Source organism: Gadus macrocephalus, chromosome 16 (genome assembly GCF_031168955.1).
Source record: "Gadus macrocephalus chromosome 16, ASM3116895v1".
Lineage (NCBI taxonomy): Eukaryota > Metazoa > Chordata > Actinopteri > Gadiformes > Gadidae > Gadus > Gadus macrocephalus.
The window spans coordinates 9,009,443-9,153,621 of NC_082397.1; the positions used below are offsets into that span (position 1 = coordinate 9,009,443).

General features: G+C 46.2%; 5 protein-coding genes and 2 long non-coding RNA genes across 15 annotated transcripts in view; 3 read left to right on the top strand and 4 right to left on the bottom strand.

Moving 5' to 3' along the window:
• tada2a (transcriptional adaptor 2A) overlaps positions 1-2,999 on the top strand; it is a 10,937-nt gene extending 7,938 nt beyond the window's left edge. The window contains exons 11-15 of the mRNA XM_060074945.1: positions 4-75; positions 641-773; positions 1,025-1,068; positions 1,740-1,819; positions 2,493-2,999. Of these exons, the coding sequence (XP_059930928.1) occupies positions 4-75; positions 641-773; positions 1,025-1,068; positions 1,740-1,819; positions 2,493-2,678 (515 nt within the window). The 3' untranslated portion in view covers positions 2,679-2,999. The remainder of the gene's footprint in view (positions 1-3; positions 76-640; positions 774-1,024; positions 1,069-1,739; positions 1,820-2,492) is intronic.
• A 9,260-nt stretch (positions 3,000-12,259) lies between these two features.
• Positions 12,260-19,486, top strand: dusp14 (dual specificity phosphatase 14). Its single transcript, XM_060074973.1, has 2 exons — positions 12,260-12,691; positions 17,345-19,486. Exon 2 carries the CDS (start codon positions 17,470-17,472, stop codon positions 18,082-18,084), a length of 615 nt encoding a protein of 204 aa, XP_059930956.1. The 5' UTR covers positions 12,260-12,691; positions 17,345-17,469; the 3' UTR covers positions 18,085-19,486.
• A 2,654-nt stretch (positions 19,487-22,140) lies between these two features.
• synrg (synergin, gamma) lies at positions 22,141-60,438 on the bottom strand. Of its 9 annotated transcripts, none has more exons than XM_060074965.1 (24): positions 60,235-60,438; positions 54,588-54,628; positions 52,278-52,567; positions 51,287-51,414; positions 50,363-50,468; positions 49,919-50,033; positions 48,955-49,269; positions 47,681-47,965; positions 45,353-45,433; positions 44,656-44,852; positions 43,494-43,739; positions 43,145-43,287; positions 40,468-40,586; positions 40,121-40,183; positions 37,531-38,592; positions 32,608-33,135; positions 31,342-31,505; positions 30,882-30,935; positions 30,246-30,342; positions 29,116-29,264; positions 27,760-27,870; positions 27,442-27,480; positions 23,327-23,707; positions 22,141-23,104 (listed from the first exon to the last, which is right to left on the bottom strand). In XM_060074965.1, the coding sequence occupies exons 2-23, from the start codon at positions 54,622-54,624 to the stop codon at positions 23,576-23,578; spliced, it is 4,461 nt and encodes a 1,486-aa protein (XP_059930948.1). In that variant the 5' UTR covers positions 54,625-54,628; positions 60,235-60,438; the 3' UTR covers positions 22,141-23,104; positions 23,327-23,575. The 9 variants fall into 9 exon arrangements, with proteins under 9 accessions (XP_059930948.1, XP_059930947.1, XP_059930944.1 ...); XM_060074964.1 differs by having other exon boundaries at positions 60,225-60,438; XM_060074961.1 differs by lacking the exon at positions 60,235-60,438 and adding an exon at positions 58,544-58,645 and having other exon boundaries at positions 43,145-43,284.
• A 5,216-nt stretch (positions 60,439-65,654) lies between these two features.
• hnf1ba (HNF1 homeobox Ba) lies at positions 65,655-83,048 on the bottom strand. The gene is made up of 10 exons (XM_060074749.1): positions 82,413-83,048; positions 80,306-80,505; positions 79,561-79,828; positions 79,013-79,236; positions 74,129-74,280; positions 72,065-72,188; positions 71,439-71,624; positions 70,857-70,975; positions 70,185-70,229; positions 65,655-68,196 (listed from the first exon to the last, which is right to left on the bottom strand). Exons 1-10 carry the CDS (start codon positions 82,793-82,795, stop codon positions 68,176-68,178), a joined length of 1,722 nt encoding a protein of 573 aa, XP_059930732.1. The 5' UTR covers positions 82,796-83,048; the 3' UTR covers positions 65,655-68,175.
• A 44,596-nt stretch (positions 83,049-127,644) lies between these two features.
• Positions 127,645-128,837, bottom strand: LOC132474589 (uncharacterized). Its single transcript, XR_009529683.1, has 2 exons — positions 128,580-128,837; positions 127,645-128,283 (listed from the first exon to the last, which is right to left on the bottom strand). It is a non-coding gene; the product is annotated as an uncharacterized LOC132474589 (long non-coding RNA).
• Positions 128,838-129,582: 745 nt separating this feature from the next.
• LOC132475046 (cyclin-dependent kinase-like 3) lies at positions 129,583-131,294 on the top strand. The gene has a single exon (XM_060076012.1). The coding sequence runs from the start codon at positions 129,583-129,585 to the stop codon at positions 130,639-130,641; it is 1,059 nt and encodes a 352-aa protein (XP_059931995.1). The 3' UTR covers positions 130,642-131,294.
• A 9,254-nt stretch (positions 131,295-140,548) lies between these two features.
• Positions 140,549-142,990, bottom strand: LOC132474811 (uncharacterized). Its single transcript, XR_009529735.1, has 3 exons — positions 142,852-142,990; positions 142,545-142,741; positions 140,549-141,735 (listed from the first exon to the last, which is right to left on the bottom strand). It is a non-coding gene; the product is annotated as an uncharacterized LOC132474811 (long non-coding RNA).
• Positions 142,991-144,179: the final 1,189 nt, after the last annotated feature.

Below are 144,179 nucleotides of genomic sequence, written 5' to 3' on the forward strand. Positions count from 1 at the left end.
CAGTGGAGTTTGAGCTGAGGAGGGAGATACGCAGACTGCAGGAGTACAGGAAGGCAGGGATCCAGTCCTTCTGCAGTGAGTGTCACCCGTGGCCCAAGACCCTCCGTCGGCGTGACAACCGAACAGGGGGCTGGGGCACGGGCACGGTTCTGGGAGAGATGGGAACAAATGCTGTAGCCATGAACGTGATTGGCTTGCTTGGCATGCTGAACATTTTCTTGGGTTTACACGGTTTTCAGGATATATCTAAGATCTTTATCTCTAAAATTATGTTTTTTCAAGAGCGTCTGCCTATTTGAAGATAAAATTGGCATCTGGCATTTGGCGCATAGTGGCAGTTTGACGGTCAACATACAGTTTCTTTTTTCACATACGTTAATGATACAAATGCATGCAGGTTCAATTTTCTTTTTAACACAGTTATGGTACGTCAGTTAAAAAAACATTCCTTCAAGGACTTTCCTTCAAGGATTTCTGATTTGAGGAATGTAATTTGAGGAAACATTATTGGAATGTAATGTAATTCGAGAAACTTCAATTTGAGAACCTTGGATCGAGCCCTCCCTCTCCCTTCTGACCCTGTGTGTGTGTGTGTGCGTGTGCGTGTGCGTGTGCGTGTGCGTGTGTGTGTTTCCGGAAGGTGCCAAGGTGTACGAGCGGGTGAAGCGCGTGCGTGAGGACGAGCGCAGGAAGCGGACCATGCTGTGTGATGTCCTGCAGTACATCCAAGATGGCCGCGCCTGCCAGCAGTGGCTCAGTAAACAGGCCGCCATGTGAGACCCCTCATTCTTTGTTACTAACTAAAACCACACATTTTTTTAGACAAAAGCTGCAGAGATACTGAATCATAATTGAGGCTGTGTGTATAAATAGTATTCATAGTGTTACTTTTAGTACTGTACATTTGGCTATTCTCCTGGATAATATTCCAAAGATCCTGCCTTTAAACTGGACTAGAAGTCCCAAACAGTGTGTATTTGTGTGTGTCGGGATGTGTACTGACTCACTTGTCCCTTGATCACAGAGACTCTGGCATCACTCCTGTTGTCACCACCATCACCATGTCAAGTAAGAAGCCTCTCTTGATTCCTCCTCCTAGTCTCCCTTCATCCTCCGTCTATTCCTCCCGTGTTGTGCTGTCTTCCTGGCTCCGCTCCCAGCACCTCCATAAATACACTCAGAGACAGCGTATATCTTTATCTCCTCCTCCCACCTCCCTTGCTTACTTCCTTGTAGCCTTTTGCCCAAAAAAGATAAATGGAGCGCATGTTTTTATTGCTAGAATTTACACAGACATATATTTTCTTATTTATTTCTCTCTCTCCTTCTATCCTACCTCCCTTTCCTCCCTCCCTCATCCCTCTCCTTCATTTCTCCCTCCCTTCAATCCCTCTCTGCCCTCTCCCCCCTCCCTCAATCCCTCTCCTCCCTCCCTCCCTCAATCCCTCTCCTCCCTCCCTCAATCCCTCCCCCCCTCCCTCCCCTTTGCTTGCTCGCTCCCTCCCTCCCCTTTGCTCCCTCCCTCGATTCCTCATTCCATCCCTCTCTACTTCTCCTCTCCTCCCCCTCCCTCTCTCCCTCCCTCCCTCCCAACCATGGCCTCACTGGTTCTTGAGGTTGTGCTCAGGCTGGTTATCATGTTATCTGAGACCCACCCAACCGGGCGGGCGGCTCGCCGGGTCTCGGGTGGGTTTGTTTGACCGCCTTGTTGTGTGCCTGCTTCCCGCCTGTTTCCACAGCGACGGGCAGGAGGAGCGCCCCCCCGCTGAACCTCACGGGCCTCCCCGGGACCGAGAAGCTGAACGAGAGGGAGAAGGAGGTACGGGGGTCCGGGTTCACCAGACTTATTTAGAGGGCGAGACAGGTGCTGCTGTTATTCATTAGCTGTTATTAATTAACAACTCTTTAGAGTAAAGCAGTCCGGCTGTCTGGCCTTCATAGTCTAGACTTCCACCCCTGGTGAGAAGATTTAATTACCGACTCACTAGCTTATCAAATCCTCATTATTAATAATTAAACTAAAATGAGGCCATCTAATGAAACCACAATACACTCAAAATTGATCAGCATGCAGGTATGTCCTCATCCTCCACCATGAATGGGGCCCAGCAGTGGCGCGTAGGGCTGCTCGATTATGGAAATGATAATCACGATTATTTTGGTCAATATTGAAATTCAAATAATTCAAACTCTAAACTCAAACACTTTGTAACTGAGGACTTTGATATTTCCCCCTTAAAAAAAATCATAAAATGTTGTACAAAAATATGTGCAGCTGTTTCTATCCATTTCTATGAAACATTTAATGAATAAAACAAAACTAGTAGTAAATAAATAAAACGTTTTAACTCCATTGTACTAGGTTGGTGTAGTATGAACCAAAAATCGAAATTGCGATCAAAATGAGATTAATCGTAGCAGCCCTAGTGGCGCGTTGCCCCGGCCTAGAGTGCTTCGCTCACACGCCTCCCTCTCCCCCCCCCCCCCCCCAGCTGTGCCAGGTGGTGCGTTTGGTGCCGGGGGCCTACCTGGAGTACAAGCAGGCCCTGCTCAGCGAGTGCCGGCGCCAGGGGGGCCTGCGGCTGGCCCAGGCCCGCTCGCTCATCAAGATCGACGTCAACAAGACGCGCAAGATCTACGACTTCCTCATCCGCGAGGGCTGCATCAACAAGGCCTAGCGGGACGACGGAGGCGGCGGCCAAGCAGAACGGCGCGCAACGTGGGTGGGTGGGCGGGCGGGGTCGAAGCGGCGTGCGGGGTCGAAGCGGCGTGCTGATCCGTGTGCTGATGTGTCTCGTTGTGGCGTTCGCCGTCGGAATCGGTTTATCAGTGATGGAGTCTTTATGTTTTTGAATGGACTAATGTGTATTTTGTGATGGTGGACACTACTATTTTGTACAGTGCTCTTTGTACAGTCCTGTTCTGTACTGTGTGTGTGGTATGCATTTGAGGTTGTCTTTGTTGCTCCTCTAATAAAACTGCCTTTTGTTTTTCTGTAATGAACTGGGAATTTCTTGTTGATCGGCATGAACGGATCTGGACTGTGTGCTTTTACTCAAGTTTATGATGTTAATATTTGACAGGCCGATCTGTTTTGGATGCATATGTAAACCAGATATGATTGCATAGAAGAACTTTAGTGGCTATAACCGCCATGTTAGGCACATCCTTTTGAAATGTGTCATTCCAGTGAAAAGGATGACAACTTAAAATGTAAGCACTGATGTAATAGAGGCACATTTTAAAACCCATTTGGCTGATGTCTCAATTGACAAAAGATTGGGCTTATATAAATTTACAGGAACCTGTAGAGGAAAATTATTCAAAACATGAAGCAAATGTCTGCCCAGCTATTATTCCAAATGACACTATGAAATGCTGTTATTCAGAGATGGATTAGGACAATACTTGGAATTTAAAGTTGCTGTCAGTAAGATTTAAATGTTCAGAGTTTTGTTGCTTCCTCGCACATGTGGTAGAATTATAACAGTAGTTTATGCAAATGTGATTAACAGGCAACATGGATTCCTAGGAGCGGCCTTAAATTTGAATTGGCTCACACAAAGCATTATAATCACTAATAGCTGTCGGGCGGACAGTGCATCTTCAACAAATGATACAGAAATTATAACTGTTTCAACTTCGCTTTAATAGGCCCATCACTATCTGTGCTGCGCCATGATGCATCAAAAGCCCCCAAAAACCAGATGAACACCACTAATGCCACCACAAAATACAGCAAGAAACACAACCCATAGGCTACTATTCAAGAGGCAATGGGCAAAAACTAGACCATTATTCCCATGGCGGACATGAAAAACAATTTAAAAAGAAGACCTAGACTGCTATTCGTGGATATACTTTCAGTGGGCATGGAAAATAAGCACACGTCTTACCTTCATGCTGTAAGGCGTTCGCGTAGGAGCCCACTTCGCATTGCTAGGTCATTGATCACCTGGGACCGGTCTGCAGTTTAATATCTTGATAGAGGCGATGCGTCTGGCACCCATGAACAGCTGGGGATGTGTTCTCTCAAAATAATTTATTATTTTGTATCAGACCACAAAAATAACACATTTTGAGTGGATGCATCTTCCAGCAATAATGCACCCTCTCGTTATGCCACGTCCCCCACTTCCTGCTCTGATGTGTGTGTCCCAGCTGCAGAGGGCATCACCATTTCCATGGCAACGGCCTGACCTGTGAATAAAGAAGTAAAATGCTTGGCGGCTCAAGAAACATCTTGTAATCCTCCCATTGCTTTCTTAATTTCTAGCCATCCATTCAAATGGGACATGCACTGTCATCAATCCAAAAGGTCCTAGAGTAGGCTTTCTAAGACCCCTTTGACTGCGGTTCTGCCTTTTCAGGCCAGTTCCCCATTTTGGAGTTCTTGTTCTTGGTCAAATCTGTGAGGCATGCAACCTGAATGGAAAAGTTGGGGAAAAGCTTTCTATAATAATTAGCTCGGCCCAGAAAAAAATATTTTTGTGATCAGTGAAAGACAGTGCCATGCATGGCCTGAACTTTGGCCTGGTGTATTCCAGGTTCTCTGTTTTACTGTACCGCAGCATAACAGTTCTTAGGGTAAGACCCGCTTCCTGCAGAGAATCAAGCAACTTCGGCAGCAACATCAAGTGATATTCCCAGCTGTAGATCACCATATCCCTAAGATAGCGATAGCATAAATCAGGGAGATGAGTGGAGGATATAGCCCATCAGGCGTCACAAAGGCTGACGTTGACGATTATCTCTTAACCGTGACATTTCATTTGAATCTTTCTGACAAAACCTGTGAGCACCATCTGGTTTTGGCTGCATCAGGCACTAGTGCTCTCGGAACCCTGTAGGGACACTGGTTTCCAGTTCTGCCATGTAAGGTGTCCATCTCCTGGGATAGGGTAGAACATCTCCCCCCCTCTGTTGTGGCGTCAGGTCGGGGATCACTTTCACCTCCTCCCTTGGTGGGTCACTTGATTGGCTGCGTCGAAGAAATCTCAACAAAGTCTTCTATATGGTCAATTTGAACTGGCGCTCCTCTGACCACCTCATCGCCTCCACTTGTTCAATGAGGGTCCCGTGGGGACAAGGCTGTTCCTCCCACGAGCAGAGCAATGGGTGTGTGTGCATAACGCAGTTTGAAGGTAAGAAGCCAGTCGAGGCCTGGGCTAGCTCTTTATGAAAACATGGAGAGGCTGGTTCCAATTTCATCGTTGTCAATGAACTTGCGTAGCATGTGCTTGAGTGTTTTTTGTTGCACTCTACAAGGCAATCAATTTGCCGGTGATACACTGATGTTCTTAACGGTTGTATGAACGGTTGCTCAAGGCCCACTCTGGTAATGGATAGTATCCCTTGATCTGCTTTGGGATCCCGACACTGAGGAGGAATAGTGCATCGGCCATTTGTTTGGCTGTAAGGAGCACTGCCTCTGGGTATCCAGTAGTATAGTTTACCAATGCTAAAAGTATTTGTCTCCTTGGAACAGAGCCCACAAAATCAAATCGACTTATTTTAGAAGAAGTTTCGATGATTGATAGGATGGCTTCAGTGCCACCTTCTGGCAATGAGGGCCACTGCAGCAATTATTTCCAATCTCTTCATGGATACCGGCAACCTGGTATTTTTTTACACCTAAGCGAGCTCCAAGTTGATGGGCATATGCTAAATGCAGTTCAGTTGACCTATAGGGCTGTGGCACTAGCGTGTGGGGACATGCGGAAGGACATTCCCTTTTGTCCACTCCCCCCACCACTCTAACGTTTTCAATGGGATCATGAAGTTGGGCCATACCATACTGGCTGGACAGTGGAGGCCACATGCTGGTTTCTTAGCCACTGTTTTAGGATTACACATATTCCCTCTCCGAGGTGGCATCCATCTCCTGTGTCTCTGCACAAGATACACATGGCAAATCAATGGACACATAGTTCATCAAATCAACATTATATACAGAAGTTATCAACCATTAGCTATATATGTATCGCCCATGCATGTCACTGGTTTTGTACTAATTAAGTGTTGGATGCTGTCAGTGCAGTAATCCCTACCCTTGTCCGTCGCTTTGGGCTCAAACATGTTGGATGAAAGCCACTCTGCAGGAGTAGGGGGAAGCAGGCGCTTGAGTCAGTTTCTACGGTCCACACAGATGCAGTTTCTCTCCCACGCACCAGATCTCCAGACACGGCTCTCATCTCCAGCTGTCACTGACTGAAGGAAGACCTGTCAGTCGGTGTTCAATACAAAGTACGGCATAAAGGGGGAAAGTGCAACTGCTGCCTCTTCCACAGTATTTGAATGCTCTATAAATGTCCCCTATTTTTTTAAATGAGGATGCATCTCTGTGTTCTATCTTGGGAATAGAAACATGGATGCATTTGCATGCATTTAAGCAGAGGAATGGAAACAATTCCGGAGTGTCACGACGATGAACTGGGGGAGCACTTTCACATCCTCGGAAATGTCTCAGACCGTTCGTACATTGTTTGGCAATTGTTTTAATGAGAAGACCCCCGATCTACCTAGGAAGTATGATTCATTATTAAAACAGTGCGCTGTAGTCATTAGAGATGCAAGCACCGGCAGCTATAACCCAAAAATGATCTTGAATAAAATTCCAAAAAATTGGCAGCAGATGGGCCCCTCCAGTGTTGTACCGATTGTAAACATCACCGCTGCTACTGACAAATGTCTATTTAGAAAAGTGCCCACTTTGTGGAGCACACAGCCAGTGCTTCCTTGGCATTCGGTTTGAACTCGTCGAATTAGTCTTCTGGTGTTTGTTGCCTAGTTCCTTTTTCAGAAGGAAAAAGGAACTAGGCAACACACACACACACACACACACACACACACACACACACACACACACACACACACACACACACACACACACACACACACACACACACTCAGTCACTATCGCAGCCATCAACAGAGAGGTGAGCCATCCTGGCTTTGTCAACACAGGAGGTTCCCTTGGCAACCAGGTCTCTGGCATTCTGGAGGCTGAAAGGATCGGCTGTAGAAAACAAAGGCAGGTAGGAGAGACACACACACACACACACACACACACACACACACACACACACACACACACACCTTCACCTCTCCACACTGTTGCTCTTCTCCTGGGCACAGGAGTCGTGACTAACTAGAGCAGTACACAGAATTGATTGCACACGCACGCACACACACACACACACACACACACACACACACACACACACACACACACACACACACACACACACACACACACACACACACACACACACACACACACACACACACACACACACACACACACCCGGCAATACACACAAACACTACACCACACCACACACACACACAATCTCACTCCACCCACGCACAAAGGTGCACACACACAGCTCCCCATCCGTGTACGTGTGTGTCCTCTGAGGGAAGAATCCCTGGAGCAGAGTCAAGCTGTTCAGCGGTCACATATTTATAAAGAATAAGAGCAACAAAACATCAACCGCCCTGCCTCTCTCTTCTGAAGGGACCCACTTCCCTTTGAAAGACATAACATGGATGTCATCAGAACGAGACCTGTACCCCCCCCCCCCCCCCCCCCCCTGGCGTGCAGCGTGATGATGCTGTAGATCAGGCCTATTCAACTAGCGGCCCGCGGGCCGAATATGGCCCTTCCTATTTATTTTATGGCCCGCAAGAGGTTGCCTGCAGACCTAAAAAAAATAATAATTTGCGTGTGTAATATATATGACCAGCCAATAAACGCAAAGTATGCTACGGCAACAGGATTACACCCGCTCTGTCTACATCTGCCATTGCCTCAATCAAGCTCACTTTGCATTTTATGCTTGCGGACCACGGAGAAACTCACTTTAGCAAGGCTAACAAAAGCTCCAAGATGTCTCTTTCCAAGCCAAAAAACGTAAGGTTGATGTTGAAAAACGCCAATTCAAAACGATTTGGACTGAAAAATATTTATTTACTTTGCCATCCGCCACAAGTAGTAAACCGGTGTGTTTAGTGTGCAACAAAGCCATTTCCATGATGAAGGAATACAAGGTGAAGAGGCACTACAACTCAAATCACGGCTTGTTTGCTGCCAGTTTTCTCATATGAAAAAACAAGGATACGTTGCTCCATGACCAGTGAGAAGCTGCATGAGTGTCTCAGGATTGGCCTTACAACGTATGAACTAGGGATGGGCGTGAGGTATCGATTACTTGATCGATTAATTGACATTATAAGTTTTGTATGTGTGGCCCATGAACCACCAGCGGTTTTCCTTTTTGGCCCACTTGTTAAGGAGGTTGAATAGCCCTGCTGTAGATCAACGCATGGATCAGACGCCGGCGCCACCAAGATCATAGAGACAGTTGTCTTGAGGGGGTTTTGGGGGGGGCTGGGGGCGGGAGAGACGACCCCATGCTGGGCACAGCCGTCCGCGTGTTACCACAACAAACACTTAGCTCACGTGTCAGTTTAGAAACTGACACGTTTCTAAACTGACACGTTTCTAAACCCCCACCCCCGGGGTCAGGATCAGCTTTATTTAGACATCTTTATCCCAAGCCCCTCTCCCCCGCCCCAAGCCCCACCCCCACACCAATGGCCATCACACACATATCCAATCACACACATAAAACCCACCCACCTACCCATCACACAGACACACACATATAACCCCTATTCCAACATGCACACACACATAACACCCACCCGCCCATAAAACACACATGTAACCCCCTCCCTGTCCAATCATGCACACACATAACACCCCCCCCCCCCCCCCCCTTTCTCCCTCTCTCCACGTGTTACCCACCGCCCCGCTAATTCGCTAGCGTGCTTGAGCACATTCTCCCGCGGCGCGCTAGCATGACACCAGTGACACGAGGAGGGAATGCTAAGCAGGGGCACTTTGTTTGGGCTCAGCGGCTTCATGTCGCAAGGTATAGCCGTTCATTATCTGATTAGCTCAAGACAATAGCGCTACCATTAGCCATTTCTCTTTCAGTGAGAAGGTCAGACCGCACAAATAAGTCTTTAGACTCGTGTCTGGCGTCAGTGTTCCTTTTCTCGGTTGTTTCTTTCCTTTGGCATGGAGAGGAAAATGCCAGGATGTATGTTTTCACTACACAGAGGAGAATGCCAGGGTGGAGGTTTTTAATATGGATAGGAAAGTGCTAGGGTTGGAGGTTTTCACCATGGAGAGCCAGAACACAGCTGGACAGCCCTGTAAATGTCAGCCTTTGTAAACCTAATTTTTCTTTACTATAGTCTAGGACCTCCTGTCTTTATTTCTGCCCGGACCCTCACACTGGGATGGAACAAAAGATTGAGCCTTAATTATTCTCGACGAAGGAAACCTATTTTTTGCACGTGTGTGAGAGAGTCTGCATGCGTGTTAGCAATAGAAAGTTTACAAAAGTAAAATCATAGTAAAGTCATTGCAAATTTAAAACACGGACATTCAAGTGTTTGGTTCACCTCTCAGTGGCGTGGAAACATCCAAACTCGTGTGCAGCATGAAACTACCTTACCAGGGCAGTTTGTATGCACTACCCCTAACCAGCCAATGGATGTCAATGGCTTGCAAACTGCCAAATTTCAGAACAGGTGTAGACCGCGATAGGGGCTGAATGGGCAGAAATCATGGCTGGTGTAGATCATGACAAAGACAATGTCAACAATTAACCTGGGGTCTTGGCAAACCGCCCAAACCTTTTATAATATTTACCAGCGCAGGCCATCAGATTCCTACATACTTGACTATTATTTTGGGGGTGAAAAAACTGGTTCATATCACTCCAGCGAAGCGCAGGGTGGCCTGTACTGTGGGAGCCATCTGTGCCCCGGCGTGAGCAGCGGTCAGGGTGAATCAGTGTCACTGGCCGACTATTTAGAGCGCCGCGGGCGGCAGGAGTGGCCGCAGGTGCATGTTGTCGGGGTGATGGTGTCATTGTGGATGTGCAGCAGGACCGTATTAAACAGCAGCAACACAACTGACTCATCTGCCATTTCTCCTCTCTCACAACAGTCCCTGTGTCTGCAGCCTCTCTCTCTCTCTCTCTCTCTCTCTCTCTCTCTCTCTCTCTCTCTCTCTCTCTCTCTCTCTCTCTCTCTCTCTCTCTCTCTCTCTCTCTCTCTCTCTCTCTCTCTCTCTCTCTCTCTCTCTCTCTCTCTCTCTCTCTCTCTCTCTCTCTCTCTCTCTCTCTCTCTCTCACGTCTCTCCACCCACCTCTATCTCTCTCTACCTCACTCTCTCCTTATACCAGAACACAAAGCATCTCTACGCCCCCTTGCTTGTATACTGGAATACAAACACACACTCTCTCTCTCGCACACTTCCACAAACACACACGTGACGTACACAACCACACAAAGAAAACACACACACACACACACACACACACACACACACACACACACACACACACACACACACACACACACACACACACACACACACACACACACACACACACACACACACACACACACAGAGAGAGAAGAAAACACAGTATATGTCTTGCTGGGTTAACCCTCTGTATTCCCAGTCGTGCTTGGTCCTCCGGTCACATAGAAGAACGACAGTTTGCCACACAGATTACACGTCCATCCTTATGCATCCATCATTTGACTGGTAATAAGCATTAGCAACAACACATAGCGTGAACGATCATCAGCCTCCTGGTGCCTACTGCTCATGAAGCTCCCCATGTAAAGCATAGAAACGTCTACAATGAATAATCACTGTGTTTAGGCTCCTGTCCCTCCAGCCAGTAGCGTACGGACAGACAGTAATGCAGCGATGCATCATCTCGCACTTGGCAACAACAGGACTTCATTTCGGTTCACTGAGTGCAGAATGTAATTAGGAGGGGATCTTATTCTAAGGGCCAACAGGTTTATGGGTAGGAGGATGATTTCACTGTGGGCATAGACTCTGAAAAGGCTTTGATATTTAAATCCATCTCGTGGATGAGTCTCAGTGTCATGTTTTCAAAAAGATAATTTGGTCAATTATGACTTGCAGACTGAAATATGAAAATTCTTTTCAGGCCAAAGAAGATTCTTGTCAAAGTAGTCCTAACTGTGTGTTTGTGTTAGTGATGTCTCTCAGCAATGCTAGGGCTGACTTTTGACTTTGTATGAAAATATATGGTTTGTGGTTTTAAGTGTATTTGCAGTGAGCTCCAATACCACGACTCTGCATCTTATTGGCTGTAGTTCCTTCCTTTGACGTGGACTTCTTGACATGCATTGCAGTGGAATGAGTCTGCCTTGGTATCACCTTGAACAAGGCATTAAATACTCAGAATAACGTTATGAGTCCTTGACGGCTCAACCACATTAACATTCATCAGCAGATCTTTGACTGAACAAGTAAGGGTGCTTAAGTTAAGGGTCCTCACGATTAAATGAAAGGGTCTTGCACAGGCTAGTAACAAAACACTTGGAACCGATCCTGGACGTCCACCAGACTGCCTTTGGTTGTTGAGCCCACTTTAAATAAACAACAGTTCTGTATGGGCAGCAAATCACTCAGTTGGGCAAAGTTGGAAAGTGGGTGGTTGATGTGTATCTTATTAACTGTGGTTCCATCACAAGTTCAAAAAGATGAGCAGAGATGTGGAGTTTTTTTTTTTTCAGCTCCTGCTAGGAGCTGTTAAGTACTGAAGGGGTCTAGCGAAGCGAAAACGTGACCGTGGTTCTGACATCTTGTACAACGTAGCAGCACACGTTTCCATGGCAATTTAAGATGTGAAAAAAGTTTCTCATTGACCCGTTTGGCCTCTGACATGATGTTCTGTACTCTAGGACTAGGCTACTCTATTTATTATGTATGAGTCTTTTGTATAATTTTACGGATTTAAATAAGAAATGGGAGCACTGAGATGTTACATGGAATATTTTGTATGAATACATCAGCATTACCAGTACAAATGTTATCACCTATGGATCCAAAGGCCTACCAGGGACACTGAAAGGTACCATAAAGGTACAATAGTTAACATTAGTTAATGCAGTAATAAGCATTATAACAATAGCATTGGGTTAGGTTTAACCCTATTAAATATTGTTTCAATTAATACGTCAACATGAACATAATTGAAGCATCCTCATTGTTAAGTGTCAACAGTCTATCTTATTTCTGAAACGTTGAAAACTAACCAAAAAGTCTAAATACACACCATGAGTGTACAATGCTGAAATGTGCCGCGTGTTAAACATAGTGTTAAACACAGAACATAGATTGCTGACTGGCGGAAGACAAGATGCCACAGTGTTCAATCCGAGCGTTTCAGCCTCACTTCAAATCTCGTAGGGACGTAACAGGAGCATCATACGCCTTGGCTCGTGTGTAGCCCACCTCACTGCGTGTAATAGTGGGAAGGAGGCGCCTGCCACCACCAGTACCAACCCACTGGCCCAGTGCACCTCCGTCCTGTAGCGCAACACGCTGGTCCTACTCGGTCCCGGAGAACGGACCGAACGAACAACCAGAGAGGACTTTGATTTATCTTCCGATTGCTTCGGATTGTTTCGTCTTTCATCTTATTGACAGCCCTCCCAGTGTTAGTTGTCCCAGCTGTGAGCCTGTACAGTAGTTTTCTTGTGTCCAGATCGTGAGGGGCAGACCCGCGCCCACAACACCCTGCTGTCTGAATAACGATCTCATCCGCACCGGAGAGCTTTGGTAAGTGGAGTTACTTTCTCTCCTATCCGATGAAATATCCTCACGATGATGTCTGTTTTAGACTTAAACATGATCAGCGTGATGCAGAGGCTTCAAATAAGCATATAGATAAAAAATATGCAGTATCAGTGGGCTACGGGAAGAAATGGACGCACCAGACACTTGTAGCGTGTGAGACCGACGTGCTGCTTATTTAGCTATTATTTTAATAATTCTGTTGGAACATCCGGACGATTTCACATCCACTGTGGATGTGAAATCGTTTTTTATGTGTGGATGATCCACACATAAAAAAAATCAAAATCAAAGAAGAGGCATTATTTCTACTTAGTTTTACCCGGGGTGGATTATGGTGGAGAACTTGGAGCTAACGTGCACGCGCACATGCACGACAGAGGCGTGCGCAGAGGAAATGTGTTGGAAGTTTGGGGTTGTCTTGGTATTTAGGTGTCAGAGAAGGTCATGCCTGGATAAGGACCGACGCGTATTACTATTAGAGACATTCGCATGGCAAACGGTCTTACCATGCCATTTCTGTATCACATGGGCCTATTACAATGGGGGTAAAAGACATATGAAAAAGTCTCCCCCAGTCTCATATTACCCTATATTCAGACAGATTTTAAATGTGTCGTTTAATTATGATTGCCACTTAACTCCAGCAAGCAATATTCACTGGTAATAGTAGACTCATGGTTTGGCATAGTAGGGCTATGGTACAGTGAGAAATTGGACTTGGTCTTTAAGTATTCCCCCAATAAATTGGGTCATCATGCCAGTGAGAACCGGCAGCACACTGCAGGGAAATGCTACTCAACTGTAATGAAAGGCAGGGAAATAAGAGCGCTAATGTTGAATTAGTCATGTTGGGTGATGTAAAAACATTACACCCCCCACTAGAACTCCAATACTTCCTAGACTAACGACATGCCTTTCTGGGGACACATGTGATACGTTTCTGGGCAGTAGTACAAGTTAAACATACCCTTCTGTCATGTTTTAGCAGACGCTTTAGTCCAAAGCGACTTATTCCTGGCTTATTCACTCATTTCCTGGGTAGAGTTATGCATCTTGCTCAAGGATGTAGACATTGGCGATCAAACCCAAATCCCCCCAGTACTCACTGTTATTACCTGGACTGCAACCAACCCTGGTTGAATATGTAACTGAATGGGCCTTTAGTGCCATTATGCACAGCACAATGGGTTGAAGAAGTGAGGTAATGCCATTGTTAGCTAGGACCACAGGTGGGAATCAAACCCAGGTCACTACCACTGGTTAGCGCACTAACAGGTTTAGCCATCAAGCCGTCCATCCAGGAACCAATTTGACTTAATGTATTCAACAGATAACATTAGAGTGGAGTCAAACCTACTGTATATCTATATCTGTCCTGCTGGCATCCCCTAACGCAGTGTTGAGTGTCTGGAGAATTCTGGTGTTTTCATACACAGGCCTATCCACACAGGGTATGGGTGTCAATAAGGAATGAGTTTCAGCGGCCTGATTCTCAGCCGGGCGGATCAGGTGTCCGGCCTGCGTCCGCAGTAGTGGAGTAGGTGTTGGTGGTGAGGGTGGGGGTCAGCTTGGGTGTCATGTCACCCCAGGTGGATAACATTTCCCATTAGTCCTGGCCAGAAATGGATCCTGAGTCCGGGAGTCAGTGCATGAGTGGAATCTGTTCATGGAAAGAGGGAAAGGGAGGGCCGGGTTGGTCTTATATGCACAGAGATATGCATTCAAGATTTGTGACCGTGAGCCCACCTGTTGACAGACGTAAATCCATGGTGAGGGATGAGGATTTGTTCTCCGTAGGGCAGGGAATGGTTTGCTGATAAACCCCTGGGTCAACCATGCCTCAGCAACCTCGTCCTGGTGTAGCCTACGTCTCCATCCAAGACGCTGAACTGCAGAGTGGAGAAAGTGCCCGAGTCACAGCCTAAGCCGATTGATTCCTTGGCTTGTTTTGCAGAGTAGATCTTCAGAATCCCCATGTCGATTGACAATGAGTGACACTCGTTCGATGTCGACACGCAGCGGTCGATTGCTCGTTAACCACAGCGACCGCGTTTCTTTTTGTACGTCTTCCCGTTCGCGGTGGGTGAGGCTCAACGTGCGGCGGACAGAAACTGGCGAGGCCATCTCTACGGGGCCGTGGGAGCCACACCTTGGAGGCCCTTCAAAAGCGCCATTGATTATTGTGTTTCCTTATCATTCCCTCTAATTGAATAGCGCTGGCAGCAGCACAGGCAGCTACTGGGCGGTGGGAAGGCTTTGCCTTGTGGCTAAGAAAGCAGTTTGTGGTCGCTATAAAACGCACACATTCGTTCCTTTTTCTCCTTAGAAAAGCTTCACCTCATGGCTTGGTGTGAAATCATTCCCCTAGTTTTCACATTTGGAAAGATTGCCGAATACGGTTGAAATCCCAGGGTCGTATAGGTTATCACTTCTTCTGTTCTACCAAATATATATATATATATATATATATATATATATATAAACATTATATATAATGATTGCACTTAGAGAAAAAAGGTACAGCAATTTGCATGCCTTTCAAAATCATCGTTTTATTTTGACAATACAAATGGGGGGCCTGGTGCTATAATTAACAGCAATTACTTTGGGATTAATCAAACCTCTTTGTTTTGGTCGGAGCTCATGTTGCACAGTCAAACACAAAACAAACACAAAACACAAGCTGTATATGTTAAAACAGCCAATACACAGTCTCCCTCAGTAAAATAGCGTGCGCTTATTAGAATAGTTCAATTGTGAAAGCACTAAAAGGAGAACATATAAGAAATATTCTATAAAAGTGTGTGTTGGTGAAGCGATTTAAAAAGGATTGCTCCACTTTGAGCCCTAAAGTTCTGCTGCCTTCAGATTGAGCAGGGCGTCTGAGGAACCGGCGTCCTTCCCTCAAACACGACAGCAACAGAGAGCCGCTCTACTCCGGCAGCAGTGACACCGGGATCGTTGTTATCACCAACGGCAACGGTGTAGTGAGCCGCACCTCGCTGTGACCCATGGCAACCATTTCGCAGCAAAAGGTGGAGAGTAATTGACGGACGGGTTTAAGTGATGGGCCATACGGCACGGAAAGCTCAGAGGAACACCTCATTATACCAGCTCGCCCGTCTCCGTGTGGGAGAGAGCGGGGAGATGGCCAGTGTGCGCTACACAGATTAAAACGTTGGGAGGGGGAATGTGTGAGTTGCGGCAAAAAAGGGGGATTGCTATTTGATCAATGAAGGGACCTTAAAGCCTTGGGGAAATAACTCTATAAAAGGGGGCTAATTCCGTTACTCACTGCGAGGCTCATGCTTTCAATACGGGCGGCTATATCTGGGCAGCTTAGGGGAATATTGGAATAGGTTTAGACAGGAAGATTAGATAAATATTCAGAACGACTTTTTTATCTGTTGCATTTTCCATTTCCAGCGTTTATCAGTGAATCTGCTAAAGTAAAGAACATATCTGTAATGTTGGAAAGCCGATTCATATTTATTCATATATATGTATAGACAGTTTTTATACCTGCATTTATTTCGTGATGAATTCAGCTTCAGCCCTGGTGGCGGTTACATTCTGTTGTCACGCTTGGCAGCACATGTCAGCAGGTATCTTCTTCAGGGTCAGATAGCGAGCTCATTTCATATTAAACGTGGTCAATGGTGCGATGCCTGTCACTCAGACTCTGTCTGGGCTGGTTCAAGAGGACACTACAGAACAGGGTACTGTAGTGAACAAGATGTCCCTACAGACTAGGGTACTGTAGTGAAGGAGATGATGCAGACTCAACAGGTGTAAAGCCTAGCTTAGGGCTATGTTCTGCTGATAAATAAAGGCGGGGAGAATCGTGCGGACCATATCAATTGTATTACGTTTCTTAAAGACTTCTACTGGCAACTTTAATCAATCCCAATCCCTTATGTTTGATTGAATAATGCTGGTAGAACGCTGGTAGATCAAATAACAAATAATATTAATAACAGTAGACATACAGCAACCCATATCAATATGAATAGAATATTTACAGTAGTGTATGCCCAAAGGGAGACGAGATCTGTATGCGAGAGTCATGCCTGGGTGGGTGTGAGATGAGAAATGTCTATTTGGCTCCAGGGCTCGGAGCCTGTATAGATGAAAGAAGCCCATGTCAATATGAGAGAGGTCCGGCGGGCATGTTAAGCAATCTCTCCCTCAACCCCTGTCGCTCTCTCCATCTCTCACCCACAGGCAGGCACTCTAAATATACGGCAAAAGGGAGGCTCTTACGTGACGTCGTGAAACGATGTAGGTCAAAGTGTTGCGTTGGCGAATTGTAGTATTAGTCATTGTTTCCGGAACATCTTGTTCAAGGCTGTTATTCCCAGTTTTGCAGTCTCAGTCGAAGGTTCGGCTCCAAAGGGTATTCATCTCTGTCTGTGCTCGGGTTTACAGTTAGACATTAATTCATCTAATTTGTTTTCAATTGATCCAGCATGACATTTAAATAAAACTGCCCAAAAGCTCAATGCGGTTCCCCATGGATTCAAACACAAACTGCTAATTGAATGCAAGTGTTGACTAACAGTGTGGGTATGTAGGTCATCAAAGTGTGACCTACATTACATTAATATCTCACCACGTGTTCCTCTTTTGTTCCAGGACCATCCGTCACTCCCAACTCCCTCTCCACGGCTATGACCCACAGCGAGTGACGTCTCTCCACTTCACACACACACACACACACACCCTTACTTTCCAATCGACCCAACGCCTCCGGTTCCACCATGGGTTCCCGCAGCCAGGGTTTCTTCCACCACCGCTCCATGGTGCCCGCGGCCGTGCCCCGACTGCTGGCCGAGACCACCAGCCTGCTGGGGGGCATCGCGCAGATCACCCCCAACCTGTTCCTCAGCCGGGGCAACGTGGCGTCCAACCGCAGCCTGCTGCTGTCCAAGGGCATCACGTGCGTGGTCAACGCCACCATCGAGCTGCCCAACTTCAACTGGCCCCACGTGGAGTACGTCAAGGTGCCCCTGGCCGACATGCCCCACTCGCCGCTCTCGCTGTACTTCGACAGCATCGCCGACAAGATCCACAGCGTGGGGCGCAAGCGCGGGGCCGTGCTGGTGCACTGCGCGGCCGGGGTGAGCCGCTCGGCGTCGCTGTGCCTGGCCTACCTCATGAAGTACCACCGCGTGTCCCTGGCCGAGGCCCACGCCTGGGTGAAGGCCCGGCGGCCCGTCATCAGGCCCAACGGGGGCTTCTGGCGCCAGCTCATCGAGTACGAGAGGAAGCTGTTCGGCAGGAACTCGGTGAAGATGGTGCAGACGCCCTACGGGGTCATACCCGACGTCTACGAGAGGGACCGCAGGACCCTGGCGCCGTACTGGGGCCTGTGACGGGGGGGGGGACTGGACTAGCGAGGGAAGGGAAGGGAAGGGAAGGAAGAGGGAGGAGGCAGGTTTGATGGGGTGGGGTTGGGGGGGAAGGATGAGCGTCGTTTGAGGGTCTTTGCAGTTTCATGCTCAGCCTGCAGCCCCCCCAGCGTTTCTGCGGGTTCCTCTATGTAAAATAAAGTGTTATGGAGGAGGGAATGGTCGATTCCAACCGAGCATTGGTGAAGGGGGCTGCCTTCTGTCCAGCCGTACTCCAGAACAGACATTCAAAATCCTCCCGACGAGTTGAGGGGAGTGGAAGATGTGACTTCTACTCCCCTATCGTCACGGGGAAAATATACCAGAATATGAACTCAATAGAGAATACAAAAAGTTGATCCGGTAAACATCAACAATGATTCATGTCATTTTCTGCAAAACATCAAATTAAGTCAGTTGAACTTTCCACAGGAGCAAGGGCATAAAGAGAGACCCCAACGATACCGATAAAAAGTATGTAAAGAAAATATGAAACAAAAAAGGTAAAAAAAAGAGAAATGGGGTTGTAGCTGCTCTCTTTTTCTCCAGGTTGACCTTTCCACTGGACTCCATAGAATAACCGTGTATGCAATGAGAGAGTGTTGGGCTGAGAGTACAGACCCAGCGAGTCTCTGTTGACAACGTAGTGATTGAGGCCCAGGCCTCGGCGTAGTGTCATGTCGTGGTATTGTGCCAGTTCTTCGGTGGTTATCTTCAATGTGTGGGGCTGTATGCTGTAAGCTCGATTTATGGTAGCACTTTAAAAAAAACGTCAAAATCAGTGTACAGAGTAGAAAAAAATTGATATAAAAGGCGTAGAAAGATTATGTTAGAAAAAGTGTATTGTTGGAAAGGATATTTTGGAGCAGTTTTAGCGCTGAAAAAATGGGAAGCATATGGTCGTATATATATTTTAAATGAAATAGTTGAACGATGTTACTATATCAATTAATTTTTTTTAAGCTAAATGAAAGTGCTAGAAAAGAATGGTAACAGATGAGCCTGTCGTTGGCTAACTGTCCGCGACACCAAGAGAAAGTGAAAACTCTGTGGTGACGGCTTGGAGAGAACCGGTTTGTGGCGGCTGATTTGTACCATGCATTAAAATTCAACAAGTAGCAAGGTACAAAACGAGACAGCGGTTTACCATTGTGGATTACAGCCCTAAACAAATCAATCAACAGTTTTCACTGGTGAACAATCACAGGTATGGCTTTGAAGACGGACCATAGCAGGAAAGAGGCACATTTAGACCTGTGCGTCACAGGCAGAACCTGAATTTACAAGTTGTTTAACGACCCAAATGATATATATATATATATATAGTAACAAAAAGAAGCTCATGCCACTGTTTGTGTTTAAATTTGATTAAAATTAATAACTCATACATGCCTTGCGTCTTTTCTACATTCGTTGACTCCTTCAGAGGTTCAGATGCCGACACTCATTCGATATGCATGACCTAATTCAACATTCAAGCCCTGTTGCGGCTCCATTCTGTCCAATTTTCAACATGTCATTGGAGATCACATCTTTTCCTCCATGGCTTTTCACATGAAAGGGCACTGCACCTTTCAGCAAGGCACCGTTCACTTCCCTTGCCACCTCTTCCCCTCGGCGTCTGTATGTGGCCGTCTTCCATCACTCCTCTTCATCACCGTCTCTACAGAGAGCACCCAGCCGGCAGACATCGACCAGAGCTCTTTGCTCCGTGGCCACTCTTCTCTGAGGATGTCACATGTGTCATAACTCGCACACCCCAGACCTGCCCGGTGGGACACCACAGAGGTGACTGAGGAACGAGTGATGGGCCTCTGTATGTCTTGATCACGTCTCCTCTCTTTTTTTCTATATCACTCTCACTCCATTGCTCTCTCTCCTCCTTTGTATCTCTATCACTCTCTCTTTGTATCTATCACTCTCACTACCTCTCTCTGTGTCGTACTGGATCACTCAAGCCCTCTCTCTCTCTCTCTCTCTCTCACTCTCATACCCTCTCTCTGTACCTCTGTCTCTTTCACATCCTCTCTCCATCACTCTGTATATCTCTCCATCCCTCCCTCTCTCTATGTATCTCTATCAATCTCTTTGTATCTTTGCTCTCTCTCTCTCTCTCTGCAACATGGGAACATTCCAGTGCCCAGTTAGAGGCTAAAAATCAAACATTTCTCAGCATTTCTTGTGTAGCATTTCTCTGCGCATCACTTAAGTAAGTAGAGCGTTTTACATGCATTTTAACAAGCGAGGCAACCCAGCCGCCAGCCGTGCAGAACGAGCTACTAGACTAGAGGAAGAATATTTGACTCCCAACGACAAGCCCCCCTGCTCATAGTCGCGTCTTTAAGATTAAGTTAAGGTTGATTCAAATTAATCAGGCAATTAATAAAACAGCCAGAATCTCAATGATCACTGTATAGCCTACTTGTTCAACTGTCTAACTGCAGCTGTGTCCAAAGTACAAATCTGCACAATTCGGTCGTTGTGGGTAAAAGGTATTCTACGCACACTCACGCTATTACTCTTTAAGAGTAGAAACTATTCTGACAGTCAGTTTTTAAAGAGCACTATTTTAACAGCCACACTTTAGCAGTCAGGAGGACCCTCAACCAAAATGCATGACAAAACTCAAGGTGGAACAGACATGTAGATCTGAAAGACCTGCGTCTGGGGGAAGAGAGAAAGGGGAAAAGATACTGTATTAATATTATTCATTCCCCCCAGTCAAATGGTGAAGTTCAACTGTGCTAGAAGCCAATTTGTGTCTAGCTGAGAATAATGATAGAGAGGGGTGACCAGGATTCATCTGAAGCCCGAGATGTCGAAAATGATGGAACAGATGCCAGGACGAGATAGTGGAAGAAATGGTTCTATTTTTATAATGATCACTTCAACAGATTGCGTTTGAACAGATTGAACCAGTCTTATCTCGGGATTATTCACAGCCTTGGAGAGATGTCTTCAATCCTGTGGGTTTGTTCGAGAGTTAAACACACCAAGTTTAGATATTCTCCCTGTCCTTGAAGTGCACATTACGCTCTAGTCATGCATTTTTAATTTTAAAACCTTCCCACAACGAGCGTAAGAACCTTTTTCGCACCAAAGCACGGGTGTTAATCTTTGAACAACCAGACCAGTCCACTATTTTGTCCAGTGACGCTACATAAAAGCAGTGCATGATTATATGGAAAGCGTTTTGAAGACATCAATGGATCACTTAGTGATACATCATCTTTAGCCTGGAGGTAAAATAAGCAATGAAAGTCGATCTCAAGCGAAAGGCAGCCATCACGAGAAACATTGCCAGGGCAACCTTTTCCACCGAACATCGTTTTAGTCATGGCACCGCAGAAAATCTGTGTGAAAGTCAGAAGTCAAGTGAAGGCAGGGCAGGATAAAAGATTGTCTTTAAACGACAGCCTTTTTTTAGTAATTGATTTCGGCATGTGTAATTTTCGGTAATCCTGAATGATTTTGGATTTGCGAGAGGAAAGTGGAATTCATTTTCTGTAGCCTGTTGAATCGAGAACGCCGAGGGATAAACCATGATGTTGGAGAGAACATGTCTGAACACAAGAGGACAGTAATAACATTGGTTTCATGATGCCCTAGACCTAGAGCCTCTATTTGATTGGCTGTTTCCAAACGTGAAGCAGTGATGTCCCGGCCCGAAGGCTCGTTGCTAGAGAATTTATTCAATTTTGTCCCGAGTAATGGGGAAACAAGGGCTCTCTGGAAAGGGGGAAAACACATTACTGTGGAAAATCAGCGGGAAACGTAGGTACTTCATAGGTTTGGATGAGGACGCTCGGGTCTGAGCCAACAACACTCCCAGTTGATGATTCTGAACAGACGGGATAGGAGCAAAATGCTTCCAGTAATCACTGTTGTGATAATATAATGATGTAGAGAATTTCCGAATTTAATTCTAAACAAATTAATTCAAAATATTGTCATCTTTATGGATGTTCATTAATTGAGTGGATGTGTGTATATATTAACCCGTGCATACACAACGAAACAAGCACAATCGATCCAAAGATGTAAATTAGTTGTAAGCATTTATTTACATTTTCGATTCACTTCACAACACAGTTCATTACTGTAGATACACTGCGGCAGTAGGCTAGCTTTTACGCAAAGTGTCGCCGCGATTTAAGTTTACACTTAATTTCTTCATATCTGAATATACAAAACATGATCAGCGGTGCACACAGCCAACAACAAAAAAATAAACACAACAGCAATAAGTTAAATGACTGTCTTTTTACCTCTGTTTAAATATGCAATACACTTTTCAATAAACTCCCCAACAGTGCAAAAGGTATCGCAGGCAGTTCAACACAACACATACAGTAGTAGTTAATGGTTTGTTCGGCACAGCGATGTTAAGACTGTGTCTCAAAGACAAACTGAGGAATCAAAATGACCTACCCTTGAAAATCCTTTAAAAGAGACCATCCATTAGTTTCTGCGGGCAAAAAATAAAAGGTTAAAAGATTGAAGAGACACAAAGGCCCAAGACCAGGCCGGCCATCCTAAAGTGCCTTGCACAGACAAAGCAGAACGGGGAGTTGGGAGTAAGGAACGACGCGTTAATAATTCATTCAGCCATCTCCCCTCTGCGGGTTTCTAATAACGAGGCATAACTCCACATGTTTGCCCCGTCAAGATAACTGTGAGAATAATGGAAGTCCTAATGACGTTTGCCCCTCCCTGTCTCAAAGCACCATCAGTGTCTCATTGGAAAACCTTCACATGGACGACAAAATAAAACGGGGAATATCTTCATTACTGCCAGGGTAGACTTTTTAATACGTTTGAGGGAATTTAAACACCCTGTTGGAACACGCAGACCCCGATAGTGCTGTGGTTCCGACTGCATAATGGTCCTCAACAAATCGGTGAGGGAGTGTGAGGGTAGCGAATAAATACAGATTCCAGTGACTTCAGAGCTCCTTCAGTTCTCTCCCCACCTCTCTCTCTCTCTCCCTCCCTCCCTCCTCTCCTTCCCCACCTCTCTCCTCTCCCTCTCCCTCTCTCTCCCCACCTCTCTCCTCTCCCTCTCTCTCTCCCCACCTCTCTCCTCTCCTCTCCCCACCTCTCTCCTCTCCCTCTCTCTCTCTCCCCACCTCTCTCCTCTCCCTCTCTCTCTCTCCCCACCTCTCTCCTCTCCTCTCCCTCTCTCTCTCTCTCCCCACCTCTCTCCTCTCCCTCTCTCTCTCCCCACCTCTCTCTCCCCACCTCTCTCCTCTCCCTCTCTCTCTCCCCACCTCTCTCCTCTCCCTCTCTCTCTCCCCACCTCTCTCCTCTCCCTCTCTCTCTCCCCACCTCCCTCAAGGTTGACAAGCGCAGCGTCAGTGACGAACCGCGCCGAGACCACCCCTCACTGTCATCCCCACCCATCTCTCACCCCTACGGCCCCGTTGCCATGGCAGCAGCGGCTGCGGCGGCGGCCCCCCAGAGTCCGGGGGGGGGCTCAGAGCAAGTCGGGGAGGACGAGGCCCGGGGGTTTGGGCTCCACGCAGTTGATCCAGAAGTTGGCGCAGCTGGCGTGGTACTGGTGGCCGCCGTAGAGCAGCTTGAAGTTGTCCGTCTCCGAGTTGAAGGCCTGGTGATGGAAGGGGAGAGAAAGAGGGAGAGAAAGAGGGAGAGAAAGAGGGAGAGAAAGAGGGAGGTGTTAAGGTGCTTTTGACGGTTAAAGGGAGACAAACAAAGCGTTGAAGCACTTGGGAGGAGGAGGTAAGTGTGCGGTGTGTTTGTGAGATGATGGAGCGGGGTGCCTGAGGGGAGATCTAGGGTCCTCGCGCTGTCGTCGACGGTGGAATTCATACCAGCTTGATGGCATGGAGTCTGCCACCTTGTTTGCAACCGTTCTGAATTGATTGGGGTTCACCGCAGTATTTGAATGCGTCCCTGCGTGTCGTTTATACCTACGTGGTACACGGTTATTCCAAGGTAATGAAATGTATGAGATCAATCCTAACAAGACTTCCTGGTACAAAGCAACAACTCGTGTTGAACTGTATCTGAAGAATCTTACAGCCAGAACACTGTCTTCTGGGTTTATTGTGGTGGAATAAATTGGATCCCTCTCATTTAAAAATATACACCGAAAATGCAATACAAGCGTCAGAGATCTGACCCGGCTGGCATTTCCCACGGGCCTATTACTGGGGGTTCTGATTCCCCATCAAACGGAGATGAAGCCCAGTGTGTGTGTGTGACTCTTACTTTCCTTTGGTGAAACACCAGAGATAAGCTATAGCAAGAAAACTGAGTCATGTGTAGGATGAATCACCAGCTCTCCCCCGCGAGAACACACACACACACACACACACACACTAGAGAGGGAGCGGGTAGCGGCAATCAAAGTGTGTACAGAGATGGACAACGTGTCTGAAAATCATCTATCATACATCAAAACAAAATGGCGGCCTTCAACCGCGATTCGACCCGGGTTAATGGCTCTCCCAGGAAGAGACGGAGTAGTAACAAAATCACCTCTCTCCCAGCTGCTGGGGGTTCACTCATTTTTAACAAACACAGCGGGCTCCTCTCCTAACTCTTAAGTGAGTAAGGGGGTAAGATGCCGAATAAGATGCTTAAATCCTAACGCTCTTCAATGACATCTATCTCAATTCACTGCCATGCCGCCTCATGGTTCAATGCGTCTGCTAAATGGCTAAATGGCTATCCCCGGCTATCACGGTCCTAGCTGCACTCGCTCTCCTGCTCGTGGCCCGCGGCCTCTGTGAGTTCCATGGCATTCCCTGTGAGGAACGCTAGATCATCAGCATGTAGCAGACAGCCGAGCCCGGGGGCCAATCAGCACGCAGCCTGGCGGGCGGCTGTACTCTACGTGGTCTTTTCAACGGGAGCGTCGGGGAACGTGAATGAGAATGTCTTCCACCCACTGCAGAGGGCAGGCTGGATTTAGCAAAGGTCAGCATGACTTATTCACGCGACCTTTGCACTGGGAACCGAAGCCAAGGGCCCACCGCTTGGAAACCCAAATCATTCCCGCTGTGGCACTATTAAAATGTACAAAAAAACTGTGCAGGCGGAACGAAAAATCATTCTTTGAGTTTCTTTTTGCAGTATTATTCTATAGGAGAAAGAAAAAATTGCATAGTTACCCTCAACTTGCTTTCTTTGGCCTTTGCCTGTAAGCAACACAAGTCGTGTCATCATTAGCTTTTCAACCCACACGATGTTTGTGTGAGCTTGTCAAAAACACAGTTCAGGCACCACCCAGGAGCCCCCCCTCTTCAAGGCCCAAACACCAGGGAGAAGCTGCCTCGCTGCCCCATCTCCTGGCTCTCTTTAGTCGCTCATCTCAGATGTCCTGGCGTCTGCCACGTCTGGACATCTGGACTGGGGTGGGCTCGGAGAGGTCAGTGAGGTTCCAACATCTAGACATCAATACAGCCAACCCCCCCAAAACAGAACCCCAAGGTATTCATGCGTCCTGGGACGACACGATAAATACCAGAGGAGAAGATGGTGCTTTGGTTGAACTTGACTGATTGAGTAGTGTCCGCAAGACCAGAAAAGCAAGCGTGTGAAAGCAGCAGGAGACGCAGAGATGGGCAACCTCATGGCAAGACCCTTCCACGTACATCACACCGCTATTCAGGGTATGAGGTCAGAGAGGGTGATCTTACCTGTTGCCCATCTCTGTGTCCTCTAAAACTAAAGGACGGTTCCCGGTGAGATGCTTAAAAGCCCAGAACACTTCAGCACAGCCAGTAGATCAGGGCTCAAAGTGGATGAGATGCTGTCAGAGATCCCAGTCAAGAATGTTCCATTCAAAATAACCAATGGAAGATGGCTGCTTTGAGAAATCTGTCTGTTTTGGTTACATGCTATATTCACCACACCCTGCCTGTGAGCCAATCAAAAGAGTTGAAGACAATATGTGAACGAGGCCATCGAAGGATCAGTCACGCCTCCTGTTCGTGTCATCTATGCATATTTCCTCTCCAGCGTGTGTTTCGTCCATCATAGCTTAAGTCCCCACAGTGTTGCTGCATCACAGGACAATGTTTTTCGTTTTTTTACGCTGAAGGACAAGGATGCCATCTGCCGCAGCCAGACCCTTCCTCTCATCCCCTCGTCTTCACCGCAGACTGCTGCTCCCCATTGGCTGCTGAGCCTCGTTAGAGACGGGTCGCCGCCCACAAAACAGTAATTAAAAGACGGGTTATTAATCTCCCGCCAGAGGAGCAGGGGAAAATTAATCGTTTTTAATATCTCTGGTTCTATCTGTGGACAAGCCGGTGGGGGTTGTGGATAGGGGAGAGGGAGGGAGAGAGGTAAAGAGGGAGAACGAGAGAGCGAGAGAGAGAGAACGAGAACGAGAGAGGGAGAGAGAACGAGAACGAGAGCAAGCGAGAGAGAGAGAGAGAGAGAAAAATAAGGATTGCTGATCTATCCTCTCCTGTTCTACATTGTGGTGTCTGACTGTGAAACGTCTGCTGTGAGACTGGTACGTACTATCGGGCCATATTCCTCTCCCTCTCTCACCCTCCATCTTGCCAGAGACTGGGAGGCAAGAGAGGGAGAGAGAGAGAGAGAGAGAGAGAGAGAGAGCGAGAGAGAGACCAGTAAGGACAGTTAAAGTGGTCTTCTTCTGGTACTGGGGACCATGATGGACTTGGGGGATTCAGTCACAGGATAACACCACCACCACCACCACCACCACCACCCCCCCCCCCCCCCCCCCCCAAAAAAAGAGCCCCCAGCCACCGGAGGAAGGAGACCGAGAGAGAGAGAGAGAGAGAGAGACCTACCCAGAGGTCACTCTGGTGTCCCGGCCGGGTTAGTGACAGTGAGAAGGGACACAGGAAGATGCTGATTTTTTTGAAAGTAGGAAGTGAGGAAGGGAACGATTCCCCCGTCACCAAAAGTACCCTACCCAGAATGCAACAGCTGCCTGCCGCCCCCCCCCCCCCCTCCCGAGGTGCGAAATCGACAAGTCTTCTCTCCTCTCTCTGCACACACACACACTCACCTTTAATTAGCTTTAATATTTTTTTTGTTTTTTTACATGTTCCTAACGAGCCCGTTAGAGCGGTTGCCATGCCGACGGCGGCGGTTTCGTCAGCCCTCCCGAGGGGAGCGGCTGGCGGGGGTCTCCTCTGTGTGTGTCTAGACCCCCACCCAGCGCAGTATCAGAGCTGAGAGAAGGGAAGGCTGTCGCTGCGGACCCCGCGGTGGGCCCGTCCTCAGCCTGAGAGAAGACCCCCCCACCCCCCGACCCTCTCCCAATGCACGGGGCAGACGATGGAGATAGAAACATGGATGGATTTGGGGGAAGGTTATGTTTCTCGGGGGTCCTACTCGTTTGAACAGGCGTCCGATTGTGCCTTCTTCTTTTTTCTGAAAAACGGTCCAGACGTCACATGGTTAAACGCGTTCATGACAAATGGTGTGTGCGTGTGTGGGTGTCTGTGTGTTTGAGTGCCAGACAGCATGTCCGTGTGTGTGTTGTGTGAGTAACCGAGACAGCATTTGTGTGTGTGTGTGTGTGTGCGTGAGTGTAGGGTGTATGTTGTGCCTGTGAGTGAGTGAGAGACGGACAGCGTGTGTGTGTGTGTGTGTGTGGATTATGTGTGTGTGTGTGTGTGTGTGTGTGTGTGTGTGTGTGTGTGTACCAACCTTGCTCCGAGAGTCCACGTTCAGCAGGCACACCCCGCACGCTATCTCTTTGGCGTTCTTGATGCCGTGCCTGAGGATGCAGCAGGAGAAGTCTAGAGAGCTCTCCTCAGGCTACACACACACACACACACACACACACACACACACACACACACACACACACACACACACACACACACACACACACACACACACACACACACACACACACACACACACACACACACACACACACACACACACACTAATATCAAATAAGAGCCCCCTACAGCCTCTGATTAACACCTCTGTATCATTGGTTTCTTCGTTCTCTTTTTGTCGAGCCTGTAATGTTTTCATCCAAGATGTCCATGTAATTATCTCCCCCCCACTACTCTCTCTCCCGCTCTGTCTCTACTCCCTCCCTCCCAGTTCCTTTCTCCCCCAAGAGGACCTAGTGTGACTGATGTTGAATTCTCCAGTAGGCGGCTTCAAGGGACAGACAGTGCATATGTTTCGGCCGGGGGAATACATTGAGCTGTCTCATCTGGGCCGTCACATTTGAATCCATGCTTGGCTCAGAATACAGATTCAGAGTCAAAGGAGCTGTGGCTTTGACTTCACTGTATCGACCGTTCTTCAACATAATCCCATTCATCTTGATGCCATTAACAGAATACAAATACTGTATTTGTGGTGATGCTGTGCTTTTATTCTAATCATTAGTAATACACTGTACTGTGTGTTGACCTAACTAGACCTCCTTCACAGCTGTCGTTTTATAGGTCAATCCGTGGTTTTAATAAAGAGTATAGTAAAAACGTGTGTGTCAATGTGCGAGTGTGTCAACGTGCCTGTGTGTCAACGTGTGTGTGTCAACGTGTGTGTGTCAACGAGTGTGTCAACGAGAGTGTGTCAACGAGCGTGCGTCAACGGGCGTGTGTGTCAACATGGGTGTGTGTCAATGTTCGTGTGTGCGTCAACGTGTGTGTCAACCTGTGCTTGTGTGTCAACATGTTTGTGTCAAAGTGTGCGTGTGTGTCAACGTATGTGTGTGTGTGTAACTGTGTGTGTCTGTCAACCTGCGTGTGTGTGTGTCAACCTCCGTGTGTGTGTTTCTAACATGTGTGTGTGTCAACGTGTGTGTGTGTGTGTGTGTCAACGTGTGTGTGTCAACGTGTGTGTGTCAACGTGTGTGTGTGTGTCAACGTGTGTGTGTGTGTGTGTGTGTGTGTGTCAACGTGTGTGTGTCAACGTGTGTGTGTGTGTGTCAACGTGTGTGTGTGTGTGTGTGTGTGTGTGTCAACGTGTGTGTGTGTGTCAACGTGTGTGTGTGTGTGTGTGTGTGTCAACGTGCATGCGTAAAGAGGCTCTTACCACCAGGTTGGCCAGCGACATGAAGCCCACCAGGTTGTTCCACACGCGGCTGACGTCCTTCAGCAGCTGCTGCAGCTTCTCGCAGCACACCGCCGTGGCCTTGATGCCAAGCTCCACCCGCCTCGTCACGCGGTACACCTCCACCACGCCTGGGAGGAGGAAACAAACGCACCCCCGACCCGTGGGTCACTATATACACACGGGAAGATGTTTTCATGGACGCACACATAATCACTCGCGAACGCACACACACACCGACAGACACACACACCTACAGACAGACACGCACGCACGCACGCACGGGCACAGACACACAAACACACGGGCACACACACGCACAGGCCCACACAAACACACATCAGACACAAAAATAGAATCACATTGTGTGTTCCTGCTCTTTCCTCGTGACTTCTTGACTCAGGTTGCTCATTAAAACCCAACAGGACTGACGGGGGCAGGGAGCTGTCAGGCCGAGCCCAGATGAGTCACCACACACAGCAGTCAACCCCAGCCATCAACACCCCGGCTCCTCATAACCGTCCACGCTGCGGCCTGTCATCCGCAGGCTGTACCCCTAACCCCTGGGCTGCCCAGGGGCTTTCGCTGCTCGGTGTCTACGGCTTTATTGAAGTAAAGCAATACGTTTCCTGAGCTCAGTGTACGAGTGTATTCTGCCGCAAAGTGAAATAACTGGGGTGTTCTTTTTGTCCAGTTGTTCAAATGTTTGATCAGGTATTGGGTGACTGCGACCCATTGCAGTTGTGCTCAATAATCTAAGTTTAGACGGTTGACCGGTCGAATTGGCTCCTCATCTCAAGAGAAGAGAACTGTTGCGAATGGGCATGTTTATGTAACAGTGTATGACGATGTGTGCGTAAATATGTGTGTGTGTGCGTGTTTGTAAGTGTGTGTGTAGGTGTGTGTGTGTGTGTGCGCGCGGAAATGTGTGTGTCTGTGTGTGAGCATGAGGGTGTGTGTGTGTGTGTGTAAATGTATGTGTGAGTGTGTGTGTGTGCGTAAATGTGTGTGTGTGTGCGTAAATGCTTGTGTGTGTTTGCATGAAATGTGTGCGTGTGCGTATGTGCGCGTGTGTGTGTGTGTGCGTGCGCGTGTGCTGGCCCGTGACTCACCCATGAGGTAGTCCATGCCCTGGGCGGACTGGATGACCTCGGTGCACACGGAGGAGCTGCTGATGCCGTTCAGCGTGTTGTTGGCTTTGGTGATGACCTTTGGAGGAGCACACAGGGCGTTAGGCTACTGTGGTCACCTGGTCAATGGAACTCATGGAATCCAGAAGCACGGATTCAAACACCATTAGAAATGCTGTGCTAATGTTGTAGCCGATTCATGCTACTTTCAAAGAATTGACAAACTGCTTTACAAGACACCATTCATTATGAATGCCATGCTAATGTGTTGTAGCCTGGTTAATGTTAGTCATGGAATTCTGAGATACCGATTCAAAACAACATTATCAATTCTATGCTAATGTTGTAGCATGGGTAACGCTACAGTCATGGAATCCAGGAAGACAGATTCAAGACACCATTACAAATGCCAGGCTAATGCAGATCTGGGACTCCATGACTGTAGGCTTAACCAGTGTATGGCTGATGGATTCGAACAACAGGGCGAAAAAGGAACGTCCTGAGAAAATGACGTTTCCTACTTTGATTCTTAATGAGGAGCGACTGCACTCCGGCTGCACTTAAGAATCACTTCAACCAAACAAGAAGGAAAAAAACAACAGGAGTAGAGACACATACCTCCAGGGCGCTCTCCAGACACCGCTGCCACTCGTACGCATACCGCTCGCTCTCCTGCAAGCACAAAGCGGCCATAGGTAAAGAATTAAGCATCATTATATAGCATTAGCATAGGGGTTAATGGATCAGGTAAGAGTTAACCTAACCCCTACCCTAACCCTATTAAAGAATGTATACATGTACATGTCATGTATACATACTGCTTAGTTAACGTACACCATTCATTAAGATGAAAACCATGAGTAAATGACAACTATACCATTAGTTAACTGTAAGTTAACGTTAGTAAATGCTTATTACTGCATTAACGAAAGTTAATTCACAGTTAATCAAGGTACCCTTATGGTTAAGTATAACAAATTAAGAAGTATCTATAAAGTGTTGTAGCATGGCTATGAAATGCCGAGATGTAAAATGCCGTGTGCCCCTCTGGTACTCTGCGGGGGGGGGGGGGTCTCACCTCCACCTCGCCGGTCAGGTCCTTGTACTTGTCTCTGATGACGGGCAGGGCGGGCTTCTCGCTCAGGGTGCTGGAGCGGTCCCTGAAGGGCTGCTCCGGGGCGGGGGAAGGGGGGCAGCGGCCAATCTCCTTCTCCCCCAGACTGTGGCTGCGCTTGTGGGACCCTGGCCAGGAAGGGGGGACGGGGGACGCATGGATAAAGAATAATAGGGTTTAGAAACGCACACATACACACACACGCCTACAGACACACACACACACACACACACACACACACACACACACACACACACACACACACTTTCCACGGTGTAGAAGATGCTATCTGGTGACTAGTCTGAGAGCGATCATGTGTCCGCCGTATCTCGCCCGCCCCCCCCATCGCCGCTCCCAGACATTGCGAGGTGGCTAATTCCTCCCGGACAGCCGTTGCATAAACAAAGACCTCATTTGCGGCAAATAATAATTAGGTACAAAACAGTGGCACGGCATGAATAATTCATGACGACACACACACACACACACACACACACACACACACACACACACACACACACACACACACACACACACACACACACACACACACACACACACACACACACACACACACACACATCCTGGCAGCACACCTCACACCCACACACAGAGAGACGTGCACGCAGAGACTTAAGATAGACTATTCCAGTGGGGCCAGCCGTGTGGGCCAATGCGTGCGTGTGTGGGGCGAGGACAGGTAATCCTAATCTGCATTGCGCACAAGGCTCCCCCGAACCATAACATCTCTAATTCACCGTCCCTCTCATAGCCGCTCTAATGAGATTAGCGTCCCGATGGGCCACGGGAATCAGCATCAGACTCTCATTTGCACAAATTACATCTAGCCCAGGGAGAGGCCAGAGAGAGAGAGAGAGAGAGAGAGAGAGTGAGAGTGTGAGAGCAGGGGTTTTTATTACATTTAGAGAAAATCCTGATAAATTACAAGTGAAAAACAACCCTGGCAACGGCAGTTAGGAAATGAACAGCCATTAAATGGATACGGTTAATTCTGCTTTTGTGGAACTGCACCCTTGCTGATACCTCTCAGCAGCGGAGGGGACCGCAGGCCCAACAGTGACATCTGTTGACTGACAGAGGTACTGCATGGCTGAAGGAACGGTTACCTATTTGGCTAAGTAAGTAGCATCACTAGTCGTTTTAAAAGGGGCACATAACAGATAAACCAAAACTATGTTAGACAGCGTATAATGGAGGAGAGGGACTCACCTTGGACACACAGGTCAAAGGTCGCCAACTCGTTCTTGATCATCTCCTCACTGGACTTGACCTTGGTCTGAGAGCTGGCCTTGAGAAAGTCGGACTTGCCAAACTTGGGCTTATCTCCTTGGAAGGCCCCAAACTCATCGGAGGCCTCGCCTTGGGGCTCCTCGGGGCCAACGTCCACTCCCGCCGTGGACTTATCGGACACCGTACTGGCAAAGTCTCCAAAGTCATCGTCGTGGTCACCGCTCGGCTCGGGAAAGGCCTCAAACTTCCCCTCAGAAGAGGAGGCGTCGTCCTTGGGGGGGAAGGTGGAGGAGGCGGCGGTGGTGGTGGTGGTCAGGTTGGGGGCGAGGTTCTCCGTGCTCCCGAACGTCAGCCCACTCCCGTAGTGGGGCGGGGCCAGAGCGGACCCGTCGGAGCCCGGGGCCTTCCTGGCCTCGACGGACACGCCCTCCTCTCTGTCTGACCAATCATAGCTGGCTACACTGCCGGTGGAAGTGCCGAAAGGGTCAAATTTCATGTCGTCGCCTTCTGCAATGACAACACAAACACACCAGTGGTACCGTGGAACGGAAGGGCAAGAATGCTGTCTGATTAGCCAATAAGAAGGCAGTAAATGAATAAATTACTGTTTGGATCTTATTACGGCTGTTTTCATTGGCATAGGCTTCCAATGGTGAAGAAGATGGAGATGTTGTATAAATATGCATTTTTAAAAGAGCCTTAATACCATTTGTGCTGCGTCAATACATTTCAATATAAAGCTTGTGTTCTACTGTCTAATTCGTATTTCATTCATATTGTAAATCAATTCATTCTCCATTTTCAGACATTTTGCAAAACAACTGAATAGGTTTGAAACTCCTAAAAGGAAGGCAATTCTACATGATGGGTGTCGTGTCTGAATAGGTCTGGGGATAGAACTGTATTATCAGCTGCATAGTTCAAATAACAGTGTCAACAACGCCTTTGTTTTTCTTCAACTGCGTTGTTGTGGTGTGGGATACAACCAGATTGGGTGCATCAATAATTATTTGCCACTGTTGGCGCTCGGTTGCCATCCTGTTGTCCCCACAATGACTCATAAGACAACAGGTGTGTGCAAACACACATACACACAAACAAAGAGCGAGAGAGAGATAGCGAGAGAGCGAGCCAGAGCGAGAGAGAGACAGCGAGAGACAGCGAGAGAGGATGAGAATGCTAGTGTCACATTCACAATGATATTAACATGCTGGAACCGATACGCCCCACCTGGCCTAGCCCTTGACAAACTCCTCCGACACAAAAAAGCAATTTGTGAAATTGACAAGGATCTAAGTCTGAAAAGCCATGTGTGTGAGATTATCATCCTGCCTCGGAATAAAGAAAGAAACAGAAAAATAGAATAGAAAGAAATAGACGGTACGCATTCCAGCAATACCAATGGTAATATTTATTACGACAACATGAGTCAAGAGAGAAAGATCACAAAATACTGTGAAAGAGGTCTATTGTTCACAAGAGGTTTGTAAAACTAACACTTGCAAAATTAGATTTCAGTCTTTTTTTTTTCATCCCGAATACAAGGGCATGCAAAGTTAGGAATCAAGGAAGAAAAACAAACAGAGAAGAAAACATAAAAGGAGAAACCAAGAGAATCCCAAGAAGATAGCATGAGCAGAAACCAGAATGAGAAGGCACATTCACAGACTTAAAATAAAATCAGTTAGGCCTGGGGGATGTAGCACACACTAGTACGCATCACTACCAGGGCGTAAAGCAACAGGTTGGAGATTTACATACAGAACACTTGAAAAGCCAGGATAAAAAGGTATTCAAAGAACAGGCTTGGAGGCAGGATGCATTATTACTATTCATAACCCTTTGAGGTCCTGAGCAGCCTTCTGCTTTTTGCCGGGCTGACCTGGGGCGCGTTCCATTAATAAAATGGTGGCCACCGGGCACAAGGCCATTAGCCAACTCACTGTGTAAGCTCGGCAGAAAAGTACTTGCTTTGCCAGGGGTGGGGGGGTGGTAGAGGGGGGGGGGGGGGGGGCAGGCAGCACAGAAATAAAGTGCCAGGCTTAAGATACGATGCTTACGTAAAACCTTCGTATCGTATAGTGGGTGTGATTCTGTCATTTTAGGTAATACATTCGTTGGGCGATATATTTGGTGGGGGGTTGGAGGGGTAAACACGGTGAGGTGCCTTGCTCAAGCACACAAAGGGTCATGTAAACTCTAGACTCTCCTGACCTCTCTGGAGACAGCGTGATAATAAACGCTCTCGCTACTGCACTGGTTTTTTATCATATTAGCCCAGCACAGACACTGTTGCCATCTCCAAAAGAAAACATTATTATGATTATAATTATTAATAGCACACAAATACAACCATGTCCCAAACTCGCTGGCGCCACCCCCTGACCAGCGTTGTGCCTCTTGATAGATAGGCTCCATTTCATTCACACGGTTCAAATCAAAAAACAGGGTCAGGGAATCTGTCTACATCTGAAAATAAGAGTTCATATTCCTGTAATAAAAATACACTATTAAATCTATGTATACATTTTTTTTCCCTTTCTGATAAAAACAACTTGCAAATACTGTTGCTCATAAAACGGTATCCCTATAATACGTTTCCTGTCAATTTCACAAATTGAAAAGTCAGGCACACAGCAGCAGAAAGCAAGGCAGGACAGGGTAACAATACAGACGGATCGTTTTCTCAAAACGCCCCCCCCGGACCCATGATTCGTCATGCTGGAACATCACAGATGAAAACACAAATCAAGATTCCTTCTTTTTGTGCTATGGATTCTGGAAAAGGACCTCAAGGGAGAGGAAAAAAGGAAAAAGAAGGTACTGTCTCTTTAAGGGCGGCCTACTGGGCCAGGAACGTAGTAGTGCAAGCAGGGGGAGGCGTTTGAACGGTGGGGCTCTTTGGGGCCCCGGGGAGGGCTGGGTCCTAGAGCCCTCTAAGCCTAAGTGATGGAAGGGGACTTGTGGTTATGAGGTGGATCAATGTAGAGTGATGACAGTACTGTAGCTTTAAGACCGTTGCTGCTATCGGGGGACCTTGGTCTTTGTTTAAATACTCTTGTTGTCACAATACTCTTTATGGATCAAACACATTCAGGGTTAACAATTTGAAACACTCTGGGCATACCCAAGCCAATTTTCTTATAAACCTTTAAATAATTTATCTTAATTTAAATAATGCCTGTTTTGTTTACAATTCCATTGCACCCAAGGTGATATAAAACCACAGGGATTAAGGGATATTTATATTATAGCCTGTATATGTGTGCGTGTGTATTGTGTATATGTATCAACCTGTCTATACCATCACACACACACACACACACAAACACCCCCCCCCCCCCCCCCCCCCCCCCCACACACACACACACAACCTTATTTATCCAACAAGAAACCAACAAATCCCTTATTAGATTGAAATGAGGGATGTTTTCTGTGGAGGAGCCACTGTGAAGGCGGCGTATTCAAGTAGTCAGAGCTCAGCAACCTATGGTGCTTATGGAACAAAAAGCATGCGTGCAAAACATGCTCCTTCAGCTGAACGGATGGCCTGAGATGAAGAAGAGAGAGTCATGACATGAGGGCCGAGATGATGGATGAATGCAAAATGAACGCCAAGGAGTACGGGAGAGTGAGCACGGTGGATGTACAAAAACACCTAGTAATAATTATGGAGGTAAATAAATAAATAAATAAATAAATACATTGTTAAATCGAAGCGTATTGCTTGGAAAATAATGAGTTTGGCATGGGCCGAGGGCTTCACCCCCTCACTGCTACGGCAACAGGCAGGTTGTGCACACAGACGACTAAACGACTAAACCGCTGACGGGAAATTAAAACTAAACTCTAAACACAAATCTACCGGCCAGAGAGCACTCCACGGCTCTATTGAAAGCAAAACCCGAACGGCTGTTGTCAAAAGCTTTCAAAACACTCCTCTGAAACACTGACTATTTCCCTAAATATGTCCCCCGGCGCCACACCATAAGCTTCATACATCTCATTAAAACGCCTTGATTGCGTCTGCTGCAATAAGTGCAGCAGACCCGATAACAACCTCTCAGCCTTCTGAATCAGCTCTTCCGACACAACCATAACAACAACAACAACAACAACCTCAACGCTGTTTACATAAATTAGCATAACAGCCCTGCTTAACACTACCTCATGGCGGAACGCCGCTGCACCTACTCATTCGTATTTACCTTCGTCTGAACCGATTAAAATACCGAGTGGGATTAATATAATACTGCAATGTCCCACCAAGACACGTCTGAATGGCAGCGTCCGGCCCTGGAGGGAGAACGGTAAGGCGGGGAGGGGGGGTTCGACACGCTGACCTGGCCGAGAACGGACGAGACGACTGCCCTAGGATGTCATGGCAACACACAAAACCAGTTAGGTTGAGCTACACGACGGTGTGACGGGAGGGAGCACAAAGACAAACAGAGGAGGAAGTGATGTCACAGAGAGGGTGACGGATATGAGGGCGCAAGCACGGCAAAGGAAGCCACGCAGGAACACATCGATGAATCAATGAACGCATGTGTGTTGATGATGGCCGTGGAAATATGGGGATGGGGTTAATGCGGGTGTGGCGACGTGACGATGAACCCTATACACCGTGCTATGGCGGCGGTGAGCGTCTTTAGCGTGTATGACAACACCTCACCCCCCTCGCCGGACCCTCGCCCCCCGGCCCCCCGGGACCTCTGATCGAGCCGGAACGACAGAGAGAGGTGGCCGGCGAGCGGTAGTGACGGCTTTATGTGTGCGTGCGTGCGTGTAACCGTGGTAACAAGGGAGTGTGGGTGGTGCTAGTGGTGGTGTCGGCGGTGGTGGTGGTGGTGGGGGGGGGGGGGGGGGGCCTTCACCAGAGCAAGCGCACCAGTTCCTCACCTGCGGCGGGGGGCTGGTGGGCGGCCAGGCCGGGCAGGTCCAGCGAGCTGTCCGACATCACGTGCTTGAGGTCGCCGCCCATGTCCGACAGCTTCATGTCCAGCTGCACCGACAGCGCGTCCTCCGAGTCCTCCCGGCCCCCGCTGCTGCCGCCCAGCGACGGCAGGTCCAGCGACTTGACCGACGCGCAGTCCTCCTTGGTCTGCTTGAAGGCCGCCATCTTGTCGCCGCCCAGGCTACGCTCCGCCGCGCCCAGCGCCGTGCAGAACTTGGAGGACTGGAAGTCGGCGAAGTCGTCGGCGGAGGTGTCGCCGCCGCCGCCGCCGCGCAGCCCGCAGAAGGCGTCCCGGGCGTCGTCGTAGGCGTGGCCGCCCTCCAGAGACAGCTGCTTGAACACGTCGTAGCGGTCCAGGCCCTGCGGGGGGCACTGCTGCGCGATCGCCGCCGCCGCCGCCTCCGCGCTTCGCTGCTCCACGGCGCCGTCCCCGCCCTTAGGCCCCGCCCCCGAGCTGCCGAACGCCATGAAGTCGGCAAAGTCATCCTGGGAGGCGGACGGCCCCCGGCCCAGGAGGGCGGCGGGGCCCGGGGCCGCGTCGGACGAGGAGGAGCCGGCGGTGGGCATGGAGGAGGAGGCGGAGGAGGAGGAGGTGGCGAACAGGGCGAAGTCGCCAAAGTCATCGGCCCCTCCGCCGGAGGGGGGCTTGGCCCCGCCCCCGAGGAGCCCCAGGGAGGGGGGCAGGGACACGGCGGGGAAGGGGCAGGGCTTGGCCTCGGGGGCCGGGGCCGAGGGGCCGAGGGGGGAGAAGAGGTCCAGGTCGGCCATGTGGAGGGCCTTGTTGGGCTGAGAGAGAGGGGCCCCCGGGGCCTGGGGCTGAGGGGGCGGAGCTGGCTGTTGTGGGGGGAGTTGCTGCAGAGAGTGGGAGGTGGGGAAAGAGGGGGGGAAGGGGGGCTGGAAGATCTTGGCCTGGTCTGGAGGGTCTAGGGGTGAAACGCTGTCGGACGTTTTGAAGTCTGTGAAGCCGTCGTCAGCGCTGACAGACTTGAAATCGGCGAAGCCGTCCCCTGCGGGCGGAACACATCGATGGGGAAGACAAACGTTAGAACAGGGACTTTTAACGAGGCGGTGAGGTCATCGCGTGGACACAAAGTGACCCCGGTTGCCTTAGCAGCAGATTGTTTACTTTCACAATCCTACATGATAAGACAACAGCGGATTAGCAAGTCAACGCTGGAAGGACTGTGCTGTCCCCCCCCCTCCCTCCCAAGGAAATACAAACAAACACTCCACAAAACACTGCAAGTCGTCCCTGTACACAGAGTCCCATCATGCAGTGGACTCCACACAGGGACAGGAAGTAATGAGGCCGTGTGTCAGCAGATCACTGCAAATCCACTCCACAGGGAACGGCCTGTTGTGAATGCATCAGTGGCAGCACCATGCTAATCACCCTCATTTCATGGACATACTTACATTTGATAAAAAAAAACAATAGTGTGGGATTGCTGAGCAACCACACTTGATAAATACCAAATTCTGGACGACTTGAATTGAAATGCAAAAATCAGAAATTCCAATATCCCCTTTTTTTTTTACATGAAGAATTACCCAATTAGACTAATCTGTTTGCCTAAGATTGTCCGTTCACATCTTTTATATTCCTGGGAAGCACTTAACATTACATTAACATCACATTAGCATAACATTACAAACGTGATGGATCTATGGCCAACGATGGCGACGGAGAAAAGCCTGAATTGTGTGGCGCTTCAGTGGGCGACGAGCTGGTGTGGGGCTCGTATCGATATCTATGTCAACTGCTGTGGCTTTGTGGGGGGGGTGGCAGAAGAGGAAAACAAATGGGCTCATTACGGAGATGGAGCCTGGCAACAGAGGAGAGAAGGTCAGAGGAGCACCCAGTTACCAGGCCGCAGGACTTACGGGTGCTGCAGGAGCCGTGCCCCAGCGACACCCATCTAGTGAGGACAGAGGGTGCAGGACACACACCTGGATCAATACCCTGTGTGTTCCCCGCGGCGCGCACAACACACCACAACGTCGCCACAGGCACTCACAGGCCAGCCCTACGTCTCCCCCTCTTCCTTCTTTCAGGGTGTTTTTTTGGTTTTATTGGTGCTAGTAATCATCCATATAAATCCTGAGAATAGTCGAGGAGAATTCAACAGACACGAATGTGTCTGGCTTTGTTATTTACGTGGTTGGGTTTTGTATGTGTTGTTGTTATTCTTCTGCCCTTCACCCATTGGTTGTACACAGGGACCATCTCAGAGCCCACTATTTCTTGGTTCAGCCAAGACGCAACGGGGATTTAGCCAAGCAACCAAAAAGAGAATTGTGGATTGTATATTGTTGTGTCGTTCATGTTTGTGTTTGTGTGTGTTTGGTAAGAAAGGGTGCGCGTTTGTGTTTTTTAAGAAAGGGTTTGTGTGTGTGTGTGTTTTTCTTTGTTAAGAAAGTGTGTGTGTGTGTGTGTGTGTGTGTGTGTGTGTGTGTGTGTGTGTGTGTGTGTGTGTGTGTGTGTGTGTGTGTGTGTGTGTGTGTGTGTGTGTGTGTGTGTGTGTGTGTCCTTACCAGCTGTTTTCTTGTCAGCTGGCTGCTCCAGCTGTCTGAAGACACTGTACTTGTCACCTGAATCTGGGAAAAAGATGAAAAAATTATAATAACATCAACCAGAACATTCGTTATGGTTGCCTCACGCTTTGTCTTCTTTGACGTAACACAACATAAATGCCATCAGTTGAAAATAAAAAGGATTCAAAAGTGTTGTGGGCATTATGACCACAAAGGGGCCATCTTGCTGTACCGCAGCAGACAAGTTTAACATCTAACAGCTTTAACTTAATATTAAACTGAGCCATTTGTATGGCCTGAGTTTAGGGGGGGGGGGGGGGGGGGGAGGGGGGTTGATCAGGTGGTACCTGAGGGAGGGGGCGGGGCCTCCACGGGCTGCTCCACAGAGAGCTGTTTGAAGACCGCGTACTTGTCCGAGGACGATGAGGAGGAGGTTCCTGATACTGGGGTCAGCATGGGAGGTGAACTGAGGAGAAGACAACACACAGGTGAGGAGGAGAAAGAGCAGGTTCCTCTGACTGGAGTCAGCATGGGAGGTGCACTGAGGAGACACTGGAAAGGAGGCGAAAGAGGACTCATTTCGGTATAATCCCGTTTAAGCCTGTCTGAGTGTACAGACAGTGCGTGTGTGTTTGGCTGGAAGAAGGTATTTGTAATTGCGAATTCAGCCCAGACCAAGAGCGACTGAAGTAGGGTTCAAAGTGGTCTTAAAATGGACTCATCATTGGAAGTGTGTAGAAAACCTGGGAGCCCACTCCCACCAAGGGGTTGTACTTAATTTAGATCAAATAAACTTCATTGGTCACAAACATTAAGTGCTGTTGTGAGACCCGACATTGTCATGTTTTTAATCCTATTTGAATTTATATTTGAAATTGAAATGTTGTAAGTTTGGGCCCCTTAATAACAACAGAAAACTCAATAACTCACTAACCGGCTGTGCAGAGTCAACTGGTGTAGCCCGGCTGGCGGGGTGAGAGAGTGGGAGGGGCTTAGGGTGAGTGGGAGGGGTTTAGAATGAGTGGGAGGGGTTAAGGGTAAGTGGGAGGCGTTTAGGAGTGAAAATAGTATGTTTCTTGTGAGCAAAGAGAGAGGTACGGGCCGGCCAGCGTTTTACAGGTGAATAACAAATCAGTTATAGGACGGGCTTTTATTGATAACATTAGTGTAACAACCGTCAAATTAAACCAAACAGAAGGCTGTTGATGAAACCTCATTATCAGGCATCATCTTCCTGAGCATGGGGCAGGAGGGAATACCGTTGGTCTCCAATGTACATAAAAAGGATATTGCTTCTGCTCCTTGAAAAACACAGCCTCATAAGAAATGCAGCGGCAGCAGCCAACAGCCTGGCCGTGCACCTGTTAGGTGGACATTTACTGTTCTTATTTAATTAATCTCCCTGCTAATAGAAAGGCGCCCTGTCTGAGGATCACACTGCATAGGAGGCTGCAGGGGAGAAGATATTACAAACAGCAGCCCCCACCCGGGAAGATCACCCAGCTTCAAGCACCACAGAGTTCAGAGAACAACATTTTAGTAAACATGAAATTGAAATTCCTCTCCAGCTATTTACTGTAACAGGATTTTGTTTCATTCTGATTGTCTATTGAGCTTTCGTTTTAATATATATTATAAACTGTCGTATTTAATGCCAGGATGGTGGAAAGAAAAAACTCATCTAGGGACAGGAATTGTAAATGAGCTTGCGCTAAAAGCACAATGATACACTCCTTGTATAATGTGTGTACAGTATGTGTCTGTATTCATCCCTATATACAACTAAACCATACTTACTAACTAATTCACTATCTAACCAACACGGGAATCAAAGCTCACGGCCCCCCTTCCAGACGAGGCGCTGCGTCTGATGAACCCGTCTGCTAACCCTCCCACCCCACAGCGTGGACTTCTCCGTCTCTCCTTTTTAATTAGCCGCTGATCCCTGGACTTGGGAAACGCAGTCGCGAGTTCACGACATGCCGCTAAATAGAGTGGGCGTGGTGTTAAATCAGGAGGGAGCTGGTGAATGTCAGCGGGCCGTGTGATGTGCGACACTGGGCTGCAGCCGTGCAACCTTTAGTCTCTCCCAGAGATAACTGGCGATCCGTTTTCCCCCTGTCGCTGAGGACAGGATGGATTCTAGAACATGACGTACAAAGATGAACAAATCTGCTGCCCGCAAGGTTTGAATCCCTAAGTAGGTGACCAATGGTACGCAGGGAGGGGAGGAAGGGGAGGGGACAATTATGCCGCAACACGGCCAATCACAACACTGGAGGATTGAAACGCTTTCAGGCCGGGCAGACGATAGAGACACTGATCGCATGCAGATGGAACCGGGAATAAACCAAGGTTTAGCACCACCTGAGAAGTGCTATTAGGAGTAAAAGAGAGTGGTTGGAAAACTAGGAGGACACTTTCAAAGGCTTTTAAAAGGTTGTCTAACTTCATGGCTCCTTATCAAGCTCTCTGAGGAGCTGTAGCCGAGTCAGTAGACCAGGTGGCCTGGCAGGAGTGGTTGTCGGTTGGATCGAGCTGGCCAATGAAAACGTGTTGAAGTACCCTTGAGCACCTTTGAGCAACCTTAAAGGGGACTTATTATACCACCAGGTGTGAGTGTGATTAGCCTTACAAGCCGTTTCGAAAATCGGCCTAATATGACATCACTAGTGGGTGTGTCCACCTAGATCTGTGCTGGATAGATGAGCAATGTTTACTTCAGTCCACTGGGTAGGCTGGTAGACTGATCTATCCAGCACAGATCTAGGTGGACACACCCACTAGTGATGTCATATTAGGCAGATTTTCGAAACGGCTTGTAAGGCTAATCACACTCACACCTGGTGGTATAATAAGTCCCCTTTAAGCACTGTAACTGTTGGGACGAGACGGTAGTTACCATCGGTGTGTAAAGATGTTTTATTCAGTATTATGACATAGGAGTCAGATTGGGTGGATTTCTAGTTTGTGGGGCATGGAGCGCAGTGCTTTGGGGCCAGGAAACAGGCAGCATCCGGTTACCTGTTCTGGGGCTGAGTTGCACCTGCGGCTGGGAAACTGGAGCCTGACTCCCCCTTGAAGTCAGCAAAGGAAGTGTCTCCACCTCCTGGCTTGGGCGCCTCCTGGAAGTCCTGGAAGTCATCGTCGTCTGTCTTGGCCGCCTGCTGGAAAAAATTGAGATCGATGCCCTCAATTATTTTTATTTTTTAATTTATTTCTGGATCAAGAAGCTAAAACAGTAATCCAAAGGAGGACATGCAAAAGTAAAATACATATTTCCAGCATGCCATGGTCCTTAACACACTGACCAATGAGGGGCGAGAGGAGAGATGGGGGTTGCCGTGGCGATGGTGATGGACTGATGTGTTACCTGTACAGGTGGGAAGCTGGCCAGGAAACCGGGGTTGGGCAGGGCCTGAGCCGGGGCCGATGATGTCATGCCCATGACCTGTGGAGGAGGGGTGGGCATCGCCATGGATACCGGGGGAGGAGCCATCATTGGCTGCTGATGCTGGGGAATGCCGGGCGCCATGGCAATGGCCAGGGCGGGGAGGTTGGGTACCGGAGGAGAGGCGAACTGACTCAGGATGTCCACGTTCATCGCTGGGAGGCCACTCTGGAACCCAGACGAGTTGTTTGGTCACATTTACGCTCGGCTATGGTTTAAATACGGTCATGTGCGAGGGAGAGCCATAGTGTGTAGCAGATGCATCCCCCTGCTGGAGAGAGGTACCAGACAACATCCGTCCCACCCCGAGCAGGGCCCACATCAAGTCACTGCCTGCAGGCTACTACCTCCAACCCCCCCCTCTCCCCTTACCTTCATCCCCAACCTCATCATCATCACACAGTCATCATTAATACAAACATTATAACCTGTACTCCTCCCTACATCGCCACTTCCTGCGTCTAAATCATCATCCTCCAAGAACAGAACACAATTGGCTGTTCTGAAACTATTCACGTTCCTCTGTACATCTTTAAATATTCCCTGTTCTTTAAGTCATGTTGTCATATTCCACATTGCGTGGGGCTGCCCGGTTGGCCCAGGTCAGCGACACCAACGAGATATTAAATCTCAACCCTTCTACCGGGGGAAAGAAAGGCAAAAGAAAACAAGACTAAAGAAACTGGGAGGTGTGTGTGTGTGTACTGTATGTATGTATGTATGTATGTATGTATGTATGTATGTATGTATGTATGTATGTATGTATGCATGCATGCATGCATGCATGCATGCATGCATGTATGTACTGCATGTATGTATGCATGCATGCATGCATGCATGTATGTATGCATGCATGCATGCATGCATGCATGCATGTATGTATGCATGCATGCATGCATGTATGCATGCATGCATGTATGTATGTATGCATGTATGTATGTATGTATGTATGTATGTATGTATGTATGTATGTATGTATGTATGTATGTATGTATGTATGTATGCATGTATGTATGTATGTATGTATGCATGTATGTACTGTATGTGTGTGTTTTTGTGTGTGCGTGCGTGCGCGCGCGTGTACCTGCGCGACGCCAATGAGCGCCAGCACCGAGTACAGCTCCTCCTTGGTCAGCATGCCCGGCGTGGTGCGGTTGGCGGCGGCCCAGATCTGGCCCAGCGCCTCCCGGGGCAGGCCCGAGGACATCAGGATGGGGTACAGCTTGTTGGTGTCCACCCCCGCCGGGGTCATGGTGAACTCCAGCACCTTCTTGAACAGCTCTGTGGGGGAGCACACGCAGCACAGCACACCCATTGGTCGGGGGTATGGTGTTGATTGGTTTGTCGGTGAGTGTTGATCAGAGGGGGGGGGGTTGGGAAGTGTTGATTGGCTAGTGAGACAGGAAATGTGTTGAGGTTTGACGCATGGTGCATTTCAGGGCGCATTTCAGTTGCCTACCATCATGGACAGTAGGCAACTCTACAAGGAAAAACTAAGATTGTAACGCAAGAAATCATTTTTGAAGGTATAATTATAAATTATAAATCTAGTTATAAAGATACATTTGTCAATTTTAAAAGGCCAAAGATTAAATATGTCATAGTAAATGCTGTTCAATCAAGTGTGCATCCATTGTAGAATCAACCTCTACTGAATGTAGGAGAGAAGAGAAAGTGTGCGTTATTAGAACTAAACCCAAGTGTGCTTTATTTGAAGTGTGTGTGGCATGCATGTTTGTGTGTCATGCATGGGGAGGAACAGTGTGGTGGCGTGTGTGTACCTGGGATCAGGCTGTCGTTGTACAGCCAACCTGGCACCACCGGCTGGATGTGTTCTTGTTGTGGATACCCACCCACACCAGCTGTCATGGCACACACACAAACAGACAAACACACACACACACACACACACACACACACACACGCACGCACAGTGAGCTTTTATAGTACAATACATCTTCCCTGGCAGTCGAATCCTGGTTTTAAGTAGTCTCGACTAGAATAGCTTCCTACAACCGGCTGTCTGGAATGGGAATGGCCTCCCAGTACTGACTCAAGCTCCGTCATCCTACTGGCTTAGACAGCTCAGGGCCAAAGCATGCACTACTGCCTAACATAGGAGAAAGGAGAAGACATTGGAGAAATATGGGCAGTACAGATGAGGATGGCTGGTTGCACTACTTTTTGCAACGCGTAGGACTTCAGCCTTTATGAATAAACCATACTGACGGGGATGCATCTAACACACTACCTGCGGGCCACAGGTGTTAGCTACCTTTTAAACACACATTATTCCCTGGAGTCGGAAAGTCTCTGGGTTAATGGGATATCATTGCAAATCCTGACAGCCTTTGAGACAATTACATGCATGTCCCTAGACAACAAATAATAAACCAACACCAGAGGACACAAGCAAACCGACACATAAACTACGCAGCTCCTCAGGGAACAGCGACACAGCATGCAGAACCGGGCTTCCAGTTGGCCTTGGGGTCCTGATAGCGCTTAGCTAAATCGCCCCCCAGCCTGCAGGTTAAACCCCCACCACCAGACGAGCCAGATAACAGCCTCAGGGAGGGGACAACCCAAAGGGAGGGGACGCCACATGACGATGGAGAGAGTGAGACGGCAGCTTTATTTGAGACAGTGAGGTACCCAGGCTGTCACCATGAGAGAGAGAGAGAACGAGAGAGATAGAGCGAGAGAGAGATAGAGCGAGAGAGAGATAGAGCGAGAGAGAGCGTGAGAGAGATAGAGCGAGAGAGAGATAGAGCGAGTGAGAGAGAGAGAGAGAGAGCGAGAGAGAGAGAGAGAGAGAGATAGAGCGAGAGAGAGAGAGCAAGAGAGAGAGCGAGAGCAAGTGAACGAGAGAGAACGAGAGAGTGAACGAGAGAACGAGAAAGAGAGAGAGCGCGAGAGAGAGAACGAGAGAGAGAGAGAGAGAGCTAGAGAACGAGCTGGATAACGAGAACAAGAGTGAGAGCGAGAGAGAACCCAGTATTATGATTAGCAGCAAAAAAAGACAAAAGCACCAAAGCAGGACAAATCAGGAAGAAGAAAAGACAATCCGAGACCAAGCAAATCAGCCCGCAGAGAGAGCGAGGTAGGCGGGAACGGAGAGCACCTCATGATCAGCCATGTTGCTCCACACATCGGCAAGCTAGAGCGACCGTCGGCCTTTAGCGTTGGTCAACATGGCACCCGGTAACCATAGCGATGATGGAGTACCGCTCGTAAACAAAGTGAAGGACTGGGAGGACGGGTCAGTGATCAATCTGACAAGAGGCAGTTATTTACCGGAGCGAGGAGAGACGCAGGGAGAAGTAATGCATGTTCATCGTTGGAGTTGTTGTTGTTAGTGCGGGGCAATGGACTGGAAAAAGCACCAGGGTTGGAAGGAAAGCAGATTTGTTTGCCCTGTGGAGCCCTAAAGTTTAAATGATGTCGGTACCATGAATATATGATGAACCAAAACACTGAGTAGCTCCCATACCTTATGCGGTGAGATTTTCTTTTTACAGACTAAATTGTCATTAACAGTCCTAGAGTAAGTTAATTCAATTATTATACTTAAACATATTTTTCATACACATTCATAATTTAGAGGCTTTCTTTCAATATTTGGTTTCACGCTTTCTTATTGCTTATTATGATAATGAGATTTGAACCACGCCATGAATTATTCATGTGCGCTGCGCGGATCCAATGTTTACAGTCGTCCAATCAGCCGTCCAATCAGAGGCAGAGGCTCAGCCGGTGGGTTATAAAGTGCCAGCCCTGTTTAGATTCTGCAGCCTGCGTCAGCTGAATAAATACGAGGAAATAATATGCAATTTGATACAGTACTTCATGTCGTAGTAGTATAATAAAAAGTGTTCAGTGTGTCTACAACTGCAATGTTTGAACAAAATAACGTGCCTAATATTACAATATATAATACAAATACAATACAATATTGAGAGTCTCCCACACATCAGTTCATCATATATTCCTGTAGCGACCCACGGCGTCTTTAGACCTCCATATCTTCCCAGCCTCGATCACGTACTGATAGAGCGGCGGAGCCAGAGAGCGCGGCGACCGAGGCCCGTAAGACTCTTCTCTCTCACCACTGTCCCCGCCCCCACGAGGGAAGGGGCTGGCCTGCGGCGAGGGGGCGGCGGCCACGGATGGCGCCGGCGGCACCGGGGCCTCCGGCGGGCTGCTCGGTACGGTGAAGACGGAGCTCAAGTCCTCGGAAGCGGCGGCCCAGTCGCAGGCCGTGGCGCTGGGACGGAAGCGGGCCGAGACCTTGGCCCGCGGGGCCTGCGCCGCCGGGGCCCTGAAGCTAACCTGCGCCCGCTTGTCGGCGCTCATGTCACAGGAGGAGAAGAGCTTCTCTTCCAGGGACGGGCCTGGGGGGGGGGGGGGGGGGGAGCGGACCAGCAACAGATGGTTATAGCCGTTCCCGGTCAGCCACAGATGGTTATAGCCGTGCGATACTGCGCTCCTTGGTACTTTACTGATGTGTGTTGGGTTCAGTATAACTGTCAGTTTGTTATGACTTCTATCGAGCTGAGTCTGGTTTACTTTCTCGGCGGTGTATATTGAATAATGTATGATGTTTTCTTTCCAAGTATATTTCGGTATGTAAAGTCTGATCCAGGCGCACATTCTGCAGGTCCAGCAGTGTTGAGCAGCCGACTCAGAGCTGGAGGATATCTGAACATGTGATCAATTCAACATCTAGGTCACTGAACCCCATGAAGGACGGGGGAGTTGATGTTTATGTAAACAGTGATCCGTCCTTCGGTCAGGCCTACATTAAAGACCAGGGGTCCATCACAACACCAGAACCTATGGACTACGTACACGTTTATGAGCACAAACATGCACACACAGAGAAAACAGAGAAAGACTACTGAGAGTTTAGTAGGCAAACTGGACTTAATCACTCCAGGGCTCTAGAAGACTACTGGGCTGTACTGGGTTACGCATCATCACGGGCCAGTTACTTCAATATTCCCAACCTGAACGTTTTCTTTCGTCGCTGCGTCACGCTTGTTTCAATTGATTTAACTACAAAGTAATATGAGACCCCCGGGACTCAATGAACACAGGGAAAATGTCCCTCTAAATGAGGGAAGGAGTCTCATTGTGCAGGTTTATAGCCACTGGTAAGAAGATTTGAACGGCTGCACGCTTTAAAAAGCCTCCTAACACACAGACCACTACCAACGCATTAACAACACACAGCAGCCACTCAAAGGCCAGCTCCTCTGGCTCCTCACTAGAGCTCTCTGTCTACAACCACCACTCCTCCTCCTGCTGGAGCAGGGGGAGGCTCAAGGCACTGGTGTTGGGAGTGGGGAGGAAGTCAGGGATAAAGCATTAGAGACGTTACCTTGAAACGTAGTTTGAGAGCCGAGTTGGACAGCAGAGGTTTGAGCGGGGGGCAGGGGGGAGGGGGCCGGGGAGGACGAGGTGGGGGGGAAGGGTGCGGCCTGGGTCTGGGAGGGAAGGTGGTGCTGGAAGGATGTTGTAGTAGAGGAAGATGAGGTGGAGGAGGAAGAGGAGAAGGAGTCTATGGGCCCCTGAATAAAGTCACTAAACTCATCGTCGTCATCGGGTGGGGCGGGGGGGAGGGCGGGGGGGAGGGAGTGGGGGAGGGAGGGGGGGAGGGAGTGGGGGAGGGCGGTGGAGTGAGATGGCGATGAGTCTGCAAAAATGGAGAAATAAGGATGATGATGACACACACACACACACACACACACACTGCAAATACAGGATGGGTTCAGTGGTTCACATAAGAGTGAGGAAGCGGAAATCTTCAGTGTGCATGGCCACAAAATATACAGTAGAGCGGATAATTGGATCCGAGTCCAAGATCTGACTCTCAATAGCGGTATTAAAACCATAGAGGTTCGGGTGTCAATCAGTTGGTATTTTCGGCCATGCACAAGTGACTAAGCTACAAAAAATAAAATGAAGACAACCGTTACATATCTATCAAGATCTATTAAATAATATTAGCACAAGTACAGAAAGAGTAGAAGAAAAACCACAATGACGATGATGAAGTACGAAGTAAGAACCATGCGATATAGTGCACACAAAAAGAGGCGGGTTACTTTGGTGTTCCTCGGGCATGGCGGCCTGGCCTGCAGTCTGTTCACATGAGGTGTAGAACCCTTGGCTTAGGTGGTCAGACCTACAGACCCCTACAGCTGCAGCCAGCCCGGAAACTCGCCTACAGGGGGTCCGGTACCTGGCCTACAGGGGGTCAGGTACCTGGCCTACAGGGGGTCCGGTACCTGGCTGGCCTACAGGGGGTCCGGTACCTGGCTGGCCTACAGGGGGTCAGGTACCTGGCTTCTTGGTCTGCGCAGAGGGCGTTGGGTGCATCTTGGCGTCCCTGCTGAAGCCGTCCAGGTTCCCCTTGATGGCCTCCAGGGCGTCGTCCCGGCTCTTCTCCCCGCCCACCTGCGCACAACGGACGCCGGAGGTCAAACGTAACCGTGACGACCTCCACCTCCTGCTCCAGTAATCAGACAGGGGAATGGGAGGTCCTGCTCTAGGGAGGGGTTGGGAGGGGGGGCATGGGAGTAGGTCTAGTGGGGGTTGGCGGGCAGAGTCTGAATGTATGGGGGCGGGGTCTGCTGGGGTTAGGGCCGGGGTCTGGTTGTGTAGGGGGCGGAGTAAAGGGCTGGTTTTGGCTGGGTCTGGTTGAGTAGGGGGCGTGGTCTTGGCCAGGCTAAGGGGTGTGGCTCTGGCTAGGTGGGGGTGGGGTTCTAGCTGGGTGGGGGTCTCACCTTGGGCTTGACGCTGCTGAGCAGCCGGAGCTTCTGCTTCTGCTCCTCAAACTGCCGCCTCTTCCGGTCCTCCTCCAGCATGCGCTGCTGCTGCCCCAGACGCTTCCTGCAGGGAGAGAGGGACGCATGACTGGGGGCACCACACACACACACACACACACACACACGCAGACACACACACACAGCCAGAGCCAAGCACACACAACCCAGAGAGAGACACACACACACACACACACACACACACACACACACACACACACACAAACCCAGAGCCAGAGACACACGCACATACACACACACCCCCATTGAGACACAAACACACACACACATCCAAAGACACACACAAAGACCCCTGGTTTTGATTCTTACTTCTTGGCATTGATGGCCCAAGTGGGAATCAAACCTCTAGCCCTGGCAGTACTAATGCCATGCGCTGACAGTACTTTCAGCGAGCTGTTGAATTGTTATTTTGAATCATTCCTTCATTAAAATAACAATGTGAAGAGCCTTTCTGGTGTGTCCTCTGAGCCTCACAAAGGAAAGTCAGCCTCTTCCAAAATGTTTTCATTTCTAAAATTGTAGTCATTATCAAATTCCACAAAGCCATTTTATGGGCTTTTTTTCTTGTCGACACAAGCCTTAAAGTGGGAAAAAATACTTTAATTGCTTCTTTTCCCTTTTTACCATCGTATGAAATAAGTGTTAGAGAAAAACACCACCATAAATACAAATTTAATTTCCCTTCTCCTCCATGTTTGTTCTCATCTCAGGAAATGATTCACAAATACCCTTCAGAACCGGAGAAACAGCAAATACCAACAGAAACACAGCATAGACAAACACCCCACTCCTAGCCACCAACACACACACGCACACGCACGCGCACGCGCACACGCAGAGAGGAGAGCGAGGCGCGAGGCTTACTGATGCTCTTCGGCCATCTGTTTCTGCATGTCGGCTGTGTACTGGTGCCCCGGGGCCCGCATGCCCATGAACTGAGCCTGGCCCATGAACTGCATGCCTGGGGCCTGCATCCCCATCGGCATGCCTCCCTGGTGGTCAAAACACACACACACACAGGCACACGCATGCACAGGCGGGCACACACGCACACGCACACACAGGTGCGCACAAACACACACACACACACACACACAGGCGCGCACACTCACACACACACGCACGCACACACACACACAGAGGCGCGCACACACAGACACAGACACACACACACACACAGAGACACACACACACAAGATCAGGAAAGGAATCATATGTGTGCATGCTCCGCGTTCTCAATTAAATGCTCACACGAGCGGTAAAACACGATGCAGTTCCAAGAGAAGTCAGCGTGCAGAAGTCTTATTAACAGTTAGCATGCAGGCGGCGCCATGCTGCTTATGCCTCGCTGGTGCTCAGTGGTGATTGGTAAACACCTCCATTCAGCAAGGCAAACAGGGGGAGATGGACGCTTAAAAGGATCACTGAACACTGTTTCAGTTATACGCACGCAGTTAGGAATGACAAACATCGTCAGTGCCATGACAATGTGTGACAGAAGCTATCATGACTGCTTGTCACCATTTCATGGAGAAAACACTCTTATAACGGAGCCTTTCTATACAATACATGTGCATCTCTTTTCACGGGTGGCAAGCAGTCACTGCTGATTTATACATTTATGTTCTGTATCTGGGAACGCACAAAGACAACCTCTGTACTGTGAGCACAATAATCACAATACTCCTCACATGCATGGCTTTACTCATGATTAAAACATTAGTTATTCTTCTCACAACAACACATCCGGTGTCTCATCAGATTATCTGCATTCACTTTGAATATAACCTCATAATAACCAGCACAGTTCTTAGTGGGGGAAAGCCTTGCTGCCTACAGGTGGGAGGATTCATACCTGCATGGGCATCGCGCCTGGGGGCATCTGTCCCCCGTAGTTCATCCCCACCATGCCCTGCATGTTGGGCTGCATGACCTGCACCATGGGGAAGCCCTGCTGATGCTGCTGATGATGCTGCTGCTGCTGCTGTTGCTGCTGTTGTTGTTGATGTTGTTGGTGTTGTTGGTGTTGTTGTTGGTGTTGTTGGTGTTGTTGATGCTGTTGGTGTTGTTGCTGCAGCTGCTGCTGCTGGTGATGTTGTTGTTGTTGTTGTTGTTGTTGTTGCTGTTGCTGCATGGGCATCATGCCTGCACACACACATACACACACACAAACACACACATATGCACACAGACACACACACTCTGTCACTTGTGGTACACATCACAGAAACGGCAAAGAAAGCCCTATAAGGGCATCCTGAATAACAGTCAGAAGTGCTTTGTTGACCAGTATCTGGTGACACACACAGATGACATTAACGGGGACATAGCACGACAGAGGCAGATCATCAGCAGACTCAGCAACATAACCTAGGGCTGCTTGATTATGGGAAAGATCATAATCATGATTTTGGTCAATATTGAAATGACTATTATTCAAACGATTATTTGTGTTTGAAAACATGATGTATTTATGCAGCATGTTTCTCCCAAAACACACTTTGGAACTGAGAACTTTCGACTTTGATCACAAAATGATCAAAAATAAAAAATTATTTACAGATATGTATCCAGCTGTTCTGCACTTTATAAAACATTTAATAATGATCAAAAAAATCTAAAAACAAAATAAAAACTTGGTTATATTCATTTTGTGATCGTTTGACGCTGAAATCGAGATCGAAATTCGATTAATCGCCCAGCCCTATCATAACCCTGACTCCATTCCTAACAGTACGGACTTGGGTCGACTGCTGGTGCTGGTTGTGGTAGAGGTGGAGGGCCTGGCGCATGCTGTATCTGCTCAGCAGAGTCTAGGAGTTGGCCTCCAGATGACTCACCAGACTGGTGCTCAGGCAGTGAGGATGAATAGCCCGGTAAGGACGTGCCGCAAAAAATAATTAATCTCACCAGAAAATAAAGAAATAATCCCAAGTGGCAAGGGGAGGATTTATTGTCAAATTAACAAACCACCGACAGCGAAGCTCTAAACTGAACTAGCAGCCTTATTTGTTTAATCACCACCTTTGTTGAATTTTCTCCACAGCGGTGAACAACTTCACATAAATAACGCGTGCAAAAATGAAAAGAAATAGGCATGGATTAGCATAAATACAAGGCTAGCTGGGCGGTTCTGGCAGTGAGCGCCACAGGCTAACAGGGGGACAGCTTCGCACTGGCAACAATGCACTTTGTTAGAGCTAGAGTTTATTCAGCGGTAAGCTGTGGTGAGGAGAGAGAGGTGAGGAGTGGAGAGAGAAGGGAGGTGAGGAGGGGGGAGAGAGAGGTGAGGAGTTAAGAGAGAGGGGAGGTGAGGAGGGGGGAGAGAGTCGAGGTGAGGAGGGGGGAGAGAGAGGTGAGGAGTGGAGAGAGAGGGGAGGTGAGGAGGGGGGAGAGAGTCGAGGTGAGGAGGGGGGAGAGAGTCGAGGTGAGGAGGGGGGAGAGAGTCGAGGTGAGGAGGGGGGAGAGACGAGGTGAGGAGGGGAGAGAGTCGAGGTGAGGAGGGGGGAGAGAGAGGTGAGGAGTGGAGAGAGAGGGGAGGTGAGGAGGGGGGAGAGACGAAGTGAGGAGGGGGGAGAGAGACTAGGTGAGGAGGGGGGAGAGAGACTAGGTGAGGAGGGGGGAGCGGCGAGGTGAGGAGGGGGGAGCGGCGAGGTGAGGAGGGGGGAGAGACGAGGTGAGGAGGGGGGAGAGAGGAGGTGAGGAGGGGAGAGAGAAGAGGTGAGGAGGGGAGAGACGAGGTGAGTAGGGGGGAGAGAGACTAGGTGAGGAGGGGGAGAGAGATTAGGTGAGGAGGGGGGAGAGAGACTAGGTGAGGAGGGGAGAGAGACTAGGTGAGGAGGGGGGAGAGTAACTAGGTGAGGAGGGGAGAGAGAGACAAGGTGAGGAGGGGGGAGAGAGACTAGGTGAGGAGGGGGGAGAGTAACTAGGTGAGGAGGGGAGAGAGAGACAAGGTGAGGAGGGGGGAGAGAGACAAGGTGAGGAGGGGAGAGAGAGACAAGGTGAGGAGGGGGGAGAGAGACTAGGTGAGGAGGGGGGAGAGAGACAAGGTGAGGAGGGGAGAGAGAGACTAGGTGAGGAGGGGAGAGAGACAAGGTGAGGAGGGGGGAGAGAGGCGGGATGAGGAGAGGCCCCAGGCAGCGGTGTTGACCGAGCGGTGACTCACCCTGAGTGGGTCTCATTCCCCCTCCGACCGGATACATGAAGCTGCAAGGAGGAGAGGAGGGAAAAGCACAGATAATGAGATTCAAACACACGCTTAAAAGTCAACATGGCCCTCACGAACAGGCTGTAGGAGCCCTAGAAGGGAGGGAATAGGGAGCTAGGGAGCGACACTTGTGGTGAACTGAACAGTAAAAACAGTGTTGTGTAATGATTACGACTAAATCATGGGGCATGTGATGGATGCGTGATCCATGTACGCAAAACACTTTAATAATAAGTGTCCTAGGACTTACTTAAATGTATTTTTCGGATGCCCCCTAGGCTAGGAGGCATCTGAAAAATACATTTTCAATAGTGAGATCAATTGAAAAGTAAGTTACTATTTCAGTCACATTAAACAAAAGAGGAACAGGCTTGTTGATATAGGATGATTAAATACACAGGGTTTCCCCCAGCACTATCTTGTTAAGGCGGCCGCCTTAACAAGACTAGGGCCCCGCCTTGACTACCAATGTATTAAAAAAGGCCTGAACAGCCCATAATATCACATTGACCACGGGCACTAAACCTGCCCCAAGAAATAAAGCAAACATAGATCCCAGTATACCTGATGCTTGGGAGGACATCGATCAGAGGAACAAGGGCATTCACGAGCAACAACTACAGAGTGTGCTTCTCCCGTGCCGGGGCCGTTTAAAAGGCGGCTGCACCCATCCCTGCAATTTGAATGTGCTTTTGTAATGGCCTCTTTGGTATGTGCAACGCCCATGCTAGGTGCAACCTTAAGACTCCTACCGATTTAAATGCTAAGCGAGTAAGAGATCACAATAATAGCTGCATTAACATCAGCTGCAGAACAGGTGTTTAACTGCTATAGGGTTGATTCAAATCGTTTTTAAACAGCTACCTCAGGCCTGTACGACTAAAAGGGATTCCGTGCAAAGAGACAGCACTTTGGCTGATGCTCAGGGAACTGCACAGCGCTAGAGTAATGTTTATTAAGATGTAAGGCTACAGCCTAAACCAATGAGTTAACAGATCCTGGAAGAGCGAAAGAGAGCGCCTCAAACCAGACGAGACGGGCCTTGAAGCAGACAGCGCAGCCGGAGTCAGCGGAGGCCGGGTCTCTGTGCTGCCTGGCTCAAACACAGACGGGATTGGCAGCAACTCAACAAAACGCAGGAGATAAAGGAGGATGACACCAGACATGGGAGGGTAAGCCGTTCACAGCTGCTCCGAGGGAGAGACCTGCAGCTCACCAGGCTTTCATGGGGGAGAACTGATGACGACATCCTGGGTGGGTGGGTGCCACAACACGCACACTCACCGTAGAATAAGCGAATATCGGGTCACGGATCAGCAGATTAAAGAGATCAGCAGCAGTGATTGCAGATGTGGAGGCTGGGTGTGGCCTTGCTTTGTAAGATACGGGATAGAGGAAGATGATGTGGGCTTAATGCCGTGTGATCGGTACTTTAAAGGGGTTGTTATTATGCTGCCAGTCATGGGGGGTGCTGGACAGATCAGTCTACCGACGTAGCCAGTAAACTGTAGCAAATGTTGCTCATCAATCCATCATCCATTTGCGATGTCACTAAAACACAGAAAACGGCAGATTTTCACACGGCTTGTCATGGCTAATCACACTCACACCTGGTGGCATAATATCACTTCTTTAAAATGTGAATCTTGCGATGATGTGTTCAGTAAGGTAACGTTAAGAAGGGGATGTGTGGGGGAGGCTGCCGGCCAGGCCATTAGCTTAGTGTTGGTCTAGTCATCATAACCATCATCAAATAACCTAATTGTTCTTATGGAAACTATCTCACACTCATTTGTAATTCATAGGTTTTTTTTCCAAACCTCACAGAACATAACTTCACTACACAATACAATATCAACGCATTGCATAATTAATGAAAATAAGTCTTAGGATAGATATCACTCCTCTGAAAAGGGGAACTCAAAGGCTTAGGTGGAAATGTTAACCACAGTAAATAAAGAAGTGAAGAGGAGAATGACTGTGGGCAGGTTGATTTACGCAACGCTACGTCTTATTTGCCTTGTCACCCTGTCAGCAACTTTAAGATAAAGAATAAATAGTCACAATAACTGATAAGGTTATTTTCCACCCGCTGAAATGCTGCTTAAACATTTGGCATGCACCCAAACATCACAAGATGGCCTCAGTGTACATTCCCTGCCCGGTGGGCAGTAGAAATACTCTAGCACTGTATCCTTCATAGGCAGCTACATCATTCCTCCACTACTAAGACATAAGTAGCAGCTAGGCCAAATAGGCAAAAATATGTAAATACTAATAAAAGTCATGATAAAAAATGTATTTGGGTCATCAACGGATTTAAGAGTTTAGGAAGAGATTGTCTGACTTTGGAGCTAAATAACCTAGCCGATGTCAACTCCATGTAAAGGGATAGGGAGGTTAGAGAAGTTTTTTATCAACTCAGGGTGGTTGTCTGTTTAGAGACCCGGTAGTACTGCTCCATCTACTGGCATCGCACCGCTCTACCATTCAAAAATAACATTTACATCAATTCAATTATATATTGGTCAGTGTCCTTCACTAGTTAATTTAATTTTCCTTGCATCTTTCCTACTTTCAACATGCTGTTCCACATTTGGGAGGAAAAAAAAACCTTGGGGTTTGTTAGGCAGGTCAACGTTCTGATGTTTTCCAGTAGACATCTTACTCATAGCGATAAAATGGGCCCGCCACCTAAACTAGTTTAATCTTGATGACTAAACCCAACCGCAACCTGCCCAGATGCAAAAATAAACACATACTCGAGTTGTATGGAGGATTTATAATCAACGAATCACCATGAAGGCGGATGAGCCATGCCTAATTATTCAAAGACGCTAGACTAGGATTATCTCCATCTTTGGGTGTAGTATTTCAGGTAGTGTCAGTATCACGAGGATAGTTGAGAACTTTGAGAAACAAGGGAGCACAGATATATTATTTAAACCACTGGGCAACGCCAGAGCTTGTCTTATGAATGAGTCATGAAGATGTCCTGTCCTGCTCTCTTTAGATAATGCTGCATTTCACCACATTTAATCAATCCACACGACCTACATGGACATTTACCAGTCCATCGTCATTATGGTGAATTAAAAGTAAACCCACGACCCTGTCTGCTTAACAGAGCATTGCTTTGTGTGTTTCTCATGTTAAAATAACCCAGATACAAAAAATAACTCAACTCTATGAACTCCTGGAGACCCCTCTGAAGCACATCAGCTCAGAGCTGATTCCTACGTCATCAGCACCCCGAAACAGGCTGGATGGACGTAGAGTGCACACAGCAGGGGGTTGTCAGAGCAACCAGAGCAACAAAACTAGGCCTTACAGGTCTGAAGGATTAAACGCCATCCTCCCCCTCTATGTTGTAGGACCATTGATCTTCTGATCTCCATGTAGCTTACCAGTACTCATAACACACACACACACACACACACACACACACACACACACACACACACACACACACACACACGCACACACGCACACACGCACACACGCACACACGCACACACGCACGCTGGAGTCGGCGACAATGGCAGGAGGGTGACTGTCATTCGGGTCCGAGTTGACAGCTAGGCTACTTGTTGAAGCACACGTTGATCTAGAGACGCAAACATTGAAACATACAAACACAGCAGAGGAGGGAAGGTCGTAGCTAACCTGGCCTACATACACGGCTCTGCCTCTTCCAGACCAAACCAGACGGACCAGCTAGCAAGCAGCATATCTAGACACCTGTCTGCCAGATCCTCTTCTCTGGTCCTCGACAACAGACAAAGCAGCTCTGCTGATCGGGGCTAAGTCCGACCTTGACGCTAAATACCCGAGCCGCTTGATTACAGGGCTTCGCATCGACAAACTATCCCACATTTAGACACGTAGGGTTATAAAAAAAAAGAGCATAATACCTGCCGCCTCCCCCAGATCCTGGCCGTAGCGCCATCTTGATAACAGTTGTTTCCTAATCTGAGGGATATCGTCAGCAGTGACGATAGCGGGCACTTCCGGGTTGCTGTAATGCGTGTTTAGCACCGCAAGGTGTCATCGTTGTCACAGCTATACTAATACTATGCTATGCTACTATAACTAAAACTTCAGTCAAGTGTCATTTATTGTGACGAGGATTACAATAAATAACAGTTTTCCTTTCAGTATTTTAATGTTAAAATCAATATTCGTTTTTATTCCCTAATCTATATTAAACGAGTATGAATGTTTTAGTGTTTAAATGCAGTTGAAAATCTTTATTGCATTATAAATTAGAGTATGTCAACTCTAATTTGTGGTTAAAACTAAGTGGCCTCACTACTTTTATTTTCACATTGGCTATATATGTGCTGCACATTACTCAGATAGAAATACTAATACAATAAAGAGTCAATAAGAGTAAACAAGAATAAACAAAGGATGATGATTATGCTGCATTTATAATAATAATTACCAATGTCATTAGGTGGTTTTTCAGCGGTTGCAGGTTATCTGCATGTGCATATGTTTATGCATTAAGTTTGAACCTTGATCTGTTTCAAAGTACAAAAGTAGGCCAACTGCCAGTAACACCTGAAGTACATTAAATAACCCTTTTTGTTTCTCTTCTGGTTGATTGACACTATAATGTGGTTTCTGACATGGCACACACCTATGATATCAAACCACAAACATACCGCTTAAAACACCGCCGTTATACAGTGTTCAACAATAAAAAAATTATTCTTTCACATTCACACACAACCTATAATAAAAAACGATTCAAAGCAAAACAACGAATCACATAAACCTTATTGATTTGTATTGTACGACACAGACACTTGACCCCTGAAGGTTTGGCTTACATGTTTACGGGCTGTGGGAGGTCACTCAGGACCCAGCGCAGCCTGATGCACGCCGTGATCAGGCCGGCATCCTCATTGTTCCCCCGGTGACAAGGCCGAGGAACAAGATGGGTCCTTCGGCCATTGTCCTCCTGAGAGATTTACAGCTTCAGTAGGGAATGCAAAGCAGAGGACGACAAGGCCCTCCGCTGTCCATCACCCACCCAACCCTTTTTAGATTTGAGCAGGACGATTCAAGCAATGTTTTCTTCCTTTTACCCCCCCCCCACATCTAAGATAGGGTTAGCAGTAGCTCAGGAGGTCGAGCGGATTGGCTGTTAACCGAAAGGTTGCTAGTTCGATACCCAGCTCCTCCTAGCTGAGTGTCGAGGTGACCCTGAGCTAGACACTTAACCCAAACTGTGTGAATGTGCGCATGAATGGGTGAATGTCAGGCAATATTGTAAAGCGCTATATAAATGCAGTCCATCTACCATTTTACAGCAAGTGCACTTATAGAATAAAAATAAAGTTATTCATACTCTCTGATTCCACGAGGCCTATCATTGGCCAATCTCGGAAAAAATACGTTCAACGCTGTCCAACGGCAAAACCCATAGCTTGGATGAGTCATCACGGTCAACCTCATGTCCGACAGACGGCGCTCCATACAATCCAGACAACTAATGGTCCTCGGCCGCCGTTGCCATAAACAACCAGGTTTGTTGTGTGTGAGTGAGTCAGGCCGGAGGGCTTTAAGATGGTCTCCTCCCGCTACCGTTCATCACCTCTGTCGACACCGCCGGCCCGGCGATAAGCTCTCGTCAGTCTCTCCGCTGTGGCGTCGCTCCCTCTCCCTCCCCCCCGAAGGGAGCCTTTTCAGGGCCTTTGAGAGCCAGCTCCACCGTGCGGGGTCTCCCACCCCCTGCTGGGGGGCCCGAGTTTAGCTGGAGGCCAGCCAAGCCACTCACTCAGTCCCCCGTCCCTCCACTCTCCTACCCCCACCACGACTGACTCTCTGCTCTGGGCAGCGAGAGGGTAGACCCCCCGAGGAGGGCCCGAGAGAGACATGAGTAGAACATTAACCTGGCTCCCATGCCGGGCATCCCATAATATCCACCATAAATCGTTAACCCCTTGGAGCAGCGGGGCCGTGACAGCACCAGCATGACAGCATCAGTCTTGTCAGGGGAGATTCTATAGGCAATGGGATGATCTGCATTTATGCTCTTCCATCACTCTGCCTGGGTCCACTATAGAGCTATTAGGGTGAAATGGTTCCCCAAAGGACCCCCAACACCCAGGCAAGTGAAAGCAGGTCTGGTTGTTTCTTTTTGCCACACACCTCCATAGTTTATCATAATTGTTCTGAGCCCTCCAAAATTTTATGATTGCTTCTTTGGTGCAAACAGTGGTCAAACTAGAATGGGACAATTATCACAAAATGCATTTAAACCACTCAGTCACATTGTGAAGAATTTTTTTTTACTCTGTGGATTTATTATTGACACCTTCGATGCTTTTCGGTGTTTAACACCAAACCAAATCACACATCTTTGAATGAGGTTTTGAATTGAAATCCAGAGTCTGGGTAACAAGTCTTTGACTGTCCAAAAGCTACAGCAATTAACGCAGCTCATATGAATGAAAACACTTTTTAAAACATTCATTAGTTATTGCTAAAGGTAATACTAATATATAATTTGGCTTAAGCCTCCTTCTTTACATTGGAAAACATGGTCTACCATTTTCATTTGATCCATCATCCATTGATTGTATATTTGTTCATCAATCTTCTACAGAGCGTGATATAACTGACTGGAAATCAATGTAGAGTAGAGAATGTCTGACCCCTGAACCAATTATCAGTCATTTCAACGCCATTGTGTGGTTTTAAATTATACAGAATATAAGAATATAACATCAGACCTCTGAACCAATTATCAGTTATTTCAACGCCATTGTGTGGTTTTAAATTATAAAGAATATAAGAATATAACATCAGACCTCTGAACCAATTATCAGTCCTTTCAACGCCATTGTGTGGTTTTAAATGATACAGAATATAAGAATATAACATCAGAACTCTGATCCAAGTATCAGTCATCACAACGCCATTGTGTTGTTTTAACTTATACAGTAGCAGCTGTTAGTACATTTTCAGCCAAAGCATGGTGTGTGTGAGTGTGTGCTAACACATTAACACAGTAACACACTTCATCACAGAATAAAAAGCATAACCAACGCCGGTGAGAAACATATTGCATGCTCCCAAGATACATTATGCTAATGCTAACGCTAAAAGGGAACATCAAAGGGCCCTACCTTTTCATTGGCCCGCGCGGGGGTCACTCTGCGCCTGCTGATTGCTCCGTCCCCGGCCCATCTCCATGACTGGGGCTTCTCCAGCAGGCTGTGATGGAAGAGCCCTCTATCAAAGCAGCTCCATACATGTGTATGTATCGCTCTTTAGTCTCTTGGCGTAAGCTCTGTTCGCAGTGACCAATTAGCCCTGGCAGAGAGCGGCCCCGTGACCCTTGACCCCTGCTGGGAAGCCTTACCCATTAACCCCTCGGGCCCCAGCTGGAGTCGGTGTAGTCCCCTTTCTTGCGGGGCGGCTAAACACGCGGCCGCATTCAGCCCAGAGCTTCCACTTTCTGTCCCTTTGTCCGCCGCCCCGGTCCCCGGCTCGTTCCTCAGGCCGACCTCCGGGTACCTCTGGGGTACCCTGCATCGGTGTGACCCACACACACACACACACACACACACACACACACACACACACACACACACACACGCACATATACACACACATATACACACACACATGCATACATATACATACACACACACACACACACACACACACACACCCACACACACATGCATGCATACAGAGATACACACACATACAGTCATACACACACACACACACACACACGCATATACACACACACATGCATACATCCAGTCATACACACTAACACACACATCCAGTCATACACACACACACACACACACACACACACAAACAGGCAGAGGCACACACATAAACACACATAGACATGTATACACATGCTCACACTTATGCACGCACACACACAGAGAAAACACACATACACACACACACACACACATACTGACATATAAACTCGCACACTAATGCACGCACACACAGAGGCACACAAAAACACTCACACACACACACACACACACACACACACACACACACAGATACACACACACGCAAGCCTGAAATGGGGGCAATTACAGTAAATTAGGAATATTAGGTTTGGGGACATTACAGTGATGTATTGATTTATTGTTGTCTAATTGAGGCCATTTGACAAGTGTTGCCAAGTGTCTTAATAAAGTCATCAATATGTCATGATGCCTCCTTTTGTGTAAACTCTCGCTGGAGTTAATAAAAGCGGATTCAGAGGGAGGATGTCGGATCAATGATTCTCCAGGCTTGTCAGATGATGTGCTGTGTAGTTTGTGTTCAGCATAGACAGCAGTGCAGCGCTGAGGTGGAACACGACCCCACACTAGCATTGGTCTGGTGGGGACTTTAGCTGTCTTTTAGTGAGAGACAGAGAGAGAGAGAAAGAGATACAGAGAGAGAAAGAGCGATAGAGAGAGAGAGAGAGAGAGAGAGAGAGAGAGAGAGAGAGAGAGAGAGAGAGAGAGAGAGAGAAGATGAGAAGGCATGAAGATGAAAAGTCATGATGGGTTAAAATCTAAACTTGTTTCCTCAAACCCAAAAGAACTTGATGCATGGCGATAGTATCTCCTAGCATCTCTACTGGCTTCCTGAATAACGTAAGTAATTTGCCTATTCAACTTGTTCATCAAGTTATGCAAAGATGAAGAAAACAGGTGTAACAAAAATAATACCATAGTAAATGCTTTTTCGATTCTATTCATGTGATGTCTTTCATGTGATGTGACTTATTAATTATTATGCTGCTAGTTAGCTGAGCATGTCAGGCACAACTTCTTGCAATTATATGTTATATTTAGTCGCTGATACTGAAACTGTGATAACAGTAAAGATAATTGGCTGAAAGGTTCGCCAGCACTGTTTATAAACTCCTGTAACTCTTGTTCATAAATAAACTCCATTCAGATAGCTATATTCACATTTGAAATTGATATATATTGTTTCTTTCTTTACATGTGTTTAGATCATGATGACCTTCCCTTTACAAATCAGAATTGTTATGGTTTCTCCTTAACTCTCATTAACCCTGAACACAATGCCTACTTTCAAAACTTTAATATGAAATACCATGGACGTGTTCTCCAATAACTCTTTCATAAAACTAATAAATAAGAAAGTCACTCATTCTTCTATAAGCTAAACAGAAGGCGTATTAAACTCCCAAATTGAAACCATACATAGGGGTTTGGAATTGTATTCCAAACTGTATGTCCCAAACAGATGCAAATGAGTTTGCTAATCTTGCTGCTTCTTCTTGGAGAACAGCAGTAAAAGGAGCAGTGGGGAGATCTTTAAAGGCGACCCGGGTCTGAAATCAAAGGCCTCATTGATAACCAAATGGAGCAACATCATTGGATTACAAGGGCTTGCCCAGCAGGACTTCCCCTTGCATGGACGCCTTCGACCTCGCAAGAACACAAGCGAGCTAGAACAACACTAACACAGGGAAACACAAAGGAAGAGAAGCCCTGGGACTTATGCAAGCACATCCTTTCACAGGACTTCATTCCTATACAACTGCTCTATAAAGTCATTCCGTACAGGACTTTCTTTGGTATATTAAACTGTGGCGATACATGCGGACATGCATGTCACCTCTCGTTGGCAGAACTTGCTATTGTTCCATCTGTCCCTCCCATTTTTCTTCTTCTCTGCTTTGCCCGGCCTACAAATTGAATTATATTGCTTTATTGTTCCTTTACCTCACGCTTGATTGTTTGGGCTGTTGATCACTGTTCCTATTCCTATCTATCTTCCCTATCTTAGGTCGTAAGTAGTGGTTGGCTGTGATTTCATGATGACGAAATAAAGGTTTCACAATTTGGCCGTGTAATTGGCCTATAGTTGGAACAATGATAGAAACGGATCAGAGGATTCATTCCACATGTAGCTGAGCTACATGCAAGTCCTTCAGTGTGTGATCGCATGGGATCTGTAGAGGCCTCTTTGTCCTAAATGCAGAACACACCGAATGATGGCGTTGATGGCACCAGTCGTTATTCTCCAGTCAATTAACTGCAGCATGTTGTAAACACAGGTGCTTGTTGTGGTGCTGCCACACTGATGTAACACCAGCGTGTTAGGTGATCACAGGGTGCAAGCTGTGGGATTCAACACCACTTTGAGGGCAGTTATCACCCCTAATTGAGTTCAAACTCTTTGGATTACACTTATTAGGATGTGGATTAAAAAATGTTCAGGTCGTCGGTTTAGTTTACACTTTAAATAGTTAAATCTTACGTGGAAAGGTCTGTCCTTGCCTTTCCTTGACCCAAAACATATACTCAAAGGATGAGACACGTGTTCATCATTGTGCTGTATTGTACTACATATACAAACATAAACAAAACATATTCTGGTTGCACTTCTTGTCCGATATGCACCTTTATGAATGTTGATCCTGATCCTTATTTGTACTATGTTGAGGAGAAACTACCAAAACCAAGAGCACAACATCAATACACTAGTCCTCATTATCATCATGGGGATGATTATAATAAGGTGCGACCAGGCTGGTACAGATGACTGATGATCTGGGTGCCGGGTTCATTTAGAATCACCTCAGACCTAATGCACTGACATGACACCCAGAACTTAGTGCAGGTGTCTGTGGCTGAAAATAAGCATGCACTTTAGATCCACAAAGTTCAAAGCAGCTCCCTTCTTATCATGCACTAATACCACAAATCTTTGTGAGGGTGCCATAAACTGAGTAACCACCTCAAAGGTTATAGGCATTGTGTTGCACATTGTCTCCTGGGACAAGAAACTCTCTTCCCCTCCCTCTCTCTGTCTTACTATCTCTCTCTCTCTCTCTCTCTCTCTCTCTCTCTCTCTCTCTCTCTCTCTCTCTCTATATGTCGCTCTATATCTCTCTCCCTTTATCAATCAATCGTGTGTACTTTATTTCTGCCCTTATCTCTTTCCATTATTTCCCATATAAGGAAAGAATTTAATCATAGTTGTGGCACAATTATCTCTTAGGGTGGCACCATGTTATAACTTATATTCAGCCAATTCTATGAGAAACATTGAACAGGCATACTTTTAAAGCAAAGTGTGACGTATTTCACGATACCAAAAATAAACAAATAAACAATTAAAGCAAGCTTTGTTACATGGTTCTAAAAAATCACACTAAAAGGAAATAATTCTTGAAGCAGTTCTTTCCTTTTGGAGAAAAAATACATTTTACTTGAAATATCAGCATTTTCTCAGAAAGTATAAATAATGATTTTAAGATTGATTGCGATTTTATACAAAAATAATACATTAAGAGTGAAAGAAAAAAAATCAACACCGTCTTCTCAAAACACAAAAGGGTGAGTGCCTTGTGATTGCATGGCAGTAAAAGTCTCTATAACAGTCCCAAACCAACCGACATTCTCCAAAGAAATGTCATGACCTAATATTGAACAGTGGACGGGATCCATACGATATGCTTTGGGTTTGCCTACTCCTCCAGGGCCATTGGACTCGTAGCGCTTCGAATCTACAAACTTCCTCTGACAGTGAAGTGTGATGAGTTAGCATGACATCTTGTTTTGTGTTGTTTATGAGTGTGTGTGTGTCCAAACTCCTAATCGAATTATACGTGTCTAATACTGCTTGTTTGAATGTTGGGTTTCACAGAATCACTTAAAGACGACTGAGCAGCTTTAAGCTGTGCTTCACTAACTACTGGAGGGAAAAGAAATGAAAGTAATCACTGCTGCGTTTCTGAATCCTTGTCAGTGTTGCGCTCCACCCTGGGTGGTCGTACGCTGATTCATTAGCATGACAAGTATGAACTACAGTTGCGCTGTTCGGTATGTCTTCGCTTTGGGCTGGATGAAGTGGGAGCGGGAAGGGAGGGTGAGTCCCATTCCTGAAATTCACCTCAACCCAAATGCAAACAGTGGAGAGAGAGAGAGAGAGAGAGAGAGAGAGAGAGAGAGAGAGAGAGAGAGAGAGAGAGAGAGAGAGAGAGAGAGAGAGAGAGAGAGAGAGAGAGTGAGAGAGAGAGCACGAGAGAGAGAGAGAGAGAGAGAGAGAGAGAGAGAGAGACAGAGAGAGAGAGACAGAGACAGAGAGAGAGAGGGCCACGCCAAGATATGAGACTGTGAGTAGTGTCAAAAGGGAGCACATAAAAATGTGACTCTGATTCATAAAAGATAAGAATCATCTTATCTTGTGAAAATGTCAGGCCATGATTTTTTGGTGTTTTCAGTGGAGCTAAGTGATCAAATGGTTGGGAATTTTCTTTAAAAAAATAAAGTCTCAATAATGTCATCTATGGACCGCTAGCAGAGGGTGGGTAGTCAGAGTTCTGTTTTTGAGGGCAGCTTCATCATCACCAACTGAAATAGCTGCTGGTCATTTTACCGATAGTGCATATCAAGTCTCAAGTTTGTGGGGGACCGTTTGCCATCCAGTTGAACAAGAAACGTCTCAAACTTTACATAAACATTGCATAGTCCTTCAAAGTTTTCAAGATTGTCTGAATCTTTCAATCACAGTATTATACACACACACACACACACACACACACACACACACACACACACACACACACACACACACACACACACACACACACACACACACACACACACACACACACACACACACTCACAGCCATCAACTCACAACAATGAAATCCTTTAGACTATAAAATGCTCGTATTACCTGCACTGAAATTAGCATGGCAAATCGAAAAGTGAAAATATAAACATGGAAGACTCTGCATGAATAATAATATGAAATAGCATTAAAAAAAGAATCACTACAGGTGTCCCGGCTGTCGGTCATTATGATTGTCGCACTGTTCTGCAGGTGTTTGAAGCCGGTGACGCATATACAGGGCCAGAGAAGCACACTGACTGGCACAGTTCCCAGGACTTCAGCAGGATAGCAAGTCTCCTTGAAGGAGACCGCCTTGTGTCTTCAAAAGCCCTGGGGAGGGAACCGGACTTTACTCCTGACGGATGATGTCTTAACTGCATGATTACACATCAAATCACAGTGTAACATGGCTGTGTGGAGCCTCCGTTTCAGCCCTGCACCACATAGTTCACAGGTTTCATTCAGCAGGCTTTCCCTGATTGTCTTTTGTTCCTTCGTGACGGGACTGACTCCCCTTATCTCTGAAGAGGGGAGGGGGTGGACATAGGACAGGAATACTGTCTTTTGCAAAGATTGTAGTTTAAAAAATAATCTTGTGCATTGTTGTTGATCGTTCTTTTCGGTTCTTTTTGCTTGACGAAGGAGGGAAGCCAGCCTTCTCACTGAGAGACATGCATGTCCATGACCATCTGGAGTGAGTCTGTTGTTGTGGGAGACTTCTTCTTCTTCTTCTTCTTTCGCTTCATCCCCTGACCTCTAACCGCTACTCCTCCTGTTGTTGACCGAGTCACCAGTCCAGAATACGGTTGGCCCGTTATTAAGGGTTGTCACGGTAACCGCAGGGAGAGGACGGAAAAATTTGCTCCGGTTGCCCGGCGCCAATGAAGTCAGGTGCACACCGTCACCAGGCCTGGAGCGGACACTGCAGGAGGGAGAGGGGAGAAGAGGGAGAACAACCAATACATAAACAGGTGCTGAAAGACAAAGCTGCATGGAACAGCAAAACAGAAATGAGTACAAAGACATGAAAACAAAAACTAATACTAAAGGTTTTAGTTCTCTATGAACATCATTACTGTACCGATGGCAATATATTGTTTTTCTTTTTCTGACCAATTATTGTATTGACGTACTTATTGTAAGCCGCTTTGGATAAAAGCATCAACTAAAGGGCCTGAATGGAAATGTAAGTTATGGCTGTATGTAACACAAAACCAAAAATGACGACCAAGACCAGGAAAAACAACAAAACACACTGAAAGTTACAGCTGCATGTAACCAAAACCAAAAATAATATCGCAACCAAACTGAAAGTTAAGGCTGCTTGTAACACAAAAACAAAAATCCCGACCAAGAACATGGAACGGAAAGAAACAGGTATCCGATAACAGTCAGTCTCACTTCCGGGTTTGGCTGAGGGGGAATTGGCGGGTGTAGAAAGGAGAGTAAATACATCAAGCCTGCACCTTCATGTGCCACACCTGACTAAACACATTCCCCATCCCTCTTCTCCTCCTATTCTGTATTTAAACGCCTTTTTACCCCCAAGAGAGTGTTTGTGGAATTCAGCTCTTTCTTTTCCTTTCTGTAGAAGGGTTGTAGGCGGGTGACCCCGGGCTGACCTCCCGTCCTGCAAACAGCCTCACCTGATAAAGGTGACTGCAGCCCTGAGTCATTAGAAACGGCTCTGTACGTAGACATGGCTCTCTTTCTTTTTGTAACAGACTGGCTGCTATTGAGGAAGGTGGGTGGCGGAGGGACGAGGGGACGGGGGACGGGGGGGGGGGGGGGGGGGTTGGTAAACAGCAGTGTTATAAACCCTGGGCACGTTGAACCAGCCATGAGAAAGGCTGTGGGACCTCTCCCTTTACCCCCGTCTAAACACAGCCCTGATAAGGAGCGAGCTGGGAGTGGTGGCCAGGTAATGGCCGTCTGAGCGCTGTGGTCTGTGGCCCGGGTAATAACCCCCGATGACGGCTGAAGCCCTAGCGCAGCAGAGCCCGGTTCATCACTGTGCAGCCGTGTCATCGTGAATCTGTCATCGATCCGCGATCGACCGCTTTGCGCCATGTCGGAGGAAAAGATCCACTCCGCAGAGAGAGACTCGGTGTATTTTTTTGGAACATTCTCTCGCTCCATCAACCCATCAACCCATCAGCCTATCAGTAGCAGTGCTACGCTTCGTCTGCTCTCTCCCTTCCTCTCTTCCGCTCACTCCGTCTCTCTCTCTCTCTCGCTCCTTCGTCTCTCTCTCCCAGCGTGGGAAATTGAGCGTGTGAAAACACCACGTACGGCATTTCAGGCTAGAGCGATCACTTAGAGCGAGGGAGAAGTGGGACAGTGAGGACGAGGGACTGAAGGTAATTACTAAGGAAAGCTCCAGCCCCCAAAATCCCCCCTGTTCCGGCGAGCGGCTGGGCGTGTCATTGGGCTGGTCGGGCCGCGGCAGCCCGGCCTCCAGAAGCCTTGATTAACGGCCGGGCTCATTTCCTGATCGGAGGCAGAAGCAACAAGCTCTCTCTCTCTCTCTCTCTGAGCGGGAAGCCCAAAGGAGGCAGAAGTAATCAAGCGCCGTTCGGGCTGAGGGCCCATGTGATTGATTGGCCGGGTCTATCTCGAGGAAGTAGGAATTCAGAGGAGTGTATTATCCATGTATCCTACGGCCCTGTTCGTTTGGAACAACGCAACAGCGGTATTCGGACTGAGGTCAAACACGACAACTATGCGCTGAAAAAAACTCAAACGGATGAAAAGTGCGGAGTGTGTTTGTGTGTGTGTGTGTGTGGGTGAGCGCACACTTGTTTGTTGGCGTGTGTGACGTGATTAGATTACAACACGTCGGGTGCACGGTGGGTTTGTCCCAGCGGGACTAAGGCACTAAGTCAACTGAACTGAGGAAATGGTATTTACCCAGGACAGCCCTCCGATCTGCACCATCTTGTTTCCTGAAGCATCCTAATGTGGCAGGGATTAAACAAAACACACAGTCAGTACACACACGCTACACGCTACTCGTTACACACACTCCACCCTGATCCAGTAGGGGCCCCTCAGTGATCTCACACCACGTGTTGCTCAGCCTGCATTTAAGGGTTCTCCAGGAATTTCATAATAATAATAATAATACCAATAGTACGATTTGGACGAAAAGAACAATTGATACTTCATACTGAAGCACCGTATTAAACGTTCCTCGTTGTTTTTTTGTTGAGCTAAAGATTGCTTTAGTTTCTGTTTTGCTTTGTTTCATTTACACAAACAGAAGAACCTATCTGCTTTTATTGACATAAAGTAAATACATTTGATGGTTCGGTATGAACTTAATGCAAAACAACACCAATAAAAAAACGGTAAACTTATATACCTAATGTTTAATGCAAATGTTTACTTTTTAAAACAATTAAATTTGACCCATGCAGAGTGGTCCATACAAAGAACAGTGTGTGTGTATTAGTCTGTAACACACTGTGCCCTGAGCGTGCAGGAAGAGGGTCGAGTGGCCAAGGAGGGGGGAGGGAGGAGGGGAGTGTCAGCGGGACATCACGTGACGAAGGGGTCAATGGGCCAATCAGGATCGCTCACCTGTTTGCCGGACGCCATAGAGCTGAGTGTGCTGAGGCTGTTGCCGTCTGTGACCACCATGGCTGAGGGGAAACGTGAGGGGTGGGAGTACTGGGGGGGCTCCTGCTTATGGGGGTACACTGCGGAGGGGAAGACGGAGACAGAGGTCAGACGTGTGACGGAAAGGGCGGGATGTATGCAGATTATAATCAGACTCAAATTCCAACTGTTGACAGGGTATGCATCTATGTATGTAGTGTATTAATGTTCTAAACCAAAGCTTTGATGAACAATCTCACAACATTTAGTCGCCATTGGAAACGTCCCTGTTGCTGAATCTACTCCGAACTCAATTCATTTTCAAAGTGTGGGCAGGACAGCGCAGAGGCTAGGATCTTCAACTCCCGGCCGAAGAAGGTACTGAGTTTGGTACCTGTACCGAGGTACAATCCGGGTGCCCTGCCACATTACCTGCACCTTCTGAGCAACTTACACTGAATCAGATACATTCGTCATTAAAGAGCTGAGCTAAATGTCCAGATGAAATCTGAACAACAACAGCAGCAGCGTCAGCAGCGTCCTGAGGACGGGCGCGGCACTCACTGTGTGAGTGTGTGACGGTGGCCATGAAGGGCTGTTGGCCCATGTGGCTGGGAGAGTGCTGCATCAGACTCTGCTGGTGACTGCTGTGGAGGTGCTGGGAGAACTGGGAGCCGGGCTGCAGCGCTGCCAGGCTGCCCGCCACGCTGTTGATCACCGGTACCGATTGGGACTGGGACGTGTTTAGACCTGAAGAGGGGGTGGGGGGGGGGGGGGAGGAGAAGAGACAGGAGGGTCAGACAAGGCAAAATGGGTCGGAGGTTCTCATGGTGGGAGAGGGATGGACTCTACAGTTTTGAGGTTCCTGGGTTTAATCGCTGCATTACACAGATGCATAGTTGAGTTTATTCCTACCTGGACCTTATTTTCTTGAAATATACTTAATAAAGTTAGGCTTCCACTACTAAACTGAACTAAAATAGTACCATTGGGCTTTTTATTAAAGTTTATTAACTACTTCCTGAATAACGTTGAATCAAGTTATCAAGTTGTATCACAGTGGGGTTAGAGGTTAGGGTTTGATGGAGTTGAGGAGACTAGAGTTAGGATGGAATTTAGGTCTAGATGGAGGTGAGGAGACTAGGGTTAGGATTGGCATTAGGGTTAGGGTTCGGTGGAGGTCAACTCACTCTGTGCGATGGCCATGACACTACCAGACAGAGGCATGATGAGGTTGTGTTGGTGTGTGTGATGTGAGTTGTGGATGTTGGTTAGCGTGCTCACGGGTGGAAGTCCTCCGCCTGATCCTGAGATCTGGAGGACAAAAGCAAAGACAGAGAAACTTGAATATTTACTACAAGGCATCTCCCAAGCGTTCAGTTTGTGAGAACTCAAGTGCCCATTATGTAAATAACTCTTTTTGAACGTGAGACAACTATCCAAGAAATGACTAAGGGTAGATCAATGTTTACTCCGTTGCGTATGCGTTTTCAATGTGCTTGTGTACATTTTGTCATACACAGCACACAAGCAAACAATGATAAGGAACAAAAGGCGAAGAAAGAGAAAGACATAAAATATGTCACCGCTTGTGTTTTTGTGTGCGTCTGTGTGGGACTGCTTGTCCACTCTCCGACCTGTTGTACGGTCATGGACTTTGTACGAGTTCCTAGGAATACTTTCGTCGAAAATAAGGCAGAAGTATCGCATCATCTAGCACAACATTGCTATTCATGGGTGTGATTCCCATCGACCACTGGCTCCGCCCCCGGTGGGAGGGGTTAGGTCTATTTGAATAGTCTGCTAGCTGCATGGAGGGAGGGCGGCGGGGGAACGGTGTGGGTGGGGGGGTGGGCAGACACTCATCTGTAGATAAGGAAACTGTCAGCTTTGACCTGCTACACTGTACACTGCCTGGCCTCGCTAATCACACTTTACCCGGCCGTAAACGCTGCACGCAATACCTGTTGAAAGTGAACCACGCCGCTTCTACCTCAGTTGCATGATTTTTTACAATACGGCTTTATGGCGAGTCATTTCCTCGGGCGAAAACACAGCCGTGTATCAGTATTTTAAAACGTTGAGGTTTCGTGCGCCAGGTTTCATTTTTGCAGTGCAAATATTGGACTAGGGCAGAGGGGAGGGGACGATGAAGAGAAGGGAAGGGAAGGGAAAAAAAAAAAAGCGGTGCACATAATCAAGGGCTGACGTCATCCCCGCCGGGCGCAGAGCAAGCACCGCTCCATCTGGGCCTCCTGATCGCCGGGCGTTTAATCAATACCGGCAGAATGTTTCTTTGTCAGGTTTATTGGCCGAGCCGGGAACATGCCTGCTCTGTCCGGGTGAAGGCCGAGCGTCTGTCGCGTCGTGGCGGGCCACGCCGACTCCACCTTCCCAAACACAACACCAGCACAATGCAGGGATTGTTGGCTGTCTGCAATGCTCTCTGGGAGCGGTGGAGGTGGAGGGGGAGGGGGAGGGGGTGGAGGTGTGGGGTTGATGGTGGCGGTGTTGGTGGTGGTGTGGCGGGGATGGTGTTGGTGGGGGTGGTGTTGGTGGTGATGGTGGCTGTATTGGTGTTGGTGGTGTTGTGGTGTTGGTGGCAAGAGTGGTGGTGGTGTTGGTGATGGTGGTTGTGGTGGTGTTGTTGTTGATTATGGTGGTGTTGTTTAAGGTGGTAGTGGCTGTGGTGGTGGTGGTAGTGGAGGTGTTGTTTAAGGTGGTAGTGGTGGTGGTGGTGGTGGTGGTGGTGATAACGGTGGTGTTAGTGATGGTGGTGGTGTTGTTGTTGTTTAAAGTGGTAGTGGCGGTGGTGGTGGTGGTGATAGTGGTGGTGGTGGTGGTGGTGGTGGTGGTGGAGGTGTTGTTTAAGGTGGTAGTGGTGTTGTTGTTTAAGGTGGTAGTGGCGGTGGTGGTGGTGGTGGTGGTGATAGTGGTGGTGGTGGTGTTGTTGTTGTTTAACGTGGTGGTGGCGGTGGTGGTCGTGGTGATAGTGGTGGTGGTGGTGGTGGTGGTGGAGGTGTTGTTTCAGGTGGTAGTGGCGGTGGTGGTTGTGGTGATAGTGGTGGTGGTGGTGGTGGTGTGATAGTGGTGGTGGTGGTGGTGGTGGTGGAGGTGTTGTTTCAGGTGGTAGTGGTGGCGGTGGTTGTGGTGGTGTTGTTTGTGGTGGTTCGGGAAGATACTTTTACACGCTGACGTGGGACACAGAGCTTATCTAATCTGAGCCCCAGGAGGGCCCAGGTGTGTGCACCCACCATCTTGGAGTCGGGGGACAGCAGGCTGTGGTTGGGGTCCAGCCCGCCCGGAGACACCTGCTGCAGCACAGAGTGGCTGGTGGACATGTTGCTGTTGTGGTGGCTGATGGTGGTGGAGGAACTGACCTCACCGGGACCCTGGCTGTAGCGCACTGGGGAGGGGCGGGGAGAGAACAGAGAGAGTGTTACTACAGGTTAATATTGACAGCATGGAGAGAGAGAGAGAGAGAGAGAGAGAGAGAGAGAGAGCAGACGGAGGCCTGCATCACTGCCAGGCTCTACCGAGCCAACCAGACTCACCTGCTCTTTGACTCTGGCTGGGGAGGAATGGACAAACAAACACACTGACCTCTCTGCTGTTTTCTATCTGTGTGGCTGAGCCAAGGCCATCCACTGTGTACACACACACACACACACACACACACACACACACACACACACACACACACACACACACACACACACACACACAGAAACTCACACACACTCAGAACAGCAGGCCCTCAGAAACCGCAGCAGACTAAACTCACACACAAACGCACAGTTGCAGGATAGGGTGGAATACCAACTACGCCATGAATTGTGCCATATTAAATCCAAATAATTATGTGTTCCCAAGGCTCACCGGACATTTTCCAGTTGGGAGACAGGACATGGGCCGCATTACCCTCACCAAACTCGAGGTCTAGACTGGCTGTTGTCGCTTTCTTGGCTTAAGTATACCCCACCCTCCGACCCTTCACCGCCAAACCACGACCCACCCTCCTCTAACCCTCTAATGGCTGTTTGTCCATGCTGCCTCCTCTGATACCGACCGAGTAAACATTACACAATTACGAGCAATGCCGAACACATTCTTATCCCCTGGGCTCAGCCTCACACAGAGGGAGGGATTCCCTCCCTCTCGCCCTCCCTCCCTCCCTCTCCCCCTCCATCCCTCCCTCCCTCCCTCCCTCCCTCCCTCCCTCTCCCCCTCCCTCCCTCCCTCCCTCCCTCCCTCCCTCCCTCCCTCCCGCAGAGCCCTCAGAGAGGCCTAATGTGACTGGGATGTAGAGACAGACTGTGTTTGCACTCGGACCTCACCCCCCCCCCCCCCCACACCCGACCGTATCTGTCCCTGACCCAGGTAGGGCCCGCTGACTGCCTGCCAGCCCGAGACCTACAGATGACAGGATGCATTGATACAGGGCGGCCGCCGGACACAGAGAGAGAGGAATCGATATCCCTTCTTTGATTACGCAGAAGGAAAGTTTGAGCCCAAGAGCGTTGTTTGAGAAAGGTGTTTGTTTGAGACGACCTCATCCAATCAGTGTTTACACATTTCAAGTTGTCAAATAACACTGTTAACACTCGTCAAAAGAGGAAGATCAATTGATTCTGTGGGAAAACATACGTTTAAAATCAAATACGATCAAGTGCAATATCTATAGGCTTGCTTACAAAAGGCAATACACATGGATTCACAAATACCTGTTAAAAAACCATCACATTTCTCTTTCAACCTCTTAAAAGCACCAGTCGGTAAAATAAATCATCGTTCAACGCCCACGCACCCATTACGGATTTCGAAGGAACTACGACTCCGGAACACATTTCACTCGCTAAGTAGCGTTCCACCATTTTGGCGAGCGCACAAGAGGACTATAGACCGTATATTGTCTCCGTCAACACACTCGCTGGCCCTCAACACCCGGCAAGGCCTTGTAAACGCCGCCGCCAAACAATAAACTACTCCATTGGACTCATGACCCCCATTGCCACACAATGGAGGTGGAATCATAAACAGGCAGTTATCTTGGAGCTTGGCAACCTCTTTAAAGTGTCGTGGGGAGAAGGATGCTATTCAGGCCACTGTTGTGTCTCTGTGTTCAGCAGTTACTTGAGCCATGGGGGGGGGGGGGGGGGGGGGGGAATGTCCTTGTCAGCAAAGGAAGGGCTCCTGCCACCTTCTACCAACACTGAGGAACACTATTAAAGCAGAGAGGGAATCGCAGCCCCTGGTTTCATGCGGATTCGGAAGGACACATCTGTTAGCATTGTTGTGCAAACGGGATGTTTCATAACAGCTTTATTCTATGCTTTGGTGTTAACCGTCGCCGTTTTTTAATCGTAGATTAAAGCGGAGATAACCTATATAATGACCTAGTAACGACCAAAGATAGTTTATCATTTAGACCAATCAAAGCGATAGAAACAAAAGTATACAACCCCAGCCAAGCTTGGCGTGAATCAATCGGGACCGAGCAGGGCTCTTAAGGGGGTAGGGCGAGAACCCCAGAAGGGGAGTGGCAGCACAGTAGCGGAGGAAGGTCTAAAAGCAGCCAGCTCCCTGTGTGAGCCATGTCATATCAAAGCCCGGCCCTCCATCCCCAGGCTGGGCTCATTGTCGCGTCGGTGCATATCAGAGACCTCCCGGGTCTGCCCTGGACGTAGCCAGGCCCACAGGCTCTCTGGGGAGGCAGGAAGGGCCTGTGGAAAGCGCAGAGGTCGGCCGTCCTTTCCACATGCTGGTCCGCAGTTCCTCGCTAGCCTGGGGTGTCAACCGGGCAGCCAAACAACCCACGGGGTACACCCCCGCACAACACACACCCACTACAACCGCCCACTATCACTGTGTCCGATTCGGAACCACTGACTCAACGAATTTGGGGCTTTTAAAAGAAAATAAGACTTTCTTTGTCGACGGAAAAACGTTTTAAACGGGCAAATTCGGCAGTTGTGCAACTATTGTAAACTATCCACAGAAAGGTTAGAGACGCATGATCTGATCACCAAATCTAATTTATGCTTAGCTTAGTGTTCTTAGCTGTTAGCCGCTGGTTTCTCTAAGGCGGTGACCAAAGCCTTCGAGGTGGAAAAATCAACGGACCAAAACAGAATCAATAAAACGTCCCAACGAGGGAGCTTTGATATGACCTAGCGGCGACCTCGCCCACAGAACGAGAAGGTGTGTCGCCAATGGTTGAAAAAAGAACATTGCAAGGAGGAGGGCGGGCATGGCTATGGGTGTGTGTGTGTGTGGGGGGGGGGGGGGGGGGGGGGTCTCTATAGGCGAAAGGAGAGGTCATCAGTCCTGTCTGGCCAGAAAATAGCCAATACTCGCACGGACAGCTCCCGCTGCTCCGACTCTGCGGCCCAGCTTCTGCGGGCCTACTGGTGTCCCATAAAGGTGGAGGGGGGAGGCTTTAACGTCTCCCCTCCTCAAGCCCCAGTGGAGATAAATGAACCTTGGTTACAGTCACTGCAGTCTTCTAATACACCACAGACAATGGCCCCCCCTGCGGTGGAAGCCTATAGAAAGTAGGAGTCAGGGGAGTCCCTTATCAAAGGCAGGGGAGATGTAGTGGCCCAGGATTTTATTTGTCCATTAAGAATGCATAATAGAGGCTGCGGCCTAGCAACGCCAAGGGGTCCCCTGCTGCTGCGTTATTGTCGGGGCCAGGGGCCGACACTGAAAAACAGCTGATAGCGTCGGACGGACGCCAGCAGGACATCTTGCAAGTAGCCGGCTCAGGGCAGCAAGGCTCGGGGAGGCGAGTGTCTTAGGATATTCACCCTACCCTCCTGCCCTGCCCTTCCCCCTTGGCCGCATCCTCCTCCTCCTCCTCCTGCTCCACCTCCTCCACCCCTGCTCCACAAGCCCAGCGCTGACCGAACCGGCCCAGCCGCCCGGGGGGTCAATGCCTGGTCAGGTGTTGCGTGGAGGGGGCAAAAGGGAGGGGTGTGCGTGCAAACAGACAACCCGCAAGTGAGACCAGTTTGTCCACAGGTAAGAGAGCAAGACGTGGGTTTTGTTCTCTTCAAAGCTGACCTCGTGTTCTAACACGGGCGGACGACAATGGACCTTGATTGACTCTCTCAAATCACAGTTTTATAGCGGGGTGAGTGATGGCACCCAGGATAATGCTCCGGCGAAGCCTATCAGCCTTTGTGTTTCATGTCATATACCACAACAGGTAAACTCTCTGTCAATACTCCATTACGCCCGAACGCAAACAAGCGCAGGGTCAAACAGCCGGAACAATAACGTCACCGTGTTTTGGCAACTATCTCAAGTGAGTTGTTAGCAACCCCGTCAGGGTGAAGGGAGATGTGGAAATCAGGGGCAAGAGTGTGTTGGGGCACTGTGGAGTCGCTCTCCCCTCTCGCTGACCCTGGTCTGACCCTGGCCTGTCACGGGACCCAAGTCTCTGGGCTGACTTTGGAGTGGAGATTGCAGGTACAATGCGGATTGTTCCCCGAGCGTCCCCACAGATCACAATAACAATGGCATTTGCTCAGCTCACTCACTCAGCCTCATTGATCACCGGTCGCTCTCTACGGCTCTGATCTCGTCAACTGTCGCTTCCTACCCTAAATATTGTCTGAAAGGAAACAATCGCACTCTGTTTCCAAAGCGAAATATGTATAAGGGGGAAAGTATGTGCGAGTATCGCTGCATATGAGTGTCTAATTACTTTGAAACTGTATATATATAAACTTCATATGAGTTAAAACGGATATATAGTCTCATCAATTCTGTCAGTTGGAGGTGTAATGATACACAATGTTAATTTGGATCAATTCGATTTTAAATTCTTTAACCACTCGGGTACACATCCTATCCCATACGGTAAAAGAAAACTGAATATTTTGAGTTAAATTAACAACCAAACAAAAAAATCTGATACAATTCCTGGCCAAAGCGGGAAACGTGTTTCACCCACCTCACCTTAAATAAATAACCCTATGTGAGACAGCTCACTTTTAAAAGCTGAGAGCTGCATGGCTGGGGGAAACTTGCACCACTGTTCCCCTTCAACATCCATGGCTGCCGCATCAATAACAACGATACGCACCAAACAACCAGTGCCCATAGGTTATGATGCCCTCCTGGGAACTTACTTGGAGGGGACGCGCTGTTCTGGGGGTGGTGTGGCGAGGCGTGGGACAGCATGGTGGTGAGGCTGTGTGTGGGCGTGTGGTAGGCGTCCATGGCCAGCTTCTGCCTGAAGGCCTCCTCCTTGCGACGGTTGGCGAACCAGTTGTACACGCGCACCTCCGTGACCAGATTGGAGCCCAGGCCGTGGGCCTTCGACGGGGACACGCCCCTCTGTAGACACTCAGCCCTGGAGAAGGAGATGGCAGTGTCAGTGGAACAGGAAATAAAATAATAGGAGCGTGATATAGAATATAAGGGCGTGATATTGATTTTCCTATTCTTACGGCTACTCTTAGGAGATGTTGTTATATATTAAAGTAGGTTTTGCAGCACGCCAGCTTTTTGGGGAGCTACTCCAATTCCGACATAGTTTAAACTTAATTCATTACGTTATCAATGCTCTCAGCCTCACTTTTAAGTGGCAGCCTCACTTCTAAGTAAGCAGTGTCTGCTTAATGGCTTAAGGTAAATCATGTCATATTCCCACCACCCTACTGGTCTCCTAACCCACCTGTTACACTCCTCCACCAGGGCCTCCCTCTCCTCCTTGCTGGGGTTCTTCTGCCTCTCGTAGGCCTGGTAGAGGATCTGTTGGGACGCCGGCCCCCACTTGAAGCGGTTGCGTCTCATCTTCTTGCAGGACGGCTCGCTGCCCAAGTCCTCCCCCGATTGGCCCAAGCCCGGGCCAGACGGGTTGAACTCGGGGAAGAAGAACACGGGGTCCTGGTTCCCTTTGTCTGACATGTTGCTGCCGGAGCACTGTACCGCCTGGTTGAACTCTGGGGAACAAGAAGGGGAAGAGATGGACGTTGATACAGGACTTCTTTAAATCACACCAATCAGGTCACCCAAAACAATTACATTGTTAAAAATATATGTAATAGTAGCCTATAAGGATACCCCTTTTGGAAGTCAATTTAAATCTGTGATTACAATTTCTGTGAACCGCTGGATCCAAACCATAACTTTCTTTATGAATGTATTATAAAATTGTGTTGGGGGAGGGGGGGGGGGGGGGTAATAAACACAACCTATGGACAACAGTGGGGAAGCGAATGTCAACTGACATACGAGGAAGTTTCTCATCTAAATAACTATCGCCTACATCAGAGCAGGGCCAACAGGGCCAGGCCCTCGACTCGCAGGCCTCGTCTATAGCGGGCCTCGTCTAGCGGGCCCTCGGCTACAGCGGGCCTCGGCTAGCTACAACAGGTGTATTATCATCAACGCTGTGAGAAACTCAAATATTAACTTACGTCTGAGAATTTCCCGCTGTTTCCTGACATACCAGGTGTACAGCGCTGCTCGCTTCTGCGTCTTCATGGGCGTGCCCTTGTTGAGGTGCTGGGAGAGATGCGACTGGTTGAGCCCCGTGACGTCCACTACCTCGCGCTGCGGAATGTTGTGCTGCTGCATGTAACCTTTGATCATGCGGGCCGCGCGCCACGGGTCCTCGCTGGGTCGAGAGAACACACACATGTTTTAAAAGACAGGACTCATTTTAATCCCTTTACTTTATATTGCGATGCCACATAATGTGAGACAACAATGATGTCGCTGCGGTTGTGTGGTTTTGGGAGCGTTGTTGTTTCACAACAAGGGCCTCGAGTTAAAGGATTTATTGGGTGTTTGAGGGCCCAACACCGAGGGACTGTAACACTCTGATATGCTATGTACAGCATAGGATTGTATCTAACCGCATGCCATAGTATAGGCACTATGTATTCTCGCGAGACCAGGGGACGGCAGTACGATACAAAATGTTGGAATAAATAAAGACGCACGCTAATACGCCTGGAGTCACTCATATACTTATTATATAAGTAGCCTACTAATATAAGTAGCCTACGAACAGTGCCACAGATTGCCAATAGTAGAGGAGCCATTAATCATTTGGACTTTCAAATGGAGTCAAACACCTTTGTAACAAAAAAGGTTTAACTTTGTGTTATAGACGTGTAGCAGATAAACGCCGTGTTTCGGCAAACGCTTAAAATAGATTCACATAAAAAAAATCGTAAGAAGGTAGGGTATGAGCCGTAATCAACAGATTGACGCCAAACAGCAAAGCATTGCATCAGGGCCTTTAAACAGGCCTTAAAATAATATAACGGACGATCTAAAATGTCTCGGTTGAATCACTGGTTAAAGCAAAGTTCATACGAGCCCAGCGTGTTGGAGTAATCCTCCAACCAACTTGAACATTTGTAGAGAAATCAGACCCGATCCTCCTTATTAAAACCTGGATATCGGCTCGACAAGTCAGGCCGACAGGCCCCATAGCTGATCTATTTTAATTGTAGCCATACACTCTTTACAATTAGTAGGCCTACTCTAATTCTAGGAGCGTATAGGACGTGTCACTAGTCCCAATAAAAGATACGAAGGGAAAACGTAAACTTACCTTAATTACAGATCAGTAGGAAGCAAGTCTGACAGCGGTAATTAATCCAAATACACACGACCGTTTGTTTTGGAGAATGGCTACCACTAAGGCACTGGGTTAAGTGGGAGATGTTGGTTTATAACTTTTGACAATGAATAACCAGATCTCCATTCACTCTAATCACACGCCACTGTGTATCTTTCAGTTGATGATTTATAGAATAAAATTAATAATAACTTCGCACACGTGGGTTAGTTTTGTATTCTAGTCTGCGTGTCTAGCCATGTGTTGATGTTTATAATGGAATGATTTTAGGCTGTTATATTTTAATCAAATAAATTCGTCTGAAAAAAATAAATTCGTTTGAATGCAATTAATTTAGACCTAGAACCGGCACGCTGACTTTAACTCCGTCCATAAAAATAATAAGACAAATGATACAAAAATAATGCTTAAAATACAGACACAAATACCAATTAAAAAAAAATATGAGAAGAATATTAAAAGCCTCAGGCCTGGTGCTCGCAGAGACGCCGAGGTGCAGTCACTTTCTCCTGGAGCTGCTGCCGGCTTTTATCACCAGCAGAAGTTAATAATAAATAGAAACCCTTTAGTGGATATTTTGCTAAGGTAAAGAAATAATAATCCATGTGGATAATTAGTAACCAGAACGTGAAAACGAACCACTGGCGGGTGATTTAAAAACTGTACACATAACGAACCGAACGCTATCCATTTAGGCCTTTTGAGAAGCCTCGACTTACATAGCAGCGGGGGAACCTTTCACAAAGTTCCCACTATAAACCCCAGACCGGTACGATAGTACCACAACCCAGACCTACCTTCCTTATTCCTGCCTGTATTTATCCTATCCTGTACGATTTTTTTGGAGATTATGTGTGTGTATGTGCAAGTGTCCGGTTATTTCACTGCTATTATAAAAGAAGAATTGACTGGATGATCGGGGCTCGACTCACGCCAACATACGGTCAACCTCCGCCCTCTGCTCCGCCGCCTCCTCGGTGTTCAGCGACTGCAGCTCCTTCAGGATCGGAGGGGTGTCGAAGTCGTCCCCGTCCTCGGAGCCCTCGTCCCCGGACAGCTTGCCCTTACTGTGCCCGTTGGTAAGCGTGTGGAACACGGGCTTGGAGTCCGAGTCGCTGCCGTTCATCTTGGAGCTCGGAGGAGAGCTCATGTGCAAAGGATTCTCCAGTTTAACTCCGTAGGACCCGGGGGCCGGACTGGGGTGCATGTCGTCCAGAGCCTGGATCAGAAGGTCTTTGGTAACTCCAGAGTCCAGTAAGGCGCTGAGAAGCTCCTGCTGAAGGGATGTCAGCTTGGATACCATGTTGGAAAACATTAAAAAGTTGGACCCCCGCTATAAGCAAAAACTGAGAATATTTAAAAAAAGGATGGGGGGTTTAGAGGGGGAACAGCCTACACCGCATTTAAACAAAGTGTAGCGGTTCTCCTTCCTCTCGGCTCCACTGTGTGTGCGGTAGTATTTCCTCCTGTTGACACCTGCTCGGAGAGGCTGGTTCACTTCCCTGTTGAGGGCAGTGCTGGAGCTAATTTGCCATGATGCTTTCGGAGGGCTGCAGGGAATATAAAACATGGTAATGAGTGGGCCGGCTGATGGAGGCTTTATGCAAATGAGGCGCAGAGGCCGCTGCAACGCGCGGGACGTGTTGACACGGCGACGCTGCCCGGATCTGATTGGCTCAGCTTATCAGCATAACTTGGACGGACTTTGGACTCTGTTGTATATGCAAAAGACCAGCAAGAAAGAAACACAAAAAAAGAGCTGTAAATATTCCCCTCGACATTGTATCCTATCAAAATTCTCGATTAGGCTATATTTATTTTACCCTACAGTCAATATCCTCATAATTATTTTTGAAGTGTTAATTAGGCTATAGTTATCTAGCTATATTATTCAAAGCCTAAGACTAGCACTATTATTACTAGTAATACTAATCATACATTAAATCATAATTATATCTTAAATAATGGTAACAATATCAATAGCGTTAACAGCCAATCATACAAATATGATAATTCAAACAATAATATTCTCTCACTTGTCTGTTGGAGTTCAGCCATTTTCCTACCAAAAATTAAACAGACATATTAGTGTTTGAGGATGCACTGCCATGGTGCAATATACACTAACACCATAATTTAAAAGAATACACAACAAAATGATGATTATTAGTAGGGTCATTAACAAACATAAACTAAAGTAGGCCTGTCCACACGTGCATAGTAGCGTGGCAGCGAGTAACACTTGGTCTATTACTGGATAGCTTAGTGAATCTTAGTTTTAGTGTAGTATCAATTGGGTTGATCATTAGTAGGTTAATAGGCAACATCGCCTCCCTGAGATAAAAAGGCCCTCTTTTCATAAGCAGTCTAGCATCCATTTAACCCCAACTAGGCTACTACTGTAAAGCGCTTATTGACACACAAATTGTGTCCCTTTCCCATTTCTCATTGCGAAATGCATTCTGTTTTTTTCCATCGTCGTTAACGTCCCGTGTGTCATTGTCGGCAGCACAGATCAGATGTGTTGGGTTTTGGGTGTCATTCCAAAGATAATGTAACGCAATTGATCTCTCTTATCTCCGATATTGTTGTGTGTGTGTGTGTGTGTGTGTGTGTGTGTGTGTGTGTGTGTGTGTGTGTGTGTGTGTGTGTGTGTGTGTGTGTGTGTGTGTGTGTGTGTGTGTGTGTGTGTGTGTGTGTGTGTGTGCGTGCGTTTGTGCGTGCGTGCGTGCGTGTGTGTTTGTGTGTGTCTGTACTTCGAACTGGTGTAAAAAAAATAAAAGTGTATGTGGCTGGGATTAATACCCTATCGAGATATAAAGAACTCTTCACTTGATCTTGTCCAGAGACAAGTTAATGACTGGGATGTTGGTTTTTGGCATATAAATAAATCCGTTTTCATAATTATAGTGCCCCCCCCCCCCCCCCCCCCGTTTGTTTATGCCCCCGTGCCTTTAGAGACAGAGGGGATTTTAACTATTCAAGTTAACGAATTGCAAAAGAGATTTCAGGTAATTATTTATTTTTTAATTACTATATAAAATGACACTTGATTCGTTGACTGGAGATGGCGCAGTTTTAAGGCCTGTTTAAAATGGAATTCTTTGCGCAATTACCAAGATAGATTACTTATACTTACTTACTTATATAGTGATCACCAAGAGCTCTTTCAGTAATTCTCCATTAAAGAAAAATCATAAATAAGATTCAATAGTTCCCAAAATAAGAAAATGAAAAATCTGCCCACAAGAGTTAAAAAAACATTTACCCATCTCTAGGCCAATATATATATATATAGGCGTACGCCTGGTAAATCAGCGTGAACACACATCTCCATTCAAATTTGTCAACCATTACCAACAAATAATAACAAAGCGCAGAAAAATCGTTTATCCTGTACACAGTTGTGAAAGCAGCGGGTGTAGTGGAGCGTGAAACACGGACGGCCCATTTCATTCTCACACACGTTAGTGACAAACCAGGACACTTGTGCAACCGGGACAGGATGATCCCGGAGAGAGCAGGGTCACTCTCACATACATCCGTTATCATGTGTTATTCTAAACTACCTGTAGGCCCTATGTTGTCTTGTTAAGTGTAGACGGTAGGAAGATGTTGGGGTAGATGGTTCAGCCTGTATGTGTCCAATTAAGCTCTTTATATCGTTCTTATTACGTCCTTATTTGGGCATGTAGACTAGGTCATACTTTTTGTAAACTACAGTAAATGATACGGTGAAGAGCCATTTAAAGCAGTTGGTTGAAAGCGTCTTTTTGATCTTCTTATGAACTATGAATTACCATCTTAGCTGCATCATCACTCTATCGCCTCCTTGAGGGGAACTCATTTGGTATCAAACATAATCTATAGGATTCTTTCAGATTCAACTCCACTAGGAAGTCAAACCCAGACTGGCAGGGCCTGGGGGCCTCACAAGGCTCAGAATCTCTGGGGGGCCGAACTTACATGGATTCATCTTCTCCAGCCCCCCCCCCCCTCCCCCTTCCACATCCCCTTCATATGTTAGGGTATGGGGGTCACAAGAATGTGTTGAATTAGGGTAACAGATATGAGCGCCATTTTCTCTCCCGTGCGATGCAACAGAAAAGACAAGAAATACATATAGAATAATGATACGTGTTAATGATGAAGTATGAAGTATCGGACATATTATTAGAGCTACATATATCTTCTCTTAATCAACATTAACACTTTCACACATACATTACATTTTACTCAAACATATCAGATTTCTGTATGGAAATGAATTCAGAACCTGTCATTTCTGCAGGGGTCCTCACGCACCCCTAGCTGGGGAGCCAGCAGTGAGGGGCCCCCCAACGTAGAGGGCAGTGACCATCTGAGGGTCTCCCCCCCCCCCCATGGCCCCCCCAGCGCCCGAGCCGGCCCCGTGGAGCGGAACGCTGGAAACTTCTCCTGGTGGGAGGGACGGGGTTGGGTAACGTGCGTGAGCTCGGCGGAGGCAGTGGCCGAGATCGGTTCCATAAGAGTGAGCCGGACCTTAGCCCCAAACTGAACTCTTAACTCTCCCGACCCGAGACCTCGGGAGGGATGAGATCAGGTCGCGGACGCCTCAGGTTTTGCTGTGTCACGGCTCTGTCTGTCCTTGCGTGTGGAGGCTTTGTGAGTCTTCATTTGGGACATTTTGGGACGGAAATGGGTTTGAGTTTGGACTGAATTATCCGGTTGATTACTGTTTTAGTCTATTTCATGCACTGCCACCTGTTTCAGATCAGAAACAGTTGCGAGAGGTTGACAATCTTGTCATACTAGGAACGATTTAACGAGAGAGATTTTCTCTCTCGTTTAACCATGACAGAGATTTGTGTGTTTGTGTCTGCTTTGATGGTGGTCTGACGGTAACCACCACACCACAAACATCCCCGATCTTATTGGTTTACAGTCGGGCGCGGTCAAGAATAACATTGGCCTTCAAACCAGGAAGTTTCTGTAAGAGGAAAATCAATCGACCAGAGAGAGTCTTGATAATGATGAAAGGAAGCGAGAGTTGCGACAAGGAAACATCCACTTCCCATAGTTTGTTATTTGGCAGTTGACTTGACCACCTGAGGGACAGATAATCGCTTCATTAATCATGCGAATCACCTAGACCCCGCCCACCCCAGGACAATCACCCGTCATCTCCAGGCCTGTCCCAGAACCCAACCCTCATAAATCCATCAGTAACACCACTAATCCCCCTGCCCCCACACTAAACCCCTGATTTGATTACATCACACTTCGGCCCAATCCCATTTCTTACCCCTTCCCCTCCCCCCTCCCCCTTGTTTTGAAGGGGTAAGGGGTAGAAATGGGATTGGGCCTTAGCTTCTCTCTGGTAGCACTAGGCAGCGCTGACATTTGATTAGCCCCGCTGTCTGGGGAATCAAAAAAAGCGATTTATTAGGAATCACAGCTAACAGAACTCAAATAAAATCTAAATACATGGAGGAGGGGAGGAGGAGCAGGAAGCAAGCGGCAGGTGGGAGGTGGAGGGCTGAGATATGGTGGGCGTTTGGCTCTGAACCCATGGACACATGAGGAGAGGTGGAGTGATGAAAAACCACCGGCAACCGTACACTTAAACATGACCTGTGACTGATCCGGGCTGGGCCGAGCCAGGACAGAGTCAGGAAAGAGTCAGGACACAGCCAGGACAGAGCCAGGACAGAGCCAGGACAGAGCCAGGACAGAGCCAGGACAGAGCCAGGACAGAGCAAGGGGAGACGGCCCTGCAGCCCTGTTCACCGGGGACCGTGTTGGCTCTGACAACACACACACGCGTGCTCGCACATGCACACACACGCACTAACACACACACACACACACACACACACACACACACACACACACACACACACACACACACACACACACACACACACACACACACACACACACACACACACACACACACATATGTGGGCATGCACACAAATGCATACACTCACACACACACACACACACACACACACACACACACACACACACACACACACACACACACACACACACACACACACACACACACACACACACGCCTGAACACACATATACGCGTGAGGGCACACACACACACACACACACACACACACACACACACACACACACACACACACACACACACACACACACACACACACACACACACACACACACACATATGTGGGCATGCACACAAATGCATACACTCACACACACACACACACACACACACACACACACACACACACACACACACACACACACACACACACACACACACACACACACACACACACACACACACGCCTGAACACACATATACGCGTGAGGGCACACACACACACACACACACACACACACACACACACACACACACACACACACACACACACACACACACACACACACACACACACACACACACACACACACACACACACCTTATTCCTCAACACGGCCCAAGAATTGAAAATTTCTTTGGTCATGTTTGCACTTGCATGACTCCAAGTGTGTGTGCCCACAAACACTTTATGTGTGTGTGTGTGTGTGCATGTGTGTGTGTGTGTGCATATGAGTGTGTGTTCATGTGTGTGCGGGTGGGCATAGTCAGTGACAGATGTATTTTGTTCACGCTCCCTCTGTTAAGTCATGTCAGATCACAGCAGCTTTGAGGCTCCGCTATGGTTCACTGTTGGTTCACTGCTCTTTGGCAAACGGCCCTGTTTGCTAACAGTTTTCTTGCATATGGCCCAAGTATGTCACATAATGTTCATTGGAGACAATGGCCTAACACATCCAGGTAAACATACACGCAATGGTGAAGAGGGCAAGAGGCCCATAGTGATCAGAAGAGAGAGAGAGAGAGCGAGAGAGAGAGAGAGAGAGAGAGAGAGAGAGAGAGAGAGAGAGAGAGAGAGAGAGAGAGAGAGAGAGCTGTGGAGAGGCGTATGCTTGCTCGGCAGGGCAGTGCGACCCTGCAGATCTCACACACACGCACAGACACACACACACACACACACACACACACACACACACACACACACACACACACACACACACACACACACACACACACACACACACACACACACACACACACAAACACACACACACACGCACACACACACCATCTCTATCCATTCGTCCAGATCTGTCTACTCCTGCCACCGGCTCAGACAAGCCTGCCACTGCTAACACAATCAAACTAAAGGCACTTGTGCTCCTTGTCCTGAGACAGGATAGGCTTTCTCCCTCTCTCTCTCAGTTCCTATCTCTATCTCTCTCTCTTTCAATTTCCTTCTCTTACTCTCTACCTCCAACACCCACTTCTTTCTGTTTCTCTTTTGACCTCTAATTCATCAGAGAGAGAGAGAGAGAGAGAGAGAGAGAGAGAGAGAGAGAGAGAGAGAGAGAGAGAGAGAGAGAGAGAGTATGTGCGAACACCATCCATGTCGCAGTTCATGTACATGTGTCTGTGTGTTTGTCTGTGAATCTGTGCAGCATGCATGTGTGTGTTTGTGTGTGTGCTTGTGGCTGCATGTGTCTGTGTGTGTGCGTTTGAAGAGCATGCGCACCTGCACCTAATGCACCTGCGTTACCGTGCCCTTGACGGGCAGTAGGACCCCCTAGCGGCCGGTCGGACCGCTAGGGGGGTCTTCATCCCCTCCCGCCGTAGCCTGCCTGCAGCTCCTCCGGCTGGCAGGGCGGGGGGTCAATATTGACTCAGGGATGGGAGCAACAGCCAGTCTGACAGCAGGGACAGCGGGCGAGAGAGATGCTATCTCTATGGTACCAAGGGGAAAACAGCATGGTTCTCTCTCGTGGCCCAATCCTCTGGGAACAAGAGAGAGAGAGAGAGAGAGAGAGAGAGAGAGAGAGAGAGAGAGAGAGAGAGAGAGAGAGAGAGAGAGAGAGAGAGAGAGAGAGAGAGAGAGAGAGAGAGAGAGAGAGAGAGAGAGATTTAATTTTAAAATTTTTAATATTAACATGTTTAACATAACACTGTTTGGTTTACCCCAATAGTCATGCCAATAAACCTTATGGAATTTGAATTTGAGAGAGAGTGTGAGATCACCCATCCTTTTGGTTGATTTACATTTCATGAACAATATGTTGATTTGTATATACTAATATATATATACTGAAGAGGCCTTTATGCTGTTATAAAGTAACTATAGATAGATGTATTGTATACAAGGTTTAAAGTGTATATTATATCACTATATCCTACATCATCAATACTGCATCATATAATTAACATATTTTTTTAATTGTGAAGAGAGAGGCATTTTCAGAACAGCTTTTTCCCGGTCTCTAACTTATCAGCTAATCAGCCTGAGACGCCGTTCAAACCGACCGACTCGGTGGAAACACGTGAGCCAGGCGAAAGTCCCCGGCCCCACGGCCAGCAGGCCTGATGCTCGGGCTTCGAGGTGTAGCTCCTCCGACATGACAGGCGCCATGACGCCTCAACGTGTAAACAAGCGATGCTGTCACCAGCGGGAACCCAGCCGGCGAGATAAATGGGTGAGCTAAGCGGTGTGCTGTTTGCCGTGGATGACTTCAGCCGATACAGACACTGAACGCCACAGAGAGGGGTGACAACCGTGTCCTCACACTACCAGGGCTATCGGCTCACAATGTGTGCTTCACGTGTCCTTGTGTTAGAACAGGGAACTTTGGATACAAGCTTATGTCACGCTTTGATGACTAAGGCCTGAGGCCTGTTTGAAGAACGAAAGAGAAATATGATTTCTTCACTTTGAAGTGAACTTCAAAACGTCCTGGTAACAGCACTATAGGGCCAAGTGTGAAACTATGATTATGTGTGTATATGTATGTATTTTTATATAGCATCCACTGTTACAGGCATACGTGGTGTCTTATATCCTGCCTTGGGCCCCCCCACAACTTTGTAACTTATACCCGCAGTCCGGCGGCCCTGATACGTATCGTTATTTATTGACTATATAGAGAATAAATTAGTGTTTTCAATGCACTCAAGCCAGCCTAATCCATAGGAGAACCATGATCTCTTTCACAATAAAATCCTGAGATCCTGCGACCAGCCTAGGCGGGATCATGTGGGTCTAGTTGACCTCAATGCTGCCACCTAGCGAAAGAAAACGAAAATTATACCATACATCGACACCCTAATTCACCTAGAGGCTCGTGCGAGCACACACACGCACACACGCACTCATACACACGCAAACACACACACACACACACACACACACACACACACACACACACACACACACACACACACACACACACACACACACACACAGTATACCCTGCATTTAGGCTACGACCTGCAAGGTGTGTCAGTTGGTAGTAAATATACTAAAACCCAAGGCAAACACATTTATGTGCACTGCAGTGCAAGTCTGAGACAACCCATTATCTATGGGGCTCCGGACAGACAAAAGTCCACAATGATTTAACACAGGTGAGAAAACGGTATCAATCGATAAGAACTTACTTTGAGGCGCAGTTGAACATATAACATGTTATCTGCCATTAGGCTGTAACCAATGAATAAATAAAATCACAGCATATTATCATACCATAAATCCCTTATTGCAGGTCTCTGTAGCCTTGAATAACACCAGTAGACTATAAACCTGTGTACTATATACATGTAGTAATACTATGAGTCTTAAATGATAGACCTGTGTGTTTATACAAACATTGATTTATTTATGTTTGTTATGGTTGAGCAACCGGTGTCATGTTATTTCCTTTGGAATGATTCATGAACGTCTGTTCATTGCTCTACCTATACTTTAATTTAGTCTTTCCCAACGACTGGGTCGCGGGAGATTTAAATTGGGTCGCCAAATAAATTTAAATAAAAAAAGAATATATTTTCTTTTACCCATTTACCCATACATTAGTATTTAAAAAGACTTTCAACAAGAATCATGTTTTTGATTGTACTGAATGTTTGTATTGTTCTGATAATTTTACTTATAACATTGAATCTAGGTGAAAGGCTAACGTTCATTGTGTTTGTTTTACTGATGAGAGGAAATAGAAACAATGAGATAGCCAAAACAAGGTGATGTTAACTCTGCCTAAATGCATTTATTGGGTCTCATTTATAAAGTATTTAATATGTGTATTATGTTTTCAATAACAAGTGCATAAAACAAAGTTGTGATTTATCTCTTTGAAATGGCTGGTTTAAGTTCATATATAATGGGATGCGGAATTGGCAATAAAAACGTTCAGGGATGTTCATTTATGCACAAATTTGCTCTTCTCACGATTTTATAGATAAGGCCTATTGTGAATTGGGTTGCGATGGTTTGTAATTTAAAAAAAATGGTTCCCCAGAAAAAAAGTTTGGGGAACACTGCCTTAATCTACCTACAGAGGTTTAGCAAACAGATCCAGATTCAAAGTCTCTTTGCGGCCCAGAATGATCTCTCAGTGGCCAGAGGTAAACCAAGGGCGGCCATGTTTGGGAGATCTGTTCAGACTGATGAAGAGACCCTGTTCACCGACCGGTCTCCGGCAGAACCCGCAGGAAGCCGGCCTCCTCAACCCCCTGTTTTTCTTTCTCCTTGCGTCGGCGGTTAAAAATTCTAAAGTAATTACCTGCTTGGCTTCCTCTGCGATTAAAAGCAAGGTTCACAGCAGCCTCATTAATGCAGGCTCACGCACACCTGTCGTTAGCGGCCATGAGGTGGAATGTCCTCACTGAGAGCCTGGCAGAACAAACACCGCTGTGAGCGTGCACGTGTGGATGCTCACGCGCACGTGGGATTCATATGAGGGCCCGTTTGGGCCATAATGCATCGTTGGAGTCACACCGGCATGGTCACACACGCAGACACACACACACACACACACACACACACACACACACACACACACACACACACACACACACACACACACACACACACACACACACATGCATGGACACACACACACACACATCCACACATGGACACACACACACACATACACATATCCATGCATGGACACACGCACACACACACACACACATGCGTGCCCGCGCACACACACACACACACACACACACACACACACACACACACACACACACACACACACACACACACACACACACACACACACACACACACACACACACACACACACAAAATGATATGTTATCCTGCAGCCGTCATGGTATCACCAACCTTTTTTATTTTTATTCAAATAGATTAGATCAAACCTTAACAAATCCTCTATTATTAAAGGGTGTGTACTAGTGTGGAAGAGAGTTCCATGTGTGTGTGACGTTGATTTGTTGTTGTCCTAAACATGCACTGAAGCTGGTGAAAATGGTAAATTATAATTATAATTAGCAGGAATAGTAAGTAGCTGTATAACAGAACACTATTCCCTATAATCGCTCCACCTAAAGCCCAGGGTCAACCACTCTTAAAGAGACGGTAGCAGTAACGACCTTTAGTATGAAGATTATTCTGTAGCTGTTCTGACGGACACAGTAGCAGGTTATCTGTCTGGGTTTATATGCTCTTTTTATTTCGTTTTTTGTGAATTGTTAATGTGTAACTGACTGTGCAAGGATGCAGCACATTTCCTTCTCGCTCATACGCGGATCAATGCTGGTGTGGCCCCTGAGCCAGGGGCCCTCAATGGGCTCATTGTTAAAGCCTTGAGACAAACAGGTCAATATTCATAGATAACACATTTTTATTAAATTGTCTTCTTATTTTTTTTACCTCACTTCAAATGATTGTGTTTGATTGAGAAGCAACAACAATTCCTGAATTTAAGACAGAACAACGGATGCCTCCCTCTATCATTAAATGATGTCCATCATGGTCAAGCATAAGATGGTACAGAGCATGTCAACAGTAAGGGATAAAGTCATAAAAATGATATTCCACAGTTTTGGTCTTTGACGGATAAAGAAGCCTTTCAAAATGCAGCCCTGGTTCCTTTGCTTATTTAAGTTGGCGATGACTCTTCTCCACCTAATATGAAACCCAAGTTATCTATTATTACATGAGTAAAGAGAAAAGCTTCACACTCAATCACCCATGGCCTCTGCCCTGCCCTGTGCGGTCGCCCAAGTCTCTTACATTAGCTTCCGCCGCCACGCAGCGGAGACCATCATCAAGCTAACACAACAAGCTAGATCTTCATGCGAGATCTTCCCCCCCCAGGGTGTTTGATTAGATGTCATCAGAATGCCTCCTCGATAAGATAATATATGATACTAACTATGTGATAACTATTTTATATTTAGCCCCACGGCATTTGTATATTAAAAAATAAACTGTCAAAACAAGCTTTTTATGTTAATATCTGTTTATTTCAAGAAGACCTCGTTGACACGTGGTCTACTTGAAATAAACGGATATTAACGTAAACCCCCAATTGTGTTGTTGAATTCTATAATCCATTTAAGCGGCGAAAAACTATGACTGAGATAGGGTAGGTTAACAGGATCCCCCCCCCCCCCATGGACCGGCCCTCTCATGGACTCTAGACCCATGTCTTCACGGTCGTCTGCTCATCCCTTAAATTAATTCATCTGCACATCTCTGTCCCTCTAACACCACGTTAACCCTCGACCGCAAGAGGCATCCTGATGGAAAAAAAATTCCTCGTTGCTTCACAGTGAAACACGGCGACCTTTCCGCCACACCACACACAATCACACACACACAAAATCACACAAACACACACTATGGGCGCACTATGGGCGCACACAAGTATGGGCGCACGTGTCACACAAACATATGAGCACATGCTCCCCCACACACAAATAAACACACATGCACACACACACACACACATGCACACACATTATGCATGCTCGCACACATACACACAAGCACCTATGCAGGCGTGGCCGCAATACATGCAGAAAAACATATGGGTTCACGTACAGACACACACACACACACACACACACACACACACACACACACACACACACACACACACACACAAACAAACACTCAAACACAAGTATGGGCGCACGTGTCACACAAACATATGAGCACATGCTCCCCCACACACAAATAAACACACATGCACACACACACACACACATGCACACACATTATGCATGCTCGCACACATACACACAAGCACCTAGAGCACATGCAGGCGTGGCCGCAATGCATGCAGAAAAACATATGGGTTCACGTACAGACACACACACACACACACACACACACACACACACACACACACACACACACACACACACACACACACACACACACACAGGAACGTATGCTTGCACAAAAACACACGCACACACACACACACACACACAAACATTTCAAACAAGTCAAACAAACATACACCTATAATTACAATCATCCATGGTTTATGGTGAACCAGATCCTACGGGTTGTTCCCCAGAGTCAGCGGCCTACAGAATGCCGGCATCAGGGGGGGTCTGAGTCACGCTACACCGGCTGCTCTCTGAGGACAGGCGGCCTGTAATTGGGGGACATTAACCGATGCCCACACCCGTCACGCAAGGCCGCTTGGTAGATTGAGACATGGTGACTGCACAGTCCCACAGCCTCTATCAGTGTCCCCTACCTGCTTGACTTCCTCACCCTTCCCCCCCCCCCCCCCCCCCCCCCCCCCCCCAGAGGCCCAGCCCTCCCGGACACACCCCACTCCCCTGCTGACCCAGCGGGCGTGTCCTCTGAGCCCGCCTGGGTCTTTAAAAAGACCTTGAGAAGAGGACAAGGGGCCAACAAAGGGCACCAAAGCAATCAAATAAAACTTTGGTTTTATAACGCCTATAAACGTCTGTGAGGAGCCAACCCTAGCCCTGTTCCGTACCCTTTCTGACTTCACCTCCGTTGAGTAAATAAGGGGGGAAATAAAAAACGGTGACACATCTTCTATATGATGCCCGCGATGGTTCAAGACATCCTCAGATCAAGCTCAGTCGTAAATCTGAGGAAAACGTTGGACGACAGTTGGACGACAGTGGGAGAGGTGGCCGGAGGAATGTTGTTTATTTAACCTTTATTCAACCAGGAAAAGTCCCATTGAGTTACAGTAACTCTTCTCCCTGGGACTCCTGGCCAAGACTTGTTGTGCAAGCAGGGGAGAGAGAGGTGAAGCACAGAGAGAGGGATCACAGCAGCTCCCTGCCACTACAGGCCCGGTCGGGGAAGCAGCAGCGACACAGCCCCCCTCATAAAGACGTGCTGCTTTATGGGCCTCTTGCCCAACGTCACATGCCTTCACTGCTGGGATATGAGCTCAGATAAGGTGAGGCAGTTCTGAGACAAGTGCCTCTCTCTCTCCCTCCCTCCCTCCCTCCCTCCCTCCCTCCCTCCCTCCCTCTCTCTCTCTCTCTCTCTCTCTCTCGCTCTCTCGCTCTCTCGCTCTCTCTCCACTACTCTCTCTCTCTCTCTCTCTCTCTCTCTCTCTCTCTCTCTCTCTCTCTCTCTCTCTCTCTCTCTCTCTCTCTCCCTCTCCACTACTCTCTCTCTCCCTGTCTACACCGTCCCCTTTCTTCCTCTCTCCCCCTCTGTCCTTTACCCTCCTCCACTCTCCCTCTCCACATCTCCTCCTTTCTATTTTTCTCTTACCTATCACTCTCTTTAACCCTCTCTATCTTATTTTTTTATTTCTTCTCTATTCTTCTCCCTCCCTATCTTACTCTTCTCTTCTTCTCCCCCCTCTCTTTAACTCTTCTCTCCTCCTCCCTCCCTCAATCTAACTATTATTTCATTCTCCCTCCTTCTCTCTAACACCTCTCTTCTCCTCCCTCCCTCTAACTATTATTTTATTCTCCCTCCCTCTCTCTAACTCCTCTCTTCTTCTCCCTCCAATTCTCTAACTCTTCTCTCGTTCTCCCTCCCTCTGTCTAACTCTTCTCTCCTTCTCCCTCGCTCTCTCCAAATCCTCTTTCCTTCTCCCTCCCTCTCCCTCCCTCTCTGAAACTTCTCTTTCCTTCTCCCCCTCTCTCTAACTCTTCTCTCCATCTGCCTCCCTCAATGTAACTATTATTCTAATCTCCCTCCTTCTCTTTAACTCTTCTCTCTTTCTCCCTCCCTCCCTTTCTCTATCTCATCTCTCCTTCTCCCTCAAACTCTTCTCCCCTTCTCCCTCCCTCTCTCTAACTCTTCTCTCCTTCTCAATCCCTCTCTCTAACTCCTCTCCCCTTCTCCCTCCCTCTCTCTAACTCTTCTCCCCTTCTCCCTCCCTCTCTCTAACTCTTCTCTCCTTCTCAATCCCTCTCTCTAACTCCTCTCCCCTTCTCCCTCCCTCTCTCTAACTCTTCTCTCCTTCTCCCTCCCTCTCTCTAAGTCTTCTCTCCTTCTCCCTCGCTCTCTCTAACTCCTCTTTCCTTCTCCCTCCCTCTCTTTAACTCCTCCCTTCTTCTCCCTACCTCTTTCTCTGTCTGTTTCCACTTTCTTTACAGTGCCATGATAGACACACAAAGAAAAAACGATTGGGTATCTTCTTTTTGACATTGCTGCAGGGGACATTGTTGAAGGCCGCCAAGCTAAGGAAACCCATCCTGGAACCAGGTCAAGGAAGTGTGATTCCCAGGAACCCTTCTGAGAAGTATTGTGCGAGGTGGCCCCGGCACACCTCAAACCACCACAGTCGCTTCAGGAGAAATCAAAGCAGGGCTGCAACCACTGAGATGCTCGCATTACATGCAGCTTTTATAAATCATGTGTTTACGATAAGCTAATTACCTTATCCCTGACAGCAGCTCATGGCGATGGCAGTAAAAGGGGCGGGGCTAGGGGATGATGGTCAATAAAGGGATTGGCTCTGATAAGATGGTATGTGGGAGGGAAACAGCGACCTGGTGGCTTTGGGTCAACAGAAACCCAGAAACCAATGATCCTCCTTTTGACAAATCATGCTCACTTCGACACACTTTGCTTTGTGCTACCTGAGTGAACACCTGTAATTTGTTAAGTCAAGATTAGTCCAGGCCCAGGTCTGGAGGTGTTCTGGTGGGCGGGTGGGGGCATGTATGTGTCGGCAGGAGCGTCTTGATAAAGGTCATAAATATATTGCGGTGGCATGAAAGGCGGGGATTTCAACCTTTAACCTACAGCTCATTTAGTCATGCAAGACGTTTACTTGGATCTTGAATTACATTATACGCACATGTGATGAATTTAGTAGGAACTCTCAAAGTCCTTCTGCCCTCACGGGCACCGCTCTTAATGATTGTTAAAGGGGCAGGTTAGTGTAGCGGGTGACCAGGGTCGTCCACACCGAGCTGAAAGGTACTGAGTTCGATCTCCAAGGTCAACAGCTGCAGGCCTCCAGGAGAAAAAAGCTTAACCCTACCAGCTCCTTGATTACATGTGTCTGCCTGTAAGTCACTTTGGTTAAAGGCGTCTCCTAAATGACAAAATAGTACTTAAATCCCCTTTTGAAGGACACGATACGATCAACTGATGTACTGTGGACTTTATTATATTTCCTGGTCAACAATCCCAATGAGATCGGCCTCCACTTTGGTGCATACCAATTCAAATGTCTCTAAATGAATGAGCCTAATGGGCCATATGACTATACCTCACCTGGGCGAAACTGCCTGACGGCCCAAGACTTCCTTCATTGCAATGCAAAGGCTGCGGGTCCATTTGAGGGAAACCATTAGAACAAACTGCTGCTGGGGGCAGCAAAGCGGACCGGGAAGGACCGTTTATAACCCAGATCACCTCTGAAGGCCTGTGCAAGGACAAACTACGCAGAGGATCTGAAGTACAACGGCATTGCTGAATTTACTATTAAGTTGATGTCTAATACATTGAGAACTTTCCATAACTATACAACTATATATATATATATATATATATATATATATATATATATATATATATATATATATATATAAAACGATATATACAGTATATAACTGTATAACTATATTCAGATTCAGATGCAACTTTATTGTCATTGCACAAGTAAGGACAACCAGTACCACCACTTTTCCTTATATCAGTGCTTAAATAAATAAATAAAAAATACATAAGACACAGAATGCAGTGGATCATCATATAAGTCCATTGTTAAAGTGCATAGAGTTCTGAGGAATCAGACAGTCCAAAGTCCATATAAAGAATGCAGTATGCTCACATATATAATGCCTGTATATCAGAACCGTATAGTTAGAAGCCTATTCATTAAATCAACCTTTCTTAAAGGCACCCAGTGCAACTTTCGAGGCTTAAAAATAAACATTCAATTTCTAGTCTTTTTTACACATAGTAAGTTTCAATAACTCCATACCACTACATACCGACATTTAAGCAGCAAAGATGAGACGTCGTTGTGTGGTGAGAACTGATACAAAATCGATAACAACAACAATGCCGCCATTTTCTTTATTTTTTGTAACCTACAATAAATAAAGCAGGCTTCCAGTCAATGGAAAAATGGCTTCTCCCCACCGGCGATTGTTGTTGTTTACGATTTTCTATCAGTTCTCACCACACAACGACGTCTCATCTTTGCTCCTTGAATGTCGATATGTAATGGTATGGAGTTATTGAAACTTACTACGTGTAAAAAAGACTAGAAATTGAATGTTTATTTTTCATTTAATGTTTACATAAAGTTGCACTGGGTGCCTTTAACACATGGTATTTAGAGGAATCCCATAGGTTTTCAAAGCATGATTATTGGATGGTCATAGTTATAGACTGGGTGTCAAAGGAAAGCTAAGCCAAGCTGTCTTTATAAAATGTAAAATAGTTGTACAGAAGCGAACTTTATAATATAATAAAATAATTATACAATAATTATAATATGTTATATTATTATAATTATTAGTATATTTATATTGTTGCCTGGCCATGGTTAAGATTAGTAAATGATGACAGAATATTATTGGTCTTGAAATTTATTTTATTTAATCGAATTGATTAATTAGGTTTTATTCAATAATGCCGTCGAGTATTCAGTCATTGTTAATCAAGACTCTGGTCTATTTTACTATTTTATTTGATCCATAAATCTTTACAAAACGAATATGAATAAACATGACCTCTGAATAACATCCATCTGTGATCTTACTGACTATCCATACTTAAAACCATCGGAGGCTAAGTCAATGTTGACTTTATTATCCACAACTTTTGTTTGCGATACGAATAAACACTAAATGCTAGGATCCATTTTTTTAAATAAAATCCAGTCATTCAGCGCGGATTCAACCGGCTATTATAGGTGTAGGGGAGCCTCAAGTGGTCAGAAAGTTGAACTGCAGATGTTTTTTTTTTTTATATTCCAATGCATACCAATAGGCCGCAAGGTGAAACACAAAAAGTATTTTAGTAAAGGAATTCCGCTCCGCAGGCGTGAATCTACACAATCTTTAGTTCATAAAAAACAACAGGTCATTCTAACCTACCAAAAAAAAGTTCGTCGCTGATTTTCCAGTCGATTCTCCTAGCATCTATGTTTTATGCAGAACTAGTTTCTTCAGAGCGTAATACGTTTTTGGTCGCGAGTGGTACCACAGTTCGACACGTGATCGTGCTAAACCAATAAGCTAGCTGCTTTTTGTCAACAGAATTGCAACATGGCGGCCCCCGTGGTTAGATTCAACGTTACAAATGGATTCTAAACAGTGATGTATGTTTGTTTTATGTCAGGTTTTTCATTTGACTTTAAGACCTCATTAAGTCTGAGGTATTCTCTTTGTATAGGTGGTATTTCCAAGTACCCCTGACTGCAGCCCGCAGACGGAGCCCACATGGAGGGGGCGGGCACTCAGTCCACATGGAGGGGGCCGGCACTCCGCCCACATGGAGGGGGCGGGCACTCAGTCCACATCGAGGGGGCGGGCGCGGCCACTCCGACCACATTGACGATTGAGCAGATTTCCGCTGCTCTTGTTAATGCAAGAGTAAACGGTCATAGGCCTACTATGTTAAGCTAGCGGGAGCCCATGCTGTTAATTAAATTATACAAACAGATGGTACAGGAGTATTGTGACTGGGTATCTTTCTTGCTGCGTACCATGGAACTATTATAAAGTTAAGCATAGCCTAAACGACTTGCAAATACATTTACTCTTTTTTTTTCGCTTAGCTGTTCCACTCATGGACCTATTTAGGTTCCACTTAAGAGTTCACGTTACAACCGTTCGCCGTTGCTCCATGTTTAAATCACAGTGCCTTGTTCGTGACCAGTCTCAAATTCACTAACTGAAATAGTGCCCCCTAGTGATCTTCTTTTTTTTTTTTACTCAGTATTAATAGGCCTACTGTTGCTGTTTTCGCTTGAATTTTTGTATTTCTCTACTGATTGCTTCGACAATGCAACATTAAAAGTTACTAACAGCGACTTCACACAGAAGCTCTGGCTTAGGGCCCCCCACCGCCCTTGGGCCCCTGGGCATGTGCCCGGTGTGCCCGTGCGGTAATCCACCCTTGCCTGTAAACAATGCAACGTGTGCGAACTCCTGTACCCGTCTGTCTGTGAGAGTTACAGGCCCAGTAAGAGCCAAAATAAGATTGGGGGAACTATGAAGACTGGGACCCAAAGGTATGACCTTAACAGATGTAATGTGAGGAATAACGAAGTGACCACATCTAAGGGCAAAAAATTTACCTCAATAGACATAATGAAAAGCTACATGTGTGAAGCACATTAATTTACACCAATCACAGGAGCACTAACAACAGTCTTTTTATTCAACAAAACAATTAAAAAATAACTACAAAAAATAGATTGTAAACTATTAACATAAAAGATAAATCAATAAAGAGTAGAACAAAAAAAGTCTCAACGGGGGGGGGGGGGGGGGACGACACACTGACGCCTTCCTCAGTGAGGTGGACGCCACTCTCGCTTCACGCTCTGTCGCCCGACATCGCCGTCACCGCCGCCATAGCTGCCAAGCGCCGCCATTATGCTGCATCATCAGACTACATTGGAGTCGTGTGGCGCAGGCGTCACGGGGAGGGGGACGGGGAGGGGGAGAGGTGTTTGACTCAAAAGAGGCAAACACCTTCAGGTTTCTCCTGTCCATCATCTCCACACAGAACAGTTCATAGTCAGTATGTAATCTGAATGAGAATTGGAATGGTTTCCACGTTTCTTCCTCATCCCCGCCGTCATGGGATTGCGCTGTGTTGATGCTGCCATCTGCTCCCAACCTTCCATCCCAATGACCTCTGAGAGAGAAACGCTGTCCTTGAAAGACTACCTGGCACCATGCTGCTGCCTGAATTGTGTCCTTCAGGACAACATCATCTTCCTTGAAGAAGAAAGAAAAATTATTTGTGTCTGTACTTGACACCCTACTCTCCCAAAACCACAAAATGGTATGCAAACAAAGGCTACTACTACTGATGAGTTTTCAGTGATAAAAAACACTATTCAACTAGTCATCAGACAATTTCATCTGGCTATACATACAACCTCCAGCATTACACACATATTACATACCAGGTTCCCAGGTTCCAGTTCCTGGTCTTCAGTTTTGTCTGGAAATAAAACAGATTGTTGTCTGTAATGTTGAGTAGGCTAATACAATGGAATAATAAAAGTAGGCCATGGATCAGCCATGGAGTAGGCTATAACTTGTATATTGATGGTGTCTCTAAAAGTCAAAGAAAACCAGTATAAACATAAAAGCAGTTTTCTACAAAAAAACATTGCAGAGTTTCGGTTTTCTATTTTCCGGCTGCTTTGTATAAGATGGCTTGTGCATATACACAATGTAATTAGACTAAAATAATATTGATATTCGATTTCTGTGGACTCTTATGAACATTTCAAGACCCAACATGAAGTATCAACTCATTGCTAAGGATATCCACAACGACGATAAAGTAAGAATGCACCAAGGGTGGGGGAGGGTGAGGGGGGCTATCTTGACCTAAGACACTAGGATATATTTGATCTATATTCACTAAACATATTTGTTTTTCCACCGAATGGTTGACATTGGTTGACATTCCTGAGATTCTAAGCTTTCAAACGGTGTATGACATGACTATATCACTCAACCTTATGATGCTGAAAATTGACCTAGCATATGTTGGGGGGAACATGCTAGGCGTAACTAAAACTTTCTCGCCGGCGGGATTTGACGATTAAGTAGTTAACAAGAAATAATACACAATTGCATGAATATTACTAAATATATTAAGCATTTTGACAGTCTCACTTACTTGCATGTTTTAGGCATCACTCGCTCGGGCGGGCACACTCTAATTTCAGGTAATTTCAGGTAATTTCAGGTACATTTCAGCTAATTTCAGGCTGTTTGACCAGTCCTCAATGTGAACTGAGTGGCCGCCCCCTCCATGTGGACTGAGTGCCCGCCCCCTCCATGTGGGCGGAGTGCCAGCCCCCTCCATGTGGACTGAGTGCCCGCCCCCTCCATGTGGGCTCCGTCTGCGGTCTGCAGTCAGGGGCTTCTCGGTATTTCTGAGGGTTTTCTACTATCTGTGGCACAATGACAGTGTTAACAAGCACTATGCCATGGTCAGTTGGCTGATGCAGTCTAACGTTCTAGCAATACAGGTCCTATTTTGCGTTTTCCTTGAGCGTTTCTCAATATGCCATTGAGCGGAATTCATCATAAACCACCTTCCTGAGGCCTGAGCTGAGGTGGGAGCCACTGAACGGAGAGAGACCCCCTTACTGGGTGCCTTGAAAGGCGCCTCTAAATTAAATGTATTATTACCTGAGCTGCGAAAGACCTGTTGCTGCCCTCGTCAGATGTCCACCGGGCTGCCGTTAGCTGCCATGGTAACTCCCTTGACGCCGGTGACAGATGAGGGTTGGCCATCGGATCAACATTGGCTAACAGCGTTCACCAGCCACCAACTTCATCTATAAGTACAACAACTTTCCTGGACCACCACAACACCATGTTCGCATCGCTAGGTCAAGCTGAGCTCGGCTGAGCTCATGGATTCTTCCCTTGCATTCCATTTCATTATTCCATTCATTATTATATTTTATTTTTTTAATTTTTACATTCGTATTATTTATTATCTAGTATGTATCGTCACCCATTGCATTGCTTTGATTGTCCTGATATGTCTTGTTAGCACTGTCCTGTCCTTTTGCACTGTTTGTTGAAACGCACGTTGGAACGCTGAGACAAATTCCTATAATGTTCGCATAAATGGCAATAAATGGTAACATTAAATAGCTGTGTCCAAGAAGAACAATGAGGCAAATATACCATAAGGTGAACTTTTTATGTTAAGTTATTTCGATAAATAAAAGGCAGTAATTGTACCAATGACCAATACCAATTCATTCACAAATGGAAACAACACTGATCCACCATAAAAACAATCTTTATAAAAAAAAAATATATGAAATATAAAACATTACAAAACAGAATAAGGAATTACAGAATAAGGCATAAGGCAATAAGACACTTCTAGTCCTCTCTGTCAGTGTCCGGACAGTTGTCATCTTCCTTTTCCTCTGTGTCTTTTGTGTTTGCACAATTGGTACAACGACACAAGTCAGTGCAACACAGTCCTGCAGACAAACAGGAACATCTGCCTTTCTCACAGGCACTCCTTGCAGCTGCAGTGTATCAAATGCCAAACACTGTCAGGAGCCGGATTTCTTGTCATCCAGGTGACGTGCAAGTTCCCGTCCTCTATTTGCCAACCATTTCCAGCAGGTGATGGAGCACTGATATTCCTTTTGAGACAGGACCTCATTATTGGCCACTGGCGACAAATGTGTTGGGAGAGCCCTCTTGTGGCGCCATTAATTAATTTAATTTAATTTAATTAAACAAGCAAATAAAACATGTTTATTAAACATGATCAGGGGCAAATTGAAACCATTACTGAAGCTCGCAGGGCAATGCAGAAATTGTGCACGGCAGTGCGGGGGAAAAATTGTGTGCCGCCATAAGCCTTCGACGGCAAATGCACCATCATGCAAAAATAGGTCCTATAGCAGCTGGCTAGATCGCCGGTGTTTCCTGCTGCTACATCTTCCCTCAGTTCATTCACGTATGTTGGTGTGGGGGACGCCCTCATGATCGACCCCAGTGTGCGGGTTCCCACATCACCAGCTTGCTGGCTGGGAGCTCCCGGGGTCTCTGGCGATGAGCGGCCAGCCTCCTTCTTCTGGATGCCACATTCTCTCTGGTTCTCGCAACCCTCGGGTGTGGTCAAATCTTGGGCGGCCTGCACATGCGCTAGTGTGTCAAGAGACACTGCGGTGCCTTTTTCACCCGCCGCTGGTCCAACCAATCAAGGGCCAGGGATTGTGCTAAGCCTTGAGCCCGTTCTGCCATGCCATTGGACCCTTGACATTCTTGGAGCGGGTGATACAAAGAAAAAAAAATGCAATGCATTGTGGTTGTAAACTGTCCGGTTGATCTTTCATGTCATAGGCCAGGAGGTTTCTTATTTATTATCGTGGATTAAATCATTCAATGATCTGCTTTTGTTTTATGTCGGTTTCGGTTTCGGAATCACGGTTTCGCACGGTTTCGGAATCAAAGGGAACGGTTTACAAAACCAAGAATTTAGACATCAAGGTCATTTTAGGGGGGGGGGGGGGGGGAAGCGTTCCTTAGCTCATGCATGCAGTCTAGGAGCACCTCAAACACAGAATATGAATTAGTCAGCCTGAGTATGAAGTTTCCAGATCCTCAGTGTGAGAAAAAGCTTTTATTGAATTATTCACAGTAGTAATTCAGTAGTAGTTGTATTTATAGTTGGTTTTAACAAAAAATCAATAATAATAGCATTAGGCCTATAGATAAAACGAAATAAATAAATAATTCATCTTTATGTACCTACACAATGGCAGATAAATGCTGGTGAGCTGAAGCGTGAAACCTATCCTTCTTTGCCTGGGGTAAGAGAGGGCCCATGAAGGCTACCAAACCACAGATTTAGACCACAACCAATATTTTATGAAAATAATAAGTCACACAATTAGTTTTCACTTCATTTCAAATGACAGATTTTTTTTTTTTTACAAATAATCATAAGTTCTGCGTTATATAATAGGCTGTAGATATATCTAGGACATGACGTCAGGTCAATATACCGATAGGGGCGGCGCCCCATGGTTGATCATCAAACCTGTAAACCTCACGTATGGCAAGTTTGGTTCTGCAAAAACAAAATGGATATCTGTCATTTATTCTAGTTTCGGTTTAAAGGCCGATCGTTTTTTTATGTTAGGCCTACGTCCTGCACTTTTATGTATAATGTATAGTGCCCACGGTAGTTCACAATAGAAGGCTATTTAGCCTACTACCTTTAATTTAATGATCCTTTTAGGTTAACCTGTAAATCCAGAATAGCCTATGTAAAGAAAAGTAGGGCCTATCGTCTGCTGTTTTAAAATACATACACCGCAGCGATTACAAGTAGTCTAGGCTAACCAGTAGCTTGATTAAAAAGGGATTCCAATCGACAACACTCACAATTCATTGTTCCTATAGGCTAATAATTCATGGACTACCTATAACCACCAAACGTATTGATTGACTACTGCACAAAAACATACTTTACTATACCTATTAAAGCCTTACAAGAAAAGTAATCGGGATATAGGACCCTCAAAGAAAGGGCAGGCTGTATTACAATGGCACTTGTATAGTCGTGCTCCACAGGTAGCGCAACCTCTGGACATGAGACAGCTCCTGACAGTGTGTCCATTTACGTGTCGGCTGACGCTTTTTCAGCACAGCTGCTCCACTGTCATTGTCAATGGACAGAACGCAACAACCAGTCCGAAGCATATGTGGGACTCATTTCAGGGGAACTCCGCGAAAATGGACCTCCAACGAGTCTTCATCATCCCAAACACCCGTTCAGTGAGGCCCAGGAGCCCTCATTGTGTCCATGAGGGCTTCTGGGTGGACCAAGCCTGCTCTGGTGGCCTTCTGTATCCATTCTCGGGTACTACGGTTGTAATAGACATCCAAATCCCTGCCGTGCTGGGCTGACACGCCAAGCGTGAGCTGTGAGTGTGACCGAGACTGCACATATGGAGAAGGGACACCTCTCGATTCCAACAGGATTGCTGGGTGGTTAGAGCGGACGCCGCTGCTTCCGTATCCACCGCCATAGCGCTGATCGAAAACGTTCATCTAACTTACGAACTAAAAGTCTTTAACATTCACTGAACAAAGATTATGATAATCAAGTACACATTTCTCGCTAGAAATGTTATCAAAACACATATTCATGTCCAAACTATCCTAAAAAATGACATTATCCACTGTGAGTCGAAAGAGTGTCAGCCATTTTTATAAGGCAGCTTGACTACCTGTATGATATTCCAAACGAGCAGGCCGCTGTTTCCAAACGAGCAGGCTGCTTTTTGAAAAGAAACTCGGTACCGAGTTATTTTTGAAAAATCTCATCATCATCATCATCATCATCATCATCATCATCATCATCATCATCATCATCATCATCATCATCGTCATCATCATCATCATCATCATCATCATCATCATCATCATCATCATCATCATCATCGAATTTCTCGAGAAAGTCTTTCTCGGTCCCAAAATTAACCACATATAAGGAACCCACTTGTGGGTTCAGTGAGAGAACGCAGATTTGCGCATATATAAAAAAGAATATAGTTTGTTCAATGGAAGATCAAGTGAGGAGTCTGTACAGTTGTCTTCAGGGCTAACCGTTAGCAGAATAGAAAAGTAGCCACACTGTTAAAATGAGAATTGAAGATAACAATTAAGAGTGGCCTACAGTGAGTGACACATATGCGCAGTTTCTGATACAGAAGTAGAGAATGTTTGAACAAGGACATTGATCATTTAGGCTACATGATCATTGATGGCGCAACTATTTAAAAAAACAAAACAGATAAATGAAAGCAGACATCGACACATTTGCAACCCAGCAACTCAACTTAAACTTAAAAAACCCGGTTCGAATGACTACGGTGTCGACTTTATGGCCATGAATGTATTGCTAAAAATCTAGAAATTTTCCAAACAATACAATAGTGCCATCAAGGGGTGACATGAAACAATAGCAGATCATTGAATGATTTAATCCACAATAATAAATAAGAAACCTCCTGGCCTATGACATGAAAGATCAATCGGACAGTTTACAACCACAATGGAGGAGGACGTCGATGATGAAACCTGCTGCTGCCTCCCTACTGGTCAGTAACCATGTTGTGTTGCATTTGACACGATTCATATCTTCAGTGATTGACAGTCAAGAGATTCAACTTCCATTCATATTTGATTCATATTTTATAGGAGTACATTTACGGGAACTTCTGAAGGACATAACGGACGAACTCTGGAGCACCATCGGCAAAGTCTCTGCTTGTTGAGGTCTTGAGAGGTGAGTGGCAGGCCGGTTATTTATTGTTATAAACTCATTGTTTTTCATTATATAGCCTACATCTAGGCCTATTACACTTGATTCTTGTGGCTATTATTTGTACTTCTTTGTTTGTAGTGACCTGAGGATTTAAAAAATGTCGGCTAAACCTGCCCAAACATGTGGTTTTCTCCGCCAGATAATTCCCAGAGACATCAAGCCAGAAGCTCATCTCGTCTAGGCCGTCCTGGGACGACTCCTCCAGCGGCGTTTCCAATCTTCTAGATCCTCCATGCAGCTGGCTAGATCGCCGGTGTTTCCTGCTGCTACATCTTCCCTCAGTTCGTCCACGTATGTTGGTGTGGGGGACGGCCTCATGATCGACCCCCGTGTGCGGGTTCCAACAGCACCACCTTGCTGGCTGGGTGCTCCCGGGTTCTCTGGCGATGAGCGGCCAGCCTCCTTCTTCTGGATGCCACCTTCTCTCAGGTTCTCACAACCCTCGGGCGTGGTCAAATCTTGGGCGGCCTGCACATGCGCCAGTGTGTCAAGAGACACTGCGGTGCCTTTTTCACCCGCCGCTGGTCCAACCAATCAAGGGCCAGGGATTGTGCGAAGCCTTGAGCACGTTCTGCCATGCCATTGGACCCTTGACACTCTTGGAGCGGGTGATACAAAGAAAGAAAAATGCAATGCATTGTGGTTGTAAACTGTCCGGTTGATCTTTCATGTCATAGGCCAGGAGGTTTCTTATTTATTATCGTGGATTAAATCATTCAATGATCTGCTTTTGTTTTATGTCACCCCTTGATGGCACCATTGCATTGTTTGGAATATTTCTAGATTTTTAGCAATACATTCATGGCCATAAAGTCGACACCGTAGTCATTCAAACCGGGTTTTTTAAGTTTAAGTTAAGTTGCTCGGTGGCAAATGTGTCAATGTCTGCTTTCATTTATCTTTTTATTTTATTTTTTTATAGTGGCGCCATCAATCATCATGTAAGTGATCGATGTCCTTGTTCAAACATTCTCTACTCCTGTATCAGAAACTGCGCATATGTGTCACTCACTGTTACTGATTGGGCCACTCTTAATTGTTATCTCTAATTCTCATTCTAACAGTGTGGCTATACTTTTCTATTCTGCTAACGGTTAGCCCTGAAGACAACTGTACTGACTCCTCACTTGATCTTCCATTGAACAAACTGTATCTATTCTTTTGATATGAATAAACTTTGAATATCTCCGAGTTATGTCACATGGATTGCCGAGCTTGCTGCTTTGCCTGTATACAAGATCGAGAACACTAAGCCAGATCAGACGACAGAGTTATATCTTACCTAATATGCATGCATATGACTCTGTATATCAACCTACAGTCAAATATGAAAAGATGAACAGCACATTCAGTCATTTATAATGCCGGTCTGAATCAGATACGCGGTCGCCGTCACAATGCTCTTTGGGAATCCCTGCAGTGTAGAACAAATCAAATCAGTGCGCACGGATTGGGAAAACCGTGCGCACGTTTTCGGAATCAAAGGGAACGGTTTACAAAACCGAGAATTTAGACATCAAGGTCATTTTAGGGGGGGGACAGCGTTCCTTAGCTCATGCATGCAGTCTTGGAGCTCCTCGAACACAGAATATGAATTAATCAGCCTGAGTATGAAGTTTCCAGATCCTCAGTGTGAGAAAAAGCTTTTATTGAATTATTCACAGTAGTAATTCAGTAGTAGGCCTAGTTGTATTTATAGTTGGTTTTAACAAAAACAATAATAATAGCATTAGGCCTATAGATAAAACGAAATAAATAAATAATTCATCTTTATATACCTACACAATGGCAGATAAATGGTAGTGAGCTGAAGCGTGAAACCTATCCTTCTTTGCCTGGGGTAAGAGAGGGCCCATGAAGGCTACCACACCACAGATTTAGACCACAACCAATATTTTATGAAAATAATGAGTCACACAATTAGTTTTCACTTCATTTCAAATGACAGAAAAAAAAAAAAATACAATAAATTCTGCGTTATATAATAGGCTATAGATATATCTAGGACATGACGCCAGGTCAATATACCGATAGGGGAGGCGCCCCATGGTTGATCAAACCTGTAAACCTCACGTATGGCAAGTTTGGTTCTGCAAAAACGAAATGGATGTCTGTCATTTATTCTAGTTTCGGTTAAAAGGCCGATCGTTTTTTTATGTTAGGCCTACGTCCTCTGTAGCACTTTTATGTATAATGTAGTGCCCACGGTAGTTCACAATAGAAGGCTATTTAGCCTACTACCTTTAATTGAAGGATCCTTTTAGGTTAACCTGTAAATCAAGAATAGCCTAGTGTAAAGAAAATAGGGCCTATCGTCTGCTGTTTTAAAATACATACACCGCAGCGATTACAAGTAGGCTAAACAGTACCAAGCTTGATTAAAAAGGGATTCCAATCGACAAAAACACTCGTTATTCATTGTTCCTATATAGGGTAATAATTCATGAACTAGGCCTACCTATAACCACCAAACGTATTGATTGACTACTGCACAAAAACATACTTTAGGCTACTAAAGGCCTACCTATTAAAGCCTTACAAGAAAAATAATCGGGATAGGCCTATAGGACCCCCAAAGAAAGGGCAGGCTGTATTACAATGGCACTTGTACAATTACATATAGTCGTGCTCCACAGGTAGCGCAACCTCTGGACATAAGACAGCTCCTGATAGTGTGTCCATTTACGTGTCGGCTGACGCTTTTTCAGCACAGCTGCTCCACTGTCATTGTCAATGGACAGAACGCAACAACCAGTCCGAAGCATATGTGGGACTCATTTCAGGGGAACTCCGCGAAAATGGACCTCCAACGTGTCTTCATCATCCCAAACACCCGTTCAGTGAGGCCCAGGAGCCCTCATTGTGTCCATGAGTGCTTCTGGGTGGACCAAGCCTGCTCTGGTGGCCTTCTGTATCCATTCTCGGGTACTACGGTTGTAATAGACATCCAAATCCCCGCCGTGCTGGGCTGACACGCCAAGTGTGAGCTGTGAGTGTGACCGAGACTGCACATATGGAGAAGGGACGCATCTCGGTTCCAACAGGATTGCTGGGTGGTTAGAGCGGACGCGGCTGTTCCGTAGCCACCGCCATAGAGCTGATCGAAGACGTTCATCTAACTAACGAACTAAAAGTCTTCAGCATTCACTGAACAAAGATTATGATAATAAAGTACACATTTCTCGCTAGAAATGTTATCAAAACACAAATTCATGTCCAAACTATCCTAAAAAATGACATTATCCACTGCGAGTCGAAAGAGTGTCAGACATTTTTATAAGGCAGACCGAGGCTTGACTACCTGTATGATATTCCAAACGAGCAGGCTGCTGTTTCTAAAATTTCTCGGTCCTGAGAAATTTTCGAAGAATCTCGGGACCGAGAATTAACCACATATAAGGAACCCACTTGCGGGTTCAGTGAGAGATCGCAGATGTACGCATATGGTGACCTGACCGAAAGAAGGCCTAATAGATATATTTTTTTTTTTTATACAAATTACAAATGAATCAACTTTTTAAACTTAAATTTTAACTTTCATTAAATAGAGGAGTAAAACCGAACATCTGTTTACCCGGGATTATAGACCATATATTGGTTTTTGCTAAAGCAAATAACCTAAAGTTAGTTTTTCAGATTTTATAAACCTTCCCTGTCCAGATTTCTATAACTTCTTGGATATCGGATATGGAAAAGTTCGAAGTTTTGGAGGATCTTGGCAGTGGTGGATGTGGAGAGGTACTAAAATGTAGAAGCCTTCATTCAGGGAAATTCTTCGCCATGAAAAGGTTTTTTCCCTGGGAAGACAGGCACCTCATCTTTCAGCGGGAACTCGCGCCTCTGTCGGAGTTGAAGCACGACAATGTCATCAAAGTGCTGACGGCGTTCCTCTACAGGGGGCTCATGCATGCCGTCTTTGAGCTCCTCGACCACAGCATTGTTGACGAGGTGGAGATGAAAGACTGCGGTCTGGAGGGTCCGAAGGTCAAGGAATACAGTTTCCAGATCCTCACCGCAGTGGACTTCATCCACAGCCACAATATAATGCATCGAGACATCAAGCCAGATAACCTGCTGGTCTCGCACTCGGGAGTCCTCAAGTTGGCCGACTTTGGCTCCAGCCGCACGTCCAACCATGCGTCCAACCATACGTCCAACCATGCTGCCGCACCGCTCACACGGGATGCTGGCACGTTGTGGTTCCGTGCACCAGAGATGCTGTTGATGGACCCTGACTACGACAAGCCTGCTGATGTGTGGGCCGTTGGGTGCACCTTGGTGTTCATGGCCACGGGAAACTACTTCCTGAGAGGCGAAATAACCCCGAATCAAATCAAGATGATTCTAAGCAAAGTGGGACCTCTGACTGCCATCCAGGAGCAGCAATATTACACCCAAGAGTTTGGGGCCCTGCCCATGGTGCTCCCCCCCACCGACCTGATGGAGAAGTACGGCCTCTCCGACCTCCTGCTGGCTCAGCTAGTGGAGATGTGTCTGCAGATGGACCCGGTGGACAGGTGGGGGTGCTCTGCGCTGCTGAGACACCCATACTTCACCCAAGATCATTTCCACGAGAGGTTTCCCAAGGAGCTGCAGAAGATGGTCGACCAGGATCAGTCTGTCGCCCCCATGGTGGAGCAAGAGTTGTTCCCACCAATTACAACATGGGAAAATATCCTGGAACACAATAACAGTCCTGCGGTGGAGAAAGAAGATGAGGAAAAGTGTCTCCCTACTTGTGAACATTTACGGGAACTTTGGAAGGACATAACAGAAGCACTCTGGAGAACCATCGGCAAAGGCTGGGGCTTGTTGAGGTAAACATTTAGAGATAATGCACCGACACATCAAGGCCGAAGCTCCACTCTCTAGACATTCCTGCGACGACTCCTCCAGCGGTGTTTCCAATCTTCTTGATCCTGCTACATCTTTCCGTATGGGGGCCAGTGATTGTGGGAAGCCTAAAGCGTGTTCGGCCATGCGATTGGACAATCGACATTCTTGGAGCGGGTGATACGAAAAAAAATAAATGCAATGCATTGTGGTTGTAGACTGTCCGGTTGATCTTTCACTTCATCGGCCAGGAGGTTTCTTATTTATCATTGTGGATTAAATCATTCAATGTCCTGCTTTTGTCTCATGTCACCCCTTGATGGCACTATTGCATTGTTTGGAATACTTCTCGGTTTTTTAGCAGCATATTCATGGCCATACAATCGGCATGGTCGTTATACAAACCAGGCTTTTTAAAGTTTTTTAAGTTGTTGGGTTGCAAATATGTCAGTGTCCACTTTTATATATGTTATTTATTTATTAATTTATATTTATCACTCATGTAAATTATCAATGTCCTTGTTCAAACAATCTTTACTTCTGTATCAGAAATTGTGCATATGTGTTACTAATTAGAATGCCACTGTAGAACCTGATAACGTTACAAATTCCCGATAATGTAATAACCCCAATAATGTCATCAAAATCTGCACTTGAATCCATTTAAAATGTAATAAAACATGATAATGTAATACCTTCACGATAATGTAATAAAGTGCATTTCCCAAAAATGTAATTATCTCTGTACAAATAATGAATAAAGTGCTATATTATCCGAATCAGAATCAATTTTATTACATCTTATTGTACAGTACACAAGAGTATGGATAGTTGGATAGTTTGGGGGTAGTGTGTTTCTCCAGGAACCTGACTGCTTGGGGGAAAAAACTGTTTGTCATCCTCTGGGCTTTGGCCCTTAGGCTTCGGTGCCGCCTCCCTGACGGCAGTAGCTCCAACAGTTTCTGGTTGGGGTGGCTGGGGTCCCCAATGATTCGGAGGGCCTTCTTGACACACACCGGACCTATAGGTTTCCTGGATGAAGGGAAGCTCACATCCACGGATCCTCTCAGCTGTCCGCGCTACCCTTTGCAGTATTTTGCGGCTTTGGGCAGCGCAGTACCCGTACCAGGCAGTGATGCATCCAATCAATATGCTCTCCTTTATGCCTCTGAAGAAGGCCCCCAGGATCTTGGGCCCCACGCCAAACTTTTTCAGCCGCCTAAGGTGAAATAGGCGCCGCTGTACTTTTTTCACCACCTGGTTGGTGTGCTCCTCCCAGGTGAGGTCTTTGGTGATTTGGACCCCCAGGGAATATTATCTACTCTCTCCACAGCAGACCCATTGATGGTGATGGGGTCTTGAATCTGTCTCTTCCCTCTGAAGTCCACTACGAGCTCCTTGGTTTTGTTGGTTTTGAGAATGAGGTTGTTGTCCTGGCTGTACTGAGCCAGACAGTCGACCTCTATAGGCCGTCTCATCACCATCAGTGATCAGGCCGATCAATGTCATGCCTTCGGCGAACTTGATCACTGCTTTGGAGCCGTGTGTAGCCACGCAGTCATGGGAGGTTATTACATTATCAGGTTAACCTTATTTTTACAGAACCTGATAATGTAATGTTTCCCCAATATTGTTCCCAAACAGGAAGCCCATTTCTCAGCGACCCTTCAACATATCTTAACCAAACTTGGTATGTAGAGCACTGACATCATCCTGACAAAATATTTGGTGACCTTTGACAACTAGGGGGCGGTGCAATTATCGAAAAATTATTTTAACTTCTATCTCTTCACATAAGTGGATTGCAAACTTATTTTTCAATGTCTGATATCGCCAGAGCTCCCCAAATAGCTCCAAAACTATTTTGAAAGATGTCAAAATCAACAGTACATTTTCACAGGCCACATACTCTAAGCCCATTTCTCAGCTTCCCTTTAACATATCATAACCAAACGTGATACATAGATCCATGACATCATCATCCTGGGGATACCAAAACAATGGACCAATGTACCTCCCAATGTACCTCCCCATACAGCTTCTGAACGATAACTCAAGGATACATCAGAATTTGGCCGCCATTTTGAAAGTAGTCTAAATCACATGTACATTTTCACAGGCCACAAATTCTGTCCAATATCTTTTTTAATGTGAAACTTGTTGAAAGAGTTGACGGCCATGTGTCTATCTTGTTTCCGTGGCTACTCTGGCCTATTGCGGCTTGGCCCCTTCATTGCTAATTTAAGCTATACTACTATTATTTGCTTTAATAATCTCCGTTATAGTCAGGCAGCTTTTAGACCCAAATTGTAAAAGGGTTAGAAGGTAGACACATTTACCTTATGAAAGTATGATTATGTTATGTAGTTATGTGGTAATAAAAGCTTTGTAGGTAATGCAATACTTGTAATGTAATTTTTTTTTTTTTTTTTTTTAATTATTCATATTCGTAATAACATATTACTGTTTTATTGCTGATAAATTGAAACAATTTAAAATCGGGTAGTGTCAGTGTAGCATAGTTGCCTATAGCATTAATTCCTTTGAACCGAGTGTTAGGCATGTACTAGCATAATGATAATATAACAACTTAATAAAAATTAAGCATTCAAGATAACATTGTTAAACATCTGCATATCTAGCAAAGCATTAGGCCAGGGTACAGGGTACTGACCATTTTACTAAAAGCTGCCATACCCTATAATTGCAAAATGAAATGATTAAAGGCAATAATAGTAGTAATAATAATAACAACTAGAACTAGATCTAATGCAGAGGAATTACATTTGCTTTATCGCGCATGTCTGATAGAAAGTGAATGGGCGTTTATCGCTCAAACCGCTTTATAGCTTTGCTTTAGTGACAGCGTACAGTAAGTCCCTACAAACACTCATACCAAATTTGAAGAACTTGCGCCAATGCATTCTAGTGATATTGCACTCAAGATCATCATGGCTGCCACAGTCAAATGGTTTTGAATTTGAAAAAGCTGTTGACACATTTGTTCAGCTTGGTCAGAAGATCATATGCCAAGTTTCATGAAGATTGGACAGAATGTGTGTCCACCTAGAGGTCAAAAGTCACCAGATGTTTTGGATGTCCCCAGGATGATGTCATGAGCAGGCCTATACCTACCAAGTTTGGTTAAGATATATTAAAGGGTTGCTGAGAAATTGGCCTACTTCCTGTTTGGCAACCTCACCGTCAAGTTTGATTGCCTGTCACGGCCAAACGGCTTTGAATTTCAATAAATTTGCTTCTTTGCCTGGGGTAAGAGAGGGCCCATGAAGGCTACCAAACCACAGATTTAGACCACAACCAATATTTTATGAAAATAATAAGTCACACAATTAGTTTTCACTTCATTTCAAATGACAGAAAAAAAAACAAATTACAAAAAAACCTAAATTCTGCGTTATATAATAGGCTATAGATATATCTAGGACATGACGTCAGGTCAATATACCGATAGGGGCGGCGCCCCATGGTTGATCAAACCTGTAAACCTCACGTATGGCAAGTTTGGTTCTGCAAAAACAAAATGGATATCTGTCATTTATTCTAGTTTCGGTTTAAAGGCCGATCGTTTTTTTTATGTTAGGCCTACGTCCTCTGTAGCACTTTTATGTATAATAAAAGTGCGGTAGTAGGCTACGGTAGTTCACAATAGAAGGCTATTTAGCCTACTACCTTTAATTGAATGATCCTTTTAGGTAAATCCAGAATAGCCTATGTAAAGAAAAGTAGGGCCTATCGTCTGCTGTTTTAAAATACATACACCGCAGCGATTACAAGTAGGCTAACCAGTACCAAGCTTGATTAAAAAGGGATTCCAATCGACAACACTCACAACACTCGTTATTCATTGTTCCTATAGGCTAATAATTCATGAACTAGGCTACCTATAACCACCAAACGTATTGATTGACTACTGCACAAAAACATACTTTACTATAGGCCTACCTATTAAAGCCTTACAAGAAAAATAATCGGGATATAGGACCCTCAAAGAAAGGGCAGGCTGTATTACAATGGCACTTGTACAATTACGTATAGTCGTGCTCCACAGGCGCAACCTCTGGACATGAGACAGCTCCTGATAGTGTGTCCATTTACGTGTCGGCTGACGCTTTTACAGCACAGCTGCTCCACTGTCATTGTCAATGGACAGAACGCAACAACCAGTCCGAAGCATATGTGGGACTCATTTCAGGGGAACTCCGCGAAAATGGACCTCCAACGAGTCTTCATCATCCCAAACACCCGTTCAGTGAGGCCCAGGAGCCCTCATTGTGTCCATGAGGGCTTCTGGGTGGACCAAGCCTGCTCTGGTGGCCTTCTGTATCCATTCTCGGGTACGGTTGTAATAGACATCCAAATCCCCGCCGTGCTGGGCTGACACGCCAAGCGTGAGCTGTGAGTGTGACCGAGACTGCACATATGGAGAAGGGACGCCTCTCGATTCCAACAGGATTGCTGGGTGGTTAGAGCGGACGCCGCTGCTTCCGTATCCACCGCCATAGCGCTGATCGAAAACGTTCATCTAACTTACGAACTAAAAGTCTTTAACATTCACTGAACAAAGATTATGATAATCAAGTACACATTTCTCGCTAGAAATGTTATCAAAACACATATTCATGTCCAAACTATCCTAAAAAATGACATTATCCACTGCGAGTCGAAAGAGTGTCAGCCATTTTTATAAGGCAGCTGTATACCTGTATGATATTCCAAACGAGCAGGCCGCTGTTTCCAAACGAGCAGGCTGCTTGTTGAAAAGAAACTCGGTACCGAGTTCTTTAGGAAAAATATCATCATCATCATCATCATCATCATCATCATCATCATCATCATCATCATCGAATTTCTCGAGAAAGTCTTTCTCGGTCCCAAAATTAACCACATATAAGGAACCCACTTGTGGGTTCAGTGAGAGAACGCAGATTTGCGCATATATAAAAAAGAATATAGTTTGTTCAATGGAAGATCAAGTGAGGAGTCTGTACAGTTGTCTTCAGGGCTAACCGTTAGCAGAATAGAAAAGTAGCCACACTGTTAAAATGAGAATTGAAGATAACAATTAAGAGTGGCCTAATTACTAACAGTGAGTGACACATGCGCAGTTTCTGATACAGAAGTAGAGAATGTTTGAACAAGGACATTGATCATTTAGGCTACATGATCATTGATGGCGCAACTATATAAAAAAACAAAACAGATAAATGAAAGCAGACATCGACACATTTGCAACCCAGCAACTCAACTTAAACTTAAAAAACCCGGTTCGAATGACTACGGTGTCGACTTTATGGCCATGAATGTATTGCTAAAAATCTAGAAATTTTCCAAACAATACAATAGTGCCATCAAGGGGTGACATAAAACAATAGCAGATCATTGAATGATTTAATCCACAATAATAAATAAGAAACCTCCTGGCCTATGACATGAAAGATCAATCGGACAGTTTACAACCACAATGGAGGAGGACGTCGATGATGAAACCTGCTGCTGCCTCCCTACTGGTCAGTAACCATGTTGTGTTGCATTTGACACGATTCATATCTGCAGTGATTGACAGTCAAGAGATTCAACTTCCATTCATATTTGATTCATATTTTATAGGAGTACATTTACGGGAACTTCTGAAGGACATAACGGACGAACTCTGGAGAACCATCGGCAAAGTCTCTGCTTGTTGAGGTCTTGAGAGGTGAGTGGCAGGCCGGTTATTTATTGTTATAAACTTATTGTTTTTCATTATATAGCCTACATCTAGGCCTATTACACTTGATTCTTGTGGCTATTATTTGTACTTCTTTGTTTGTAGTGACATGAGGATTTAAAAAATGTCGGCTAAACCTGCCCAAACATGTGGTTTTCTCCGCCAGATAATTCCCAGAGACATCAAGCCAGAAGCTCATCTCGTCTAGGCCGTCCTGGGACGACTCCTCCAGCGGCGTTTCCAATCTTCTAGATCCTCCATGCAGCTGGCTAGATCGCCGGTGTTTCCTGCTGCTACATCTTCCCTCAGTTCGTCCACGTATGTTGGTGTGGGGGACGCCCTCATGATCGACCCCCGTGTGCGGGTTCCAACAGCACCAGCTTGCTGGCTGGGACTGGGTGCTCCCGGGTTCTCTGGCGATGAGCGGCCAGCCTCCTTCTTCTGGATGCCACCTTCTCTCTGGTTCTCGCAACCCTCGGGCGTGGTCAAATCTTGGGCGGCCTGCACATGCGCCAGTGTGTCAAGAGACACTGCGGTGCCTTTTTCACCCGCCGCTGGTCCAACCAATCAAGGGCCAGGGATTGTGCGAAGCCTTGAGCACGTTCTGCCATGCCATTGGACCCTTGCCACTCTTGGAGCGGGTGATACAAAGAAAGAAAAATGCAATGCATTGTGGTTGTAAACTGTCCGGTTGATCTTTCATGTCATAGGCCAGGAGGTTTCTTATTTATTATCGTGGATTAAATCATTCAATGATCTGCTTTTGTTTTATGTCACCCCTTGATGGCACCATTGCATTGTTTGGAATATTTCTAGATTTTTAGCAATACATTCATGGCCATAAAGTCGACACCGTAGTCATTCAAACCGGGTTTTTTAAGTTTAAGTTAAGTTGCTAGGTGGCAAATGTGTCAATGTCTGCTTTCATTTATCTTTTTTTTTTTTTTTTTTATAGTGGCGCCATCAATCATCATGTAAGTGATCGATGTCCTTGTTCAAACATTCTCTACTCCTGTATCAGAAACTGCGCATATGTGTCACTCACTGTTACTGATTGGGCCACTCTTAATTGTTATCTCTAATTCTCATTCTAACAGTGTGGCTACTTTTCTATTCTGCTAACGGTTAGCCCTGAAGACAACTGTACAGACTCCTCACTTGATCTTCCATTGAACAAACTGTAGATATTCTTTTGATATGAATAAACTTTGAATATCTCCGAGTTATGTCACATGGATTGCCGAGCTTGCTGCTTTGCCTGTATACAAGATCGAGAACACTATAAGCCAGATCAGACGACAGAGTTATATCTTACCTAATATGCATGCATATGCATAAATGACTCGGTGTATCAACCTACAGTCAAATATGAAAAGATGAACAGCACATTCAGTCATTTATAATGCCGGTCTGAATCAGATGCTCTTTGGGAATCCCTGCAGTGTAGAACAAATCAAATCCGTGCGCACGGATTGGGAAAACCGTGCGCACGGTTTCGGAATCAAAGGGAACGGTTTACAAAACCAAGAATTTAGACATCAAGGTCATTTTAGGGGGGGGGGGGGAAGCGTTCCTTAGCTCATGCATGCAGTCTAGGAGCACCTCAAACACAGAATATGAATTAGTCAGCCTGAGTATGAAGTTTCCAGATCCTCAGTGTGAGAAAAAGCTTTTATTGAATTATTCACAGTAGTAATTCAGTAGTAGGCCTAGTTGTATTTATAGTTGGTTTTAACAAAAACAATAATAATAGCATTAGTTCTATAGATAAAACGAAATAAATAAATAACTCATCTTTATATACCTACACAATGGCAGATAAATGCTGGTGAGCTGAAGCATGAAACCTATCCTTCTTTGCCTGGGGTAAGAGAGGGCCCATGAAGGCTACCAAACCACAGATTTAGACCACAACCAATATTTTATGAAAATAATAAGTCACACAATTAGTTTTCACTTCATTTCAAATGACAGAAAAAAAAACAAATTACAAAAAATCCTAAATTCTGCGTTATATAATAGGCTATAGATATATCTAGGACATGACGTCAGGTCAATATACCGATAGGGGCGGCGCCCCATGGTTGATCAAACCTGTAAACCTCACGTATGGCAAGTTTGGTTCTGCAAAAACAAAATGGATATCTGTCATTTATTCTAGTTTCGGTTTGAAGGCCGATCGTTTTTTTTTATGTTAGGCCTACGTCCTCTGTAGCACTTTTATGTATAATAAAAGTGCGGTAGTACGGTAGTTCACAATAGAAGGCTATTTAGCCTACTACCTTTAATTGAATGATCCTTTTAGGTTAACCTGTAAATCCAGAATAGCCTATGTAAAGAAAAGTAGGGCCTATCGTCTGCTGTTTTAAAATACATACACCGCAGCGATTACAAGTAGGCTAACGAGTACCAAGCTTGATTAAAAAGGGATTCCAATCGACAACACTCACAACACTCGTTATTCATTGTTCCTATAGGCTAATAATTCATGAACTAGGCTACCTATAACCACCAAACGTATTGATTGACTACTGCACAAAAACATACTTTACTATACCTATTAAAGCCTTACAAGAAAAATAATCGGGATATAGGACCCTCAAAGAAAGGGCAGGCTGTATTACAATGGCACTTGTACAATTACGTATAGTCGTGCTCCACAGGCGCAACCTCTGGACATGAGACAGCTCCTGATAGTGTGTCCATTTACGTGTCGGCTGACGCTTTTACAGCACAGCTGCTCCACTGTCATTGTCAATGGACAGAACGCAACAACCAGTCCGAAGCATATGTGGGACTCATTTCAGGGGAACTCCGCGAAAATGGACCTCCAACGAGTCTTCATCATCCCAAACACCCGTTCAGTGAGGCCCAGGAGCCCTCATTGTGTCCATGAGGGCTTCTGGGTGGACCAAGCCTGCTCTGGTGGCCTTCTGTATCCATTCTCGGGTACGGTTGTAATAGACATCCAAATCCCCGCCGTGCTGGGCTGACACGCCAAGCGTGAGCTGTGAGTGTGACCGAGACTGCACATATGGAGAAGGGACGCCTCTCGGTTCCAACAGGATTGCTGGGTGGTTAGAGCGGACGCCGCTGCTTCCGTATCCACCGCCATAGCGCTGATCGAAAACGTTCATCTAACTTACGAACTAAAAGTCTTTAACATTCACTGAACAAAGATTATGATAATCAAGTACACATTTCACGCTCGAAATGTTATCAAAACACATATTCATGTCCAAACTATCCTAAAAATGACATTATCCACTGCGAGTCGAAAGAGTGTCAGCCATTTTTATAAGGCAGACCGAGGCTTGACTACCTGTATGATATTCCAAACGAGCAGGCCGCTGTTTCCAAACGAGCAGGCTGCTGTTTCAAAAAATACTCGGGCCCGAGAAATTTTCGAAGAATCTCGGGACCGAGAATTAACCACATATAAGGAACCCACTTGTGGGTTCAGTGAGAGATCGCAGATATACGCAAATGGTGACCTGACCGAAAGAAGGCCTATTCGATTTTTTTTATTTAAACAAGTTTTTTTATAAATATATTTGTACTTTACTCATTATTATTATTATTTTATATTTATTTAATATATATATTAAATAAATATTTTTATTTTTATACAAACTACAAATGAATCAACTTTTTAAACTTAAATTTTAACTTTCATTAAATAGAGGGGTAAAACCGAACATCTGTTTACCCGGGATTATAGACCATATATTGGTTTTTGCTAAAGCAAATAACATAAAGTTAGTTTTTTTAGATTTTATAAACCTTCCCTGTCCAGATTTCTATAACTTCTTGGATATCGGATATGGAAAAGTACAAAGTTTTGGAGGATCTTGGCAGTGGTGGATTTGGAGAGGTACTAAAATGTAAAAGCCTTCATTCAGGGAACGTCTTCGCCATAAAAAGGTTTTTTCCCACGGAAGACACGCACCTCATCTTTCAGCGGGAACTCGCGCCTCTGTCGGAGTTGAAGCACGACAATGTCATCAAAGTGCTGACGGCGTTCCTCGACGGGGGGCTCATGCATGCCGTCTTTGAGCTCCTCGACCACAGCATTGTTGACGAGGTGGAGATGAAAGGCTGCGGTCTGGAGGGTCCGACGGTCAAGGAATACAGTTTCCAGATCCTCACCGCAGTGGACTTCATCCACAGCCACAATATAATGCATCGAGACATCAAGCCAGACAACCTGCTGGTCTCGCACTCGGGAGTCCTCAAGTTGGCCGACTTTGGCTCCAGCCGCACGTCCAACCATGCGTCCAACCATGCGTTTAACCATACGTCCAACCATGCTGCCGCACCGCTCACACGGGATGCTGGCACGTTGTGGTTCCGTGCACCAGAGATGCTGTTGATGGACCCTGACTACAACAAGCCTGCTGATGTATGGGCCGTTGGGTGCACCTTGGTGTTCATGGCCACGGGAAACCACTTCCTGAGAGGCGAAATAACCCCGAAACAAATCAAGATGATTCTAAGCAAAGTGGGACCTCTGACTGCCATCCAGGAGCAGCAATATAACGCCCAAGAGTTTGGGGCCCTGCCCGTGGTGCTCCCCCCCACCGACCTGATGGAGAAGTACGGCCTCTCCGACCTCCTGCTGGCTCAGCTAGTGGAGATGTGTCTGCAGATGGACCCGGTGGACAGGTGGGGGTGCTCTGCGCTGCTGAGACACCCATACTTCAACCAAGATCATTTCCACGAGAGGTTTCCCAAGGAGCTGCAGAAGATGGTCGACCAGGATCAGTCTGTCGCCCCCATGGTGGAGCAAGAGTTGTTCCCACCAATTACAACATGGGAAAATATCCTGGAACACAATAACAGTCCTGCGGTGGAGAAAGAAGATGAGGAAAAGTGCTGCTGTCTCCCTACTTGTGAACATTTACGGGAACTTTGGAAGGACATAACAGAAGCACTCTGGAGAACCATCGGCAAAGGCTGGGGCTTGTTGAGGTAAAAATTTAGAGATAATGCACCGACACATCAAGGCCGAAGCTCCACTCTCTAGACATTCCTGCGACGACTCCTCCAGCGGTGTTTCCAATCTTCTTGATCCTGCATGCAGCTGGCTAGCTCGGCTGCGCTTTCTGCTGCTACATCTTTCCGTATGGGGGCCAGTGATTGTGGGAAGCCTAAAGCGTGTTCGGCCATGCGATTGGACAATCGACATTCTTGGAGCGGGTGATACGAAGAAAAAAAAAATGCAATGCATTGTGGCTGTAGACTGTCCGGTTGATCTTTCACTTCATGGACCAGGAGGTTTCTTATTTATCATTGTGGATTAAATCATTCAATGTCCTGCTTTTGTCTCATGTCACCCCTTGATGGCACTATTGCATTGTTTGGAATACTTCTCGGTTTTTTAGCAGCATATTCATGGCCATACAATCGGCATGGTCGTTATTCAAACCAGGCTTTTTAAAGTTTTTTAAGTTGCTGGGTTGCAAATATGTCAGTGTCAACTTTTATATATATTATTTATTTATTAATTTATATTTATCACTCATGTAAATTATCAATGTCCTTGTTCAAACAATCTTTACTTCTGTATCAGAAATTGTGCATATGTGTTACTAATTAGAATGCCACTGTAGAACCTGATAACGTTACAAATTCCCGATAATGTAATAACCCCAATAATGTCATCAAAATCTGCACTTGAGTCCATTTAAAATGTAATAAAACATGATAATGTAATACCTTCCCGATAATGTAATTATCTCTGTTACAATAATGAATAAAGTCCTACATTATCCAAATCAGAATAAATTTTATGACATCTTATTGTACAGTACACAAGAGTACATTTCTTAGTCTTAGGCTTGATTCCTCAACATTCACATGGCAGCAACATATACCAGATGAATAAATAAAGATAAGAAACCATAAGAAAATCTTGGTGAACCAAGACTGTTCTGGTGGCCTTCCGTAGGCCTATCCATTCTCGGGTAGGCCAACTACGGTTGTAATAGACATCCAAATCCCCGCCGTGCTGGGCTGACACGCCAAGTGTGAGCTGTGAGTGTGACCGAGACTGCACATATGGAGAAGGGACGCATCTCGGTTCCAACAGGATTGCTGGGTGGTTAGAGCGGACGCGGCTGGTTCCGTAGCCACCGCCATAGAGCTGATCGAAGACGTTCATCTAACTAACGAACTAAAAGTCTTCAGCATTCACTGAACAAAGATTATGATAATAAAGTACACATTTCTCGCTAGAAATGTTATCAAAACACAAATTCATGTCCAAACTATCCTAAAAAATGACATTATCCACTGCGAGTCGAAAGAGTGTCAGACATTTTTATAAGGCAGACCGAGGCTTGACTACCTGTATGATATTCCAAACGAGCAGGCTGCTGTTTCTAAAATTTCTCGGTCCTGAGAAATTTTCGAAGAATCTCGGGACCGAGAATTAACCACATATAAGGAACCCACTTGCGGGTTCAGTGAGAGATCGCAGATGTACGCATATGGTGACCTGACCGAAAGAAGGCCTAATAGATTTATTTTTTATTTTTATACAAATTACAAATGAATCAACTTTTTAAACTTAAATTTTAACTTTCATTAAATAGAGGAGTAAAACCGAACATCTGTTTACCCGGGATTATAGACCATATATTGGTTTTTGCTAAAGCAAATAACATAAAGTTAGTTTTTCAGATTTTATAAACCTTCCCTGTCCAGATTTCTATAACTTCTTGGATATCGGATATGGAAAAGTTCGAAGTTTTGGAGGATCTTGGCAGTGGTGGATGTGGAGAGGTACTAAAATGTAGAAGCCTTCATTCAGGGAAATTCTTCGCCATGAAAAGGTTTTTTCCCTGGGAAGACAGGCACCTCATCTTTCAGCGGGAACTCGCGCCTCTGTCGGAGTTGAAGCACGACAATGTCATCAAAGTGCTGACGGCGTTCCTCTACAGGGGGCTCATGCATGCCGTCTTTGAGCTCCTCGACCACAGCATTGTTGACGAGGTGGAGATGAAAGACTGCGGTCTGGAGGGTCCGAAGGTCAAGGAATACAGTTTCCAGATCCTCACCGCAGTGGACTTCATCCACAGCCACAATATAATGCATCGAGACATCAAGCCAGATAACCTGCTGGTCTCGCACTCGGGAGTCCTCAAGTTGGCCGACTTTGGCTCCAGCCGCACGTCCAACCATGCGTCCAACCATACGTCCAACCATGCTGCCGCACCGCTCACACGGGATGCTGGCACGTTGTGGTTCCGTGCACCAGAGATGCTGTTGATGGACCCTGACTACGACAAGCCTGCTGATGTGTGGGCCGTTGGGTGCACCTTGGTGTTCATGGCCACGGGAAACTACTTCCTGAGAGGCGAAATAACCCCGAATCAAATCAAGATGATTCTAAGCAAAGTGGGACCTCTGACTGCCATCCAGGAGCAGCAATATTACACCCAAGAGTTTGGGGCCCTGCCCGTGGTGCTCCCCCCCACCGACCTGATGGAGAAGTATGGCCTCTCCGACCTCCTGCTGGCTCAGCTAGTGGAGATGTGTCTGCAGATGGACCCGGTGGACAGGTGGGGGTGCTCTGCGCTGCTGAGACACCCATACTTCACCCAAGATCATTTCCACGAGAGGTTTCCCAAGGAGCTGCAGAAGATGGTCGACCAGGATCAGTCTGTCGCCCCCATGGTGGAGCAAGAGTTGTTCCCACCAATTACAACATGGGAAAATATCCTGGAACACAATAACAGTCCTGCGGTGGAGAAAGAAGATGAGGAAAAGTGCTGCTGTCTCCCTACTTGTGAACATTTACGGGAACTTTGGAAGGACATAACAGAAGCACTCTGGAGAACCATCGGCAAAGGCTGGGGCTTGTCGAGGTAAACATTTAGAGATAATGCACCGACACATCAAGGCCGAAGCTCCACTCTCTAGACATTCCTGCGACGACTCCTCCAGCGGTGTCTCCAATCTTCTTGATCCTGCATGCAGCTGGCTAGCTCGGCTGCGCTTTCTGCTGCTACATCTTTCCGTATGGGGGCCAGTGATTGTGGGAAGCCTAAAGCGTGTTCGGCCATGCGATTGGACAATCGACATTCTTGGAGCGGGTGATACGAAGAAAAAAAAAATGCAATGCATTGTGGCTGTAGACTGTCCGGTTGATCTTTCACTTCATGGACCAGGAGGTTTCTTATTTATCATTGTGGATTAAATCATTCAATGTCCTGCTTTTGTCTCATGTCACCCCTTGATGGCACTATTGCATTGTTTGGAATACTTCTCGGTTTTTTAGCAGCATATTCATGGCCATACAATCGGCATGGTCGTTATTCAAACCAGGCTTTTTAAAGTTTTTTAAGTTGCTGGGTTGCAAATATGTCAGTGTCAACTTTTATATATATTATTTATTTATTAATTTATATTTATCACTCATGTAAATTATCAATGTCCTTGTTCAAACAATCTTTACTTCTGTATCAGAAATTGTGCATATGTGTTACTAATTAGAATGCCACTGTAGAACCTGATAACGTTACAAATTCCCGATAATGTAATAACCCCAATAATGTCATCAAAATCTGCACTTGAGTCCATTTAAAATGTAATAAAACATGATAATGTAATACCTTCCCGATAATGTAATTATCTCTGTTACAATAATGAATAAAGTCCTACATTATCCAAATCAGAATAAATTTTATGACATCTTATTGTACAGTACACAAGAGTACATTTCTTAGTCTTAGGCTTGATTCCTCAACATTCACATGGCAGCAACATATACCAGGTGAATAAATAAAGATAAGAAACCATAAGAAAATCTTGGTGAACCAAGACTGTTCTGGTGGCCTTCCGTAGGCCTATCCATTCTCGGGTAGGCCTACTACGGTTGTAATAGACATCCAAATCCCCGCCGTGCTGGGCTGACACGCCAAGTGTGAGCTGTGAGTGTGACCGAGACTGAACATAAGGAGAAGGGACGTCTCTCGGTTCCAACTGGCTTGCTGGGTGGTTAGAGAGGACGCGGCTGCTTCCGTAGCCACCGCCATAGCGCTGATCGAAAACCTTCACCTAACTAACGAACTATAAGTCTTTAACATTCACTGAACAAAGATTATGATAATAAAGTACACATTTCCAGCTAGAAATGTTATCAAAACACATATTCATGCCCAAACTATCCTAAAAAATGACATTATCCACGGCGAGTCGAAAGAGTGTCAGCCATTTATGTAAGGCAGACCGAGGCTTGACTACCTGTATGATATTCCAATAGAGCAGGCTGCTGCTCGTTTGATTTTTTTTTTTTTAACTTTCTCGGTAACTTTCCTATATAGGCTAATAATTCATGAACTATAACCATCAAACGTATTGATTGAATACTGCACAAAAACATACTTTACTATTACTACACACAGCCTATTTACAAGAAAAATAATCGGGATATAGGACCCTCAAATAAAGGGCAGGCTGTACTACAATGGCACTTGTATAATTACATATAATCGTGCTCCACAGGTAGCGCAACCTCTGGACATGAGACAGCTCCTGACAGTGTGTCCATTTACGTGTCGGCTGACGCTTTTTCAGCACAGCTTCTCCACTGTCATTGTCAATGGACACAACACGCAGCAACCTCCGCAGCATATGTTGGACTCACTTCAGGGGAACTCCGCGAAAATGGACCGCCAACGAGTCATCATCCCAAACACACGTTCAGTTTGGCCTAGGAGCCCTCATTGTGTCCATGAGTGCTTCTGGGTGGACCAAGCCTGCTCTGGTGGCCTTCCGTATCCATTCTTGGGTACTACGGTTGTAAGCGACATCCAAATCCCCGCCGTGCTGGGCTGACACGCCAAGTGTGAGCTGTGAGTGTGACCGAGACTGCATATAAGGAGAAGGGGCGCCTCTCGGTTCCAACAGGCTTCTGGGTGGTTAGAGCAGACGCGGCTGCTTCCGTAGCCACCACCGTAGCGCTAATCGAAAAAGTTAATCTAACCAACGAACTAAAAGTCGTTAACATTCACTGAACAAAGATTATGATAATCAAGTACACATTTCTCGCTAGAAATGTTATCAAAACACATATTCATGCCCAAACTATCCTAAAAAATGACATTATCCACTGCGAGTCGAAAGAGTGTCAGCCATTTTTATAAGGCAGACCGCGACTTGACTACCTGTCTAATGCTACAATGGAGCAAGCTGCTGTTAAGGACTGCAGTCCTTGTTCCCCCGGCGTGGTTGACCCAAGGCTTCATCCAGGCTTGGTTCACCCAGAAGTGCACATCGTGCCAATGAGCGCTTCTGCTCATCGGCTCATCGTGCCGATGAGCGCTTCTGGGTGAACAGAGCTGCTCCAATGGTTGAAATGAACATCCAAACCGCAGTTCTAGGACTCGACTGTGATGGCAGTTTTGTTCTATTAACGCTATACCAATATCGAAGCGTAGATAATATGCGTGAGAGGACGCAGATGTGCGCCTATGGTGACCACAAGTAACACTTTTTTTTTATTAAAGGCTATATTTTTTATATGAATATCTTAATTAATTTTTTATATTAATATAAAAACAATTAATTTTTTTATTTATTTTTTATTTTTAAAGTTTCTTAAATTACTAAACTTAGTCAATTTGATTTTTGGGATATTTTGCTTTGATGAGTGTTAAACTTTCGGAGTATTACCGAAGAATCTGGTTACCCTGGATTGGGACCACCGTTCTAGGACCGGGCTCGGTTGGCAGTTTTGTTCTATTAACGATATACCAAGTTTAAAGTGTAGCTTGGAGCTCGCGTTTTGCTCAAATCCCTTCATGCACTTCTGACAACGGCCACTTGTGGGATAAGTGAGGGAACGCAGATTTACGCATATGGTGACCTCACCGAAAGAAGGCACAATAGATTTTTTTTATTTAAACCTGTTTTTTTATAAAAATATTTGTACTTTACTTATTATTATTATTATTATTATTATTATTATTATAGACCATATATTGTTTTTTTGCTAAAGCAAATAACATAAAGTTAGTTTTTCAGATTTTATAAACCTTCCCTGTCCAGATTTCTATAACTTTTTGGATATCGGACATGGAAAAGTACGAAGTTTTGCAGGATCTTGGCAGTGGTGGATTTGGAAAGGTACTAAAATGTAGAAGCCTTCATTCAGGGAACGTCTTCGCCATGAAAAGGTTTTTTCCCACGGAAGACACGCACCTCATCTTTCAGCGGGAACTCGCGCCTCTGTCGGATTTGAAGCACGACAATGTCATCAAAGTGCTGACGGCGTTCCTCGACGGGGGGCTCATGCATGCCGTCTTTGAGCTCCTCGACCACAGCATTGTTGACGAGGTGGAGATGAAAGGCTGCGGTCTGGAGGGTCCGACGGTCAAGGAATACAGTTTCCAGATCCTCACCGCAGTGGACTTCATCCACAACCACAATATAATGCATCGAGACATCAAGCCAGATAACCTGCTGGTCTCGCACTCGGGAGTCCTCAAGTTGGCCGACTTTGGCTCCAGCCGCACGTCCAACCATGCGTCCAACCATGCGTTTAACCATACGTCCAACCATGCTGCCGCACCGCTCACACGGGATGCTGGCACGTTGTGGTTCCGTGCACCAGAGATGCTGTTGATGGACCCTGACTACGACAAGCCTGCTGATGTATGGGCCGTTGGGTGCACCTTGGTGTTCATGGCCACGGGAAACCACTTCCTGAGAGGCGAAATAACCCCGAAACAAATCAAGATGATTCTAAGCAAAGTGGGACCTCTGACTGCCATCCAGGAGCAGCAATATTACGCCCAAGAGTTTGGGGCCCTGCCCGTGGTGCTCCCCCCCACCGACCTGATGGAGAAGTACGGCCTCTCCGACCTCCTGCTGGCTCAGCTAGTGGAGATGTGTCTGCAGATGGACCCGGTGGACAGGTGGGGGTGCTCTGCGCTGCTGAGACACCCATACTTCACCCAAGATCATTTCCACGAGAGGTTTCCCAAGGAGCTGCAGAAGATGGTCGACCAGGATCAGTCTGTCGCCCCCATGGTGGAGCAAGAGTTGTTCCCACCAATTACAACATGGGAAAATATCCTGGAACACAATAACAGTCCTGCGGTGGAGAAAGAAGATGAGGAAAAGTGCTGCTGTCTCCCTACTTGTGAACATTTACGGGAACTTTGGAAGGACATAACAGAAGCACTCTGGAGAACCATCGGCAAAGGCTGGGGCTTGTTGAGGTAAAAATGTAGAGATAATGCACCGACACGTCAAGGCCGAAGCTCCACTCTCTAGACATTCCTGCGACGACTCCTCCAGCGGTGTTTCCAATCTTCTTGATCCTGCATGCAGCTGGCTAGCTCGGCTGCGCTTTCTGCTGCTACATCTTTCCGTATGGGGGCCAGTGATTGTGGGAAGCCTAAAGCGTGTTCGGCCATGCGATTGGACAATCGACATTCTTGGAGCGGGTGATACGAAGAAAAAAAAAATGCAATGCATTGTGGCTGTAGACTGTCCGGTTGATCTTTCACTTCATGGGCCAGGAGGTTTCTTATTTATCATTGTGGATTAAATCATTCAATGTCCTGCTTTTGTCTCATGTCACCCCTTGATGGCACTATTGCATTGTTTGGAATACTTCTCGGTTTTTTAGCAGCATATTCATGGCCATACAATCGGCATGGTCGTTATTCAAACCAGGCTTTTTAAAGTTGTATAAGTTGCTGGGTTGCAAATATGTCAGTGTCCACTTTTATATTTATTATTTCTTAATTTATATTTATCACTCATGTAAATTATCAATGTCCTTGTTCAAACAATCTTTACTTCTGTGTCAGAAATTGTGCATATGTGTTACTAATTAGAATGCCACTGTAGAACCTGATAACGTTACAAATTCCCGATAATGTATTAACCCCAATAATGTCATCAAAATCTGCACTTGAGTCCATTTAAAATGTAATAAAACATGATAATGTAATAGGCCTACCTTCCCGATAATGTAATTATCTCTGTAACAATAATGAATAAAGTGCTACATTATCCGAATCAGAATCAATTTTATTACATCTTATTGTACAGTACACAAGAGTACATTTCTTAGTCTTAGGCTTGGTTCCTCAACATTCACATGGCAGCAACATATACCAGATAGAATAAATAAAGATAAGAAACCATAAGAAAATCTTGGTGAACCAAGACTGTTCTTGTGGCCTTCCGTATCCATTCTCGGGTACTACGGTTGTAATAGACATCCAAATCCCCGCCGTGCTGGGCTGACACGCCAAGTGTGAGCTGTGAGTGTGACCGAGACTGCACGTAAGGAGAAGGGACGTCTCTCGGTTCCAACTGGCTTGCTGGGTGGTTAGAGAGGACGCGGCTGCTTCCGTAGCCACCGCCATAGCGCTGATCGAAAACTTTCACCTAACTAACGAACTAAAAGTCTTTAACATTCACTGAACAAAGATTATGATAATAAAGTACACATTTCCAGCTATAAATGTTATCAAAACACATATTCATGCCCAAACTATCCTAAAAAATGACATTATCCACGGCGAGTCGAAAGAGTGTCAGCCATTTATATAAGGCAGACAGAGGCTTGACTACCTGTATGATATTCCAATAGAGCAGGATGCTGCTCGTTCGATTTTTATTTTTAAACTTTCTCTGTAACTTTCCTAGGCTAATAATTCATGAACTATAACCATCAAACGTATTGATTGAATACTGCACAAAAACATACTTAACCATTAGGCTAGGCTACTACACACAGCCTATTTACAAGAAAAATAATCGGGATATAGGACCCCAAAAAAAAGGGCAGGCTGTAGGCCTACTACAATGGCACTTGTATAATTACATATAATCGTGCTACACAGGTAGCGCAACCTCTGGACATGAGACAGCTCCTGACAGTGTGTCCATTTACGTGTCGGCTGACGCTTTTTCAGCACAGCTTCTCCGCTGTCATTGTCAATGGACACAACACGCAGCAACCTCCGCAGCATATGTTGGACTCACCTCAGGGGAACTCCGCGAAAATGGACCGCCAACGAGTCTCCATCATCCCAAACACACGTTCAGTTTGGCCCAGGAGCCCTCATTGTGCCCATGAATGCTTCTGGGTGGACCAAGCCTGCTCTGGTGGCCTTCCGTATCCATTCTCGGGTGCTACGGTTTCAATAGACATCCAAATCCCCGCCGTGCTGGGCTGACACGCCAAGTGTGAGCTGTGTGAGTGTGACCGAGACTGCACACAAGGAGAAGGGACGTCTCTCGTTTCCAACAGGCTTGCTGGGTGGTTAGAGAGGACGCGGCTGCTTCCGTAGCCACCACCATAGCGCTGATCGAAAAAGTTAATCTAACTAACGAACAAAAAGTCGTTAACATTCACTGAACAAAGATTATGATAATCAAGTACACATTTCTCGCTAGAAATGTTATCAAAACACATATTCATGCCCAAACTATCCTAAAAAATGACATTATCCACTGCGAGTCGAAAGAGTGTCAGCCATTTTTATAAGGCAGACCGACTTGACTACCTGTCTGATGCTACAATGGAGCATGCTGCTGTTAAGGACTGCAGTCCTTGTTCCCCCGGCGTGGTTGACCCAAGGCTTCATCCAGGCTTGGTTCACCCAGAAGTGCACATCGTGCCAATGAGCGCTTCTGCTCATCGGCTCATCGTGTTGATGAGCGCTTCTGGGTGAACGGAGCTGCTCCAATGGTTGAAATGAACATCCAAACCGCAGTTCTAGGACTCGACTTGGATGGCAGTTTTGTTCTATTAACGCTATACCAATGTCGAAGCGTAGATATGCGTGAGAGGACGCAGATGTGCGCCTATGGTGACCACAAGTAACACTTTTTTTTATTTTTTATTAAAGGCTATATTTTTTCTATTAATATCTTAATTAATATTTTATATTAATATAAATACAATTAATGCAAAAAAAATATATATATATATATTTTTTATAGTTTCTTAAGTTACTAAACTTAGTCAATCTGATTTTTGGGATATTTTGCTTTGATGAGTGTTAAACTTTCGGAGTATTACCGAAGAATCTGGTTACCCGGGATTGGGACCACCGTTCTAGGACCGGGCTCGGATGGCAGTTTTGTTCTATTAACGATATACCAAGTTTAAAGTGTAGGTTGGAGCTCGCGTTTTGCTCAAATCCCTTCATGCACTTCTGACAACGGCCACTTGTGGGGTAAGTGAGAGAACGCAGATTTACGCATATGGTGACCTGACCGAAAGAAGGCACAATATATATATTTTTTATTTAAACCTGTTTTTTTATAAATATATTTGTACTTTACTTATTATTATTATTATTATTATTATTATTATTATTATTATTATTATTATTATTATTATTATTATTATTATATATTTATTTAATATATATATTAAATCAATATTTTTATTTTTATACAAATTACAAATGAATCAACTTTTTAAACTTCAATTGTAACTTTCATTAAATAGAGGAGTAAAACCTGTTCTGTTTACCCGGGATTATAGACCATATATTGTTTTTTTCTAAAGCAAATAACATAAAGTTAGTTTTTCTGATTTTATAAACCTTCCCCGTCCAGATTTCTATAACTTCTTGGATATCAGATATGGAAAACTACGAAGTTTTTGAGCATCTTGGCAGTGGTGGATTTGGAGAGGTACTCAAATGTAGAAGCCTTTATTCGGGGAACTTCTTCGCCATGAAAAAGTTCTCTACCTTGGTTGAAACGCACCTCGTCTTTCAGCGGGAACTCTCGCCGCTGTCGGTAAGGACCTTTAGCTCCACCTAGTGGGAGTGTTCTCCAACTACAGCACATGAACACGTCAAATACATCTTGGTGATTTTTTCTCTGGTCAACAGGTGTTGAAGCACGACAATGTCGTCCGACTGCTGACAGCGTTCATCCACGGCGAGCGCATGTATGCCATCTTTGAGCTCCTCGACCAGAGCGTTTTTGACGAGGTGAAAAAGAAAGTTCAAGTTTCTGGCTGCGGTCTGGAGAGGCTGAAGATCAAGAAATACAGTTTCCAGATCCTCAGAGCAGTGGACTTCATCCACAGCCACAATGTGAATATTTACTTACAACATTATTCAACTAGCCTACATTTATTTTATTTTGTTAATAATAATCACAACAATTATACTTATAATAATAATGCCATTATTTATTTATTTTGCATCTATTTCCCTTTGGTCGCCTGTGGCTTTATTTGTTTTATTTCTACTTCAGACGTTCAAACTGTACAGCTTACCTCCTTTATAAAAGTGTTCTAAAGCTTGTCTTCCACATGACGTTTGCTCCACCAGATAATGCACCGAGACATCAAGCCGGATAACCTGCTGGTCTCGCACTCGGGAGTCATCAAGTTGGCCGACTTTGGCGACGCCCGCGCGACCAATGATGCTGCCGAACCGCTCACACGGGATGCGGGCACGAAGGAGTTCAGCGCACCAGAGATGCTGGTGATGGACCCGGAGTACAACAAGTGGGTATCTTCAACTGGGGGCATGGACGGACACTATGGCACACCTCTGTCTCAGCATAGCATCACTACAGCTCTAACTACATCACGTTTGGTCTGCTTCTTCTTCGACATCTAGGCCTGTTGATGTGTGGGCAGTCGGGTGCACCTTGATGTTCATGGCCACGGGGAACTACTTTCCCGTCCCGACAGGCAAAAAGTTCCTGGAACATATCAAGATGATTATAACCAAAGTTGGTCAGTACAAAAAGTCATAAGGGTGAAGTTTAACCTAAGATAAAGCCTATTTTAGTGAGAGCAGCAACAGGACATATTTAGTCATTCCATACTACAAGATGCATGACGATCAAGCCTCATTACATATTAATCTAAGTTCATGTTAACATCAATTCACGACGGACTCTAATGTGCTTCGTTGTCGCCCACCAGGACCTCTGACTGCCATCCAGGAGCAGCAATATTTCAATAATGTGAAATTCTCCCGAGAGTTGGGCGCCCTGCCTGTGGGGCTCCCCCCCACCGACCTGATGGAGAAGTACGGCCTCTCTGACCCCCTGCTGGCTCAGCTAGTGGAGGTAGGCATGGTGCTCCACCGTGTCAGACAATATTACAGCCATTATGCAATTTGACTTATAAATCCACCTCGCCCACCATCAAATAAAAGCTGAATGGGGCTTAACTTAATGGCCCATTAGTCATACACGTGAAGCCAAATATTTTTGACGTACCATTCGGCAGACAAATATTCACACAAAAACTTTTCTGAATGGGTTTCAGGCATGTCTGCAGATGGACCCGGTGGACAGATGGAGCTGCTCTGCGCTGCTGAGACACCCCTTCTACACCCAAGATCATTTCCATGAGTGGTGAGGGACCTATGATATGTGTGCACGCTGCATAAAGACAGCGGCAAGACTTAAGAGGTCAAAAAATGTCTTCCTGGGTTTTGACGAAGTGTTGAATGCATGTTGTTTCTCTTATCACCGGTACAGGTTTCCCAAGGAGCTGGAGGAGTTGTTCGACCAGGATCAGTCGGTCTCCCTCATGGTGGAGCAAGAGTCGTTCCCAGTAAGTCTAACCAGAACCACGTCTAAACACTGAGATCCTCCCTCAAGCGTGCAGAACTCTACAAAGTTAAACACGTGTTAAAGCTATTGGGTAGGCAATTTGGAGAAAACAGCTTGAGTAAGATTACGATTATGAAAGTATCCAAACGAAAGAAATAAGACCACTCACTTCAGACCTCCCTCCAAAGCCACTCCCACAAAACACATAGACTAGCTGGCTAGCCTAATCCATAGGTGTCTTTAAGGAGGGCTGTTCAAGTGTATGTAAAAGCTCTCAAGTCTTTGATTGTCAACACGTTGTTCTTCTTTCTGACCCTTTCCAGACAATAACAACATGGGAAAAATTCCAGGAACACAATGGCTTTCCCGCAGAGGAGGAAGTTGATGATGAAACCTGCTGCTGCCTCCCTACTGGTCAGTAACCATGTTGTGTTGCATTTGACACGATTCATATCTTCAGTGATTGACAGTCAAGAGATTCAACTTCCATTCATATTTGATTCATATTTTATAGGAGTACATTTACGGGAACTTCTGAAGGACATAACGGACGAACTCTGGAGAACCATCGGCAAAGTCTCTGCTTGTTGAGGTCTTGAGAGGTGAGTGCCAGGCCGGTTATTTATTGTTATAAACTCATTGTTTTTTATTATATACATCTATTACACTTGATTCTTGTGGCTATTATTTGTACTTCTTTGTTTGTAGTGACATGAGGATTTCAAAAATGTCGGCTAAAACTGCCCAAACATGTGGTTTTCTCCGCCAGATAATTCACAGAGACATCAAGCTCGAAGCTCATCTCGTCTGGCCGTCCTGGTGTGGGGGACACCCTCATGATCGACCCCTGTGTGCGGGTTCCCACAGCACCAGCTTGCTGGCTGGGAGCTCCCGGGTTCTCTGGCAATGAGCGGCCAGCCTCCTTCTTCTGGATGCAACCTTCTCTCAGGTTCTCGCAACCCTCGGGCGAGGTCAAATCATGGGCAGCCTGCACATGCGCTGCTGTGTCTTGTTCACCTGCCGCTGGTCCAACCAATCAAGGGCCAGGGATTGTGCGAAGCCTTGAGCGCGTTCTGCCATGCCATTGGACCCTTGACATTCTTGGAGCGGGTGATACAAAGAAAAAAAAATGCAATGCATTGTGGTTGTAAACCGTCCGGTTGATCTTTCATGTCATAGGCCAGGAGGTTTCTTATTTATTATTGTGGATTAAATCATTCAATGATCTGCTTTTGTTTTATGTCACCCCTTGATGGCCCTATTGCATTGTTTGGAATAGATTTTTAGCAATACATTCATGGCCATAAAGTCGACACCGTAGTCATTCAAACCAGGTTTTTTAAGTTTAAATTAAGTTGCTGGGTTGCAAATGTGTCAATGTCTGCTTTCATTTATCTTTTTTTTTTTTTCATATAGTTGCGCCGTCAATCATCATGTAAATGATCAATGTCCTTGTTCAAACATTCTCTGCTTCTGTATCAGAAACTGTGCATATGTGTCACTCACTGTTACTAATTAGGCCACTCTTAATTGTTATCTTTAATTCTCATTTTAACAGTGTGGCTACTTTTCTATTCTGCTAACGGTTAGCCCTGAAGACAACTGTATAGACTCCTCACTTGATCTTCCATTGAACAAACTGTACATATTCTTTTGATATAAATAAACTTTGAATATCTCAGAGTTATGTCACATGGATTGCCTATAGCTTGCTGCTTTGCCTGTAGACAAGATCGAGAACACTAAGCCAGATCAGACGACAGAGTTATATCTTACCTATGCATGCATAGCAATGCATGCATATTAGGTAAGATATAACTCTGTATATCAACCTACAGTCAAATGTGAAAAGATAAACAGCACATTGATACAGTCATTTATAATGCCGGTCTGAATCAGATTCGCAGTCCGCATGCGCACGGATTGGGAAAACCGTGCGCAAGGTTTCGGAATCAAAGGGAACGGTTTACAAAACCGTGCGCGAGAATTTAGACATCAAGGTCATTTTAGAGGGGACAGCGTTCCTCCACAGCTAGCTCATGCATGCAGTCTTGGAGCTCCTCGAACACAGAATATGAATTAATCAGCCTGAGTATGAAGTTTCCAGTTCCTCAGTGTGAGAAAAAGCTTTCATTGAATTATTCACAGTAGTAATTCAGTAGTAGGCCTAGTTGTATTTATAGTTGGTTTTAACAAAAACAATATCAATATCATTGTGCCCATGAATGCTTCTGGGTGGACCAAGCCTGCTCTGGTGGCCTTCTGTATGCATTCTCGTGTAGGCCTACTACGGTTGTAATAGACATCCAAATCCCCGCCGTGCTGGGCTGACACGCCAAGCGTGAGCTGTGAGTGTGACCGAGACTGCACATATGGAGAAGGGACGCCTCTCGATTCCAACTGGCTTGCTGGGTGGTTAGAGGGGACGCGGCTGCTTCCGTAGCCACCACCATATCGCTGATCGAAAACGTTCACCTAACTAACGAACTAAAGGTCTTTAACATTCACTGAACAAATATTATGATAATAAAGTACACATTTCTCGCTAGAAATGTTATCAAAACACATATTCATGCCCAAACTATCCAAAAAAATGACATTATCCGCTGCGAGTCGAAAGAGTGTCAGCCATTTTTATAAGGCAGTCAGACCGAGGCTTGACTACCTGTAGATATTCCAATAGAGCAGGATGCTGCTCGTTTGATTTTTTTTTAAAACTTTCTCGGTAACTTTCCTATACAGGCTAATAATTCATGAACTATAACCATCAAACGTATTGATTGAATACTGCACAAAAACATACTTTACCATTAGGCTACTACACACAGCCTATTTACAAGAAAAATAATCGGGATATAGGACCCCAAAATAAAGGGCAGGCTGTACAACAATGGCACTTGTATAATTACATATAATCGTGCTCCACAGGTAGCGCAACCTCTGGACATGAGACAGCTCCTGACAGTGTGTCCATTTACGTGTCGGCTGACGCTTTTTCAGCACAGCTTCTCCGCTGTCATTGTCAGTGGACACAACACGCAGCAACCTCCGCAGCATATGTTGGACTCACTTCAGGGGAACTCCGCGAAAATGGACCGCCAACGAGTCTCCATCATCCCAAACACACGTTCAGTTTGGCCCAGGAGCCCTCATTGTGCCCATAAATGCTTCTGGGTGGACCAAGCCTGCTCTGGTGGCCTTCCGTATCCATTCTCGGGTGCTACGGTTGTAATAGACATCCAAATCCCCGCCGTGCTGGGCTGACACGCCAAGTGTGAGCTGTGTGAGTGTGACCGAGACTGCACATAAGGAGAAGGGACGTCTCTCGTTTCCAACAGGCTTGCTGGGTGGTTAGAGAGGACGCGGCTGCTTCCGTAGCCACCACCATAGCGCTGATCGAAAAAGTTAATCTAACTAACGAACAAAAAGTCGTTAACATTCACTGAACAAAGATTATGATAATCAAGTACACATTTCTCGCTAGAAATGTTATCAAAACACATATTCATGCCCAAACTATCCTAAAAAATGACATTATCCACTGCGAGTCGAAAGAGTGTCAGCCATTTTTATAAGGCAGACCGACTTGACTACCTGTCTGATGCTACAATGGAGCAGGCTGCTGTTAAGGACTGCAGTCCTTGTTCCCCCGGCGTGGTTGACCCAAGGCTTCATCCAGGCTTGGTTCACCCAGAAGTGCGCATCGTGCCAATGAGCGCTTCTGCTCATCGGCTCATCGTGTTGATGAGCGCTTCTGGGTGAACAGAGCTGCTCCAATGGTTGAAATGAACATCCAAACCGCAGTTCTAGGACTCGACTTGGATGGCAGTTTTGTTCTATTAACGCTATACCAATGTCGAAGCGTAGATATGCGTGAGAGGACGCAGATGTGCGCCTATGGTGACCACAAGTAACACTTTTTTTTTATTTTTTATTAAAGGCTATATTTTTTATATTAATATCTTAATTAATATTTTATATTAATATAAATACAATTAATGCAAAAAAAAAATATATATTTTTTTTTTAAAGTTTCTTAAGTTACTAAACTTAGTCAATCTGTTTTTTGGGATATTTTGCTTTGATGAGTGTTAAACTTTCGGAGTATTACCGAAGAATCTGGTTACCCGGGATTGGGACCACCGTTCTAGGACCGGGCTCGGATGGCAGTTTTGTTCTATTAACGATATACCAAGTTTAAAGTGTAGGTTGGAGCTCGCGTTTTGGTCAAATCCCTTCATGCACTTCTGACAACGGCAACTTGTGGGGTAAGTGAGAGAACGCAGATTTACGCATATGGTGACCTGACCGAAAGAAGGCACAATATATATTTTTTTTATTTAAACCTGTTTTTTTATAAATATATTTGTACTTTACTTATTATTATTATTATTATTATTATTATTATTATTATTATTATTATTATTATTATTATTATTTTATATTTATTTAATATATATATTAAATCAATATTTTTATTTTTATACAAATTACAAATGAATCAACTTTTTAAACTTCAATTGTAACTTTCATTAAATAGAGGAGTAAAACCTGTTCTGTTTACCCGGGATTATAGACCATATATTGTTTTTTTCTAAAGCAAATAACATAAAGTTAGTTTTTCTGATTTTATAAACCTTCCCCGTCCAGATTTCTATAACTTCTTGGATATCAGATATGGAAAACTACGAAGTTTTTGAGCATCTTGGCAGTGGTGGATTTGGAGAGGTACTCAAATGTAGAAGCCTTTATTCAGGGAACTTCTTCGCCATGAAAAAGTTCTCTACCTTGGTTGAAACGCACCTCGTCTTTCAGCGGGAACTCTCGCCGCTGTCGGTAAGGACCTTTAGCTCCACCTAGTGGGAGTGTTCTCCAATTACAGCACATGAACGCGTCAAATACATCTTGGTGAATTTTTCTCTGGTCAACAGGTGTTGAAGCACGACAATGTCGTCCGACTGCTGACAGCGTTCATCCACGGCGAGCGCATGTATGCCATCTTTGAGCTCCTCGACCAGAGCGTTTTTGACGAGGTGAAAAAGAAAGTTCAAGTTTCTGGCTGCGGTCTGGAGAGGCTGAAGATCAAGAAATACAGTTTCCAGATCCTCAGAGCAGTAGACTTCATCCACAGCCACAATGTGAATATTTACTTATAACATTATTCAAATAGCCTACATTTATTTTATTTTGTTAATAATAATAACAACAATTATACTTATAATAATAATGCCATTTTTTTTTTTTTTTGCATCTATTTCCCTTTGGTCGCCTGTGGCTTTATTTGTTTTATTTCTACTTCAGACGTTCAAACTGTACAGCTTACCTCCTTTATAAAAGTGTTCTAAAGCTTGTCTTCCACTTGACGTTTGCTCCACCAGATAATGCACCGAGACATCAAGCCGGATAACCTGCTGGTCTCGCACTCGGGAGTCATCAAGTTGGCCGACTTTGGCGACGCCCGCGCGACCAATGATGCTGCCGAACCGCTCACACGGGATGCGGGCACGAAGGAGTTCAGCGCACCAGAGATGCTGGTGATGGACCCGGAGTACAACAAGTGGGTATCTTCAACTGGGGGCATGGACGGACACTATGGCACACCTCTGTCTCAGCATAGCATCACTACAGCTCTAACTACATCACGTTTGGTCTGCTTCTTCTTCGACATCTAGGCCTGTTGATGTGTGGGCCGTTGGGTGCACCTTGATGTTCATGGCCACGGGGAACTACTTTCCCGTCCCGACAGGCAAAAAGTTCCTGGAACATATCAAGATGATTATAACCAAAGTTGGTCAGTACAAAAAGTCATAAGGGTGAAGTTTAACCTAAGATAAAGCCTATTTTAGTGAGAGCAGCAACAGGACATATTTAGTCATTCCATACTACAAGATGCATGACGATCAAGCATCATTACATATTAATCTAAGTTCATGTTAACATCAATTCACGACAGACTCTAATGTGCTTCGTTGTCGCCCACCAGGACCTCTGACTGCCATCCAGGAGCAGCAATATTTCAATAATGTGAAATTCTCCCGAGAGTTGGGCGCCCTGCCTGTGGGGCTCCCCCCCACCGACCTGATGGAGAAGTACGGCCTCTCTGACCCCCTGCTGGCTCAGCTAGTGGAGGTAGGCATGGTGCTCCACCGTGTCAGACAATATTACAGCCATTATGCAATTTGACTTATAAATCCACCTCGCCCACCATCAAATAAAAGCTGAATGGGGATTAACTTAATGGCCCATTAGTCATACACGTGAAGCCAAATATTTTTGACGTACCATTTGGCAGACAAAAATTCACACAAAAACTCGCTTTTCTGAATGGGTTTCAGGCATGTTTGCAGATGGACCCGGTGGACAGATGGAGCTGCTCTGCGCTGCTGAGACACCCCTTCTACACCCAAGATAATTTCCATGAGTGGTGAGGGACCTATGATATGTGTGCACGCTGCATAAAGACAGCAGCAAGACTTAAGAGGTCAAAAAATGGGCCATAAATAAGGGGAACATGTGTGTGTGTGTTTATAATTGTTCTAATAGTAGTAATATAACGTTAGAGTTACCTTTGTCTTCCTGGGTTTTGACGAAGTGTTGAATGCATGTTGTTTCTGTTATCACCGGTACAGGTTTCCCAAGGAGCTGGAGGAGTTGTTCGACCAGGATCAGTCGGTCTCCCTCATGGTGGAGCAAGAGTCGTTCCCAGTAAGTCTAACCAGAACCACGTCTAAACACTGAGATCCTCCCTCAAGCGTGCAGAACTCTACAAAGTTAAACACGTGTTAAAGCTATTGGGTAGGCAATTTGGAGAAAACAGCTTGAGTAAGATTACGATTATAAAAGTATCCAAACGAAAGAAATAAGACCACTCACTTCAGACCTCCCTCCAAAGCCACTCCCACAAAACACATAGACTAGCTGGCTAGCCTAATCCATAGGTGTCTTTAAGGAGGGCTGTTCAAGTGTATGTAAAAGCTCTCAAGTCTTTGATTGTCAACACGTTGTTCTTCTTTCTGACCCTTTCCAGACAATAACAACATGGGAAAAATTCCAGGAACACAATGGCTTTCCCGCAGAGGAGGAAGTAGATGATGAAACCTGCTGCTTCCTCCCTACTGGTCAGTAACCATGTTGTGTTGCATTTGACACAATTCATATCCTCAGTGATTGACAGTCAAGATATTCAACTTCCATTCATATTTGATTCATATTTTATAGGACTACATTTGCGGGAACTTCTGAAGGACATAACGTACGAACTCTGGAGAACCATCGGCAAAGTCTCTGCTTGTTGAGGTCTTGAGAGGTGAGTGCCAGGCCGGTTATTTATTGTTATAAACTCATTGTTTTTCATTATATAGCCTACATCTATTACACTTGATTCTTGTGGCTATTATTTGTACTTCTTTGTTTGTAGTGACATGAGCATTTCTAAAATGTCGGCTAAACCTGCCCAAACATGTGGTTTTCTCCGCAAGATAATTCCCAGAGACATCAAGCCAGAAGCTCATCCCTCTAGGCCGTCCTGGGACGACTCCTCCAGCGGCGTTTCCAATCTTCTTGATCCTCCATGCAGCTGGCTAGATCGCCGGTGTTTCCTGCTGCTACATTTTTCCTCAGTACGTCCACGTCTGTTGGTGTGGGGGACGCCCTCATGTGTGCGGGTTCCCACAGCACCAGCTTGCTGGCTGGGAGCTCCCGGGTTCTCTGGCAATGAGCGGCCAGCCTCCTTCTTCTGGATGCCACCTTCTCTCTGGTTCTCGCAACCCTCGGGCGTGGTCAAATCATGGGTGGCCTGCACATGCACCAGTGTGTCAAGAGACACTGCGGTGCCTTGTTCACCTGCCGCTGGTCCAACCAATCAAGGGCCAGGGATTGTGGGAAGCCTAAAGCGTGTTCGGCCATGCGATTGGACAATCGACATTCTTGGAGCGGGTGATACGAAGAAAAAATAATGCAATGCATTGTGGTTGTAAACTCTCCGGTTGATCTTTCACGTCATGGGCCAGGAGGTTTCTTATTCATCATTGTGGATTAAGGCCCAATCCCGTTTCTTTGCTCACTGTCTCAACCCTACATCTCAACCCTAACCCTCATTGCTCATTGCTACCCCTCATTGCTACCCCTAACCGATCCCCTACCAAATGGGACAACCCTACCCTGTGACGTCATCATGGCCTCCCCGTGCCCCCTAGCAGATA

Bases quoted from the DNA above. Each gene is read 5' to 3' on its own strand.
- synrg (XM_060074960.1), bottom strand. From the start codon at position 58,578: ATGGCGCTACGGCCAGGATCTGGGGGAGGCGGCAG. The intron at 52,568-54,587 runs GTGAGTCACCGC...GTGTGTGTGCAG, and splicing joins GGGAATGAGACCCACTCAGG to GCATGATGCCCATGCAGCAA. The intron at 49,270-49,918 runs GTACCTGACCCC...CCATTTTTGCAG, and splicing joins TGCGCAGACCAAGAAGCCAG to ACTCATCGCCATCTCACTCC.
- hnf1ba (XM_060074749.1), bottom strand. From the start codon at position 82,795: ATGTTTTCCAACATGGTATCCAAGCTGACATCCCTTCAGCAGGAGCTT. The intron at 71,625-72,064 runs GTGAGTTGACCT...CCCCCTCTTCAG, and splicing joins TGTCATGGCCATCGCACAGA to GTCTAAACACGTCCCAGTCC. The intron at 70,976-71,438 runs GTGAGTGCCGCG...TCCCCTCCGCAG, and splicing joins CACCGTCACACACTCACACA to TGTACCCCCATAAGCAGGAG.
- dusp14 (XM_060074973.1), top strand. From the start codon at position 17,470: ATGGGTTCCCGCAGCCAGGGTTTCTTCCACCACCGCTCCATGGTGCCC.
- LOC132475046 (XM_060076012.1), top strand. From the start codon at position 129,583: ATGAAAAGGTTTTTTCCCACGGAAGACACGCACCTCATCTTTCAGCGG.